Source organism: Cheilinus undulatus, linkage group 20 (assembly GCF_018320785.1).
Source record: "Cheilinus undulatus linkage group 20, ASM1832078v1, whole genome shotgun sequence".
NCBI classification, from domain to species: Eukaryota; Metazoa; Chordata; class Actinopteri; order Labriformes; family Labridae; genus Cheilinus; species Cheilinus undulatus.
Window position 1 is genome coordinate 6,274,535 of NC_054884.1, and position 144,179 is coordinate 6,418,713.

Sequence of the window (144,179 nt, forward strand, 5' to 3'; positions counted from 1 at the left end):
GGGGGCACAGACCGGGGCAAAACAGAAGACGGGGCCGGAGCCAAAGATCTGTCAGATATGAACGAGTGAGAGAGGGAGAGAAGAGGAGGCGGAGGATGGAGAAATATGGAGTATGAGAGGCGAACACCCAAGAGGTGGAGGGATAGTGGAGTGGCAGGGTGAAAAGAGTTAGCGGGAAGAGGCTCAAAGGTGAGGAGCTACAGCCTGGAGTCTGTATGTGTGTGTGTGCGGTTGGCGTGCTGGCTGGCACGGGTGCGGCGTGTGTTGTGAATATTAAGCGGAGCGGCGTGGGGCAGTGGCGTCCAGGCCTGGTGATTAATGTTGACACAGTAAGAAGAGGCCAGCCTGTTGACATCCATTATTGCTCTCTGCTTAACGAGGCCAGGGCCACAGAGACACACACCACGCCAGGCCGTGCCAGGCTGGGCACACACACTTTAAGGTAAACGCTCACACTGCCTCTGTATACATAGGAATTACTTTTATATTGGACAATTGAGCTTCACGGGTTGTATATCAAGTGCCACAGTAGGAGAAAGAGTGTCCTCTGCAGTGAGACAGAGAGTATGGGTGTGAAGGTCAAAGTAGTAAAAAGGTGTCATCCCATGATATTAATGATACTCCAGGATGGGGATGAAGTGACAGAATTACTGTAGATACAGCTACAGGCATGGCTGAAAGTGAGAGGAAGAGCACTGCCGGCTCTGCTGTAGAGGAGCGGGCTCAACAGGAGAGAAACTTCTGAGGTGTAGAGGTGGTTTAGTTATAAAAGGTGAGAATGAGAGTAAATCTCCGGTTAGCTGTGTGGAAAAAAGAGAAGAGAGGAGAGCACAAACCTCCACGGATAATGAGAAAACTGCTAAATCATAGAGGAGAGAATCATGAGGGGCTAAACTGAGAAGTGTACCATCATAGATTGTTTAATCCCTTGAAAAAATATCTGTTTATTTTGATTAAATTGTTAGGAGTGCTTGTATCACTGTTTCAAACACTAGAAATGTGTCAAGAGCTGAGTAATGAGCGACATAGTCCTTTAACTAGCTACTGTTTTCCTTCATTTTTAGTTTAAAAGTGTCTCTGCAAAACAAAGACAAATAAATATTCAAAAACAATCTGTCTCCAAACACAGAGCTTACTTTAACTGAAGCATTCAGAGAGCTAGTTAGGCAAACAATATTCTTACTTTTTACCTGCATTTGTTCTCACAAAAGTAATGGTTCAGTGTTGCTGTGACTACAGTGTAACAGGAGGAAACCTCCAGCAGGGATGCACCATGACTTCTGAAAGCCGGTATCATAAGGCCCGCCCCTCCTCTACTTTTATTGGTCAGTGATATTGATGAGAGTGGTGCAAACATTCCAGTTTTTTCAACCAGTAGATGGTTCAGGAGGCTAAGTGCAAACGTGTTGAACTACACTGGTTTTGTTTTACAAATAGGCACTGCACTCCAAAAGGACCCCGATAGGATTTGTCCCAGTCTTCCAGTAAATCACAGTCCTAGAGTGTGGGAATGCACATTACAAGGGCGACTGAGGCTCAATAGGTGCAGGCGGTCGTCTCATGTACACGGGTTACATGTCGGTGGCATGTAATGGATGTGGAAGCATGTGAATGGGATAAGCTTATACTGATGTTAAATTCTCCATAGCAACCTCTGACATCAGTGAATGGAAGTGTGAGTGAATGGGAGGGTAGGTGCGTAAAAGCGCTATGAGTATTCAAAGTTTAGTCGGATGACCAGAAAAAGTGCTAAACAAGCTCAAGCCCATTTACAATGATCATCTGAGACGCCACACGTCTCAGAACAGAACTGGCAGAACTGGTAAACAGACAGTTTACTTTGCTTTATTAATATTTGGTATTCAGGTTTGGGGGGTTGTTTTTTTATTTTTGTGTTTCTTTTTTTAGACAACTAATTGTTAAAAAAAAACAAACAAAAAAAAAAACACAAGAACAATATCCAGAATAAGAAGACACAATGAACATGCTGGATTTATTTTAAGGTCTATTTTCCTTTCTGACAATATGGCGTCTCAGATGAATGGCCTGTGTCATTTTAAAGTACGTTAGCCTTTTATTATGTTAGTCTCTAGTCAAAGTTGGAGCCATGTCTGAAGTTTGTTGATATCTTAACATGACTGAGGATCAGAAAAGTACAATCCAAACGGATAAATTGTCACGAGGAGGGATGAGGAACATCTAATGCAAACAAATTTTCAAAATAATTTTAAGAACAGTTATGATATCATTAATCACTCATGTTTGCACTCAGTATCGGTGAGAACTCAAATGTAAGTATAGTCGGGGAAAATGTGCATCTATCTGAAGAATCAATTGGTATTTTATTGGAATTGCAATATGTTTTGCATAATGCCTTGCAGGAGGTGCAAAGTCTCTTTAAGGTGAAATGTTAAAGATCTTTCTCATGTCTCATTTTAATGTGCATATGTTGCAGCATAGTTGTTCTGGTACACATTTCATATGAAGATGTAACAAAGCATTTCATTCGTGCAGAAATTTCAAACAATCATACTCCTCGATCATGTGTAAGTTTTTTAATATAATATGATTTTTAATGAAAAAGAAAAATGTAGGGATGCTCTTTAATTCAACAAATCAGACTGGAATTGCAGTAGGAGTCAAAATAATCACTGTTAAATATGTTTGGGTTTTTTTGTTTGTTTGTTTTTATTGTAACATCCAATAGCAGAATCAAATAAATTACACACGGATATAACTAGGGCTGGGCAATTAATCGAAAATTAGATTAAACCACGATGTGGCCTGCTGCAATTTTCAAATCGCAGCAGATGCAATATGTCTTTGACCTGAAATTTGTGTCAAATACCAGTTTAGACATTGTTTTTGCAGCAGTGATGCTGAGCATTATATAGCATGCAATCATTCTTGTGCCATACTTTAAGAATAGTAAACAAAAAATCCTATCTTCTTCATTTTTATATGTTTTTCTTATTACATATGAGAATTATATAAAAATTACCATTCCCTTTAATACAACAGTTTATATGAAATTTGAAAATTGAGTAAAAAAATAATCAAAATTAGATATTTTTAAAACTGTTCTGTCCCCTTTGTCCCCCCTTACCCCTTAAAGCCTGTTGTATCATATTTGATACATGCTTTTATACCTCTGTCTAATTAATATGATCAATAAACTTTGAAAAAAAACCTTCTGAATACAATATGATGAATTATAAAAATGCCCTTAAGTGGACTATCTGTTACCAAAAACACCTAATGTATCAAATGAGATACAAAAAATATGTTTAATTATATGGAAATTTGGATTTTTTTGGATTTTAGTAGAAAGTTAAATAAACATTTCAGTTCCAGAAAATTAGAATTTTCAGGCTATAGTTTGTGTTTTCAGGCTTTGATGGGTTAACCTAATATTGGGTCAGTTATAGTATAAAATGAATTATTTCTTGTTTTTGTTGTGAAATGCATGAGATGGGAAACTTAAGAAATAATTGCATATTAAATCGCAATTGCAATATTGGGTAAAAAAATCGCAATTAGATTATTTCCCCAAATCATTCAGCCCTAGATATAACTTATATTTCCCTCTTCTATGGAGCTGACAGAGCTCTGAGATTTAAAGATATGAGCTGAGTCTTGTCACAAACACACACTGTGCTACAACCACAGACCCACACTGCTGTAATCTTCCTCCATACATTCAGCATGGGGTCCTCCAGGCCTTCAGCTCTAAGTATATCTGTTTCTCCTTCGTCCCCTTTAATGCCACCTCAGACAAAGACCAGAGGTTGAAAATTACCGTCTATAGGAAGCATCGCTGACATCTACAGACTCCCTTAACCTCCTCTCACAATTACACGGCTCCGTGACACTTGGAGCTCATCTTCTTTTCATCCACACTACCCTCTTATTATCAGAAAACCCTATCTGCTCTTTGAAGGAGGCCCGCTGATAAAGGCAGCGGAGGCTTCCGACGCAAATCCCACCTCCACCTCCCACCCTGACTCTGACAGAGGCCGACTCTCAATCAGGCGATGAGAAGACGGCGGCTTTTAAATCCAGACCTGCAGTTACTTCAAAGGGCTCTGGACCCCCCGCCTTTAGAAAGGAGTCTTTAACACTGAAGTAAATGTGACTAGAAGTCAATTAACTGCTGGAGAGTGGTAATGGAGATGATTGTGGAATCGTGTGAGTGGGTTGAGTTCTGTGCAGGGTTATTGGGTTATAAAAGGCGGGTGCTTTGTCCTTGTCTGCTCAGACCTGAGTATGGAGGAGTGTTATAAAGCCTCCGAGTTTATAGAAAATGCTTAAATGAAACCGAGAGCAATCAGCAGCGCTAATGCACTTTTTCCTTCTTCTTTCCAGAGAAAAAGAAAAGCGGGGGTCTTCTGAAGTTGCCTTCAGTCCAGACAGACAAGTGTAAACCTCCAACAACTGAAAGAACCACTAAAAAAAAAAAAAAAAAAAAAAAGTGACAGAGCTTCATTTGCAACACTTTCATTTGTCTTTTAGAGATATTTGCTTTCATTAGAAGCAATAAAACAGCAATTATCACTAATGAGTCCAACAGCCACAGAGTTAACTCAGACTTCATCATCTAAAACAGTTCTATGAAAGCGTGTCCATTTTCACTGATAATCTCAAGCTTACATTACATGCCATTGAATCTGTTAGGATAAGGGGTAGGGGGCAGTTGTGACTCCTTAAGGAGGGAGGGGAGAACGGAAAAGTTACAACAAGCTTCTCTCCTAAATAGCACTGATAGGGCTAGGGGGATTTGAGCTACATGTTTGCCAAGCAGTCCAGAACAGTCTGGTTTGATACAGTACACAGACTCCACAGTCTCAAGTTGGTACAGGTACCAACATTTCTGATCTGTACTGTTTGACTTTTTTGGCACTCTTCTGTTGGAGCACCAAGCGTTCCTATCTGACCACAAAGAGTAGACATAGACTTACAACAGTCAGTTTACTGGTTAAGGATTCACTCTTCCCATGTGACAGCCTTAAAAAGGACAAACCCAGAACAAACCATGGTTTGCACTTAGCCAGAACAGCCCTTCTCCCTTGTTTTGTAATAATACATCTGCTTTAGGTGCAGGTGTGACATCCAGGTACCTGACTGGCACCTGACTGTCAGCACCTGTGAGCATGGGCCCTGCTACAGTGGTCAGCAGGTGTCTGCTCCAAGAATTGGCACGCCAAGTTTGACTGGTCTTGATAGGGCAACTTCAATCTGGTGTTCTGCAAAACCATTATTTGGAGTGAGGCCTAGTAACATCTCCACCTCGTCAGCACTTAGGAACTGTACGTTGTCTTCTACAGATTTGCAGCCAAGGCTTGAAGGACGATATGGCTGACGATCTCTGTCCAGACAATCTAGAACAGACGGCACAGATAATCTCTGGTGTCATAGGGCTGCCATGACTGCCCATCACCATCAGGCCCTTTTGCGCTGGTGTTGGCAACACGTGCACTGGATCCTGAGCATGTGGAGGAACGTTATGTTTAGAGTCCAGATTCTGCCTATGGCAGTTGGATCATAGGGTCAAAGTGTGGAGAAGACAGGGAAAACTTTGTGCTGATTGCTGCACCGATAGAGTAACATCTTTTGGTGGAGGCAGTGCTACGGTGTGGCGCGGCATCGCCCTCACTGGAAAAACGAGGCTCGTCATTGTTGGAGGCGATCTCAATGCAGAGAGATATCGAGATGAGATTCTGCAACCAGTGGCAATCCAATATCTCCACAGTCTGGGACAGAACGGGGACCCCACCAGGGGGGGGCAAGATCTTAAGGGGGGCACGAGGCTTTGTCTGCTCTGAGTCTTGGGTTCACTAGTGCAGGGCTTCTCACCTTTTCAGCCCACGACCCCCAAAATAAAGGTGCCAAGGACCGGGGACCCCCATTGTGCCTGAAGGTGGCTAAACACTGCCTGAACATGTGCAGACAGGGCTGCCCATAAGGAGGGATGAAGGGGAGGGCTTTCTGGTTCCCAACCAAACTGGGGGTCAGCAAAATCATGGTCCATTGTAAAGTTAAGCTGTGGTATCCATATCTTATATTTAACCTGAATAATAACCACTCTTATCAAAGAAAAAAAACATCTTTTTTATTCATTTGTGTGGTAAGTAGTCCTCTTAATAACATAAATCCTTAAAAAAAAAAAAATAAATAAAATGGGTTAATAATGGCAAAAAAAATGGTAGATAAGGTGGTGAAATTGGATTTTAAAAGTAGCAGAAACGGGTTAGAAGTGTGAAAAAATAATCAAAGTGGCAAAAAATCATCAAAAAATGGAAAAAATGGGTATATATAGAGGTAAAAGAGGATTAAAAAGTGGCTGAAATGGTTTAAAGAGGCAAAAAAATATGTGGAAATGTGGTTAAATAGGATGAAAAAATTGCTATAAATGGGCATAAAAGGGTTTACTGAGGCAGAAATTGACTGAAATTTGTTTAACTGGAAAAACGATCATATCAAATAGTGAAACGTAGTTAAAAAGGGCATGAAAAGTGGTAAAGAGGGGTTAACAGTGGCGATAGTGGGTCAACAGAGGCAACATTAAGGTTAAGTGGCAGGAACTGGTTTAGAAGGGGCAAAAACAGGCAGAAAGAAAGTGTTTGAAAGGGTTTGAAATTTGACAAAACTGTGTTTTGAGTCGTAAAGATGTGCCAAAATTGGCAAACTTGGTGGGAAAAAGTGATGAAAACCAGTTAAAATTTGGCAAAATTGGTGTAAAGAGGCAACAGTGTCATTTAAAAAATATTCTTAGTTTCTTTAAGGCATCTGGAGACCCCCTCTCAGTGTCTTGCGACCCCCAATGGGGTCCCAACCACAAGGTTGAGAACCACTGCAGTAGTGGATTAGATTGATTATTTAAATCTGCAGGTCTTTGGGTTGTCACATGGTGTCCAAATGCCCAAAATAGATGGGGATCTGTGTTGAAGCAAGGTTTAATTCGGGTCTCTGGCTCTTTGATTGTTTAATATGAGACACAAAAATCCTGTTGTCCTGTTGTTTGACCTCATGAAACCTTTCCTGACCCTGTTGGTGTCATTTCTCTTTCTACTAAGTCAACAGTGCTTTATGTTAAAAGCATTTCTCCATCTTTCTAACATTGCCACCATAGATTGACACTGCATTTCACTCAAATGCTACAGGCCTCTAAAAGACCTCTGAATTGGCTGAAGCTTATGTGTGATCTAAATACTAAATACTTAATCACTATTCATAGGTAAGAGTAACACAGGGAATCAGAACAGCCTGTTTAAAGTTACACCACAGTCACATAGTTAATATCATCAAGGCCATGTCAAGAACAGAATTGATATTCCTGTCATTAATCAGGGGACCCTTAACGTTAACAGCACAATGTTTAAAAAAGTTTAGGATTATTTGAAGAAAATGAAAGTAATGAGAAGAAGGAGAGACAAAAGCAGCTACCCAGAGGCCGATGTGGACTCTGAAAGATTTCTGATCTCAATACGTCCTCTAAGACATCTGAAAGCACTCTCAAGTTCGCTCTAAAGACAAACGAGGAGGCAAACTTTTTAGGGAGCGCTCATTAAGCTGGTTGGTTAGGAAACATAGATCTGTGTGAGTGAATCAGCGTTTGTGTGCAGGGGTGTGGCCTGTGAGTGAAAGCCTCTCCATACCAGGACAGTCCGCTCAATAGGATGCCTCAGTACGATTGATCTCCTCCGTTTCCTCCAATCCCCCCCCCCCCTCCATGTACACACATACACCTTTCTACCATTTGCCATTGAACACCCAGCCACATCCAGATTGATGGCAAAACAGTGGGACGTGACTGCCTGCTCTTGAATATTTGCCTCTCTCCGTGTCATACTGACCCCCGCCCTACGATCATTTCCTCCTGACCCTGTGGGGTTGACATGAAGGCCGATGAGTCGGACCAAGCTGTCACTGCTTGATGCTGCACACCCACCGGCTCCTCATGGGCCATGTTTACCATGTTTAACATAAGAGGAGGCTGATGTAAAGGCTCTCAGGGGTCCACTCTGCTCCAAGAGTCAAAGGCTTTTTAGGTCTGGGTGAGGTCCCTTTCAGCTGCTTCAGATCTCTGCTCTTAATTTATCCCATATAAGTTTGATCTCACTAAATTTCAAGGGCTTTGATCAAAAAATAATCATGACAGAAGAGCATAGTTTGCATCACTGCCAAATTGTTAGAAAGTTAAATCTAGATCAGGATGGTCCAAATGTGGGAACACATTTATTTTTCCATCCACGCTCAACTAACCGACAGAAGAAGTGTTTTCACCCTGATCCACACAAAAACTTTTCTAAGGCTTATTCAAACTTCTGTTTAAGGTGTGACTGGGACATTTTCCCTTCAATATTAACATCACAGAGGTGTAAATGGGGGACGAAGTGACCCCTCCTCTCTGTAGGGATGGGCCATGCTTTTCAAATACTTGAATTCAGTGTTGGGAGAAACCAGTTAGAGCAGTAGCTCTCAACTGGTTTTGCCTCAGGACCCACCACCAACTCATTATTTTCTAATATATATCTGTTTATTCTATTTAATGAAACATGGGGCTGTTCTTACCTAAGGCAGTACAGTGCATGGTAAGACAAAAAGACAGAAGAAAATACCCCGTTCTCAGGAAAAAAGTAGAATAAAATAATACAGAAAGTTTCTGGAAACACTCCAGATAGATTCCAAAAAATTGCCAGGAAGACTCCCAGAATTCTCCAGTGTTTCAGGTACAAATACCTCAAATATTTCTGGAAACCAACTGGAAAAAGTGCTGAAAGGTCCTGCAAAAAAAAATCCCAATGATTATGGTTGAAAATTCCTAAAAGTTCCTATTAGTGTCGTAATTTCTTTAGATTTACTGGGAAGGTCAAAGAGAATACTGTCCCTCAGTTTAAATACTCAAAGAAAACTCCCCAAAACTGAGGGACTTACTTCAAGTTTGCTGAAGAAGTGCAGGGGAAATTCCTACAAAATTCCAATAAATTCACAGAAAACTGCTGAATAATCAAGCAATACTCTGTCAAGCACTCTTTCAGCTTCCTCTCTGCTGTGAAAACTTAAACTACATTTTTTAAGTGCTTCATAGACTCTTGGACAACTTTCTTTTTCTCCAGGCACACATTCCTGACCCACTGAAGACACCTTGAAACCCACTTTTGGGTCCTGACCCACCCGTTATGAAGTACTGCATTAGGGTGCTTGATCTCAACCTAGAGTCCAGACATCTTTGGAGGAAGCTCTGATGGACATAGCTAGATTACAGACCTAAGTACACAATCACACTGCTTGTTATAAAAAAAAGTTCACATGAAATTGTTTTCATAGTTTATGCCAATCTGGCATGGGCTCAGGAACACTTTCAGAAATCATTGTCTGTCAACACAGTTGGCCATGCCATCCACAAATGCAAGTTAAAGCTCTATCACGCAAAGAACAAGTTACTTTATATGGGAACATGATCCAGAAATCCATCTTCTCTGGACCAAAGCTCATTTAAAGCAGACTGAGGCAAAATGAAAAACTGTTCTGTGGTCAATAAATCAAAATTTGGAATTCTTTTAAGGATCCATGGATGCCGTATCCTGCTCACTAAAGAGGAGAGAGATTATACGGCTCGCTATCAGCACAGATTCTAAAGCCTGCATCTCCGATGGTGTGGGGTTGCATTAGTGCCTACGGCATGGGCAGCTTACCCATCTGGAAAAACACTATCAATGCTGAAAAGTAGATAGAGTGGTGTCTCTCATGCATAGCAAAAGAATGCTAAACCACATACCACATCCATCACAACAACATGGCTTCACCAACCTGTCCACAGTCCAGACCTTTCAAAAAAAGAAAACAGAGCAGTGGTTCTCAACTGGTCAGTTTGGGATCCAAAGGTGGGAGGCAGAGCAGTTTTCAGTGGGTCACGACTAGGTGTCTGAAAAATTAAAAAAAGGGGGCAAATGTCCTTGAGTCCTGGGGTAACGACCCCCCCCCCGGCAAAATTTGGTAAGTTTAAATGCTTGATCAATATTTCAACTAATTTATCTCCCCTTCATGCAATAAATGGCTATGACAATGAAGTAAAATTGACACTTAATGATGGGGAAAGAGGGTATAAAATTTGTCAGTTTTGTCCCTTTTCTTTTTTTATATCAGGTGTTTTGGTCAAATCATGCTCCAAGCTGAAACATATTTGATTAACTAATCATGCACTGTTTAACATTTTTTGGAAAGTTGGGTTTTTCATAAGACAGACCAGTGGGTCCTGAGGCCGGATCAGTTGAGAACCACTGATTTAGAGCATCATAAAAAGAAAAATTCAACAAAGAAGAGCAACTAGAATCCCACCCCAGACAAGAATGGGACAACATTCCTCTACCAGAACTCCAGCAACTGGTCCCTTACTTGCCAGATGTTTACAGACCGTTGTTAAAGGAAGACAGAATGCTGCACAATGGTGAACACGGCCCTGTCCCTACTTTTTTGAGATGTGTTGCTGCAATCAAATTCAACATGAGCTAACATTTTCATGCAGCGGTAAAACGTCTCAGTTTTACCATCTGATAGGTTGTTCATGCTCCATTGTAGATAAATTATGGATTTGTGATCACAAATCATTGCATTTTTTTTTTTATTTACATGTTACAAAGCGCCCTAACTTTTTTGGAATTGCGGTTTCAGTTTCTCGTTTTTCCTCAGCTACTTTCAAAGACCTCCTTTAACGCTTTAGACTCATGCTGCTTTAAGGTTTAACATTTTTTAAATGTACCCCCTCCTACCTTGACTGTATCTAAACTTTCATTTTTGAACTTTGTGAAATGTGACTTCACTCTTGGAGGGAATTTCCCCGTTGATTCATGTCAGCTAAAACTTTGAGTCAGGATTTTTTGAATGGGTTTCATGGGAACTTAATGCATCGAGAAAATGAATATTAAAAGTTTTTCTTTCAAACAGCTAAACTGAGGTAACCCCAGTTCAGTTGTAGGTGTTTGACATGAGAGCAGCAGCGTGTCTCCTCTGGGTGCTGTGTGGGTGTTCCGTAAAGTTAATCAAAGTGAATAATTCCAAATCTCTTCCTCCAAAAGCAGCCCGACTAAAGCAGACATTTTTACTCTGTGACTTTAATATGATTCAGTCCCTAAGCCCCCGCTATCTGTGCTCCTTAGCCGCCGCCTTTCATAAATCCAAAGTCCGGTCTGGGACCCACATCCCTGCCTCCACCTCCTCCACCTTATCTGTAGTCTGATAATATCGATTGGCCATTTGGAGCCAGGGAACTCCAAAGAGACAGGCATAATTACAAGGGGATAAGGCAATCTACTGCAATTAACCACTCCTCCCCTGGCAGCCTGGGCCGCCGACCATCTCTCATCCTACGCAGGAAATAAATTACCTCAACCCGGCCGCCGCCATCACAGCCACTGAAATATAGGAACAATTAAACAGGAATTAATTCTAATTCATGCAGCCCCTATCACTAAAGGGACATATTTTAACCACGGTATTAAAAAACTATTACAAGAAATTAATTGTGAACCACAGTTTCTTTGATCCCAGTAATAAATCACCAGTTCTTTCATAAAGAAGCTCGGAAGAGATAAGTTTAACACCGTTGTCAGACATTTTGTAAGGTTGGAGGGTCGTTCTGAAAGGCTCTTTGTGAGAAGGTTTTTCATTAGGATAAATAAATCTTGTCATGGAGTTTAGTGTGCGGCCGGCGCAGAGAAAGACAGGAATTTTCCTCTAAATGTCATTTGCAGTTTTATGTTGCAGGAACGGTTTTAGCCACCGGAGAGGATTTATCACTTTGAATGAATGCAGAAAAGAGTGAAGGAGTGGAACTTTAAATAGAGCAGATGTTAGACGTCTTCAGTCTGGAGGCCTGAGTGTGCCTGTGTCTAATCTGACTAACTGAGAGCCTATGCTTTTCTTTCCAGCATCAGCTAAACCATCTTTCAGTCATAAATTTAACCATTTAGCTGCAAAATGGATGTACAGTTTTACTTGGTGGAGAAGATGCTCTCTGGGTTCATGGAGCTCATGGTTACAAACCTCCATATGGATAGAAACATTCATGACAATACATACTGAAAACAGTAAACTCAGTTCAAAGCAATTAATCCTTAGTAGCATGAATCTCAATGAGGGTGCAACAAGCTTTTTGCTATAAAAGAGGAGGCTGGGGTGGAGGAGGTTAAGCTTTGCCAGCAGCAGCAGCAGGGTGGTGCATCAGCATTAATGCATGCAGGGATTTGTGAGAATACAGTAATATTTAAATGCACAGCTGTATTGAGAGAAAGAGCTGTGATTGGGTGTGGGAGCTAGGAAGTAATAATTGGGATCAGCTGGCTTTCAGCTAATTGTGGCTGGGTGTCTGACTACCCTGTCCTGTCCCGCTGAGCTTCATTTACTGTTTGTTTTTTTAAGAAATAGAGGAATGGACCAACTCTCTTTGGAAGAAAAAAAACATTCAAACCATTCAGTTCCTCTTTAGTCATCAAATACAGATATTATTAATACTTTAATTATCAACATATGAACTATTTCTGTTTATATTTCACTGTAACTATGCTATGACTATGATTATAAAGACTAAAGTAAAAAAAAAAAATGAAATAAAAATTCTGAGATTTTTATGTCTGAGGAATAGAAAACAATAATGACCAAGACTGCTTTACAAAAACCTGTTCTCCCATCTCTTGGGGACTAAAAAATGAGAAAAAAAAAAAAAAAAAAAAAAAAAAAAAATCATTTTTTAAAAATAGTCTTTAAAATATTCAAATACTTACAAAAAAAGTCCTTACACTTTTTGGCTCTCTTTTAGCCATTTTTCAAATCAGCTCCTGTCTGCAGAGACACAGAGGGCCACATCCCAGACTCTCTGTCTCTCGTTCCGTTATGATCTATTTCTCTCTCATGTTTTGCTCAGTCATAGAAGGCACTTTGGCAAAGCATGATACGATGATGGAACAGCCTGCCATTGGTTGTCACAGCCCGCCACAAAGCATTGCGGTTATCATACAAAGCTAGTGGTAGAATCCCAAAATGGTTCGAAAAATTGATAAAAAAGATGTTCAATATCAGATTTACAGGAGTGGATTTAGGCCCCGTCCACATGGAGTTGAATCCAGGAGTATACGCAAAAGTTTTTTGTCGTATTGGCATTTTATCCACACAGATGCGTTTTGGGTGACTGTAAACGATACTTTCTGAAAACGGGTCCTAGAGTGCACAAATCCGTAAATGGTTTCGTCTCCGTGTGGATGGCCAACCCCATCTCTTTTAAAACGATTACATCACACATAGCGTAGCTGTCTTAAGACGGTCTGGCCAAAACAACAATGGCAGTTACAGGGCCGTGCTGCAGAAGCTACTGAGCTTGTTATGGTTTTTACAACAAAATCTGATGCTCCTTTACCACCACCGTGAAACGCACACACCAGATGTTGTTAAATCCAACGTGGAGAACAACCTCAAGGGCAACTTGAAGAAAGTTTGTGTCAGTTTTCTGTGATCTTCTTCTCTCTTTTGGTGCATTTCTGTGGCAGCAATACAGCGCCAAGTACAGGCTTGGCATATGCACTACAGCTTTTTAGTTGTTTTCAGTGGTTCCACGCTTACGTGGATATTTCCTGAAACAATCCTGTCTTTATGGAAAACTTTTTAAAAATGAAATGGAAATGTATTGTTTTCGTCCCTGAAAAGTCACCAAATGTACAAAGCTGGTTGGAAAAGCTTCTGTAGGGTCGCAGGTGGCCCAGTGGTTTAAAGTGCGCCCCATGAACGTGAACGGCCCGGGTTTGAATCCAGCCTGAGACCCTTTACCACATGTCTCTCCCCCGCTCTTGTCCCTGTTTCCGATTCCATCCACTGTCCTCCTCTATCAAATAAAGGCATAAAAATGCCCAAAATAAATCTTAAAAAAGAAAAAGAAGGTTCTGTAAGGGCTATGAAGGCATGGATAGCGTCATTAGAACGGCACAATGGCTAGCTTCAAGAAGATAAAAAAGATGCTAAGATTTATGGTTCAAAAGTTATTAATACCTCAGTCAAGCACAGGTTTCATGGTGGTCAGATTTAACTTCCAGAATTTTTCCATGGGACAACTAACAATAAAACATAGACTGGATCTGCCCTGTTAGTTAGGACACTTATGCTCGTACATATTTGTGAATCGTCTCATATTGTCAGACAGAGTTGGGTGTTTCCAAGTCAGAAGATTAAGGGGTTGATTTCCAGATCCTGAGGTCACATGCACTGTAAAGCCAGACAAGTTAAATACACTCAAAATATGTGTTGAAACTGATCAAGGTTTTAAGTGTTGGAAATACAACCTTGAGGAGACTCAAGTAGAAATATATAATTTTACTGCAATCCCTGATGAGATAATAAAACTGAAAACATTAGAAGTAACTTATTTCATTAAAAAATGTAGCTAACAGAAAAAAAAAAAACATTTGTTTACTAGTACTGAGCCATTTTAAGTTATATGAACTTAATTTTATTTGTACATTTATGTTGGGTTCATTTAACTGTTTTTTTTTTCAGTGAAACTATTTTGTTAAATGTTTACTGCTCTTAGAAAATCCGTTTAAATTCAACTCAAAACGAAAAGTAGTTTTCATAGAGCTACATGTCCCTCATCCACAGCAACTTTCCTTTTTTCAAATCTCATACTTCAGCCTTGATCATTTGTGTCACTCAGATAGGCTAACATAAGAGACTACAAGTGAGAGTAACTGAAAGATTGAACCAGGAAGTCCTTTTCCATCATGTTCAGTGTACCATCCACAGTATACTGTGGTTGCTCTCCACAGGTGGGACTAACTGAGTCAGCGACTTCACTCATGGTGCAAAAGTATTTAAGGCCGGCCACACACTACAGGATTTTAAGTCCAATTTAGGGCAAGATTTGCCTCCCACGACAATCGTGGGGGGCGTATCCCGAGAGGAGCCTCGTCGCAAACGACTGTTTGCCTGAATAATCCTCATGTGTCGTGTCAACACGATTGTTTTACTGCACCAATACACGCCAGGACGGCCTGTTGTGAAGGAAGACGGTATCGACAGACATCCATGTTTGTTTGTTTTGTTCTGAAGTCACGTGATCGCCGAGGTCGTAGGCAGGTCTGCGGGTGTGTGGTCTCTAGTGATCTGACAATCTGGCTGAGATGTCTAGTGTGTGTACGTTCAGAGGATTAAAGATGAAAAATCTTTGGAAATTGTCCTCATATTTGTGGTCTCACAAGGTTTTAAAATCGTTTCGGATTTAAAAATCGTGTAGTGTGTAGCAGGCCTGATGCCCAAAGACATCCCTTATGCATCAGGAAACTTATTTTTAAACAACCTCTTACTATTCAATCTTACAGTGAAAGACTGAAAGGTGCACTTTAATCCAGGAAGTACTTTTCCATAGAGTTAAGAAACTTTTTCTAGTAATGTTGAGGATGCTCCCCACAGTCACGACTTTTCTAAGTGAGTGGATAACTTCGCTCATGGTGCAAAAGTGTCAAATGCCCAAAGGCATTCTGGGATCTTACAGTGTGGTGATGTATCTTTGGTCAAGAAACACAACCACAAAACCACAATGGCCACTCTACACAGCAGTGTCTGCCATCAGTGTATGAATGTGGAGTGAATGAGCTACAAGTACATGCGCAGTATTGTATGTACTTGTAGCTCTTCTTTGCTGAATCTGTGCACACTTTTGCAAATAGCTTTGCAACAATAATAGCTCCATATCATCTCAGCTCTGACTCTTTGCTTGTTTCTAGGTTGACCAAAGTCACCCTTAGCTAGCATTTTTGGTATGGGGACCGCAAGTATGGGCTTCAGGATTCTGCTCACAAAGCCAAGGAGTGAAGTCACTGAGACTAAATTCATGTTTCACAGCCTGTTGTCACTGGTCCTTTCTCACACCGGAGTAACAAAAAACAAACCACACATTATGTTAGGTTAGACAAGTCTCAGGTCAGATCCCAGGTCGTAACAGACCAAAGAAGACCCACACAGATCTGTGACATTAGGGGTCAGTCTGTAATGAAGTATTGTAATCCAGACACAATCATATCTGTAGCTGCAATCAGGATCATTGTGGATAGTATTTATAGAAACATTCATTTCAAAATCTGGATTCATCTTTAGTCAGACTGGAAGCTTGAAATCACAGCATCAATTCTAGTCTTTTCTAATTTCTAGCTCACAATTTGAGCTAATTTTACACCAGATCACCTCAATGTCAGGCCTCCACTCTGCTCTCTGTGGACACTTTTTATAATTTTCCTGTTTCTCTCTATTTTGATGTTTAAAAAAAAAGAAATCCCAGGCAGTCTGTTTCCCTGCTTTTGAGCTCCCTTGGTTCCTAGCTGCCTTGTAAGCGTTGAAAACAACTTTTTTTAGGGGGGAATTTTAATAAGCATACGGTCACCCTGCAGGTAATTAGCTGGGGGATGAAGAGGAGCTGCCGGCTTGGATTGGGCTCCCATATGAACTGCTGTTGTGCTGTACAGCTTGAGAGGGCTGTGTTGAAAGCGAGAGCCCCTAGCCAGCCTTTGGGTGGAGAAGCCCGGCACATTGAAAGGCTCCATGTTCTCAGTCTCCACAAAAAAAAAGAAAAAAAAACTCCTAGCATCAAATAGCATTTCAAATCCATTTGTTTCATTCCCCCTCTGTGGGGACTGCCCCCCTCTCTCTCTCTCTCTCTCCACACTCTTCCCTCGCTCTGCTTTCTCTCTGCTTCCACACAGAAATCAGGGCTATTCCCAAACTGTCCCGCTCTTTTTTCCACCAGAGCCGGAGCTCGGTACAGTATGTTTGTGAAATTCTGATTGGGAAAAATGCTCCAACAACAACAACAACAACAACAGCATGCATATTCCTCAGAGCTGGCTCTGACATTTCACCAGCAGCACAAATGGATGGATCAGAAAATAGGGTTCTGTTCTCTTTGCTTCTAGAAACAGAGAATCATGTGGACCTTTTCCCAGGAGCCAAATTCTGTCATTAAATAAGAAAATAAATATGCTGAAATAATTTATGAATCGTTATCAAATCAAATCCCAGAGGATGAGGAAGCTCCTGGACACTGATCAGTGATTATCAGCTCTAATGAAAATAGATTATACTCACAAGCCCAATAGCACACTTCCATCCTGTCCCAGCGTCTCCAGTCACTCTATAAACAGCAGATACGGATAACAGAAGCCAAAGGAAAGGATTTTAAGGATCAGCAGGAGCTCTGTCAACACTGGGCAGTTCTGATTTTAAACAGAAGTCCTGCTTGGTCTTTGCTGCCAGCTCACGCATTTAAAGGTGGATAAACTTCTGTGGGCGTCTTTGTAGAGACAAAAAAACAACAGCTCTCATGGCTCAAAGAGCAGGTGTCTGATGAGCACTAACTACAGTATTTTTAAATGCCCACTGCATCCACCCCACCAGTGTTCGTTCTGTGAGAGAGGTCTGGCTGCAGACCGTTCATTTTTGATGGCCGTATTCACAGACCACTCATCTGAGACACCATTTATCTTAGACAGGAAGTGTCGTAATTTGGCGGCACAACATGGCACAACTTATTTCCAGTTTTAGATTTTAAACTGAACTTTATTTATTGAAAAGGTTAATAGGTACATTCATGAAATAACCACATTGCACACACTACAGACAAAGAAACAGAAGAAGAAGAGAAAAAGGTCAGAGGTCTAATCCAGGATTAAACTGTGTATGCACCTTGCTTTAGCTTAGTTAGCTCAAACTAAAGCTAATATATTTATGCTATATGTAGTTAACGTAACTAAAAAAGCCAATGTAGATATGTTAGCTTAAGCTATGTCACCTCAACTGCTACAACTAACAAAATTATGTAGAAAATATTTCTATGTAGTTTAAAAAACTGCTTAGAAAGCTTAAATTGAGCTTCTTACCTCAGTTAGCTTTAGCAACATACATTTTAGCAACACAGCTAAAGCTAACTTAGTTACGTAGATAACATAGATATGAAACCGCTTGTGTGAGCTTAGCTTTAGGTACATGAACAGTGCCTCCCTTTAGCTTTGTTAGCTTTTGCTAAAGCCAACATACCTATGCTAGCTATGTAATTAAATGTTACTAAATAAGCCAGTATGGCTAAGTTAGCTTTAGCAATGTGAGCTTTAAGTTGATAGTTCTGGCACAACCTCACCAACTAACAAGGTGCATGGTGGGTGCAATGTGCAATTGCAAGCAATGCGAGAGTTAAAAAATGTAGTTAAGACTAGCAAAGCTACATAGATAATGTTTATACGTAGCTTACATGGCTGCTTTGAAAGCTTAAATGTAGCTATCTAGCTATGATGGCTATATAGCTTAGTTGTCTATAGCTGGGCTAGCATTAGCAACATGAGTTTTAGTAAATGTGGCTGAAGCTAACTTAGCTACATAGATTATGTATCTATGTAGTTTAAAAAAGCTGCTTAGAAAGCTTAAATTTAGCTATGTAGTTATGCTACACTGTCTATACCTCAGTAAGTTTTAGCAACATAAGTTTTAGCAGCATAGCTAAAGCTAACTTAGTTAAATAGATACCAAAAATGTAGCTGCTTTGTGAGCTTAGCTTTAGGTACATGAGCAGTGGCTCACTTTAGCTTTGTTAGCATTTGCTAAAGCCATCATACCTATGCTAGCTATGTCATGAAATGTTACTAAATAAGCCAGTATGACTAAGTTAGCTTTAGCAATGTGAGCTTTAAGTGGGTAGTTCTGGCACAACTAACTTACGAGGTGCATGGAGGATGCAATGTGTAATTGCAAGCAATGTGAGCTTTCACAAATGTAGCTAAGACTAGACGTAGATAATGTGTATATGTAATGTGTATATGTAGCTTAAATAGCTGCTTTGAAAGATTAAATGTAGCTGTTTAGCTATGATAGCTACATAGCTCAGTTATCTATAGCCGGGCTAGCTTTAGCAACATGTTTTTTGTACATAAATAATGTAGATATGTAGCTGCTTTGTGAGCTTACCTTTAGCTACGTGATCTACATATAGGGTTGCCACCTTTAGTGTGGGCCAGTGGAACGGGGTGACATGTCTACAATTTTTAACCTTTTTTACTATAATTGAGTATTTTACTTGGAGCCAGATGTACAATCTAATTTTTAGAAAAAGGTAAAATTATAATCTTTAACAGAAAAATAAAATCAAACATTACTGGAGCCATTCTGGCTAATAATTCAACACAAGTCCTGCAAACATTGTAAAGTTATACTTGTTTATGCACAGAACAGCATGTCCCTTAACCATGTTTATCACAAAAACAACAGACAGGCAGAGACGCTCCCCTGTCAAACATTCAGGCTCATCAAAAAATGGAAACTGTACGTTCCTTTCAAGTGTTGGGAAAGAACATGTCGTCCTAAAGCATCACTGAATCTTAAACACCAACACAAAATATGACTGCTCTATGTCTTTGAACATAAAAAAGACGATAATAATCTATCAGTCGAATTGCTGATTACCCCATGTTATATTACAGCCCTGTATTAGATAAGTCTTTTAACTCTCACTGAACTCTTCCTTCACTTGAAGCTCTAAGAAGTCAACAGATCCCTCTCTGCCTGTCTTTAGTGGTATCCCACCACGACAGCTCCTCTGGTGTCTGAATCAGATCCCATCCCACTGTGACACCGAGATCATTTACTGCTGACACGGCCAACCTGACACCCAGCGTCTGGCCTGGGGAGCACCTCCGGCGCCGACCACCTTCGATACCTCCCTTTACCTGCCCCTCGGGCCTGGGAGGAGTCTGGGAGGGGCTTTTCAGCCTCTGATTACTGTTGATGTGCGGTGTAATCAATCAGGGGCATCGGTTCACTTTACCACCAGTCCTTTAAATGATCAGTCACCAAATCTCTAAGGAGAAAACCAAGAGGCATCCTCCAGAGCTGAAAAATGAAGCTGGTGCAGTTCCTCAAGTGTCTTCTTCACGTTTCATAATTCATAACTTACCCAATCTCAATGAATGACAGTGCCTACACAGTATTCCCCTTGGATGTTTAACCCTTTTTTAGTGTTTATAAATTAATCACGGTCAATATGATTGGGCTTTTTGACAAAAAAAAACGGCTAAAAAAACCTATTTAATGTCAAAGTAAAAACTGATTTCTACAAGGTAATGCCAATTCAGTAAAAATCTGTAATGTAAAATAAGTGACTGCATAAAAATGTTCCTCCTTTAAAGTGACTGACCTAATTCATCAGAGGTCCAGCCAATTAGCATAGTAGTCTCACAACAAGTGAAATGATGATTACCTGAGAGCAGTGAATGGGTCTCAAGTGATTGTAGTTTAAAGACACCTGTGTCTGAAAGGTCCAGTCATTAGTTTAATCAGTATTCCTTGCTACCATTACACCATGAAGACAAAGGAACACTCCAAGCAACTGAGAGAAAAGGTTTTTGAAAAGTAAAAATCAGGGAATGGAAACTAAAATGTCCAAGGTGCTCAACATCCCCCAGAGTTCAGTCAAATCCATCATCAAGGAATGGAATAAAAAAAGGCACATGTGTAAATCTGCCTTAATCAGGCCACCATCACGAAGTAAGGCCATGCAAGAAGGAGACTAGTGAGAGAGACCACCAAGACACCTATGACTACTCTGAAGGAGTTCCAAGCTTCAGCAGCAAAGATGGGAGAGACTCTGCAATCAGCAACTGTCGCCCAGGTTCTTCACCAGTCAAAGCTTTATGGTAGAGTGGTAAAGAGAAAGCCACTGTTGAAGAACATTCAGGTTAAATCTCGACTAGAGTTCACCAAAAGGCATGTGGGAGACTCCGTGGTCAAGTGGAAAGTTTTTTTGGTGTGATGAGATCAAAACGGTTCTTTGAGGCCCAGGCTATTTAATAGGAGGCCCTGGGGCCAGGTCAGACTCCCAAGGTAATTTTTAGTGGCCCTTTAAGTAGACTACCTTTTTAAAAAGATGATTCACACTATTTTATAATGACATAATGCATGTTTAGAATATTTACATTACCATCTATGATGTTTATTTTCCCATTTGTTTGCCACACCTGTAAGTGTTGCATCTATGCGTGTTTATATCCTCTCATTCTCACCAGATACATGCACTGCTTTCCACATCGATGTCTCAGTGTGCACATGTCAGCACCTGTTATCATGATTTTGTGAGTACAAAAGCCCAATTGGCTCTGATTCTTGGGTGTGCATAGAGCTTTTTTGGGGGGGAGGGGGATGTTGCACAGAACAGGAGAGTGCTAAATCAATTCAGTACTAGTGGCATGGATTTTAGGCAAAAAGAAAAAGCCTTTAACAACTGCAAAGATTGTCAAGAAGTGTATGCTTGCATCTATTTATCTAGAAAATCCAAAATAGTTTGATTAACTGGAGCTTGTATTGTTGCACAAACTGTGTGTCATGAAATATCTCGCAGGCCCTTCATACTGGACCATTTCTCAAGAACTGGTCCCATACCAAACTAATTGAATTGTCCTGTTTTAGGCCATCAGACAAGACACCAAACACTGCACAGCACCACAAACACACCATCCTCACTGTGGAGTACAGGGTTGGCAGCATCATGCTGTGGGGATGCTTCTTGGCATACATGCTGTTTTAACATAGAGTTAACAGCATGTATAGGACACATGGAGCAAGCATCACCTGCAGAAAGCAACTTGCACAATTTTTCATTTTTTGTATGAATTTTAGAAATAAAATTAATGCATTTTCATTCCTGCAGCAATGCAAGACTTTCATGTTTCCCTTCAGCAATATCTGTACATTTAACTTCATTACAGACTTCTAGTCTGTGTGAATGCACGGCACCAAACACTAATGTCAGGGAGTATTTTACCAATTATTAGAGGTCAGCAGGTAATACTAATCTTGTGCAAACAGCACTTTAGCTACACTTTCAAACTGATGTATGTTTCTGCATAAGAAGACCAAGGAGGGGAGCTGGTTTGTCAGCACAGCCTCAATTCTGCCTGCTAATTACTGTCAACACAGATTATTTTAGACACCAAAACCTGCTGATAAATGTTAAATCAAAATTAACCTTCAAAAACTGATGGATTAGCAAGAATTCATGAATGTCATCGGGCAGATTCATCTTGCAAAACTTCAAGCTGTTAGCTTGTTCTTGGTCAGGGAATGATTGGACCAATCAGGCGGTCCCTAGAGGCGTTTACTTGTACAGCTAACCTGTAAACATGGTGATCAGTGGAGATATAACATGGATGCAGCTTTAGCTGCAGTTTTGAGAGAAACAGACATAATTTCTTCGTTTAAACCAAAACAAAGAGGCTCGATGGAAGCTTTTTTGGTGCAATAGATGTCTCCCAAGTAGTTTCTGCACGAGTTAAACTTTCTAACTGTCTCCATTGATAGTGAAGAATTGTGTATGGCTATGCCCCCATGCATGTTTCATATTGGACAACAAATTAATAAAATGGAAACCAGAGCCCTGAACACAACTAAGATTACAACCCCTATGTAAAGATTCTATATCTGTAAGTGTAAATTTAGAGTAATGGTAAGTGAAATGCTCAGAATTCAATATTTTGTGGGTAAATTAAGTATCATATTTGTCTGGCACAGTTTTTCTTCAAAGAAATCTTTGAAAACAGACACGGAAACCCTACCAAACACTCTCCGAGTGCAGCCTTGTTACCACACACTGGGTCTGGTGGAGCTGTAGATGCAGGGGTGAGAGCTGGGGGATGGAGCAGAGGGTAGATGGCAACACAGACAAGAAACGCTCAGGATGAAGAAAAGAGGAGGAGGAGGACGAGTGGGAGCTGTCAGCCGGTTCTGCATGGCTGCGCTTAAGTCGCATCGAGGCACGGCGAGGCTGTGCGGCGCCCCACACACACAGACATACAGGTCCCTGCAAACACATCCACATTCAGCGTGAGTCAGACGTCAGACAGAAATATTTCCAGCCACGGTGGGCATGTCACTTATTAATCTCCAGCGGTGACGGCTGACAGACAGGAGCAGTGGCCGGATGCGGCGTGTGAAAGGACACGCACGCTGACCCCCTGGCCTGCAAACAGCCCCCCTGTCAGGACGCACACTTACACAGAAACACACACCTCTGCCCCACTCTACATGCTCAGCTGAAAGTTGAGTGTTAACTCTGTGTCACTGTGTACAGATCGCTTTCTGGCAGAGTGCCGGCCGGCCGTGCGTGATGGATAACAGTAAAGCAAGCAGAGGCTTAATATAAGCAGAGAGCGCGTGATGAGAGAGAGGAAGAGGAGAAAGTAGCCAGGGATGAGGAGGGATTGGAGAGCTTTAAGAGGAGCACAAAGGGGAGTCCAAGAGTGAGGGTGGAGATAAAACAGGCCCTGCTGGGTGTCATCCCTCCATCTTACTGCTCAGAGTAATAGACGACGAGGAGGAGAGATGGGGAGAGAAATGAAGTTGGAGGAAGGAGAGAGATGGATGACCCTGAGGTCACGGCAGGGCTGGACTCATTTTCCTGACCCAGTGTGAGAGCACACACAGGGGGGGCTGATCAATCCCTGGACCTGCTGAAGACCAGCTGAGGGCTACTGAAACACACAAAAGGAGGGCAAGAAATAGACTTTTGGCTCAACAAGGCCAATGTATTTACAGTATGAACCTAAAAATTCGAACTCGCCGAGACATTTTCAAGGATTGCAGAGAATTAAGCAGCAATCATTTCTTCATCATCATTTAAACCAAAGCTGTCAGCATTGATGCATCAATCAAGATAGGGTCAAGGTCCTAAATATATGGATGCATTCTTATCAAGTTCTTTTTTCAGTGCCAAAGATCCTTATTTTAATGCAAAACAAAGAACTCTTATCTTGATTTTTAACCTTAACTGCATTACTTACCCAGAGGAAGCAACTAAACATTCTCCTAAAATGTGCAAATGCTTTCACACTGACGGGGGGTCATTTGACTTATTTGACTGAGTCATTTTGTACATGCACTCCTGCTTAATTCCTAATGCATACTAGTGTCAAACAGTGTATTTAATGGAGTTATAACTTTAAAGTTGTCTCCTAGCTCTAAGTCATGGTTTCAGATTACACTGGTGTAACAGAGCAGCACTTAATGGTTAATCCAAGATCATTAGAGATGGGAATAACAGCTCTTTTTAGTGGTTGGCTCATTTGGCTTAGCTCTGCAAGAAGAGCAGACTCTTTTGGCTCCTAAACGGCTTTTCATTTTGCACGATCTTAGCTTTATTAAATCAGCATTAACATAGCAATATTCTCACATATGATTGAAATGTATGCATGCATTAATACAAATTTCATTTTTATTTATTTTCCTAAACATCTTGTCAAAAACATCTCAGGCCCAGATGGACTGGTGTAAAACAATCAAAAGTGAAAAGCCCTAAATGCCTGATGTGGAAAAAACATGATCCCTTTATTCAACAACAACAGTGGCTGTAATGAACTACTTTCATACAATCAATGTTTGTGCATGTAGAATAAGATTTAGAAATGTCACGTTAGCCTTGAACAGGGGTCATCAAGTACACAATACCAGTAAGATCTATCCATATGATCTATAATCCTGCAAGCCACAGAGACAGGCTTGTGATTTGGCACCAATATTAGCTCATTTTTTATCATTTTTTAACCCCTTTTCACTATTTCATTTGGCAATTTCTGCAACATTTGTTGCCACTCTCAACCCATTTCTGATCATTTTTTCCACTTTTAAAAACCAATTTTGGCCACTTTGTGTCTGTTTTGCCACTGTTCAACCCCTTTTCACAACTTTGCCAGGTTATTTTTGATATTTTTTGCCTATTTTAACCCAATATTGAAACCTTTGCCTCTAATCAAATTTTAGCCATTCTTTAACCCCTTTTAAATCACCTTTCCTACGTGTTTTATCCCCTTTGTGCCACTCTTTTATCCAATTTTGCCACTTTTCATCTTTTTTTTGCCACTTTCAATCCCTTTTTATTAATTTTTGCACCATTTTTGCCACTTTTGACCCATGTTTTGATAGTTTTGCCTCTTTTTTCCTTTTTTACCAATTTTTTTGCCACATTTTAACCTCTTTTCACCACTTTTACTGGCAATTTTTGTCTCTTTGTGCTACTCAACAAACCATTTTGACACTTATCACCCATTTATGCCATTTCTAACCCTTTTTCACACTTTATCTGACCTTTTTTGTAACATTTCTGCCAGTCTTAGCCAGAGCACTTTAACCAAAACAGATAAGGTGTTAGGCCATTCTAAAACAATTTCAATATTAATCATTTCGGGGTGAATTTAACAGCTGCAGACATTTAAAGCCGAAAGATACTCATAAAACCACAACATCTTCTTTTCCTCCTTTACAGAATTTAATGATTTTGTGGGGGGCCGGACAGGAGGCTTGGGGGGGGCCTGATATGGCCCTCGGGCCGCCAGTTGATGATCAGTGGCCTAGAAACTAGTAGGGGTATAACACCAGCTTCACATGGAAGAGAGACAGCTCTTTTAATCATGAGGAACTCAACAGAAAAGATCATCACATCCTCTCTTTGCTCACAAATCAAGACACTGGTAAAAAATGCTTTGTCAGTGCCGACTTAAAAACTTAAAATGATTGTACTTTTTATGTCAGAATGTGTAATAAATGTGAATAAATGTGAAAATGCAGTGATTAATCCCATGAATTTGACAGCCACAAGTTTAATCCTTCAACAACACAGAGTAAGAACCCATGAATAATAGAGCAGAGGTACAGACAAACGAAAGCAGACAAAACTAGGAGAAATATCTCTAAATGGATGAAAGACTTCAACAGTATCTTATCAAGACTCAGCTCCTTTTTATCCCAGCCAGTTTAACAGATGCAACCACAGATTAAAATCCAGCTAGAGCTGGCGGAACTCCTGCCGACGAAATCTGTCCAAAACCTGGGAGTCAAAACTCTAGACCCGACCGGCTGACTCGTAAGGTTCACGTGGCTTCAGTTGTGAGGAAATATGCCCAAACAACATCAGGAAGATCAGACTTCGCCTGCCTGCGGTGCAACAGAACTCCTGATAACAGCCTCTTGTAAAATCACACACTGATAGCCTCGCCGGTATCTCTCCCTGTATGCACATTCAAAGCTCTGCAGATTATCCAGAACACAGCCGTTCAACTTCTCTGGGCTTTAAACATGAAAAACACGTGTGCCCACTTCCTCATGGAGACAAACCTCTGTGTAACATTTTACACAAGAAGGCACCACTTACTTATGGCAGCGGATTTCCTTCAATATTCTCATTTTGTATACAATATATTCCGACTTTCATTCCATACATTCCAATTTACATTCAATAAAGTCTGACTTGGATTCAATACATTCAAATTTCATTCATTCATTCAGCCAATATATTTGATGTATGTGGCTTTGGGAGGGAATCTCAATAAGAGGGAAAATATAAACAAATGTATGTGCATTTCTCAGAACCACAAAGGGAAGAAGATTAGATGGTGTGGCCTTCATGTCGTTGATAAAACTGCTATTTTGTAGGGGTGGGAGAAAAAATCAACACAGCATAGTATCGCGATATTTTGTCTGGTGATATATCCTATCGTCTCGTCCACCAAGTATCAACTTTTTGTTTTTTTTTTCAAATTAATGGATAATATGAACTGAAGTCTATGATAATGGAAAAATAAAATCAGTTGTTTGGACAAATGTTTGTCCAATGGGGTCGGCAGAGGTGACAGTGACAGAGCACATGGACATGACACATTAGGGTGGGCAAGAAGTGCTACATGAAAATAAAATACTGTAGAAATACGACAAACATGAGGGCAAGACTACTGTCAGATCAGCTAAACAGTTGAAAAAATGGAATAGATTGCAATATATCACAATATATGGTAAAAACATACTTTATTGCAAAATGTTTAAAATCACAAAATATCAAATCGTGACACAAGTATCATGATATTATCGTATCATGGGCCACTAGTGATTCCCTTCCCTACTATTTTGGGACTCCTTTTAAGGCATTATACCTGTTGTTATTCACCTAATCAATCACAATCTATTGGTATAGAAAAAACAGGCTATTTGCCAGGGCTGGAAAATACAGACCAAGAATCCTATCTCACTGTCTCTTAGCTGAATGAATTATAAACTCTGATGTGGTCCCAGTTAATATCTATACTTCAAAATCAAATTAGTACACTTCACTTTAAAAATCATGCAAACCTATTGCCTTTAAAAAACAACATAAAAAACCCTTTGACCTCAGTAATGTAAATTAGATATTGTATATTATGTACTAGTAGGCAATTTGAAGTGAAAGCGGCTACTTTATTTCTATCAAATACTTTATCTTGGATATTTATGCCGCTGACTAAAAATACAACCAACTCAGAACAATAGAGCTGAAAAAGCTAGTTTGGATTTTAAAGGAACATAACTCATTTTTCAAACAACCTTGACCTTCTGGGTCTTATAGTGCAGGACAGTTGTTTGGTTTCTCTAGTATAGTGTTACTCAACCCTGCTCAACCAAATACCTTACAAATACCTTTGTAAGAGCCACAATCTAAGTAGTGAAAAGTGGCAAAAAATGGGTTAAAGAGGTAAAACAAATAAGTTAAAGGTGGCAAAAACGGACAAGATTGGCCAAAATAGGTGAAAATACGGTGGCCCTGAAGGCCAACACAAAATAAATATTTCAAAAGCGCAAAATATATTTCACAAAACACAAAAACATTTCACAAAACACAAAAACATTTCACAATACACAAAAACATTTCACAAAACACAAAAACATTTCACAAAACACAAAAACATTTCACAAAACACAAAAACATTTCACAAAACACAAAAACATTTCACAAAACACAAAAACATTTCACAATGCACAAAAACATTTCACAAAACACAAAAACATTTCACCCATCGCAAAATACATTTCACGAAACCGGAAAGGGTAGGACCATGGTACTTGTTTGTGATTGGCTAAACCCAAGTCTGTCCGGCATCAGTCATTTATCATTTCCTGTTTATACTTCTTACCGCAATAGCCGAGCAAGCACGAAATTTCAAGTGTCTACCGGCATGGAAGAGGAACTTGAGTTGATAGCGGAATACGTCAACAAGGGAAATACATATAGTGTGATTCTTGATATGCTCTCCTCATATCATGACATACACATTTCAATTGGAAGCCTAAAATCGCGCTTAATGTGTCGTGCCAAAAGAAGTACCCCCGGTAGGATTTGTATCCCCCTGCCGCCTTTGCCGAAGGAGCTGACTATTGACTATCAGGCGTAGATTTCGCCTCAGTGAATAAAAATGACAATAAAAGAATGTATAAAGCAGAAGATTAGTTTTGATCATCTGTTTTATTCATCATTATCGTGTTTTTGTCGGTAATATCTTTTAAAATAAGATCTTTTAAGTGAATGTTTTCATACTGCAGCTTGGTGCACACTCATTACGCCGAACTGAGAACGCATCTTTTTCCTCCTGCGTCCTGTCATTGTATTTTGGCGGCCTGTTGGTCATCAAATCTGGGTCCATGCTGCTGTACATGAGTAACAGACATATTTTCTTCATAACTTTTATCATCTTCTATTAGCGCTGTTTAGCGTCAAGCCGCTGACATGCACTCACCACTTCCCACTTCCGCCTCGAGGTATTTCAAAATAAAGGTCCTGCATAGCCATTTCACTGAATATTAACTTGTCTATTGACCAGTCTGAACAAGATTTATGTACAGAGAGATCAATTTCAGACCATTTATTTCAACACATCGTCCACTTCGACTGCATCCCACTCTAAACAAGTGTTTCACAGTGTAAAGAACTGTAAAAAACAAAGGAACATTTAATTGCGATCAAATAAGTCATCTCTTCAGGGTGTATAAATGGTGCAAAGTGTATCCCCCCTCCAGAATGCTCAAATCATGAACTACCATCATAACATTCATTTTGTGTTCATTTCTGATCAAGCCTGATAATACTGGAGAGTTTGAACAGGTTAACTCACTTCTATTTCAAGTTACAGGGGGATACAAATTGTTATGTCATCTCTTCAGGGTGCATACATGGTGTACTACTGCCTTGTCTTTGCTTTAATGCAAATTACAAATGATTTTAGGTCTCATTTTAGCCTTGCAAGGATTTGTACCCCCATCCACAAGGAAGAGGTGGGGCCCCCTGCCTCAATAGACTTTTCTTGGCCAGCTCTCATGACAACTGATGACATTTGTGACATTGGAACCGTTTTGAGCTTTCCTCTTGATGTTAGAGGGGATATAACAAATCAGGCCCCGATTTGGCCCTGAAATAATTTGTGCCCCCCACCCACAAGCCAGGGTTGAGGGCCCCTGCCTCAGTTGTCTTTTGTTGGCCAGCTCTCATCACAACTGATAACATTTGGGACTTTGGAGAAGTTTGAAGCATTACTCTTGAAGTTAGAGGGGGGATAACAAATACATCAGGCCTAGATTTGGCCCTGAAATAATTTGTATCCCCCTGTAACTTGAAATAGAAGTGAGTTAACCTGTTCAAACTCTCCAGTATTATCAGGCTTGATCAGAAATGAACACAAAATGAATGTTATGATGGTAGTTCATGATTTGAGCATTCTGGAGGGGGGATACACTTTGCACCATTTAGACACCCTGAAGAGATGACATATTTGATCGCAATTAAATGTTCCTTTGTTTTTTACAGTTCTTTACACTGTGAAACACTTGTTTAGAGTGGGATGCAGTCGAAGTGGACGATGTGTTGAAATAAATGGTCTGAAATTGATCTCTCTGTACATAAATCTTGTTCAGACTGGTCAATAGACAAGTTAATATTCAGTGAAATGGCTATGCAGGACCTTTATTTTGAAATACCTCGAGGCGGAAGTGGGAAGTGGTGAGTGCATGTCAGCGGCTTGACGCTAAACAGCGCTAATAGAAGATGATAAAAGTTATGAAGAAAATATGTCTGTTACTCATGTACAGCAACATGGACCCAGATTTGATGACCAACAGGCCGCCAAAATACAATGACAGGACGCAGGAGGAAAAAGATGCGCTCTCAGTTCGGCGTAATGAGTGTGCACCAAGCTGCAGTATGAAAACATTCACTTAAAAGATCTTATTTTAAAAGATATTACCGACAAAAACACGATAATGATGAATAAAACAGATGATCAAAACTAATCTTCTGCTTTATACATTCTTTTATTGTCATTTTTATTCACTGAGGCGAAATCTACGCCTGATAGTCGATAGTCAACTCCTTCGGCAAAGGCGGCAGGGGGATACAAATCCTACCGGGGGTACTTCTTTTGGCACGACACATTAAGCGCGATTTTAGGCTTCCAATTGAAATGTGTATGTCATGATACGAGGAGAGCATATCAAGAATCACACTATATGTATTTCCCTTGTTGACGTATTCCGCTATCAACTCAAGTTCCTCTTCCATGCCGGTAGACACTTGAAATTTCGTGCTCGCTCGGCTATTGCGGTAAGAAGTATAAACAGGAAATGATAAATGACTGATGCCGGACAGACTTGGGTTTAGCCAATCACAAACAAGTACCATGGTCCTACCCTTTCCGGTTTCGTGAAATGTATTTTGCGATCGGTGAAATGTTTTTGTGTATTGTGAAATGTTTTTGTGCATTGTGAAATGTTTTTGTGCATTGTGAAATGTTTTTGTGTTTTGTGAAATGTATTTTGCGATTGGTGAAATGTTTTTGTGTATTGTGAAATGTTTTTGTGCATTGTGAAATGTTTTTGTGCATTGTGAAATGTTTTTGTGCATTGTGAAATGTTTTTGTGTTTTGTGAAATGTTTTTGTGTATTGTGAAATGTTTTTGTGTTTTCTGAAATATATTTTGCGCTTTTGAAATATTTATTTTGTGTTGGCCTTCAGGGCCACCGTATGAAAAGGAGCAAAGTAGGCATAAAATGGCAAAAATGGGTGAGAAGTGACAAAAATGGGGAGGGAAAGAGGCAAAAAAGTAAAGAAAGTAGAAAAACTGTTGAGAAATGACATAAAAAATCAGTTACAGGTGGCAAAAATTGTCAAAAAGCAGCAAAAATGAATGAAAAATGACTAAAATGGGGAAAAAGCACCAAAGAGAGGCAAAAATGTGAATATAAGAGTGATATTCAAAGGCAGCTTAAATGGATGAAAGTGGAATAAAAAAAAGCACAAAGAAGGGGGAAAAAATTGCAAATAGCAGGATAAAAGTGGGCTTGTAGCTGTAAAAACTGATTAAAAGGGGCAAAAAATCTAAAGAGGGTCCAAAAAAAATTGCAATTGCAAATTGCAAATTCGTCAGTCAGCACAGTTCACTTTATGCAGCTTTATAAAGCTGTATCATGCAAAGAAGAAGCCATATGTGAACACAATCCAGAAATCTTCTCTGGACCTAAGCTCATTAAAATGGGCTGAGGCAAAATGGAAACTGTTCTGTGGTTGATGAATCAAATTTTGAAATTCTTTAGAAACCCTCTGTTCTGTGGACTTAAAGAGGAGAGGGAACATCCATTTTGTTATCAGCACACAGTTGAAAAGCCTGCACCTCTGATGGTACGGGGTTACGTTAGTGCTTATGGCGTAGGCAGTTTACACTTCTGGAAAGTTAATGCTTACATTTTCAGCAAGACGATGCAAAACCATATGCTGCATCCATCACAACAGCATGGCTTGGTAGGCAAAGAAGATCCAGGACTGTTGAGCAACTAGAATCCTCATACAGTCATGGACAAAAGTATTGGCACCCCTGGATTTTTTCCAGAAAATACATGATTTCTCCCAGAAATTGTTTCAATTACAAATGTTTTTGGTATACACACGTTTATTTCCTTTATGTGCATTGGAGCAACACAAAAAATCAGAAGAAAAAAGATAAAAATGTACACAATTTTACACAAAACTCAAAAAAATGGGCCAGACCAAATCATTGGCACCCTCAACTTAATATTTGGTTGCACACCCTTGAAAAAAAATAAATAAAACCAATCACGTCCTACAACCATCAACAAGCTTCTTACACCTCTCAACTGGAATTCTGGACCACTCTTCTTTTGCAAACTGCTCCAGGTCTCTCAGATTTGAAGGGTGCTTCTTGCAACAGCAGTTTTGAGATCTCTCCATCGGCGTTCAATGGGATTTAGATCCAGACTCATTGCTGGACACTTCAGAACTCTCCAGCTTTGTCTCCAACCATTTCTTGGTGCTTTTTGAGGTATGTTTGAGGTCATTGTCCTGCTGGAACACCCATGACCTCTGACCCAGACCCAGCTTTCTGACACTAGGCCCTACAATGCAGCCCAAAATTTTTTGATAGTCTCAGATTTCATGATTCCTTGCACACAGTCAAGGCACCCAGTGCCAGAGGCAGCAAAACAAGCCCAAAACATCCTTGAGCCTCCACCATGTTTGACTGTAGGTACTGTGTTCTTTTCTTTGTAGGCCTCATTCTGTTTTCTGTAAACAGTAGAATGACATGCTTTTCCAAAAAGCTCTACCTTAGTCTCATCTGTCCACAAAATGTTCTCCCAGAAGGATTGAGGCTTACTCAGGTACATTTCTGCAAACTCCAGTCTGGCTTTTTTTATGTCTCTTTGTCAGCAGTGGGGTTCTCCTCGGTCTCCTGCCATAGCACTTCATCTCATTCAGATGACCACGTATGGTCCCAGCTGACACTTTTGCACCCTGAGTCTGCAGGACAGCCTGAATTTGTGTGGAAGTTGACTGAGGATGTTTATCCACCATTCCAACTATCCTGCATTGCATTCTTTTGTCAATTCTTCTCTTCCATCCACGTCCAGGGAGATTAGCCACAGTGCCATGGGTTATAAACTTCTTGATTATATTATACACAGTTGACAAAGAGATTTAATTTAATCATTTTGTCTGGGCCATTTTTGAGTTTTGTGTAAAATTGTGTACATCTTTATCTTTTTTCTTCTGATTTTTTGTGTTGCTCCAATGCACATAAAGGAAATAAACACATGTATATCAAAAACATTTGTAATTGAAACAATTTCTGGGAGAAATGGTGTATTTTCTGGAAAAATTCGAGGGGTGCCATTACTTTCGTCCATGACTGTACATCAGACAGGAATGGCACAACATTCCTCTCCCAAAACTCTGGCAACTGCTCTCCTCACTTCCTCACTTGTTGTTTAAAGAAGAGGGGATTCTACACAAAGGTAAACACGGCCCTGTGCCAACGTTGAGTGCCCCAACTTTTTTGGGATTGGGGTTGCAGATAGTAACTTTTTGTTTTAGCGGTTATGCTGCATGGTGGATTATTTCTATTGTAACCTAGCTTCATAAAAACAGCATAAATCTCAGCATCCATGGAGAGTTCTGCTCTCTTCTCTTATTTCTTTTTGACAGTTGACAGATTAATGGACGTGTTCCCAGCAATTTTACATCACAATACCTTAAAAACATTATGTCCCAGCCTGAGTAGAGTACTCTCCATACTGCATATGGATGCAGGCGGTGTCTGACCCAGTCTTTGATCAGAACACGGTGACCCATCAACCACGCGGCTCAAAGTGAGCGTTCAAACACGCGGCGTGTTCGAGTCAGCCGGTGACAGCTTCTTCTTCAGCTCCAGTCTCTCTGCAGTCACATTCGCCGCGCTGGCTTTTAATTTGAAGGCCTCCACTTATCTGTCAGCCATCTCCACTCCACTCCTCCACCATCAATATCTCCACCTCACTAATCACCCTCTCCAATCCCACTTCATATCCATTCACAGCATCAACATTATCTCTCAGCACATCGCGTCGAGTCCTCTCTCTGTGAGGAAACTGCTTTATCACACATAAAAACAGCCTATTAAGCTCTCACTCTGCCTTTCCCCCCTCACGCTGGATCTGTTAGTCGGCTAAAAGAAGAAGCCGGGCGGGGAACGTTTACCTGTCAGGGAAAAACGTTTGATCACTAACTCTAATTGGTGGTAAGCCTGAAGTCCTCCCTGAGATGAAAACGTCAACAACAACAACAACAACAACAAAAACTGCCTTCACTGCTGCCTGTAACCATAATACTGATTATACACTCACACATAGTGCACATCAAAGCAGCCCAGAGCTACATCCACACATGTCCACACACACCAGCACACCCTCTGTCACTGTGAGAGCTAAAACAAATGTGGAATACTTCTGGAGATTCAGGGGGAATTATCTAAGATGTATTTAAATTGGCTCTTTAGCAGGCGGTGACACATGGAAACACACATTCACAGACTCTTCCACACAGATAAACCAAATTAACAATGTTTGGGAGAGTTTTGTTTAAATCAAGGCCGTGCAAAATAAAGCTCACTGACCGGATGTGATTTAGCACCAATATTAACTCATATTTGACACTTTTCAACGCCTTTTAATTACTTCATTTGGCCATTGCTGCAACACGTTTTGCCACTCTTAATCCATTTTTGAGCATTTTTGCCACTTTTAAACTATTTTTTTGCCACTTTTCATCAATTTTTCCCCTTTTTTAACCCCTTTCACAACTTTGTCAGGCTAATTTTTGCTATATTTTTTCTACTTTAAACAATTGTTGATGCGTCGTGCCTCTTTAACCTATTTTTTTGTCATTCTTTAACCCCTTTTTAACCACTTCTCTTTGTACCATTTTTTGCCACTTTTAGCCCATTTTTAATACCTTTTGCCAATTTTTTTTATTTCATTTAAACCTCTTTTCACCACTTTTCTCGGCAATTTATGTCCGTGCCATTCCTCAACCTATTTTGACACTTATGACGCATTTTTGAGACCCTCTAGTCTTTTTGTCACTTTATGGGCCCTCCCCAGTTGTTATTCAGCACCAATAGTAGCTCATATTTGACACTTTTTAACCTCTTTTCACCACTACTTCATTTGCATTCTGTTTTATTGCCACTCTTAACACATGGTTTATCATTTTTGCCACTTTCAAACTACTTTTTGACAATTTTCACCTATTATGCCACTCTTTAACCCCTTTTTGCAACTTTCCTGCAAATTAATGCCCCTGTGTGCCACTCTTTAACCCTTTTTCACTACTTTACCCGACTATTTTTGTTATATTTTTTCTAATTTAACCCATTTTTGATACTTCTTCCCCCTTTCTGCCTCTTTAACACAATTTTCCTGCATATCTTATCCCCTTCTAATATCCATTTCTATGACTTTTTATATATTTTTGCCACTTTTTAACCCTTTTCATTCTTTTTTTTTTTTGCACCATTTTCCCCACTGTAGCCCATGTTCAATACCTTTTGCTCATTTTTTTTCTCATTTACCAATTTTTACAACAATTTAACCTCTTTTCACCACTTTATCTGGCCAACTTTTGTCTTTGTGCCACTCCACGACCCATTTTGACTCTTCACCCGTTTTTGAGACTCACTAGTCTAACCCCTTTTCACCACTTTATGGGCCTTCCCCATTGGTGATTTAGCACCAATATAAACTCATGTTTTAACCCCTATTCACTTCTTCATTTGGCCATTTCTGCAACATGTTTTGCCACTTTTAACCCATTTCTGATAGTTTTTGCCACTTTTAAACTAATTTTTGCCACCTTTTGTCTGTTTTGCCACTCTTTAACCCCTTTTTTGCAACTTTCCTGCCAGTTATTGCTCCTGTGTGCCACTCTTTAACCCCTTTTCATTTTGTCAGGCTATAATTGCTATATTTTTCTATTTTTAACTCATTTATAAAACTTTTTGGCCATTTATGCCTCTTTAACCCAATTTTTGCCATTCTTTAACCCCTTTTAAACCAATTTTTCTGCTTGTTTTATCTCCTTTACGCCACTCTTTTATCTATTTTTGCCACTTTTAACCCATTTCCCAGGCTGACCACGCCTGGGAAGAATGGCATATGAGGACATGTCAGAGTGGTCCTGGGACACTTCTGAGGAAGACTGCAGCTGACAGCCAAAAATGTCAAAAAAGAAACAAAAAAACATAACATCTCCTACAACTAGTTGTCTGAAAAAAAGAAACAACATAAGTAACCATGTGTTTGACTTGATGTTTCACCGTCAGCCTCTGTTTGGGTCTATATGATGGAAGACATTTTTTGATCAGATGTGTAGTTTTATATAAAATCCTGTAAATTTACACCTTAAACATCAACTTCTCTTTGTCCATGGTGTCTTACCCTCTGACCCCCTGATGACCTTTGGCTTGTGCCACAGGGTGGGATACATAATTGTGACTCTGTAGCTGTTTCTGAAGCCAAGGAATTCTCAGATGGCCGTTTTTGAAGGATACCATGTCATTGACTGCTGCCAGAGGACTGTTCCAATGTCGAGGATCCTCAGATTTTTTCCAAGGACTGAGTCCTTCAAACAGAGAATTTCAAGGATGAACACATGTATCCTCTGCTAGCAGAATTATCCACAATCCAATGTGCACAATTTTCCTTCTCTTAAAAAAAACATAAATTGCACAATATCAGAGGGAAACTAGGTCACTGAGTGCTCAATACATTTTATTGTATGATTGATATGATTAATATGATAATATAACTATAAATATTATGATTATATGGTGGCTCAATAGAATATTAGACAGTGCTTAGTCAAGTTGTACACGTTGTTGTTAGTGCTGTTATAGTGTTGTTAGGGACCTGACTCCTGAACTTTGAGAAACAGCTCCTGTATTGCGTCACATTCTTAAGTTGACGCTGTGCATTCTTGTTGATCTGCTCTTGGATTGATGCATTATTGCAGTGGCATCCATTGCAAACAGACCCGGCATGTTTCTCTGGTGAAGCAGAGTGGATTTGACTCCGGAGACAGACCAGAGCATGTGCTGTGGAAATGCAACGACTGTCAAGAAAGGGAGCCATTTGCTCCAGAATACACTTGGCATGCAGATCACTGCACAGTCAGAGTATGTGCAGTTTGAGGGTTGTTCAAGCTGCCAAACTGACATCTAGCCACACCAGCAATGAGAGGGAAAGTGGACATTTACTGTAAATTATAGCAAATACAAGCTAACAGTTGCAGTCTGCCATGCTGTTATAATTAATGATTGGCACTATACTTTAACTTTAATAGAAGAATATATGGAAAATATGTTTTATTGAAATGCATAAAATGCAAATATTGTAGGTCTGTTTTGAAAAGTTTTTAATCCTGTTGCAATGAATATCACTGCTTACATGTCTCAGCCATGCCTTCTAAAAGCACTTCATATCAAATATTCATGCATGTGTCACATCCTCATTACATCACTTTCTACAGCTATAAAGATAATAGAAGCTTTAATAAGGGATCATCACCTTTACAAACACTTATAATGAAATCAATAGCACATTTCCTGTAATCTGCAGGGTATTTATGTCTGAAATCATTTTGTGGTTGGATTTTTTTCATGTGGGCTTTGACACATAACCCATTCAGCAGTAAATGTACACGTCAGACACCAAAAAACTTTTTTGCATTTATCTAATAATGGGCTGTTATTTTACTAACATGAAGTTTCTGATATGCTGCCAACAGCTGAGAGATGAGTGACAGACGTGTTGAGATAAATGGACTCAGCATTAGCCTTTTGAGACTAAGGAATAACAAACTAAGTTTTACAGGTTTTCATGAATACATAAATAAAAATGACTTAACTGCACATTTGTAAAGACGTGCAGCCCAAATTCAGCATAAATCTAAAAAACATCGCTCTCAGCTTTTCACAGCCGTATCGGTCAGAGCCTGTCTCGGTCCTGGTCCGGGGTCGTGCACAGGCCTTCGCTGCTGTCAGGCCCCTGGGAGCCTCGAGTCTACTACCGAATCACAGCGACACACACATAAACACACACACATAGCTGCTGAATAGGCAGGGGGTCTGGTGTGATGCAGGTGTGTGTCTGTGAAGGTGATAGAGGAGTGCGAATGAGCCCAGAGGCGGTGCTGAGTCGGCACTGTTGTCATGGAGAGCTGTATTGAACCCCTTCTGAGACCTGGTCCTCGGTGAGTATTTGCATATGGACTGAATGTGTGTGTTTGTGTTTGCTGTCTCCGGTGTGTGTGTGTGTGTTTCTGTGTGTCTGGCAGATATAGGAGCTCTGGCGTTTGCATATGTGAGATCAGTGTGGCTTTAAAGTGTCTCGTATGTGTTTTATCTGTGTATCAGGATCATTTTCAGCCTTGTAGCTGCATGAAGAACATCTCAGACCTACCGCGGTGAACAGACCACACAATCAAACACAAAATATCCCGAATAACTTCTACAAGGTCATAGTCCTGGAAACGTGAATTCAATCTTGAACAAACTGGCAAAAATAAAGCTTTGCAACAACTTTATCCTCTTCCTTCCTCACAAATACAGCGGCTTTAGAAATTTAGACACTTTAAAACCTTTCAGAATCTCTTCAGGGCTTTTTGCAAGCTTCCTTTTATTCCTTCCTGCATGAGTCATGTGTTTCTGTCATGGTTTCCCCCAAACAATGGTCTTCTTACTAAACCTGAACACGGTTTTTGGCATTAAGCATCCTGTTCTGAGGGTTTGGTTTGGGCTCCTTAACTCCAGTGAGGGCCAATCATAATGCTTCAGCATACCAACACATTTTGGCCAATGCTATGCTTCCAACTTTGTGGCAACAGTTTGGGGAAGACCCTTTTCTATTCTGACTGTGCTCCAGTACACAAAGAAGGACTATAAAGACATGGCTTGATGAGTAAGAATGTGACTAGTCCACATAGAGACTGGACCTCACAGGCAGTGCTCTACCCTGCCTGGACCAAGACCAAAGCTGAAGGGGGATACCAGCTGCCCCTCCTTACTTGGATAAATCCTCTTTTTTGTTTAATCTGAGTGGTTCAGGCACTGTATACAAACCAAGAGAAACCACACAGTTGTTTGTAGCCTTTACTTTACACTGAACTCCGTCTTCTGAATGTGACCACCATAAATACACAGCACATGCCCACAACTGGTGCGTGCACCGTGGATTTATCTGCCTTTACACATTTATGACACACCGATAGTGCAGCCTTTTAGTTACAAAGTAAGGTGGCCTACGAAAAAACAATTAAACTTGATATTCTGGTTCATACACAGAGGGTCTAAGGCCTCAGTCAGAACATACTGCATGTTTAAGTCAGTCACAACATTAAATCAGGACAGTCATATGATCAGCACCATGGACAGCACCACAACAGTGACAACAGTGATGGTCTAGAGCAGTGGTTCCCAACCTTTTTCCTTGGGGCCACCCTACACATATCAAAAAGAAGCTAAGCCCCCCCAACCACCTCAGTTTTTACTGACACATTCCCAACATAATAGACCTTTATGCACATGCTCTTGCTGAAAGATCTACGCATAAACTCTAAACACTAAAAGCTTCCTGTAACAGAAAGGGTGTTTCATCCCAGTCCAACTAATTTCCCTCAATTTTTTGCACTTTAAAGCAACTTTTTAACCCACTTTTACCACATTCTTACACATTTCTTCCATTTTTGGTTAATTTTTGGCCACTTTTCTCTATTTTTTACCACTTTTAACCCATTTACAGTGCTTAACAAATGTATTAGACCACCTGTCATATTTGTTTCTGAGACCATCCAGCATCATGAAGTGCTTTAATGCGGACTCTTTCATTTCCAGTGAGCGCTCCACGTTTTACCATTTTGAACAAGAATGAGGAATTTCAAACTGAATTCACCCAAATTTGAGCCGGCTCACTGGGCTTCTCTGAGAAGTCAGAAATGAATCAAGCATGACATTCAACCACTAAAACTCATTGTTCTCTTCAGGAATGCAAGTAAATAACTATAATTTGACATATTGATCAAGAAATATTAATGTGCTTTATCATTTTTCAGTTTTTTGTAAATCAGTAAATTTGAAAATTCATGGATAACAATAATAATTATATTTTAGCATTGAAAATATCATTTGGGTTAAAGAGCTTCTACATATTGGTGTATTAACCATTGCAGAAACATAAAAAAATGATTTTGGTAATACCAATGCTGTTAATTTAGGGCAGCTGTGGCATAAACCTTACTTTGGTCAGGGTTAGAGTGGTCTAATAAATCTGTTAAGCACTGTATGTTCTTTAAAAATCCAATTTCAACACCTTTATCCACCATTTTTTGCAATTATTCACTAATTTAAGCAATTTTTTTTAACCATTTTAAATGTGTTTCTAACAGAAGTTATATCATTTAAGCTTAACTTCCCAATGGACCATGATTTTGCTGATCTCCATGGGCCCAGTTTGGCTGGATCCCAGAAACCTTCCCCTTTATCCCTCTTTATGGGCAGCCTTGTCTCCACATGACTGCTCTTCAATGTGCATGGCTGTGTTCAACCACCTTCAGGTACAGGGGGGTCCCCGGTCTCTGGCACCTGTATTTTGGGGGTCCCAGGCTGAAAAGTTGTGAACCACTGCTCTACAGAATGAATGGGCACAATTAGCAGTTAGCACTCCAAAAATCTTCCAAGAACAGTAGAAGCTGTTAGGGCCAACTCCATATCAAACCACATGTATTTGAATGCAATGTCATTACAGTCCCATGTGGTGTTATGGTAACATGGTGATGGTCAGATGGCTGAAAACTTTTGTCCATAAAGTGTAGCTTAAATAACCCTAAGTCTTTGCTTAGATGTCAGAGAAAGACTGCTAAAATCAGGAAACTGAAGAGTTTTCAAACTGTGTCTCTATCTCGGCACATTAATTACTTCTAGGTACAAAACATTTTGGAATTGCTCCAGTGCAATAAGAGATTTATCCTTCCTTTTTCCAACAGAAACAGCTGTTACATCTCTGTCCCCAAAGCCATCAGACTCACCAACAAAAACAGCAATGCTCCCCTGCAGAAACAGGCTGCTGGTTCACTTCCTCCAATGGTTATCTTATCTGATATTGCAGATATTTCATATTTACAGAGGTTAAAAAAGAGTTTAAGCAAAGTTAGGTGGAAGACTGAAAATCAAACAGGGAGAAAAACAAGGCAGTGTTTGAAATATAGAAGGAAAGGAGTTCTTCACAACCTGAAGAAGCTGTTTGGGAGCGCCACAATTGTTACCTTTGTCTGTTTTAACATGAACTGTCCTTGATTTTAGCGCTTCACCATGAAATAAGCTCTCAGAAGAAAGGCTTCTCTTCCTTTCCAGACGAGCGCCTCGGTTTCTTCCTTTCTGAATGGCGTATTTGTTTTTGCTTTAACTGAGCAGCCCTGCACAAAGAGAGCTGATGTTAGAGCTCGAGGCCTCTGACGGGAGCCGCTGTGTTTGACTAGTTGGGATTGAGAACATGTTGTCCCATCAAAGGAGTGAGAGGAAGGAAAAGGGAGGCGTTTTAAAATGGATGCGAGTCCTTGAAGGCAGGGCTTCAGTCAATACGAGGCTGAGCTGCTGCTCTGCATGAGAGCCTCGGGGGAAGGTCGGCATTCCAACAGGTTTCTTCAGGAACGCCGAAGGACACGCTGTGACTTCCGACACTCGCGCCGCAACCTTCACTCACCCTTCGGGGGGGAGGAAAGGGAGAGTGAGCAAATAGGAGGATGTATGAGAGGAGTGATAAGTTTGTGTGCGTCTTTCCTGCAAACATCGTTACTACACAAGCAAACTTACCGCCTGGTCAGAAATCAAACCAATGATGTAGCAAATGAGAAAAAAGACACAAATATGCGCCCAGATATTTGCATAAGTAGATAGTCAGAAAGTTCAGCGCTTTTATTTTATGTGTGCTTTCTTATCTTTGTCTCATGATAGTTTACAGAGGGGGGCATTTCACAAACTGTTTGCCAAAAGCCTTGTATTGTATAAGACTTAATGTAGTGTGAAATTAAAACTCCCTTAAAAAGCATCCTCGACACCGTTGAAACAGCATGGTAGCCACTTGTGATATTCATGCTTGGCCACCAAAAAAATGAAGCCTATCCATTCTGGAGAGGGGCTGTTGCTGACAGCACTGGCGGGAGGGGTGTGGGCCCATGGGTGGGGGGATAGATTAGCATATTAAAAAGCAGCAGCTCTGCTGCAACTTCTCTCTGTTTTTGTTTGTGGATCATAATTCATTTGGTTACACTCATAAGAGGAATATAGACACTGTTTAATTTATACACTTCCACTTAATTCATTCCTTTAAACCACTGCAGAACTTAGAGAGTACATAAAATTTTCCAACATGTCCTGTTATGAAACCAGAGACTGCAGCATAGGGATGAAACAGTTATCTTATGCTGTGCACAAAAGTCAAAGCACTCAGCAGGTGACAAACAGACCTTTGCTTCTCTTATAAGATATAGATTACCTGTGAGATTTGTAAAGCCGACCTTGTTTATCCTGTTTTATGATACACAAGCATCTGAATAGATGTCTCTCTTTTAAAAATCAGATTGTCTTCATCTTTAAGAGATATTTCCACATTTTTTAAGTTGGGTTTTATAAAGTCCTATAAGGCAATAGTTGTGGCATTAGCCTCTAGGATGTTCCAAAGCTTCTATTTCCCCATTCAGCTAAACCAGTGGTTCCCAACCTTTCTTCTTTTGTGTCCCCCTACTCATAGACAAGCTAAGCCCCCCCAGGATGCACTTGAAAAAAAAGACATCAATTTTTGACAAAAGATCTATGTATAAACTATCTTTTATTATAACGGTGTGTTAGGTCCACTCCAGACAAAAAATAGAGGAACTTAAAGGTGGGTGTTAAACCCGTATTAATACCATCACAGGTATAATTTTTGCCACAGAATAGATTTCTGCAACCCCATCATCACCGGTTTAAATGCCAACGTTGTGCTGTGATGCATGTGCAAGGCATATCCACTCCCACAGCTGGCGGAGCGATTGATCTGTGACGGACAGCTCAGGCTGAGTCCAGTCAGTAGCACCTTTAGCTCTAGCATCACGTATAGCCAGGTAACTAACCGAATGTCACCTGCTCTTGCCATTGAAAATAAGCGCGGTTAGCAGGCAAAAACACGCTGCGGGACTTCATCTTACAACGGCTTAGACAACCGTTTAAAGGTCTATTTTAACTTATGACTTTATTTTCTAAGTCCACAGTGAGTCAAAGATCCAAGCTGTGAAATGAGGTCAGAAAAGCTGCTGTAAACTAGCAGCAAAAACTCTCTGCCGGTGTCGGTACCACATGTGCCTGGCTGGTCAGATCGGCTCGGGGTCCTTCACCTGTCGATGACGTCATGCTATATGATTAGCTGGAAGTTGGCAGGATGACATTGAAGACTGTGGTTGGTCCAGACAAATTACAAAACAGTTTTCGTGGGATTGTAGTTCTTCAGAGAAAACATGGATGAATTTTATGAATTTAATAAAGAAATCTCTCACAACTTGAAGAAAGGGATAAAAGCAAAATATATATTGATAAATGGAGATCCTGAGTACATCTTTTTTTTCTTTTTCATTAGAAAAGTTAACAAATGCAATTAAAGCCATCTCAAAATTACAGTACAGTAAGTCGTAATTCTCTGTACTATATGGAGACAAAGGTTCGAGGTGAATTGAATGAACAAATGGAAATAGAGACAACCGTAAGGGGCTTTAAACCGAGCACATCTGACTGTTATTAAATGGGGCGCAATGTAGTTTGTCCAAGTGGAGTTGCCGTAGTGTGACGTCATCGACAGGCGCAGGACCCCATGTGGTCCTGCACATGTGGTACCTACACCGGTACGGCAGCCAAAGCTAAGCTAACTCAATAAAAGTCTGTGGCTGTTATTTTTTCTGAAATGCTTTTATTGTGAAGTCATTAGCAGCTAAACACACCTTATCAGGATAGAGATAAAATGAAACTTGGAGTGCAGTTAGACAGAAGTAAACCTAGAGAGTATGCCATCAAAGGCTTGTTTTAAGGGTTGAAGGGGGTTAATGACACTTGAATTTGGATTGGAAAGCATTATCTCTTTAGTTCTGTAATACTGTGATATAATACCGTTACCATCAAATGCAAGAGAAATACTGTGGTATAATTTTTAGGCCGTATGGCCGGGGTCTAGGCGAACTGCTGATAGTCAAGAAAAAACTAGAAATTTCTGACTTTAAAAGTCATAAATAAACGTCAACCAAAACTTAGAGTTTTTGTGAATACGAGGTTGAAGAATGAAAATTCCAACCACTGCTTTGGTTTCTTGTCATTATTTTTAACTTTAAACTGCCGTTAATTTACAATTTTAATGAATCTGAATTTTGAATTTTTTAAGTTTCTAATTCCAAAATTCAAGTCTTGGACTGGGAAATTTTAAATTGTTTCCTGTTTTCTAAACTCTGACTTTCTAATCTCTGATTTTCTGAGTTTGTTAACTTTAAAATATATGACTTTATGATTTAAAAAAAAAAAAATTCCCTAAGAATTTTGACATTTTCTCAAAAATTAACAGATTTTCTTATTTTTAAAACATTTCTAGGTTGGCTCTAATATCCTATGATTTTCTAATACATTAAAAATATATGCGCATTGAATTTTGTCAATGTCAGAGCAGACAAAAGACATTAAAACTTAAAGAAATGTCTTAAATAAATCTTAAAAGTGTGCATTTGCATATGATGCTTTGTAGAGATGTTCTGATACCAGTTTTTCTTTCCTAAAAGCGATTCCAATACCAAGGTGGTTGGTATCTGCTGGGGCTTAGCAATTAATTGAAAATTAGATTAAATCGCAAAATGGCCTGCTGCAATTTTCATTTGGTGGAAGCTGCAATTTTTCTTTAACCTGAAATTTGTTTCAAAATACCAGTTTACATCTTTTTTATTGCAGCAGAAATGTTATGCATTACATATCATGCAATCATCCACAGGCAGTTTTTTAGATTAGTCAACAAAAATCCTACTTTTTTGTGTGTTTTTCTTACTTAATAAGAGAATGACATAAAAATTATAACTCCCTTCAAAACATCAATTCCTATCCAATTTGCAATACAAGTCAAAATCATCACAATTAGATATTTTTCAAAACTGTTCAGCTCTAGTTTTATCTAATATTGTGTTGGTTATGATATAGAATGATTTATTGCTTGTGTTTGTTGGTATTTAAGGAACTTAAGAAATTATCGCATTTCAAATCACAATTGCAACACTGGGGAAAGAAATCGCAATTAGATTATTTTCCCAAATCGTTCAGCCCTAGAATCTGCTGATACCGAGTACTGGTCCGATACCAGTGTGAACTTTCTGGACTGACTGTGCAGACTAGTAAATTATTTTAGACCTACATTTGACTCAGAACATGGCTCAACAAATAGAATCACAATGTACAGCATCTCTGTGACCCTGAAGCTGTTTTTCTGCTGATTACGGAGTTTTACTGCTAAATATCAAAATAACAGTAATACATCTATATCTCCACTATGCTCTATCCAGGCAGCATGATGTGATTATAGAACAGCCTGCTACTGGCTGACAGACCCAAACAAAGTGTAAACAATATGATGGTAAGCTATAAGCTAGTGGTAATAAATGGTCCTAATTGGATAGAAATGGGTAAAAAGATGTTCCAACATTAGGTTTACTGGTGTGGATTTAATCATTAAAGCTAGGACGTAATTTGGGGGGTAATTTGGGTCCCCTGCACTTTTTAAAAGGCAGTTTTGTTCCCCTGCAGTTTTTACCATCCAAAAACAATGTTACGTTATATTAAATGGAGACAGGTTGAGCACTAGGACCAAGCGGAAAACGGCTGCTCAAGCTGAAGCCTGTTTCCCTTTAGACCGCCCACAAGCTCATCGATTGGCTCTGCCATTTCTTGCTAACGTGTGATTGGCTGTCCCGCTGTCACTCCATCTGGTTGTAAACAGCTCCTGGACTATAGCACATGAGCACACCGCTGTTTAGCTAGTTGGCCATGAGTCCACGTTCATCTGTCACTGTAAGTTGTTAACATGTTGGGCATTTGTTCTGCCTGGGTCACGCCAGCTAGACGGATTTTAATATCAGAGGTTTTGTTTACATTGACATTGAATGTGTGTCTGTGTTTGGCGTGTGTGCGTGCGTGCGTGTGTATGTGTGTTTGGTAATTAGGCGCAGCCAGGTGGCAAGATGTCGAAAAAAAGAAAACTGGATATAAGAGACTTCTTTAGAGGTCAAAGTGTAAGTTACTCAGAGGAACACATTACACCACAAACTCCTTCCCCTCATCCATCAGAAACTCAGACTCTCTCTCCTCCTATTATTATTATTAGTAGTAGTAGTAGTAGTAATAGTATTACTTGTATTTTTTTTTAATATTCTGTTATTTAACTTTATGATAAACTTATGTATTGCAATTTATATGTTCATATTATGTAATTGTTTTATTCTAGTAAAGTGTCTCAGAGTTTTATTGAAAGAGCTGACAAATAAAATGTTATTATTATTATTATTATTATTATTATTATTACTGTAGAGCCTCAACAACACAGAGATTTTTAAAAAGTGTATATTTAAAGCCAAAGAGAAACACTTTTTGATTTTTTTGTTTTTTTTTTTTTGTTTTCATGTATTATTTGTGTTTTGAAAGGCACTGTTTAAAAACACTAACAATGCAAGTTTGTGGGAAAAACAAAATAAAACTTTGGATTATAAATGTGATTTTATACATCCATATTGTTTGTGAATAAATTAGACATAATAATTGAGAAACTGAGTTTTTTCTTCAGACTATACCATCAAAATCAATGATTGCTGCATCCCAAATTGTCCCACTGTTCATATGTCATCCATCAACATATTTTTGTCAGGTGACAGATAATAGAAATCCAGAAGAAGATACAGGAGGAGGTAGAGCAAGAGAGGCTGGAGGAGATGGAGGAGGAGAGGCTGGAGGCTCACAGGTGAGGTTGAAAGAATAAAGATATGTTAGTCATGAGATTGAGCATTGTGACAAATGTTAGGGTGATGATAATCTTATTTTTATAGCTTATTATAGCTTATTTTTACTCAAAAATTAGGTATAATTTTATGTAAATGAGGTCTATTGACCATACCCCCCATACTCAAACCAGTTGTGCCCCCACCTCTGAAATCAAAATTTCATCCATGCATTAAAGTCACATAAGTTCCAGGCTCGCTGAAAATAGCACCTCGCCATGATTCTCATAGAGTTGGCTTGAAGTCACAGAGAGTATGCTTGGCTTAATGTAAGACCAGGATGAGGTGATGAGGGTTGTGCAATAAATCCTAGTTTCAGTGTCATCATAGTAAGGGCTTTCTTACAGTAGAGGTCGGAATTTATCACAAAAAGTAAGAGAAATTATTTAATAGCAAATTAAGAATGCTTTCTTATTTAGGATGTGCACATTTTACCTGCTCCAAACAAGGAGAAAAGGAGCACACTAAGCAGCAAAAGCTTCTCTGGTCCACAATAAGAGAATTGTGCAGTCAGAAATGTCCGTTTAGGGTCAGTCATACAGAGCGGTGGCAGAAAACAAAAATGTTTCAACACTTGAGCATCATAGACAAAGAGCAGATAAGTCACTCATTTACAGGAAGTACATATTTTTTCAAAATAAAAGTTCTTCAAAAGGGCTTTAATGCCAAAACTGGCCACTCATGAATAGAGCACAGACAAATGTGAGGGTGCAAAAGAGAGAAAAAGGGATGTAGTTTTATTACATTTCTTCAAAAAGGGACAAAGAGGGGCAGCAAAGGCTGAGAAATGAAAGTGTCTGTGTGTGTGTGAAGGTGCAGCATGGTTTGAAGTGTGTGTGAGTGTAAACAGTATAAATGAAAGAGTTTACAGAAGTAACAAGCCATGAAAAGAACCCAGGAGCAATGTCACAGTCACACTCAGCAACAGCATGGCTATCTTCTACACACACATGTTATCACTCGGTCACACACAAACACAAAAACACACACAAACACTGGCAGACACGTAGCTTTAAAGCAGTGTAATTCCCCTCACACATGCATACATTAATCTATGCATGCTCATACATATAGATCCATCCAGGAGAGCTGCTCACACTCATCCACTCTGTATTCAGTCCACACACACTCATGCTCTGATGTTTGCTTCAACGGTACACGATCGACAACCCAGAGAGCAGCTCTCCGCCAGGAAAAAACACAGAAAAGTTGTCCATGACCACAGTTAGAAAGCAATTCTGTCACAAGATTCATCACCAGTTCACCATCTCATATCACAGCCAATAAAAACCGAAGTGCAACTCACGCACACAATTCCAACACTCTGCACCACAGCAGCGACATTTCTGTAAAACTCCAATCCTTTCAGGTGTGAAATAACTACTTCAGCAGGCATCCAGGGGTCTTTTTGTCTAGATAGGCAGAGCAGGTGCACGTGTCTTTCTTCTTCTTTAGAGGATGCTCTCTTTACAATGTCTGAACTTTTACAGTAAAATCACAGATCTAAAAAGGCATCCTAGGTGCTCCTATATGGAAAATAAAAGGAATTAAAATGACACAGTCACAGATTGTCTATTCAAACTGCCAGTTCAAGGTCTGATGTTCATGCCTTTTTGATGTTTCAACATGATGAGGTGATCCCTGACTCTGCGCCAGCTTAGGAGGTAGCAACTTAGAGTGTTCTTAGTTCAGAGCCCAACACTGCTTAGACCCTTTTTTAGTGGCTCTGGTTCCAGAAGTAAAATTTGCCTTGAAAATCCCCATATCAACACTCTTAATTAATGCACAAAGCAAACAATTAAACATTTGATTTGATGCAAAACAGCCTTGATAGCAGAGAAAAGGCCACAGGTGCAAGACAGTGCACACATTTCGTTATGAGAAAGCAGTGGGATAGCTCAGCGGTTTACATGGCTGACTTTGGGACATGAGATCGAGGGTTCAATGTGTATCCAGTGTTAGCCCTTGGGCAAGGCCCTTAAAGCCAGGAACAACAGTCCCAGGTGTAGGATTTTCCTATATTTTACCATTACAAGTCTTCTTGGGCTGACTGCCAAGAAGCATCCCCACAGCATGATGCTGCCACCACCATGCTTTACAATGGGAATGGTGTGTTTGTGGTGATGTGCAGCATTTCGTGTCTTGTCTGATGTCCAAAAGCACCATTTTGGTCTCCTCAGATCAAAGAAGTTTCTTCCACTTGACCATGGAGTCTCCCACATGCCTTTTGGTGACTCTAATCCAGATTTAATCTGAGTTTTCTTCAACAGTGGCTTTCTCTTTGCCACTCTCCCATAAAGCTTTCACTGGTGAAGAACCTGGGCAACAGCTGTTTTATGCAGAGTGTTATGATGTTTGTGATGTCTCGTGTTGGTGTCTTGTAGCCGTAGGTGTGGTTGGTAGGCGGAGATAAGCAGGGTCATGACTGCTGTCACACAGTGGGGGGTGTGGCTCCGACTGATCAGCCTTTACGAGGTACATCGGTGGAGGTGGAGAGAGGACACTGAAGAGTAATGGACGCCAACTCAATACTCCGAAGACAAACAACTGATGAAGAACTTTTGGGTTTTTCCTCCGTTGACATGACACGGATGGTGTGAGCACGTCATAACTGAACGGACAACTACAAGAGCAGCAGGAGACCGCCAATGTTGGCTGACCAAGAGCAAGCTGGTCACGGCATGTGTGGTGTCTCAGGGCGGTAAATCACCCACAAACCCCACAGGGTAAGGGTAAGGCACTAGGTTAGCCCTGGAGTCCGGTGATAATAGTAGCTGGGGTTAGTGTAGCAGCATATCAAGAGTCTCTCCCATCTAGGCGGCTGAAGCTTGTAAGTCCTTCAAAGTAGTCATAGTTGTGTTTGGCCTCTCTCTCTTGTCCATTTCTTACCATTTCTTCATGATGGATTTGATTAATCTCTGTAGGATGGAAATGTTTTTGTAACCATCCCATGACTTATGCTTTTCAATCACCTTTTCTCTGAGTGGTTGGGGATGTTCTTTTGTCCTAATGGTGTAATGGTAGCCAGGGATACTGATTAACCAGTAACTGGAGCTTCCAGACACAGGTGTCTTTCTATTACGATAACTTGAGACACATTAACTGCACTCAGGTGATCCCTATTTCACTAATTGTTAGAATTGTTGTAAGGGTTAAAAGTGGCCAAAAAATAACCAAAAATGGATTAAATTGGCAAGAATGGGTACAAAAAGTGGTAAAAGTGGATTAAAAGTGGCTGAAATGGCCTTATAGTGTAAAAAATTGAGGGAAATTAGTTAGACTGGGATGAAACACCCTTTCTGTTACAGAAAGCCACCAAAAACATGCTCATTAGGTTGATTGATCACTCTAAACTGGCCATAGGTGTGAATGTGAGCGTGCCTGGTTGTCTATATGTCAGCCCTGTGATTGACTGGAGACTAGTCCAGGGTGTACCCCGCTTCTCGCCCAATGACAGCTGGGATAGGCTCCCCGCCCCCGACTCGGAATGGAATTAGAGTTTATAGAGTTTATATGAGTTTATACATAGATCAAGGGGTGTAAAAAGTGGTTAATAGTGGCAATAATGAGGCAACAATAGGCAGAAAGTGTGAGAACTGGTTTAGAAGTGACAAAAACAGGCAGAAAAAAGTGGTGGAAAGGGTATAAAACTAATATAAATGGGTTTTAAGTGGCAAAAATGTGCTAAACTGGCAAATTTGGTGTTAAAGAGTGATGAAAAGGGTTAAAAATCTGGTAAAACTGGTGTAAAGTGGCAACAGTGTAATTTAAAAAATATTTTAATTTTTTTTTAAAGGCATTTAGTGACCCCCTGTCAGTGTCTCATGACACCCAACGGGGTCCTGACCCTAGGGTTGAGAACTACTGCTTTAAAGTGCAAACTTTCTCCCATTCCCATCTTTTCCTAATGGCTGTTCTTCACTTCCTGCCCCCCATTTAGCATTTGCACAACATCAGGATCACATGACTTCAAACTACCACTAACAGTTGAACATTCAGCCCACAAAGCATCAGTCAAGAAAAAGCTGACTTTGAGCAGATTTCCCTGTTACAGCCTGCAACTACAAAAATCTGTATTCCCGTATTTCTAATTAAATCTGGCTCAGTTTGAGGGTTTGTTGCTAATACAGAACAGTAAAGATAGAGATTTCTATGCAAAGCATCATGTTCCTTTCTGGAGAAGTGAAGACTTTGAGGACAGCGACTGTCTGCTGCTGAAAAACCCTTGGAGGGCCTTTTCGCTCTTACAAATCCGGAGCAGCTTTGGAGCGACGGCCCAGTTTAAACCCCCTGTCAAAGCAGAACGTGTCGCCCTTTCTGTGATGATATGCTTGTGAATAATTAAGACAAAACTGCCAGCAAACACAGCAGCGAGCGCAGTTTATGCACACATTGGTTTGTGGCTTTATCAATTATACATCTAGCATGCCACATGAACACAGAGGAAGGAGATGAAGAGCCTCTGCTCCAAATGTCTATCGGGACGGGAGCATCTGCAATGTGAGGCAACAGTGTCATTCATGCAGAATGATAAAACGAGGAGGGTCTTAGCATCACAGTGAGTGTTTTTAGCCTGAGCTAGTCGCACAAAGATTCTTCTGAAACAACAAATCCAATCTGATTACTTCCAGCATCCCTTCAGTCTATCCGTCACAGGCCAAGCCGCTGCATTTATTTTTCAGCTTATTCATCGCAGTCGGAGCGGCAGCCATGTGTTTTTCTGGATCATTAACAAAGTCTTCTGTGGTCCCGGTTGGCGTCTGGGGAGGCTCGTTGCTCGCGGCTACATTTGAGCCCAAAACAAGTTGGTGCTTCCTTTTCATTAGCTGAGCAGAGGAGACGCAGACAAATAGTGCCACTAACAATTAGCCTGACACATCCTGGGCTCATCGAGTCTATCACATCGGCTTTGTGTTAATTCGATTTAATGCTGACTTAATCTGAAGCTTGCCACTTAATGACACTAATTCATGCTTTCAGGGAAACTCTGACCTGACCCGGGAAATACCACCTGAATCCAGAGGCCAAAGGCAGGAGAGGGTAATTCTTCATGATGTGCTGCAACTATCTGAGCACCCAAGTCTCTGTCTCACTGATTTCATTTACACTTTTCTAAATCTGAAACAAAAAGGATTCAATTTGCATTGAATTTTTGATGCCAAATGATTTTCTTTCCAAGTCTGAATACAAAAATTACCTTATTTGGATGGTTTCAACTCTAAACATGATCAAATAAGTGGATGCAACTGGATCACAAAACTCAAGGTACAGTGCCTATAAAATGCTCACCCACTTGGATTATTTAACCTTGTATTTAATTTATAAATCAGAGGAGACTCCATGGTCAAGTGGAAGAAATTTCTTTGGTGCTTTCTGGCCATCAGACAAGACGATAAACACTGAACATCTTTACAAACACCCCATCCCCATTGTGAAGCATGGTGGTGGCAGCATCATGCCGTGGGGATGCTATTATTTGTGGGTGGACGTAGAAAGAGCTGGTCATGCCTGACCCCTGTACAACCTGATAGAGCTTGAGAAGTTTTGCAAAAAATCAGGTAAAACATCCAATGAGGTGAATACTTTTTAGAGGCACTATACCTCCCAGCTTTATTCGGTTGCATCCATGTGCCTCAAACTCAAGCCATGTCCATCCCACCAGAGATTCAAGAAGAGATGCAAGAAAATAACTTGATGGAGAGAGGGAGCAAAACAAAATAAAAATTTTGGTCTGACTAACATATATATAAATATCATTATTGTATTAGAATTTTGTTTTAAAGCGCAGGAACGTTTTAGGCAATACGAGTGAGATCTATCCATATGATCTATGATCCTGCAAGCACAGAGACAGGCTTGTGCTTTAGCACCAATATAAGCTCTTTTTTTTTTACCATTTTTAACCCCTTTTCACTATTTTATTTGGCCATTTCTGTAAAATTTGTTGCCACTCTTGACCCATTTCTGATCATTTTTGCCACCTTTATTTTTGCCTATTTTTGAAACCCTTTGCCTCTAACCAGATTTTTATCATTCTTTAACCCATTTTAAATCACTTTCCTGCATGTTTTATCCCCTTTTATCCTCTTTTACCATTTTTTTTGCCACATTTTAACCTCTCTTCACCACTTTTACTTGCAATTTTGTCGCTTTGTGCCGCTCAATAACCTATTTTGACACTTATCACCCATTTTGTCCATTTCTAACCCCTTTTCACCACTTTATCTGACCATTTTTGCAACATTTCTACCAGTCTTAACCAGACCACTGTAACCAAAACAGTTTAGATGCTGAGTCATTCTAAAACTATTTCAATATTAATTTTTTTTTGGCATAGATTTAACAGCTGCAGACATTTAGAGCCAAAAGATACTCATAAAACAACAACATTTTCTTTTCCTCCTTTACTGAATTTAATGATCAGTGGTGTACAGTATTAAAGAGACATGTTTTACCCTTTTAAGAGAAGCTTAAATTGTTCTCAGAGGTCCCCAAAACATGCCTGTGAAGTTTGTTGCTGAAAAAACACTCCAGAGGATTTTTGTACATTTGAAACTCCCTCTATTTCAGCCCTTCTCAGAACAAGCTGTTTCTGTGTCTGTGGCTTTAAATGGTCATTAGCTGTCTGACTCCGCCCCTGACCACACCCCTTTCAGGAAATTGATGCAGTCCTCCTGGTGCTACAGACACTGTTATCCAAAATTTGGAACTTGACTGGGTTTTGAACCATCAACCTCCCAGACTGTAGTGAGCAGGATAACCCATGGAGCTATCCAGCATCTCAGCTGGTAGTTAAGAGGATCAGCAGAGGAGGGCCGAACTTTCCTCCAAGTGGGGGAGGGCCAACCAAGCCTGGGGGCGGGTGCTTACGCTCCTGGTGAGGTCACCAGGAGCTAAATCTGAGAACGGCTTGTTTCAGCACACATTTTCTGAAAGGTGGAGAAAGAGAGGGGGAGAGGGAATGGATTTTTCTGGTATTTGAGGGGATTGTGGACAGGCCAAGGGCACATAATTGTGTTAGAAAAGCCTGAAAAAGTGATTTTTGCATAATATATCTCCTTTAAGAGATAAGAGGCATCCAAAGGAGGAATTAAAAATGCAAAAGAATGAGACGAATTGTGATTAACTTTTGAAATTCTGAGATTTGTCTGGATTAAAAATGTATATTTTTAGTTTGCAATTGTAAGTGATGGTAAGTGCAGCTCCTTTTAAAGATTTTTAGTTTTTGGTCTCATCTTAGCAATCATAGCCCATCATTGGGCTTCCAAATGGCTCTTCCTTTGGTACCATTTTACTTTTTTCTTTTTTTTTTTTTTTTAGCTCTTTAAAACAACAATAAAAAAAAGGAAACAGCTCTCTAACAGGAGCCATAGCCCAAAAGACTGATTTGATATTTAGTATATTACTGTATCTTTTTAAAGCATGTGTATGAAAAAATAGGGAGAAAAGCTGTTAAAGAGGCCCCATTAGCCTCTTAACATGCAGGGATACCAATCCACGGTAAAGAGCCACGGAAATGCAGCATGAGCTTTATAAGAAGCACTGAGTCAGTTTAAATATCAAGACACATTGCTAAAGCAGATTATGAATGCTAAAGTTCAGTCACTTGGTATCCTAATGCCCCTAAACGCATCACTGATGCAAACCATTAACATGTCAGGCTTTCTCCTCACACCTGTGCCCCGTCTCAGTAGCAGGAATCAGACAACAGATGCCGTCTGAGTGACAATGACCAGGTATAGACACAGACCTGCTCCTGTAGGGGTCTAACGGGACTCCTCCTAATCCTGCTCCTCAGAAAGGATATTTAAACAAGCTCTGATTAACGTCAGGATGACAGAACAGTGTCAGGGCTACTGTGTACACACAAACACAGACTCATACAGCTCCGTTTCTGTCAGAGCGTCTCCACAGACGGGCAAACAACAGACAACCTCCATAATCACCAAACACTCCTCTCTCTCGTTTCTTCCGCATTGCTTTGTGCTTTTTCTTTGTGTATCTGTTTCTCTTTGTCTTTCCCTCAGTCTCTCCCTCCCACTCACGTATTTCATCTCACTTTCACTATCATGGCTGGAAACAAAGCCGCCACACAAAGAAATGGTAATCTTTCCTCCCCCTCCTTTGCCTTTTCTTTATTTCCTGTTGTCCTCTCTGACTCCCCAACAATGAATTAAACATCAGGATGGCGGCCTGTGCTATTGCCACTGCCTCTGACGGGACAGCGGCCCCACTTTGTGTATGTGCACAGGGAATTTCTCTCATGCAAGAAAAGAAGACTTGTTTCGAAAGCGCACGCAGGAGAGATGGGGATGATGGAGGGAGGAGGAGGAGGTGAGGAGGTGAGCGAGGAAATGAAACAGGAAGCAGGAATGAGAGCGTTCGACCGGCGCTCGCTGTCCTCTGGATGCCCCTCTGTGTTTTGTTTTCTCTCCGTCCCCTTGGTCATTTTGTGTTCCTCTCTGATTTGTCCCCTCTGCCAGTCCTCCCGGTTCTCCTTCTTGCTCTGTCAACTTCCTCCCCTCGTCCTCAAACCCCCGCAGATTTCTTTTTCAGGCGCTTCATCGGTCGTCTCATCTTGTTGCAACACCTTTTCTGATGCACGCTTTCTTTTCCCTCCTCTATCTGTTTCTCCATCAGAGTTTCTCTGCTGCACGGCTTTGATGTCTGCACACACTAGTTGCTGTGTCACCGGGAGAAAATAGAAAAACTTTGAGAATCATTTTCTTTTTTAAGAGTCTCCCTGCATTTCAAGTTTCAAACAGATACATTTAGAAATCAAACTCTATCACTTGTCCATTTCATAGAACCAAATGAAATTGAGCTGTTCTTCTGGTCAGCCAGAGCAGTCGCTCCAGTTTATTCTCATTTTCAAGTCATCAAATGCTAATGGAGCATTCACACTGGGCAATCTTTACTATGCTCACACATCTTTGATCCCTAATGACCATTTTGCATGACTCATGCTCTTTACCTACACATCCCTGGACTTGGCATGGCCAGAGAAGGTGGGCTGCTCACGCACAAGCCTGAGAATGTATTGTGGAAGTGATGCATAGTCTATGTCATTTGATGCATAATCAAGAAATGCAGGATTGCTTGAGAGCTCAATCTGACCAAAATGATTCCAAATAAGCCACAAAATCAGTAAAATTGTAGTAATTTTATTTGTGTTGTGTTAATTGCGCTATAAAAACTACAACCTTGCATGGGCCTTGTGTGTGTGTGTGCCCCAAGGCAATGTTATGGTCATAGGGGTCTCACACCTGTGGATGATTTAGTTGGCTTTTCACACTAAGGGCCCTGTCCCGTATCCGAGTGCACTTGACCCTAAAGCCCCGTTCGTCTTGGTCTGTGTGAATGCAACCGACCCGCACCCGATCACTGGGCCAGGGCCCACTTAGGGAGGTGGTCTCAGGTGCAATTCAAGTAGACTCTGGCACTGTTTGATTGAGATGTGTATTCAACCATGCCCAGATATGGGACAGAGAGTCATATCAGCTTTATAACATCATCATAAAAACTAAACTTCTTTCCCTGGTGCAGCAGTTTGTTCACATTTTTCCTCAACAGAGAGTGAAAATCGTCAGAATCAAGTCAACAAATGGTCACAATATGACTCACTTACAGAGAAACACAAGATGGAGTCAGTAAGTAGTCATTAAGTCACCTCAAAAACCGCTGTATCCATGCAGCACGAGACAATTTAATCCTCTGAGCTGCACGTAGATGTATAGATATGAATAGGGACTTTGCTGGCATCTTAAAAAGTGATTTTAAATCATCCATGATGGCAGGATGGACTTTTTTGCCGGGTTAAAACATGATTAATCTTCACTCAGGTCATGACCCGAATGGTTGCCATGGTAGCTGCTTCTTCTTTCTCTTCCTTGGCAGGTTTACAAACCAGCTACATGCATACCGCCACCTTCTATATCACACTGAGTACTGGGGTTAGTGTGAAAGCGCCCTTAGAGCCATCAACTATCCTAGCAAATCTGTCCTGGGACAGTGGGCGTAAGCAAGTTCCCGGACAGAAACTATGCATGAAATGGGGAGGACCATTGCAAACACCACATGAAAAAGGCATCAGGGTTGAACTTTGTAAAACAAATTGTCAAGCTCTGATGAGTGAGAAAAAGAAAAGAAAAACAAACTCATTACTTTTAGAATTTTCCAGTCCCTCGCAGATCCCCCTCCATTCTTGTCCATGTCTATGAAAGTGAAAGTAATGACAATGGGGTGTTACAGAAGTGAAGCTGTTGCAGCGTCACTCACAGGCTCTTAGAATTGGAAACAATGGAATCAAGCTGGTTCTGCTGCTGACGCTTGCATGTGCAGCATGCAATATTTGCACTTCATAAAAAAATCTCTTCTACTGCTTTCCTGCAGCGACTGAAAGGTGTTTAAGGTAAAGACCAGAGGTGTAATGGTGTTTGTATTTGTCTCGAACCTTTGCAGTTTGGGCATCATGGTTCAGCGCTCAAAGTCAAATGACAAATATATCCGAATGGAGAAAAAAGGCAAACTTACATGACCACTTTATGATATCTACACCCCAATCCTGGTGGTGGTAATGCTAATAAATGTTTGCTAACCACTGTTGTTAAAAACACAGGAACAACAAAACACATAAGGAAGAAAAGTTGCATGCAGTAGCATCTAGAAAGAGGATCTACTAGACCTGCTGGCTTCTTATCCCTCCTCAGCTGCCCCACTCTGTTTCTAAAAAGCGTCTTAATGAGAAATCAGAGCGGGTCAGAGGCATTATTGATGCTTTACATTTTAAAAGTTATGTACAAATATACAGTAGAGGAGCCTTGCTTCAATTGGGTTTTAATAGTGCTCATGCCATGTCACAGAGTCCCTTCCTGTGTTTGCATAAACCAGCAAGCACTGATTTAACCCATACTGATAAAGATAGATGGTGCACCCCAATGCTACAGTCAAAAAATATTTATATTTTTTCTCATTAATCTACATTCAGTATCACACCATGACAACGTTGAACCAGATTCAATCAAATCTTTTCTAATTTAGATTGAAAAATGAAAAATCTCACATTTACATGAGGATTCAGATCCTTTGTAACTGAAATGTTTCTACACCATGACTAGAGTCCACATGTGGTAAATGAATCTGGTGGAAACCAGGCGCCACTCATCGCCTGCCTCATCATGCATCCCAAAAGTGAAGCATGGTGATGGAAGCATCATGCCGTGGGGGGTGTTTTGCAGGAGGTACTGGGACACTAGTCAAGGTTGATGAAAAGCTGTTCCACAGGGCTCAAGACCTCAGGCTGGGCCAAAGGTTCACCTTCAAACATGACAATGACCCTAAAACAGCCAACACAGGAGCGGCTCAGGGGCAACTCTGTGAATGTCCTAGAGCGGCCCAGCCACACCCCTGACTTGAACCTGAAAATGGCTGTCCATCCATGGTCCACATCCAACTTGAGAGTTTGAGAGGATTTTGCAAAACCTTTTAAAAATATGATACAATTAATGTCACCTACTCATGTATTGCATTTTTGGATCATTTTTTTAAGCATTTTAACATTTTTTTGTTGTTACAGAATGATTAATACACTACAGACTGAACCAGCATCACTGATAGTTTTAAGTAACCCAAAAATAATACAGAAGAAAACTTCAGAAACATGCATGTGGAGCTTCTTGGTGTTTTTGACCTGTTAAACCAAACTGTGACTTTAAAACCAAGGTACAAACCTAACCATGATATCTGTGAACCATTTCAACTCTATGGCCAAAGTGCTGGACTCTCATCACAAGGCCTAACCATCAGAATTCTACCTTTAGTCATCATGTATGTCCACACCAAAAGTTATAATATTTAAAATACTGTGTTTACTTTGGGCTGGTTTAACCACGTCATCACATAGACTGGAGAGTGACTAGGACAGCAGCTTAAAATCAAGTGTTCATTAAAAAAATAAACAGTAGAAGTATGAATAGGACATTCGTGTAATAAAATTCAAACTGCGTGCATAGCAAAGCAGCCAGACAGTCCATTGGCCTGCTAATAAAACTGGTTATAAAGAAAGTAAATGGCAGCAGCCATTAACCCCGTACCAGCAGGCTCAATCAATGATCTCTCACACTTCCACTATTACATTTACTGCAGTCCTAAATGGCACAATAAGATACTTAAATGTCATGCAAAATGTGGGTAATAAAAAGAAAGGTTTAGCTTTGGGGGAGATTATCTCCAAGTCTTGATTTTGCATCTATAAAATAAACTATGGGCTTTTATTGTGGAAGGACACTGGAGTGCACACAGCCCGACAAATATGAAGTATCCACTGGTGGGTATGTTAAACACAGCTTTATGTGGCCAGCATGTGTGTTGTTTTTATTGTCTGCAATGATGTGTGAGTATCTGTGCATGATTGGGCATTTGATTCTGTGTCCCTGTGAGCAGTGGAGGTCACAAATTGACCGACTTATGTTTGGGTTTTGCTGCTTGTGCGTGTCCCAGGTCTCTATCAAAGGCAGATAACGCTCGCTGCTGTCCTATCAGCTGTGGCCTGCAGCCCAGTGCTGAGATAATTGAAGTTATTAGCCTGCTGCCTGTTAGCCAGCAAAGAGCTGGAGGTGGGCCTCATCCAGCCTTAACCTTACTGCACAGACACATGCACCAACACACAAACAATCCATCTTCAATGAAGTGTGTAGTTCAGTGTAGAGATACATGCTTGTAACAATCCAGACTCTATTCTGGAGTTGTTTGCAGCGGCTGGACAAAGGATCAGGCTGGTGACATTTCTTACTATCAAAGCAGCATTGTAAAGAAGCGTGTGAATAAACAAAGTCTGATTCATCTTATTCCTCTGCGCCAGAGCGCTGCATCACTGCCTGAACACTATTAAAATCACATCACTGAGCCACTCCGTGGAACTGGATAACATTTTCTTCTCTCTGAATGGTTTTGTTGAGTTGTTTTTGATGTTTGTCTTCAGAAGGAACCACTGGACTTCAGGGCTGACTGCCACAGAGAGGGTACGAAAGGAGAAAATCATCTGAGACTGAATTACACAGTTTTCATTGAAGAAGGTTCAGGGGATTTGCATGGACTGTGTTCTGCTGGTGTGTCGAGATTCAATGTAGAAAAAACTATACAAAAAAAGACGTTACAGTAAACAATAGGGATAAAGCCATTAGGATAAACCTTATAATAACTGCATATTATGAAAAATTATCATTGTAAATCTTTAGGTCATCAATTTCAACCCATTATTGTGTAATGCAAAAATATAATCAGACATTTCATTGATGCATTTGTAAAGTGTTAATCACAAAGTCACTCTGATGACCACTCAACAGTCACAGAGTCACTCTGATGACCACTCAACAGTCACAGAGTCACTCTGATGACAACTCAACAGTCACAGAGTCACTCTGATGACCACTCAGCAGTCACAGAGTCACTCTGATGACTACTCAACAGTCACAGAGTCACTCTGATGACCACTCAACAGTCACAGAGTCACTCTGATGACCACTCAACAGTCACAGAGTCACTCTGATGACTACTCAACATTCACAGAGTCACTCTGATGACAACTCAGCAGTCACAGAGTCACTCTGATGACCACTCAACAGTCACAGAGTCACTCTGATGACAACTCAACAGTCACAGAGTCACTCTGATGACAACTCAGCAGTCACAGAGTCATTCTGATGACCACTCAACAGTCACAGAGTCACTCTGATGACAACTCAGCAGTCACAGAGTCACTCTGATGAAAACTCAACTGTCACAGAGTCACTCTGATGACAACTCAACAGTCACAGAGTCACTCTGATGACAACTCAACTGTCACAGAGTCACTCTGATGACCACTCGTAAGTCAGAGTCACTCTGATGAAAACTCAACAGTCACAGAGTCACTCTGATGACCACTCAACAGTCACAGAGTCACTCTGATGACCACTCAACAGTCACAGAGTTACTCTGATGACCACTCAACAGTCACAGAGTCACTCTGATGACCACTCAACAGTCACAGAGTGTCAGAAAAAAGACGTCTTTTCTAACAAGCACCTTTGCCCTGCTTAATGGAAAATATCCTTCATTGTCTCTTCTGCTTTACTGTATCTCAAGTTTTGTTAGAAAGCTCCGTGTTGTAAAAGCCTCATCTCATATGCATATTTGCAGTATTCAATCTTTTTCCTGCACTAATTACTAATCTTATCCAGTTACTTTACTCAAATGCTGTAAGTAATTAATCTTTCCAATATAATTCAAATACTGTAAGAAGGCTCTCTGTGGTAAAATGCCTCTCCTCATGTTTATATTGTTCTCATCAATTATCTTGAATGGTCTTATCTACCTCATGTAAGTCTGACAACAACCTTACATGTTTTATACTCTGATCATTTCTAGTTTTATAGCCTTGCACCTTTTGCACACCTTGCACCATACTATCAATGAACATGGACTTGTGATAAACTTTTAAATACTTTTTCATACTTTTTCAGTTTTATTTATTTTAAATTTAATGTGTAATTACAGAGAAAAAAGCTAACTGGATTTAAATTGTTGCATAAGCATACTTGGCCAATAAAGCTGATTCTGATTCTAGACTTTTCTTCAGGCTTCCATGGACTTTTTGTATAGTTTATGGTTAAGTTTTGATATATATCTATCCTGCTACTCCTCTGTTGCCAGGGCTGACTAGACTTTTTTGGCAGATCTGCCTTAAATAATTGGCCAAACACTACCCAGCAACATCTTCTTAAATGCTAAAACTGTAACACTCCTCCACAATATCCTGACTAAAGCAAAAATATGTAGGAGGTGAATGTTCAAGAGAGGTCAGTGTTCACTATCCCTCCTTATCTAAGAATATATTTTATCATATTCAAGCTAAATATGGAAGCTTTTATGAAGCACTTTACGTGTAAATAAATGTCATCAACCATGTTTTATTGATCCAGCTAATAGGGCTAATATGTTGAGTCACACAGGTGTAGGTTTAGCTTCAGTTCAGTCAGGCAGGATCACTTTATCAAAATTTGTGGTTAAACATGTTTCTCTTCTTTAGCAGTTGCATATTTGTTCTTATTGCTGTTATTTATGTTTGGCGGTGTTGCTCTTCTGGGATCCACCTGCCCTTCCACGAGTGGAAAACATCAAACAGGAACAGCACACATTAGAGAAGCCTGAGGAAGGGAGAGAAGCAGAGACAAACCCAGAGGAGAGCAGGTCTCATTGATAACAGAATGACATAGGAGGAGCTGGGGTGGAGGAGGGTTGCAAAAAGCTGCTTGCAAAAAGCTGCTTGCAAAAAGACCAGCAAAGCATAGCTAGGCTCGAGCAGTTTAAAAAAAAGGCAGCATGAGTGCAATTAGCATACAGCATGCTGGAAGCAAATCAGCCGATTAATGGTTGTATTTTTGCGAAGGAAAAGAAATAAAAGATTGGTCTTATTTCATTAAAACATCAACTTAAATGTCCCCCACCAACATCAATTTTAACACTACTGTCACCATTTACAGTCTGGGCAAAAATGACAGAGAAGTTTTCTACCTTACTTTTAATTAGCCATTTTTTAACACAAGTGGATGAATCAATGATAGTCTGTGTTTTTTCACCTAAAATTCATCCTATGAGCAGATTCCCGCTACATTTTTAGCACAGCTGTAAATATTCTACTCTGTAGTCTGTGTTCACTCTCTTATAAAACTGTTCATATGAGCAGAAAATTGTTTAAATAACTCTCGTTTGGTCATCGGTGACACTTCCAAAACTAATCCTGAAAGTGTGAACACAACCCGTCACTGCTAACACACTGTCATAGGAGATTGCTGAATATTACATAGACAATATTATAAATTCATGTTAATACAAAGAAAATGGGAACACTTCATGTCATGTGATTGTGTTTAAATGATACAAAAGATTTAGTGAAGACAGAGAGGAAGTCCAATATGCTAAACTTTCTGGGAGCCCATGCACATGAAAAAACATTCAACAAATTAAACAAATCATTTAAAATGATCAAAAACTCAGTAGAAGAACCAAGGAAAACCACAAAGCTGCTCCTCTCCTGTCCTTTACGCTGCAGTCTTTCTTTTTTGTGCATTTCCAGTACTTCATATGTGCCCCCATCTGATATGTGCACAGGTTTACCTGTCTTTGCACATGATGAAATAAATACAAGGTACAACTGCGACCTGCAGTTGCAACCTGATAGTGCAGCTTATCAGTTATACTGTAAGGTGACCTATGAAAAAACAGCTAAACTTGATGGCATGGTTCATTCACAAAAGGGTTTGAGGCTTCAGTCAGGACATAGTGCATGGTTGAATCCGTTATGCCAGTGGTTCCCAAAGTGGGGCACAGGGTCATGATGGGGCGACAAGGCCAGGCTAAAGGTTCAGTTAAGCTTTCCGCGCGGACGGCCACACACACAAAAATTTATGTGGAATCATGATGCAGAAACATCTGGTGTATTTATATCTAGCGCCAGCTTCCTCTTCACCGCAAACTGATATTCTCTCCCAAAAGCTAGAGGGCGGTGTCTTCAAGAATTACATCTGTAGTGTGTAATTTCAGGGAGGTGCACGGCCAGACGAAAATTGGCCACACAGTACCCCTACGAAGAGGCGTGTCTTAATATTTGACGTCACATTTGATGCGTGGACACTCGCGACCTTGCGGAGGTCAAGCATAAAACAGTCATAAGGAGCACCAGCTGATGACTTCAGCCCTGTAAAGGGGTTAACTTTTATTGAGGTCTCCTCAGATTCAGTGATATTAGTGCAGCTAAAGCCCGAGACATTGTCAGCATTTTGGACTGGAGTGGAAAAGGAGTGGTGGTATCAAGGCACAAGAGCTTTTGCCACACCTTTTCCTTTGCAATATCCTACCAATGTGAGGGTTTTCCAAAAGGCTGTTGCCTCTATGATACAAAATGAAATCATAGCTGGTCATTAAAAAATGAACTGAGTGTGGCAGGCTCACAGCTGCATCCAAGATCTGCAGCACCAAATAAGCCCACAGTTGTCCCTTAAATTATTATAGGCCTGGGTGTTTAAATCTAGAAGATGTATATTAAGTTTTTATTTTCAGGGAATCGTTCATCTTCAGAGTGTCAGATTTTTAAAACTTAATTTTTTTAGGTTCTGTGCTGTGGTAAATCCTAAAAAAAAAAAAGGAATTTGTTTGCAAAAATTGTGAATAATGGTGTTTTTGTTGTACATTTACCTGCTGCATGATGAGGGGTAGGGGGGGCTGGAAATATTTGCATCTGCAATAAGGGGGACCAATAGAAAAGTTTGGGAACCACTCAATACACCATGAAATCACAGCAATCACATGATCAGCACCATGGACAGCGCTACACATCATCAGCTGTGACAACAGCAGCTCAAAGGGCATTATACTCTCATTGTCAGGATTGTGGTGTCTATATAACCAAACAGTCCTTTATAAATTGAAATGATGATAATCATGCAGTTATAATTTAGCTGTAAAGGCCAGAGTTACTTTCAGTCCTGCTGACGGACAGATTGATGTCAGCTGTGTTGATGATAAGGATGAAAACAGAGCAGAAGTCAGAAGAGGAAAATTGACCTGCACAGGTGCAGTGAGTTAGTCTGGGTAGCAATCCTATTATCCTTAGATTTAGGTCTAAGAACAGGTCCAATATGTATCAACCTTTACGCCATGGAGGTTGTTTTTTCCTGTCTCTAAATATCTGCTTGGATTTTGGTGATGAGATGAGTCCATCAAGTCTGAGTGCCACTCTTTTGAGTATTTAAACCTGATGGCTGGATTAGAAAACTGCAGCAATGACTTAGGTGTGAGTCGGTTCAAAAATTGAGAGTGTGCTTTCTGTGCATATAGCAGATTTCAGTAAATATGATTTTGCACATGCAACGCGTGCAGCTGGGCACCCTGGCATCAGGGCCCCTCTGTCGCCGTCATGGGCTGAAAGTAGGTGACCATAATGTAGCATGTGAAAAGCAACAATACACTTTCAGTCTGCAAGAGCCCCAACAGAAGGTGTTCAGGTTATGCAAAGTGTCGGTCCCAGTATAAAAACACATTTTTAACAGCATTTGCAGAATCAAAACAGTAAAATTGAAGCTAGTTCGGGCGGTTGAATCAAAGTTTGTAAAGAACACCACCAAAGCATGCAAATCAATTGGAGAGATGTAATATGTATCGTTTTAAAGATCCCAGCATGTATAAATTCTAATGTTTTAATTGTTTTTAGCTTTGGGGTTTCTCTAAATTTCCCTCCAGATCTATCCGACATGGAGCTGTTAATTCTTCAGGGGAGCAGAGCTGAAATGCACATATTCCACGTCCACATTAAGAATAGCTCTGCATACACGTTCACTTTCTGATCACAGAACTTCAAAGCAATCCTCAGTGTAAAAATAGGATTTTAATCCCACAGCCTTGCCCATTTGCAACAATAAGCACACAATTAATTAGCAATAACACTCAGTTAGGTGGCACGGAACACTGAGAGACTTCAGATGCATGTTTGTTTTCATGTTTGAATTATTTAGCACTGAATGTGCTGATTAAAAGTCAAAATGGTGGCGGGGCCTCAGTCTCCTGACATTCCATCCCCGGGGCCACGTAGTGAGATTGCTAAACTAGATTAAAATGACACAGCAACCCTCAAGACGGCTACACAATTCTGTTTTATCAATCTGCAATGTTCCCTCCTCTTTCTCACACTTTCAGAGGATAAATGGGGTGTTTGGGGGGGAAGATGGAGCTTCAGCCTTTTAACATGTTCTCAGATGAGGCTTTGAAGTTGCCCTAATTGCCAAAAACAATTAGTCACTGAGTAATGTAATGAAATCCAACCCAGTTTCTCAGCTGTTTGGTAAAAAAAAGTCATGAAAACATGTTGAATCCATAATATAATCCACAGCACAGGGAATTATGGGAGTAATTCTGAGCTACTCCAACCCCTGATGGAAAAGAACTGACAAGTATAAATGTGATGTTGCAGTATGAGTCAGCAAAACTACTTTCATATTATATTGTCTCATGATTTATACTGAGGCCATGAAAATTTACCCTAGGAATTGATTATCTTTGTCAACATGCACACTGATGCCCCCGGTGTGCCAGTTTATCTGGTGTTGGATTACATGGTGATAGTCCTGGGAGATGCTACAGGGGTGTGGCTTTTGACAAGTCATGTTTACTTTCCAAATAACCTGCTTTTCTTGTTCTTGCATCACAAAGAAGATGAGACAGAGTCATGAAGTATGGCTGTATTTTAAACCTCTAATGTAGTTTGCATACTATTAGTCATTAGTATTGCACGTATGACTGTGTGTTGATTATTATTTTTGCAGTATTCTTGGCCTTAGTTTGCTGGTTTCTGGTCTTGGAAAACAAAAGAAAACAATAGCCTAGTTCAGTGGTTCCCAACCTGGGGTCTGAGCACCCCTGGGGGGGCAGCAACAAAAAATCTGATACAAAAAAATAAAGAGTGTCTGGTCATTTTTGAGCAAATAAAAATCAATATTTTTTTCCTTCGGAAAAAAACTGACATAATGAAGTTGTATATTTGCAGTAAGAAAAGAAAACAGAATTTCAAAGTTTGAAAAGTCAGATATTGTGACTTTAGAAACTCAAAAATTGCAAGGATTTGACTACAATTTTTAAAGTAAAAAATGAATTCTTTTACTTGTAAGGTAAGGAGTTTTTAAACCTGAGAATTTAGATTTTTTTCTCAAAAATCAACAGATCTTCTATTTATTTCTAGAGTCGCCCTAACACACCATCGTAATAATGGACAGTTTATACATAGATCTTTTGTCGAGATCAAGTGTATATAGTACAGGTGTTTCAGTTCACAGATATCACGCTGAGTTCCTAACTCGGTTATTGGGTCACGTTTTGTACAGGTTTGGTTTATCAATTTAGAAAAAAGGAATATAAAGTCTCAGATTTTTTTATTTTAGAACTCCACCTCTCTCTTTATTATTTTCAAACTAACATTATTTCAGCTCATACTTTGTTCCATCTAGTGTTATTAGGACCTATTAGTGATAGTTGGTACAGCCTGTGATGGATTAAACATGAGAAAACAAGTCTAAGTTAAAACCTAGTATATGGCTGACCGCACTTATCTGGGATGCTTGCTGAAATACTAGACTGAAGTGTGTGTTCTGGCAGAGTGATTAGTTTTGGGGTGTGTGATTGTGCTGTCCCTAACATCTGTGGGTTGAGAATTGAAGGACCATTAAAGTTTAAAACAAGAAGCCCTGTCAGCAGGAAACAGCTAACCTGACATGCCAGATGGACTGAATGTATTTCACAATCATCTGGGAATGCTCCCATAGGAGCATAAGAGTTTGAGTTTGGGCAGGGCAGGCCTTTTCAGAAAATCTTCAGAAGCTGATTGGAGGAGCGTTCTCCTATCGCAGCAGCAGTCCCTGGGTACACTGGAAAACTGTAAGTGTGATGATCGTGAACCCATGCCCAAACAGAGCGGAAGAAGACATCTTTAGCAAAAACATTTTAACTGTAATGGAAAGCTTTCAGTAATGATCCCTGCCCTTATTTTAATAATGAAATGTTGCCTAGTTCAGACAAAAGTGCAGCTGTGGCTAATTCTGAGCTAATCACTCCTCTAGCAGCCACTGTATCCAAGCATTTACACAACAAGCAACCCTTTCCCCTCACAAACTCATGCCAAAGCAGGTCGGCAGAAAAGTCAAAACATCTTTCCCAACATGAAAAGCTTTAAAGGTTGTTTTTAGTCTTTATTTCATACAGAAAAGTGGTCCAGTTCTAGTTAAACAGTCAAAGTGCTAAAGCTGTATCTGAGGTATTTACCTCAGTGGAGGCAGCCATTAGTGAGGGCTGCAACTTCAACTAAACTCCGCCCATAGAGCAACTCTGTATGCATGGCTCTGTAAGTGTAGTCACTCACTCAGCCAGTCACTCAGACACATACAGACCCATGTGTAGGGCTGACCAAAAAGCTATTCCACCCCTTTTATGTTGGAATATTATGTTGAGATCTTGTTGGTCATTGGTTCTCAACTTTTGGGTTAGGACTCAAAAGTGGATTGCAAACCTCTTTCTATTGGGTCACAAATGCATGTCAGAAAAAAAAAATGGCAAAAAGTCTTTTAACAGAAGCCCTGTGTGGACAGACTTCAGTCTAAGAGAGAAGGATTTTATAGTGAGGAAGAGTGAGCCGCCCCCAAGAGCAAATAATGAATTTCCTGGACACCCCACCACCACCACAAAGAATATGATTTTTGCAGTATATTTCAAATTTTTATGTCTCATCTTCAAGCATATGCATTTTAACATCTTTTTATGTTTTGGTCTGCATCCATCTCTCCCAGGCAATCTGTGTTTTGATTTCAGTGATGAATTTATATCCAGTACTTCCTGATCATTAAACTCTGCCCTCTAATTTAGTGGCATCTATGAGTTTAAGTTTGTGCAGTTGATGCACAGACTCAAACTGCATCACAGCAGATCATCTTCCACCTTCAGCTTTGCCTGGTACTCGCTTCTGATCATTGCCGGTGCCAAAAACCTGCACTGGCACAGGCTGTCTAAATGTTTACAACACTCCATTTACCCCTGGTTTGGTCACCAGACTTGGTGCTTTTGGTTTCCACAGCCATATGCTGCCATTAGCTGTCATTATCTTTGCTAATTAAACACTGTTGCCATTGAGCATCATCAGGACCAATGCAGGAAATTCCTAACTTCACCAGTCGACTCTACATTAACTTCAAATCTGTCCGATTTGCTCCATGCACAACGGAAGTTAGCAAATTAAATCAACTTTTTGTGGTTTATGGTTGGGCCCTTGATCCACTGCAACCTGACAGAGCTTGAGACGTGTTTTTTCTTATTAAAAAAAGCCAAATATACAGTACTGTGCAGAAGTTTTAGGCATGTTTGGGCAGAAATTTGAGGCTGAAGTAAGGCATGTAATGGCGAGTACGCCCACCTAAAGGCCCCATCAGGCAGGAAGGAGGATTGACACAACCTAGGTCATGCTCTGGATGTCTTTGTACATTACCAAGGGCATGGGAAAAAAAAACAGCTTTAGGGCGGAGTTATGGGTAGATGTGGCACTTAAACATAGCCTAGGGTACTGTTAGGGCAGGTAGGAGGGTTGCCACACCCCCCTGGTTGTTGTTTGTATGTTCTAAGCACCTGAAAACTGTTGGTGGTTGCTGGGCGTATTACCAGGGGTGCAAAGGCCCGGACAAAAGACATGCTGTTAAGCTCGTCCTTGGCTGCTGAGCGACACACATACATGTCAAATGTGTCGGCCCTCCCTCCTCGCTTCAGCCCAGGGTTGTGGAACAATAGGACCTGTGGAGAACTGTTAGCACGCTACATGCCATGACTGATTTGTAAAATCAATAAAGGGTTTAACATCCAAGGGCCTGAATCATTCTTATGGGCACTGTATGGATTGAGTCACATTTGGCTTACTTTCAACGTTTCAGTGAAAAAATTACACATATTGCACCTTTAGAATAAATATCAGATAGTCAGGATTTATGGAAGCCAAGTTGTTTTTTCCTCGTTCTTATCTTTTGTACAGATCTCACTACGTAGCCACACCATCTCAATGCAGTTAATCTAGCAAAGCCTGTGTTCGGTGGCCTTCCTTTGCACTCTCACTGGATTTCTGCTTCTTTCTCCTGATGACACCAAAAGGAGGCGAGACTGTGTGGGGAAAACACAGCTTTGGCACTAAGCCGCCTTTATCTGTTTAAAACCACTGAGCTGTTCCTTGTAAAATCTTTACATGCTAAGCCGATAAGTGCAGCAAAACAATAAACAACATCATCTCGCTGTTAGCTGGGGATCCCTCCTTTCATCTGACTGGAGATTAGGTTCATTTGCTCGACTCGCGGCGCCTCAGTTACCGAGATTAAAACCACGCCAAGGCTTTGTCATCCCCCGACGAACGCAACGCCTGGCATTACCTTGGAAAAGATTAAGCTGCGATTAGGCAGATCGGATACAATAACACTGCCGTCATGTCAGCTCAAGACAACCCGCGGGCTGGGATACTAACGGTCGGGTAGACACTGGTTCTAAAATAATAGCAGTAACAATAACCGTGATGTACTGCCAAGGAGATTTTAACCTCCTGGGTATCAGATTTTTTATTTTAAGTCTTTCTGGAAGAGTTCCCACAAGGCACAGTGAAAAGTTCCTAACATTGCAGAGATCTTTGGACCCAAAAGAGGAGTAAGACTGAGGAAAAGGGATAAGGAGAGAGCCTCTAATGTGTTAATGTATCTCTAACAAGGTGTGGAGAGAAACCAGAGGGGCTTCTCTCAGAAACATTCAAATGAGACATCCCTTATTGCTCTACACCCAAACACTATGTTGGAACTTCTGCTCACGCTGTGTTCTTCATTTCATGGTGGAACTAACATGTATCAAAAGCACTTTGTCATGTGGAATACCAAAATGCCAGATCTCCCGTGTGTATGGATTATTAATGCTGTTGTGTGTTCCCTGAAGCTTTAGGCAGAACGCCGGGGACCTGTAGCTCCTCTGTACGCTCTAAATGGATTTCACAGTTCCCCACGGAGATATGAGGGAAGCCTAGGTAGGAGCCATGGGGGGGGGGCACATCCAGAAAATCACAGCTTCGATTGCTGAAAATCCAAATAGCAAACACAGGTACACTCTGAGCGCTGGAGACGAGACCTGAATACAAGTCGGCGGATGTTCAGCCTGTCGACTAGCTCGAAGCGAAAATGTTTTCCAGCATGTAAAGATGAAGAATTTAACGCTCGCAGGCACCAAAGAAAGTGCCTCATGAGCTCCCTGCAAACTTTTCCTCCACTTTCCACTGAAATGAATCTGCACACCTTAAAAAAAACACAGCGTTTATTTGTGATTGTCCCGTGTCACTTCAGAAATGTGCGTGCTGACTAATGAAAGAAAAAGTGCTGCACTGGAGGAAAATCCTAAAATATGGCATGTCAGTGTCAGCTCTTTACTTCAACACTCAAAGTGTTAACGCCTCCAGGAAATTTAGCTTGAATAAGTGAGAATGCAAATGTGATATCACAGTTAAAGTTTAATTAAGCAGCCAAGAAAATTAAAGTGAAAAGGAAAATTAATATTGGAAAGGCTTGATTAAAGAAAGCTTATTTTCCTGTCTAGACTGATCACTCCTTTGAAAGATTATACATTTGGCATTTATGCTTTTTATTTATAGGAAAAAGTCATGAAATGTGGCGCCGTTTGGACAAAGCATCAACACATTTTTAAACCCATCAGAAATGTGAATTTTCCTGAGGTTCTTTTCAACTTTATTACAGTTAAAGATCAGAAAACTGATCAGTGTGCAGCAGGGTTATGGAAACACTGATACAAGGCTAGAGCAGGGGTGTCAAACTCAAGGCCCAGGGGCCAAATCCGGCCCATGGTACAGTTATACCCGGCCCACCAGAACATATCATCTTTTTATCATGACTGGCCCACTGGTTTGAGGTCTGCAGATTTCCTCCAGTTTAAAAATGTAAACTTAGCCTTTATGATTTAAAATATCCTTTTAAAGTCATAAAAATTATAAAAAGAAAAAAGTTAGAACTAGAAAAGCACTCAGAGAGAGCAGACCTCCACCATTAGCCCTATCTCCCAATAGTGAAGAATCCTTTAAAAATAATCCTGGATCCGTCCCCATGTGTCCCCACCACGGCATTCTCCGATTACTCCCTCCCCGGTGGGGTGGAAACACGGTGAGGCAAAGCAAGGCTTCGCTACGGGTGGACTGTCATGGCAGAAGCATTGCCTGCAGGTGCCAACAGATGCACTGACAGTCTCACCCATGGTCTCGCCGGAAGACTGAAAGTCATGGCAGAGGGTGAATATTCCTCTATTCCTCCCAGCATTTTGAGTATTCTCGCTACAGTTCGCTGCCTTTCCCTCTGTTATGCTCTGACTTGTCTCCTCGACCGGGTGTGCGTCTTTCAAACTGTATAAATTCCAAAACTTTGAATAGAAACACACCCAAAAATGCTGATGGGATTGAAGTTACTCATGTCCGCCATCTCCTGGTGTAAAGTGGTAACAGAGCAGACCTCCGCCATTAGCCCTATCTCCCAATAGTACAGAATCCTTTCAAAAAATTCCTGGTTCCAGACGGTGATCCGGATCACTCCCAAAATCTAATCAGTTCTTCCTTTTGCCATTTCTGACATTTGTGGACTTTTTTTGCCTTTAATGACAGTGGAGGACAGCAGATAGAATCAGAAACAGGGATGAGAGAGCTAGGGAGAGACACAGGCTGGATTAGAGCCCTGGCTGATAGCGTATAAGGGGCACACCTTACACCACTAGTCCACCTGCGCCCAGACGAAGCCTAATATTTTTTAACTTAGAAGGCATGGTCTTTCAGTGTGTGCATGCTCTCTCTGTGTATGTGTGGCTGCTCTCCAGGCGTCCTCCTACAGTCCAAAAACATGCTTGTTAGGTTAACTGGTGTCTCTGTACTGCCTGTAGGTGTAAGTGTGAGCGTGCCTGGTAGTTTGTCTCTACATGTCAGCCCTGTGACTGACCAGCAACTGGTCCAGGTAGTACTCTGCCTCTCCCACAGCCACAGCTGCTCCTGCAACCCACATTTGTAAGATGTGTAGCACTCTGTACAGCAGGCTTGTTACATGTAGCACCAATGTTGTTTTTTCCTGTGGTCTTAAATAGACGTTTGACTCTTCTGATGTCTTCAATATGAGACGAGAAAAATCACCTCAACTTGAGAACCTTGATTCTGACTTAATTCAGCTGGACGCTGTCATTGATTGGCTCCTCTCTGCGTCCCCGTCACCCTCTGTGACCCTCGTTCGGCTTTAATTTCATGTCTCGCTCTCTCCTCGGCCAGGAAATTAAAGCCAGCGCTTGTGCTGCGGTCACATGTAATGGAGGACATTAGAACAGCTGCAATTACCATGGACTGTCAATGTATAATAAGAATTGAATTAGATTACTCACTCACTTCACAAGTGCCATCTACAGTGAAGGAGAGAGAGAGAAGGAGAGAGAGATGACCACTTCCCTCTGAGCATGTTTGGCTCCCTGCTTCATTATTGTGAGCCAGCAAACTGGAACAAGGAGAAAATCGAGGCAGTTAAATAGACTCGGTCAAACTACACCAAATCCATTTACTGTCCACAATTTCATTTCTAAAAGTCCAAAAAGGCCATTAAAAATGGAGAAAAAGGATCCCTGCTCCCACCATAGACACAGCTGTGGACATGCATACACACTTAATTAGAGCCATCCTAATTAAAACCAGCCTGTGACTGTGTATGCGCATGAACACTTTGGTAATCTGCTTCTTTCTAGCAACCAATTAAACAGCCGCCGTGTTGCTGCTCCTGTGAGGAATCAGCCGAGTCTGTAGGCCTGCCAGGGAGGGGGTTGAGGAGGGACAGGTCGGGGTCTGTGGGTGAGGGAGGCCCAGTGAAGGGTGTCAGAGGGTGAGGCTGTCAGGAGAGCTGCTGTTGGGGCTGAGGCTGAGGTCAAAGAGGCGTCCAAGGGCAGACTGAGGAGAGCCATGGGAGCGAGGAAAGGTCAAGGGCTCCCACATGAGCACTGCTGCATTATGCATGCTGCTGCATATTTTATGCATATTTGTTGGATTGCTGAATAATGTTTTGATCATATCCCCCAACCTATATCTCATTCATCATGGCTGTTTTCAAGGTTTTTAGGAACGCTGTCATGTAGGTGCATAACAACAGACACACACTCACCATTCAGCATGAGTCACATGGGGTAAGTACTACCAGGGGACCTTTGGTGATCTGTGAATTAACCCCTGACATCAGAGAGTTCATCGTCATGGACTTAAGTATCCTGATAATGACTCACTTTTCATCAAATTTAACATATGCTGTTTGCATGCAGAAAGAGAAGAAGGATATTAACGTCCCTGTAAACATGATGAATACATCTATCCAGGTTTCTGATTACATATTTGTGCAGATGTATGGGATATTCATTTTTTACATCAAGGAAAGAATGAGAAATTAAGACCCCTGTGGCTTTTCTGTTTCCATGCTGGATCTTTCTTTAGTGTTTCCAGTATGATCTGCTTCTCCGTACAAATTGGGGAACCGGCGTCCTGCAGCCTGGTTGCAGCAGACTTCAATTGGTCAGTATTCTTCAGCCCCCCTTTTCCTTCCACTCTTTTGGAAGGCTTTCCACAAACTTCTGGAGTGTTTTTGTGGGAATTTGTGCCCATTCATTATGTAGAGCATTTATGAGGTCAGGCACTGATGCTGAACTAGAAGGCCTGGCTTGCAATCTCTGTGCCAGTTTATCCCAAAGGCGCTGAGGTCAGGGCTTGGTCAAGTTCTTCCACGCCAAACTCATCAAACCATGTCTTTATAGTAGGGGTTGACCTATAAGTGGTCTGGCTGATTATCGGTCAATATTCGGTACTTTGCCGATCATCTGTATCTTTCATCTACCTCTGGCTCAGCTCTCCTTTGCACTGTTTCACCTTTTGTCCCGCCCACAACACTTTCTGATAGGCTAAGACATCGCATGAGTCCCAGCCAGTCAACACAGCACACAGAGTCACCAATGTGTCACTCTCACGAGGAAAAGCAGCAGTTACTTCTGAAATTAAAATGATTACGATCTTCTGCGCTGAAGTTCCAACAACACCACAGTCTTGCGACTAGTTCCTACGATGACAAGTCTGTCGTGTTTTACAGTTAAACCACTGGAAATGTCAGAGCAGTGAACTTTGTTTTGGTGCTACGTTTTCCTCAATGTCTAGAGCTCAAGAGCTTCCTGACTGTAAATGTGTTTGAGTTCGCTTTTTTTCCGTGTTATTTAACGTCACATTAGCCGACAGTAGCGTTACCCATTATGCACATTAGCAGTCGTTACCCCAACTCTGTGATTTCATGTGGTCTTTGCCTTCCTGGAGTTTCTGTTGTTCCTAAACTCTAAAATGTACGTCCTGAATACAGACAGCTCCATCTAGTGGACATAAATATTTCTTTACATACAAGCTACTATTACAGTGGTCATGTGGTCTTTAAACAGTGGTTTTAAAGATTTGATTTTGGGCTTTCCATGCCTTTATTTGACAGAGGAGGACAGTGGATAGATTCCGTAACGGGACGAGAGAGTGGGGAGAGACATGCAGCAAAGGGCCACAGGCGTACGTGGATCACGCCTTAGACCACTAGGACATCTGCAGGCCCCAGACTTCCAGTTTTACACCTGTATACAGACGTCCTTAAATACACCTATATTTAAGGTGTTCTCCTACTCCTTGTTCACAACACTGAAGAAGACTGCGTGTTGATTTGTTGTGGCCACTGCCTTGCTTAGAAATATAACTACTTAGAAGGACTTTTTTCAGTTTTGCAGGTCTGTATCCAAATAGGAAGTCAGTTACCATCAGTTTCAGACAGTAGAAAGATTAAAAATTAAACAAAAATGGTTTAAAGTGTAATGAGAAGGATGCAATTAATCCAGAATGGCTGCAGAATTTCTTAGATTAACCCTGATAAAACAAGTCTAATCTTTGACAACCCTAAATATGAATAAGAAGGAAAAACATGGATATGCAAGTAGAATATATAAATTATATTAAGCTAGCATGGTATTCATTATTAGGAAATATTATTAAACATTAGTAGAGGTATTACTGTAACATTAAAATGACATTCAGAATTATTTGTTTAGCTCATTAAAGTAACTTTTTATATTCACACTTGATTTCAACATTAAATGTTGGTATAATTATTTATCAAGGAGGCTATGCATTCTTTCATTCTTTTAGTTATCAGCAGTCACAGCGATTAAATTTAGAGTGTCTGAAAATTTTGGCTTTGAGACTAAACTTTATGTGGCCCTCCTGGTACACAGCTGTCCATCCCTGATGTTAACAGTGTAAATAAATGACTTTTAAATTACTCAAGCATTCCAGGAAATGCACTAAATCCAGCATCAGACCTAGTTAAAAATGTGACATCTTAAACCTCTTTTCCACCAAGCTAGTTCCAGAATTTGCACCAGTTGCCTTGTTTTCCCAGTCAAAGAGCTGGTCCTGGGTCAGGAAAACCAGTGCAAGCATGGCACCAATGACTTGCTGGTCCCTAGGGAAGAGCTGGTTAACATCTAGGTTCGCCTCCTTTCTCTAAGAGCTACATGTGTAGGACTGTTGCTGGTGAAATGAGGGTGGGGCTCTCTGGCCATTCCAGCCCGTGAAAAAGCACCAGACCTGGAACCGGCAGGGATTCCAAAAACTGCTTTTGAGATTTTCAACTTAGGTTCTCCATTTTACATTTAATGCAATCTGTTCCTTCTGGCCCTGAAATTCCCTGCATCCATTTCTGGAACAAATACCAACTTTGCATGTTTTCAGTTTCAGGTGTATGCCAGTTTTCATGAGGGTTAGTGCATGTGTCTAATGCACCTGTCTAATTACTGCAGGTCTCGCACACCCATTCAGGCCCTAAACATCAGCAAACCAATATGGTCTGTAATTCAACCTGGAATTGTTACTTTATAAATTACAAACATGGTTGATTCTCATGGTAGTAAAGCACAGAACTCCTCTGCAATTTATCAGAGCTCAACAGGTAATACTTATCATTTGTGAATAAAGAAGGCTCACCCTCATTTTCCTGTGTACACTACATCTTTGTGGTGACAGGGTTCTGGCACAATTTTTCAGGAATTATCCAGAGAAACGCGGGTTAAGCAGCAGTACCCAACATGACCTCTTTGGCTAATAAGGATGTCTCATTTTTCCCCCTAAGACAAAACTGAGAGCTTTCAGTTCTATGAATACCAGTCAAAAATTGGATTTTTCTTTCAGCTTTTTAAAACTTAACCCTGACACTTCCAAAAGAAAAGAAAACCTCCCCAAACGATGACAGCATAGCTCACAGGAAGGCTCCAGCTCCTTTTTACAGACTCCATGGTCACTGCCAGTCTGAGACGACAAAGAAACAACAGAAGCAGAGCTCAACTGAACTGGAAAATCCTCTTACTCCCCTTTATTCACCAGTTTGGCAACACTCGCCCTCCTCATGAGACTTGATAGTCCAACTGTAATGGTATAATGATTTTGTTGACATGCATAAAATATTCAAGTTTTGGCCCCTCTTATAAAACAAAACTTCCTCTTTACTTTAGCTAATAGAAACACATTTTCCACATATATATTTCCTTTAAAGTGCAGGCCTGTGATACTGGGATTCACCCTGAGCCTGGTAGACCCTATAACTTCATTTCAGAGCACTTCACACCATCATTAAACTTTGCTAGGTCTTGAAAGTTTACTTCTGCTGTCCTCTGTAGTATCTGTTATATTGTTTTTGAAAAATACTCTTCACTTCCTTTTGTGAAGGGAATATCACCAGTAAGCTTAAGAAATATGCTGTCCTGGCATTTATGGCAGCTGAAGACCTAGACACATTATCCTGGACATGATGAGTTTCATTTGTTTCTCCTCCACCATTTCTCTTGACATACACCAACAGACAAAGAGGTCTAATCCAGGATTAAATTATGTACATATAGACATGTTTAAGAAGTAGTTACATGAATGGTGGCTCGCTTTAGCTTTCATCAGTGTAACCATGCTAGCTACGTAGATAAAATGACTTCATAAGCCACTGTAGCTTTAGAAATGTGAGCTTTTGCACATGTAGCTTATGCTAACATAACTAAGTTAGCAATAGCACAAGTTGCATAAGCTAATATAGCTTTGTAAGCTTTAGCTTTAGCCACATTGGCTACACAGCTATCAAGCTACATATATAGCTTACAAAGCTAAATAGTATCATTTAACATCAATAAAATATGAGTTTATTTGCAAAACTTTAAAAGACATGCAGTCTTGAGCTGTGTTACCTTCATAGCTTACAAAGCTAACATAGCTTCTCCTTCACTATAGCTCACTATTGACATACATGATGAAAAAAAGGTCTAATCCAGGATTTAATTATGTACATATAGACACGTTTTAGAGGTAGTTATGAAAATGATAGATCCCTCTCCCCTCATTAGCCTTAGCTAAAGTTTAAGCAACTAGCTATTTAGACAACAGTACTAAATAAGCCACTGTAGCTTTAGCCAAATGAGCTTTAGCAAATGTAGCTTATGCTAACATAGCTAAATAAGCTATTTAGGTCATGTAGCTATGTTGGCTTTTGCATAAACTAACGTAGCTTTTTAAGATTTAGCTTTAGCCACATTAGCTATGTAGCCATTTAAATTATGGGCTTATGAGAAAAACGGAGTACAGTTTTAAGCTATGTCACCTACATAGCTTAAAAGCAAATGTAGCTTTGTTAGCTTTAGCAGTTATTTTCCTGTTACTATGTTATGCACTTCAGGTTTTTTTTTTTTTTTTTTTTTCCTGGTGGTGTCCTAACCCTAATCTTCTCCCTCGCCATAATGCAAACCTGAAGTCTAATCCAGTTTTCCAGTGACTCGCTGACGTGGTGTGAGAACTGCGGTCTGCATCCTGTCTTGCAGGATCGGGCAGGATCCTGTAGTGTGCTGTTTAAATTGGTTAACATTGTTTTTGTGTGTGGTGACCCATGTTTTCTCTTTAAATCAGTCAAGATTTGAAAAGCAGCTTGTGTGGTGGTTGTCTATGAGGCACCTAGGTCCTCATGTTTTGTAGCTCTGGGCTTCTGACCAACCTGCCGCGAGCTGAAACGCTCTGTTCTGTGAATGGTCAACAATGATAAACTAAATAAATAATTTTCACAGAGCATTTAGGGCTCAATCAGGCCAAACTTACCACAGAGACAGAGGCAGAAGTGACAAAGCATACTTCCCCCTTCATCATGTACCCCTGCTGCTAACTTCTGTGACTACACTTCCCTGAATTTGCCTCCCGCCCCAGCAGCAGCAGCAGATAATGTGCTTTTAAAGTGTGTATAAAGCTGTGCTGTGATGACACCCCTCTCTCCTCTCAAAGCTTACCTCATGACTCATTTGCCCAACATGAACATCTCTCTGGCACATTAGAATAACTGATGCAGCCGGCGAAGTTGTCAACCAATATTAATTGCTTAATTAAAAGGAATGTATTGTCGCTGGGAGTTTACAGGCAGCTCAGTCCCTCCACAGAACATTTAAAATAGATGAGAGATCAAGGTGGGCGGACGTGCATGAGACTGAGGGGAGGGACGAGAGGAAGTGAAACAGATGATAGAAAACCAGAGAGATCTTTCTATTACACTAAAGCAGACTTCTTCATTTGTTAATCCTGCATGTATAGATTTAAGTTGTTTTTGCTAAGGTCAGACAGATGAAGTCTGCTGCTGTTTTTGCTTTTCTTGTCTGCTTCAGTTACCAGTGCAACTGTATCTGGGAGGGAAATTACACTTTTTCACGTTAATTTTTCTGCTAATTTTGAAATATTAGGATGACCGTATCCTTGACATGAGTTTCTCTCCTGCCATTGCTTTTGACATTCACTACGTAGACAAAGAGGTCTAGTCCAGGATTAAATCATGGAAGTATAGACGCATTTAAGACGTAGTTATGTGAATGGTGGCTCACTTTAGCTTCATAAGCTTCAGCTAAAATTAATGTAACTACGCTAGCTACGTAGACAACATTACTACATCAGCCACTGTAGCTTTAGAAATGTGAGCTTTGGCAAATTTAGCTAACATAGTTCAGTTAGCTTTGTTGGTAATGTCACTATTTGGCTAATATCATAGGTTAGCTTTAGCACTTGTAGCATAAGCTAACTTAGCCTGGTAAGCTTTAGCTTTAGCCACATAAGCTACACAGACATTTAACTTGTATAAAAAATGGGTTTATTAGATTTGGAAACCTGTATTAGGTGCACAGTCTTCAGCTATGTTACCTGCATAGCTAACAAAGCTAATATAACTTAGCTTAGCAGTGAGCTAAATGATCTATTTTTAGAGGACTTTTAAGACAATACTAGGGCACATCTTTGGTCTGTATTCAGAGAACTCATTCAAGTACTTCTGCCTAACTGGAGAAGCTCTTTACTTTGATTGGTACCATAAAATGTGCGATCCAGATAATAAGTGGTCCACATTAACATTGTTTTGGGTGCAGCAGCCTTTCACCCATCACATAGACCGTTTAATTTATCCGTGATATGGCATATTTCTCACATCTATGTGGACAGCAGCCCTAGGATGGCTCTGGGAAAGACTTGTGCAACCAAATCAAGGAGGTAAGTCAGGCCGACCAAGGCCAACAAACGCCTGATAATCTGGTGGTTCTTAAGTTTCTGGTTCTTGCCAGTTTTTCCTGTGGTATGAATGATGCTGTTGTCGTCGGCTGCTTGGAGGATGATCGGAGATGCCCTTAGAATTATTTTTGGGCTTTTTGTGTCTTTGTGTACTTGGCACACCAATCTGAATGATACGTCCATTACACAGGATATGTTTGGAGCCGGGGCGGCGCGTCGACATAAACGGGACTTGAATCGACGTCATCTATGACGTAAATACATTGCTTCACGTCCCGTGGGTCAATTTGTTGCGGCGGCTGTCTCCTGTCAGAGTTAGCTCTGCCAAAGACGAGCTTGTTGAGGGGAGAAACCTCGCTAACTCCTGTTGAAAGTTTGGGTATACTTGAAATTGAATCCTGACAACATGGTGCTCTGCAAGCCTTACAGAGCTGAAACATAGTATTACAGTGGCTACATTCAACACCTCAGAAGAACAGACCCAAGAGTGAGTTGACAAGACTGCAGCAGGAGCAAAACTCCCAGTCCTGAGGAGCAAACGGCATAATGCAAACTCTACAAGCAGCTCCTGCTGTTGTTCACAACAAGTGGAGCCAGCTGGAAAATTAAACTCTTGTTAAAGCCAGTCAGGAGTTCAACAAAAACAAATATTCTCTGAGAAAATATTTCAGTGCAGTTGATGGCAGTAAACCAGTATCAACCAGTAAAATTCCTGCCACAGAATGGATTTTTGCAGCACCGTCATCAACAGTTAAAATGCTGCTTTATATTGAAGGGCCCACCTAAGGCTGAACCGATGCCAACATTAGCGTAGCAAAGTGATAAGTGACAGTCAACAGCTCAGTCTGAGTCCAGTCAGCAGAAAGTTTTGTTCTAGCATTACAAACAGCTGAGTGGCTGCCTGAACATCCCTCAACTGTGCTGCTGTACTCAATGTGCAATACAGTAAACAGGCAAAGTCTGTGTTTCCCCTCTCTAGATTGGATGTCTGTAACAACAACAGCATAGCGACTGTGTTTGCTTTGCAGAGCATATCTGTCTCTCTGGGGCGTTTACACTAGAGATGGTCCAATACCATTTTTTCCTTCCCAGATACCAAGGTGTTGGGTATCGGCAATACCGAGTACCAGTCCAGTATCGGTGTGAACTTTCTGGACTGACTGTGCAGACTAGCAAATTATATTAGACCTATATTTGACTCAGAATATGGCTCAACAAATAGAATCATAATCTACAGCATCTCTGTGACCTTAAAGTTGTTTTTCAGTAGATTATTGAGGTTTACTGCTAAACATTAAAATAAGAATAATACAGAGGGCTGCACCAAAGGCTCGCTCTATCTCTCTCCATTATGCTCTATCCAGGCAGCATGACGTAAGTACGGGACAGCCTGCCATTGGTTGTTAGACCCTCACAAAGGGTAAACAATATGATGGTTGTGGTGTGGATTTAATCATTATAGTCCCCAAAAGTCACACGAGTTGCTGAAAATGCTGGTGCAAGGGATTCAAAGGCATCAATAGTGTCAATAGGAAGGCACAACTGCTAGCTTCAAGAGAAAAAACAAGAAAGATGCAACGATTTATGGCTCAAAGAAATATCTAACTTTTGATAAACTGTGTCACTTCTTGTCGTGTACGACAGCACTGTACTGTCACACAGCCACCATTCTTAGCTGCTGCAGTGGGTCCTTTGGTTCCTCTTCGCTGATCTAAAAACAGTAGCTCGTGCATGCAGGGTTTTTTAAGAAGTCAAGAAGGATTGACTTAGTGTTTATAGCGCTAACATTTAGCATGACTAAACAAAGCCAAATGTAAAGCTAAACCAAATGGGATCGGTGTATAAACTTGTGTACGTGCGGATACCAACACCTGCATTTTAAGTAGTATCAGACATATTTCCAATGCTGCTATCAGAAACGCAACAACTCTAGTTAACACACGCTGGGTTGTCTTGGTTAACTTTTATCCCAGCGCTGCAGAGATTTACCTAAAACAACAGTTTAAATGTCTGTTTGATGTTATTACCCTCTTGATGTAAGTCCATGTTGAGTCTAAGAGGCATGCAAGGTCAAAGATGCAGCTGAGAAACACTGCAGCTGTATAAATGTGCCGGTACCACTGTCAGAGCAAAGTTAAAAAACACGCTACTTCTGTCAGTTTTTTCACAATAAATAATAATGTAGTCTTAATTATTTAAGGAGTGCTTTTATTGTGAACGGCCCAACGGGAAATGTGGTATAGATAATGTCAGGTTGACACACCTCAGCACTGCAGAAGCGAAACTTAAAGCAGTTCCAAAGAACTGAACACAGATTTATTCATTTTTCTGTAATCTTAATCTTAGACATGAGTTGAGTAAGGCATCATAGGTTTGTTTTAGGAGGAGGAGGAGAGGTGAATATGCATTTAAATGTGTTATCTATACCGTTACTGTAAATCGGCAAGAAAAATACCGCCCAGGCCTTTTGCAGAAAGGCTGAGGTGATTGAACGAAACTGCACGGTATTTCAGGATTCACAAGGACTGCTTGAAATTGCATTAATCATTGCCGTTTCCTGGAGGGGCTGGTTTGTTAACCATCCTGTTTGTGTTCACTGATGTGATGTGTAAGTAGGTCAGGAAAGTCCGAGTTACCCTTAAATCCACACAAACTCACACACAAAGACTTCCACGCTGTGCACATATATGACGAGAATCTCTGGGTGTAGATTAGAGGATTACCAGCCCATCTTACTGGCACAAGCGTTTGCTTTTGGGCACCTTTCACTTCCTAATCCACCCACCCAATCTAACACGATTGCAAGCATGCACACAGAGAGATGTACTGTATATACACAGTGCTTTTTAGCCCGCTAGGTACACCTCGCTAATTCTGAGCAGTCTAATACAGCAGCTCTGCAATAAATCTGCTTTTATGAAGCCTTGGTACACTTACAGCTGAGACTTCAGTCAGCCAGGGGGAGATTCCACCCGGAGATAGTGCTCAGTAGGTAAATATGAGGGTCAGCTTTCAGTTTAGTGGAGCATATCTCAGTATTTGTACAAAAATGCAGCTTCAGAATGATCAGAGATTACTAAACACTGAACAAAAGCCTGGTAAATGAGTTAAGTCTGCACATCTTGTTCAACAAACACCGATATGGTTAATGATACTTTCTCCAAAAGGTAAAAGAAGGAAATGAGAGTCATTATTAACCCTTCTTTTAATGTTAGTTGAACGGGTGCCCAGATTTCATCTCCACGGTGGGTGATAGATTAGCAGAATTAACAATGCTGCCATGATGGATCTTCTGTGCTTCAGCTGCTGATGGTGCAATAGATACGGCTGTGAATCTAAGATAGCACTACATGGATCACTGTGGAGAGGATAATAATTCAGCAGCTCATCAAAAACGAGAATGATGGTAATTTGTCAGTGAGAAGCTCCCCTTGAATGCAGAGCTGGACCGAGGTAACAGCTGACTGGCAGGGCTGAAGGAGAACCAAATGAAGTAGACTTTACTCAAAGCTGTCAGACTTAATAAGTGACAACACTGCAGGGAAAAGTGACTTTAAGCTGTGCTAAGCAAGGTATTAATGCACACCTGCTCTCATATTTTCACTCATGTTTTATAGTTTAAGCACTCTAAATTGAGCGGCCCATTCTTACTGTAAGAAACGTGACATATTTAGTGTGTTAGACAGGACTGGAGTAAATCTGATAAGACAGGAAGTACAGTGCAATCAGAAAGTATTCAGACCCCCTTCACTTTTTCAGTTTTGCTATGTTGCAGCCTGATGCTACAGTGGATTACATTATTTTTTCTGTCATTTTTCTACACTCTGTACCCCATCATGGTGAAGTAGAAACAGAATTCTAGGATTTTTTTGCACATTTATGAAAAAGAAAAACTGAAATACCGCACTGATGTAAGTATTCAGACCTTTTACTCTGTACTTATATGAAGCACCTTTGGCAGCCATGAGTCTTTTTGACTATAATGCAGCAAACTTTGCACACCTGGATCGGGGAATTTTCTGCCATTCTTCTTTGCAAATCCTCTCAAGCTCAGCCAGGTTTGATGGGGACCACCAGTGGACGGCCATCTTCAGGTCTCTCCAGAGATGTTTATACGGTTCAAGTCAGGGCTCTGGCTGGGCCACTCTGGGACATTCACAGAGTCGTCCCTAAGCCACTCCTGTGTCATGTTGGAAGGTGAACCGTTGGCCCAGTCTGAGGTCCTGGGTGCTGTGGAGCAGGTTTTCATTGAGGATATCTCTTTACTTTTTCCCGTTCAGCTGTCCCTTAACTTTGACCAGCCTCCCAGACCCTGCTGCTGAGAAACACCCCCACAGCATGATGCTGCCACCACCATCTTCACTGTTGGGATGGTAATGAGCAGGTGTTGAGAGGTGCCTTGTTTCCTCAAATATACACCAGTCAAGGAACCTAAAAAAAAATCGCATATCAAACTGCAATCACAATCTTGGGGGAAAACCACAATACGATTATTTTCACCATTAGTTCAGCTTTAAGCAACTCTGCAATAAGATCAGTGGAGGGCTATATGACGGTTGTCAGATTTTTGGTTATCTCTCTTACTAAGATTTCCCAGTTTGGCCAGGCGACCAGCTCGTTGAAACCTTCAGTGCAGCAAAAAAATTTTTTGTAGCCCTCCCCAGACCAACAGTCCTGTCTCTGAGCTCTGCAGGCAGGTCCTTTGACCTCATGGCTTGGTTTGAGCTCTGATATGCATTGTCAGCTTTGTGGCCTTTTTTAGAGAGGTGTGTGCCTTTCCAAATGATATCCAATCAATTTATTTTACTCAGGTGGATTCCAATCAAGGTGTAGAAACATCTAAGAAAGACAGAAATGGGAGGAACATGAGCTAAAGTTCAAGTATTGTTGCAAAGGGTCTGAATATGTATGTCAGTGTGTTATATTTTAGTTTTTTTCTGTTTTTAAATTAAATGATTGTAGCATCAGGCTACAAAAAACATACATAAAACACTGAAAAAGTGGGTGGCCTAAACTCTCTCTGAATGCACTGTAAATCATTGAGAATGTATTCAATCCAAACCTTTGGTTAATAGGTTACAGAGCCTATAAAAGATAGTCACCCCTATGGAAGTTTCACCCTTTTATTGATTTCATAAATGAGTCATGTTTAAAATAATTTGGCTATTTTGATGAAAAAGAAAGTGACAAAAACACCTCTTTAATGTCAAAGTGAAAACTGATTTCTACAAAGTATTGTCAAATGAAAACACGTAATGTAAAATAAGGGATTACATAAATATTCACTTTCTTTAAAGTGACTGACTTAATTAAACATACATTTAGTTTATGAAATGGGAATCACTTGAGTGCAGTGAATGTGTCTGGAGTGATTGTAGTATAAAGACACCTGTGTCTGGAAGGTCCAGTCACTGATTAATCAGTGTTCAAGGCTACCATCACACCAGGAAGACAAAAGAACACACCAAGCAACTCAGAGAAAAGGTTCTTAAAAAGTATAAGTAGGGGATGGATACAAAAACATCTCCAAAGCACCGAACATCCCCCAGAGTTCAGGTTAATCCATCACCAAGAAATGGGAAATCTGCCTAGACCAGATCATGCAAGAAGGAGACTAGTGAGAGAGGCCACCAAGACACCTATGACTACTCTGAAGGAGTAACAAGCTTCAGCAGCTGAGATGAGAGAGACTCTGCAGACAACTGTTGTTCTTCACCAGTCAAAGCTTTATGGGTGAGTCACCAAAAGGCATGTGGGAAACTCCATGGTCAAGTAGGAGAAAGGTCTTTGGTCTGATGAGACCAAAATGGAGCTTTTTGGCCATCAGACAAGACACCAAACACACCATCCCCATTGTGAAGCACGTGGTGGCAGCATCATGCTGTAGGGATGCTTCTCAGCAGCCGGCCCTGGAAGGCTTGTAAAGGTGGAGGGTAGAATGAATGCGGCAAAATATAGGAAAATCCTTTAGGACTATCTTACTCAGTCTGCAAGAGAACTACAGCTTGGGAGAAGATTTTTAATTTTATTTTATTCTATTTTATTTATTTAACCTTTATTTATCCAGGTAAGTCCCACTGAGATCAAAGATCTCTTTTTCAAGGGAGACCTGACCAAGAATGACAGCAATGCATAGTTTCAACAACACATGCACTCAAACTCGAAATGTATTTTCTATACAGCAAAAGCTCCTCAGAAATGGTTTTAAGTCAAGTCGACAGAGCTTGAGCAGTTTTGCAAAGAAGAATGGAGTAAAACTGCAGTATCCAGATGTGCACTGAGACCTATCTTCACTGACTCAGTGCTGTGATTGCAGCCAAGGGTGAATCTACTAAATACTGAATTGAACTTCTGGATGAATGCTGACTAAGGAGAGCCATTACACTAACTCATCGTCTGAGATTAACAGTATATTATGATGTCAGTGTTTGCATGGAGCACATGCATGTCTCATGATAAAGTGTCTCCTCTTATCTGGTGTTTGTGAGTTTTGTTTGTGTATCTCCGACCCTGACGATAAATGAAATAATCAAATGTTTATGGTGCGTAAAATGGCAGTTGGCAGCAGTGGTGACCCTGTGTGAGCGTCAGCGTCGGTGTCGGTGTGCGAGCGTGCTGTGAGTGTGTGCGAGCGTCGGTGTGTATGTGTGCTCTGCTGTCAGAAGCAAGGTTGTTATTAACAACTCTCTACACAGAGAAATGGAGCAGAGGCAATACCGGCTCTGTCAGGCAGCAGAGGAGAGACAAAGCAGTAAAAGTAAGAAATATGCACAGGATTTTTTTTTTTTTTCCCCCCTTCCAGCACATGCAGATGCACACACACAGACACACAAACGCCAAACAACAGTGTGAGATTATTTAAGCAATCTGCAGGTTCAGCTGAAGGTCAGAGGCAGTGCGTGGCAGGTTGCCTAGCTACACCCGAAATTAAAAAGGTTAAAATTAGACAGGGATTTAAAATACTCCCCGACTTCCCCAAGAAACGTCTAATAACTACGGTCTAACCTTTTCCGGAGACTATTACATTTAATCATTTCTCGTTGAATCTGCAGGAGACGGCATGAATGAGTCACAAAACCACATTAGCTCTGACAGGCGTTTGAGTAAACAGAGAGCACACTTAAACAGGACGGCGTTCCACTTCAATCAAATAAGTGACAGCCAAATTACCCACTCTGTGCCGCGACACCCCCACCATGCTTTTTTTTATCAATCAGTGTTTACAGGCAGGTTTAGATAGAAATGTGGAAAAAGGCCTCATGGGAAGGAGCTGCAGCTTTATGGCAGCGACTATGAATGTTAGATGGAGTGGAAATCACACACGTCGGAAGTCAGCAAAAATGGAGGTGACAAATTACACTCAGCCGGGTTTTTGCTGTTCGGAAACTTTTAATGCGCTCTTAAACTATTTCTGAAGTTTGGCCTCATGTGGAGGAATTCACTGGCAAATCTGTTAACACATTTATGCAGATTTTCTACAAACTTACCCATGAACTTCAGGTTTTTCTGATTCCTGACGATGCTGTGGATGTTATCTACATCTATACTGACTAATATGATGATATTCACCATGAGCAGAGTGAGGGAGTGGCTTATGGGGCTTATTCTAATAATAGATATCGTGATAAACAATCATTCCTTGCTGATCACAACATGGAAATTTGATTTTTAAAGCCACACATAATAAAATAAATCTGATCTCTTTTACCATTAACAACTTAGGCACTCACTGCAGTATAAAAAGTACTTTTATTGTTCTAACATACTATCTTTTATAATTTTTGTGAATAAATTAGTCTCTTTAACCCCATATGTTGCTTTTTACATTCTTTGTTTGAAACTACATTACTGCAGTTATGAAATTTTATACTAAAATCCTTGCCCTACCTCTGCAAAGTCACTAAAAAAGAAATATTAGACATTTTTAGGAGGTAGAAGTAAAATTTATTGAACTTAAACACAGTATTTCATTAGTTTAGAATCATTTTTTAGTAATTTGATAAGGAAAAAATGAATGTAAGCACTGAGGATTTTTTCTTAAGGTTGGAATTCATCTTTTTTGCCCAAATGATTTATAGATTTGTCCAAAAAAGGGGGAAAAAACAGGCACTTAAAACACAAAAACAGTGCAAATGAGGAAGGAAATACATGTTTCGACCATGTTTCGTTTAGGTTAGCCCTGACGAAGACTGATTTGGTCGAAAGACGTTGGCTTTTCAATGATTTTGCCATTACAAGAAAGGCTTTTTAGTACTTCCTTCCTCATTTGCACTATTTTTGTGTTTGGAGTGCCTGGTTTTCTCCCTTTTTTGGACAGTTCTTTCCCCGTTTTCTAAAAGTACCCAATTTTGCTTTACTATTGAAGAACCTCAGTCACACTGAGCAGCCAGCCAGCCATTCCTCCTTTGATTTATAGATTTGTTGGCATTTTAATTCTAAATTTGTGTTTCAAATTGCATACAATAATGATTACAACTGCCTGATGAGTAAAACATTTCTGGAAGCACCATCTTTGGTCGAGCTTAGTCCTGGATATTTATCAGGTCCAGCTCTGCCGCTGTAGTTCACCACACCTTAGGAGCTTGGAAAAAGAGGCCTTCTTCAGTTCTTTCTTTTCTAAATACCTGAATACAGCATCTAATCTAGAGTTTCCATTAGCCAGCATGTACCAGTCTTTGGTCAGTTTCACAGAGGGAAGTCCAGCAGATAAAAATATTAACACCCAAAATGTTGAACTGAAAAATATGCCAGTTACCAAATGAGTAAATTATAAATAATTAGATATTATATACAGTGTTACCTAGAAGATATGCTGCCTTTGATATAAACACAAAGTTGTTTCTGTTGTTGTTAACCTCTGATGACTCTGCATGTACATATGAGGACATTACATTTTGGCTTTCTCACATCATAGTAAAAACTTCTGCCATTCATTTTTTAGATCTTTGTCCAGAATGGATGCTTAAAAAGGTCGGACAATATGATGTTTTGATATTATAGGGAATTTGGTTGGAAATAAATTACACTTTGTCCTTACGGGGCACTGAGTGTAGAAAATGAATGTAAACGACTGTAGCATCAGAATCACAAGATAGAAAAAGTGAAGGGGGTCTGAACCCTTTCTGAATGCACCGTGTGTAAACTCCCTTTAAAAGTGAAAACTGGGTCACCAAATTAGTAGTATGTTTATTTCTTCCGCAGGAAAACAAAATGTTTAATATCACATCTCTTGATAATGAAAGGGTTAAACAGACATATCCTTAAAGCTGTGGTCTAAACCAACACTATAATGCTCTCTAAAATAAGAGCAGCCTTCTCACACCATCCAGAACAGGAAGTCTCCCACTGACTGCCGTATGTGGGGTGTGAACTCAAGCACACAAACACAACAGAACCTGGAACACAAAAATACACGCAGCCCTCTTCCTCTGCGTCCTTCACCTCGTCTTTGCCTCTGATCTGCTCAGTCGAGTCTCACACACTCTCTCTTGGATCTGACTTCACACACCGTTCACTTCTTCAAATGAGGAAATCTCAGTGAAGTTAAAATTTTCTTCTGTCTCTCTGATTCACTGACTGTTATTTCTGCCAAACTGCTCCTGTCCTTAATGCAAAGCTCCTTTTATGGGCCAAAATATATGCACAGGTTTTAGACGGTAGAACCACCACTACTAATGGATGTTTAAAAAATCCCCCTCTAGAGAGCACAGTCTATAACAGACCTCCAGGTGAGCTAACAACATACTATATATACAAAGTGCCTCAGGTGTTTCATTCAGACCCATCACCACAGGTGTATAAAATCAGGTATTGTGATCTGCATGCAAGCCTTACATCACAGGTCAAGCCAAGCGTCAGATGGAGTGGTGTAAAGCCAGTCAGATGGGTGGTTCTGGGTTCGGCGGACCCCAGGATATTGTTACCTGCCTGACTGCATGGTGCCAAGTTTGGTGGAGGAGCGATAATGGTGTGGGGCTGTTTTCCAGGGTTTGGTCAAGGCCTCTTATCTCCTGTGAAAGCCAATCTTAATGCTTCAGCAAACAAAGAGATCTTGGCAAATGCTAAGCTTACAACTTTGTGGCAACAGTTTGGGGAAGGCCCTTTTCTATTCCAACATGGCTGTGCCCCAAAACAAGGACTATAAAGACATGGTTGATGAGTTTGGTGTGGAAGAACTTGACTGGCATGCACAGAGCCCTGCTCTCAACCCCAGTAGGCACCCTTGGGATTAACTTTAATGGAGATTGTGAGCCAGACCCTCTCATCCAGCACCAGTGTCTCACCTCCTAAATGCTCTACAGAATGAATGGGTGCACATTCTCACAAAATAAAAAAACAACTGCCATTTTTTAGAGTACTCATGTTTGATGTGTTTTGGTAGTCTGCCTCCACCAGTTCTAGGTGCATTGCAACATTTGACCCATTGTTTGTTTCCAGTCAGAGAATGATCAGCATTTCTTGAGAAGAAAGAGGCGGTAGCTGCTGACAGTGTTTAGTTGTACTGCAAGTCTGTAACAGCGACCTGTGCAGGGATCAGCTGGATGCAGCTTTAGAAGCATGTTTATCAGAACTGGACATAACGTCTTCATGAAAAGGAGAGCAAACAGTCAGTAAACCAGTAGCTGGAGTTTTAGGTAAGGAGTGTTGGACCCAGTCCTGGGTTTTCTTTGCTGTATTTTTCATTTAATGATGCTCCACATGTTTTTATAGGTGAAAGATCTGGACTGCAGGCAGGCCAGTTAGGACCTGGACCTGTGAAGCCATGCTGTTGTGATGGATGCAGTATCTGGTCGGGCTGAACGATTTGCAGAAATAATCTTTCCCCCCCAATATTGTGATTGCAATTTAAAGTGTAATTATTCTTAAGTTAATATTGTGTATTTTTTGACAAATTCAAGCAATAAATAACACCGCTATATCTACCTTTCAGCATTGACCGTGCCTTTCCACAGCTGTCCATGCCATTGGAACTAATGAGTTTGCAAATCACTGTATTCTGTTTTGATCAACATTTTGCAGAGCACCCCATCTTTTTTGAAATTGGGGTTGCAATATCTATTGTCTCATTTCCATGCTTCAGAACTGCTCTCACCATCTCTCACACACATAAACAGGCCAGCAAACACAACTAGCAAACAAGCCAAGCAGCTGGAGGGGCCAAAGTCGTGCAATCCAAAATAAGTGTCTGAATCAGGTCAAAATTGCACGGTGCATGAACTGTGCCAAAGTTTATCTGCAGGAAACAAAAAAAAAATCCTTCCAAAATCAGCCAAGTTATTAATCAGTCAAATTCCTGTTAATTTATATGCTTGTTGCAGTCTCTAATATGAGAACCTGATGCTTTAATTTTCCACTTTCACAAAATAATACTATTTTTTTTTTGTCATTTCAAAAGTTTACCTCAGAATTCAGCAAATTGCCTTTTTAAAATATTTTTTCCAGGCCACAACCTTAATTAATTTGTCACAAAAATATCAAAATTGCAATTACAAAACTAAACTAATCAAAGTTGGAGGCTTTTAGAAGTCTCTTGAACAGAAAAATAGAACACTAGAGCAATAAGAGAAAAACAGAATGTCTTTTCAACATTCAAATGCCCCGTCCTTGTCCTGACACCTTGAAAAAAACCTACAAAGCCAAGGGTTGTGGGTGAGATTTTTCTGGGTTCATTAAAAGCATGATTGCTGATTAGCATTTAGATACAGTATGGGACATTTCCCCCGAGCTCCCTTAGGTGCAGCTCTGGCAGATTGCACGGAAACAAGCTAATGTGTCCTGACTGGACAACGGGAGGCTGCAGCTCCTACACACAACAGCAATTCAGAGGAGTGACACCTCAGACCTGAAGGCAGCAGGAGAGCAAAGTGAACGGTAAAGGAGGTGAGAGAGCAGAGGAGAGACATTCAACAAATAATAACAGAATACTGTATGTGATCGACCTGTGGAGAAGCTTCAGTCCTCCTCTGATTAATATCAAGAAGTCTTTCACACTGATGTAAGATGAGTCTGTGCTGATGCACTCTGATACTCTGGCAAAATGAAGATATTCTGCTAATAATAAAGCTCTACTGTCTGCTACTCCTGTTCACATTTAACCTGCAAAAGACTGAGCCACAACCATCAACAACACACCATAAACATTTCTACCTTTCCTTTTTGTTGTTTTATGGCCCTACTTTTTACAGCGTGAAGTTTGCCGTCTAAAGCATGCCACAGAGTGACACAGAGCAGGTCCGTGTCCATATTGCCATTTTAATTCAGTATTTCTTACACTGTAAGACTGAATAGTGATGGTTGGTGGAGTTTTCCCAGAATGCCTTGGTCCTTAGACACTTTTGCACCATGAGTGAAGTTACTGACTCAGTTAATGACCGATTGAATAAAGGGTAAATAAAATCAGCCCCAAAGATTTTGAGTGGGTCATTGCTGCAGGTATGGAAGTGCAGATCGGCGTTGATGGCACCATCTCACTTCCTTGTAGCTGGGTGTTCATGCTCGGCGCATCCTGGCTAATCAGCAGCAGTATGGGAGGAGCCAAAGATGAGAGGAGGACCGAACCACGGTGGAAGCTTTTGTCCTTCTTCGAGACTACTCCAGATAAACTACGCTGGTTGGATTTTACGGTTTCAGTGGAGGTTACAGTTGAGATCATCAGTTTAGGGGACTAATCACAGACTGTAAAAAGATCTAGACAATGCCTGTGTGATGTCAGCGGTTTGATTACAGCTTTCAAAGCCAATCCGTAGCGGCCTCCATGTTGAAATCGCTCTCACCCAAACTTTGGATCAACCTAACAGCAGACAAAAGCCCGCCCACTGAGCTGGACTTCCTGTCAGCTAAGCCATCACTAAAGCTAGCCTTCTAGTAGTAGTGTCTGCCTATCACACTATCTGTCAATCAAATGAGACGCACCAATCAGTGCGCAGTGAGATTAAAAATAAACAAAATGACTGTGGTACAAAAAAATACATCCTTAGGACCCTAATGAGATTTTTTTTTGAACCAGGCTGTAAACCAGTTTATTTCTAGTGTGAAAAATGGCTTTTTTACATGTGTTGTGTATGTGATTCCCGGCCACCAGTGGACACTCGCCATATTGCATTTTGTTGCACTTCTGTATTGGCTTCATTTTAGAGGACCGGAGGTTGCTGCTTGGGACTGGTATGTTTTTATACGTTTTATTGCTGTTAAATGCAGGATATTGGTCACATATGGCTATCGAAAGCAAATGTCCAGTAGTTGTTTTAAATGGGAAAACTTCTTAATGACTGTCGCTGCTTTTGGCCTGAGCCAAAAAAAGTCTAGAGGACCAGTGTTAATTTTGTCAACTAAATCTATGACTAAAACTTTTCATCGAAAGTTGTATAAGTTGTATCTCTTCTGCTTCTCAGCTGTAGAAAGCAGGGACCCCAGGTTTGGCAGGGTGCATATAACACACTACCATGATTTGGTACCAAATTTAAGCAAGAAAATAAATGCTGGGACTAACAGTAAAGACTAAAATGTGAGGACTTTTTATGGACCAAAACTAGACTAAAATGTTTGGAGTTTTGTTGACTAAAACTAAACCAAAAAGGGTAGAAATGATTAAAATGGGAACAAAACTGAAATGCATTTCTTTTAAAAACTAAAACTAAAATTAAAAATTGCTGCCAATTTTATAGGACACTCTGGGCTGGAGCCCATCCAAGCTGTCACTGGACGAGCGGCAGAGTACGACCTGGACTAATCGGCAGCCAATCACAGTGCTGACATAGAGACACAAGCAACCAGGATGATCACACTCACACCCACCGGCAATTTAGTCACCAATTACGAGCATGTCTTTGGTCTGTGGGGGGAAGTTGGAAGTCAAAACTCAATTTATAGATAAAGATATATCTATATGATAAACTCAAAACTCTTCCTGTACTTGAACTGACTCGTTCTTTGTTTAGTCACAGTGCATCTGTATTGGAAACAACCACAAATCAAACATTTGATTCTACCAAAATCATTCAGAAAACTAAAGAAAATATGTTTTGATTACTGTACATTATATGCAAATGTATCTGAACAGTGAGAGTCAAACTTCATCTGCAATTTCTAGAGCTACCAAAATCACTGTAACAACCTGCAGACAGTAAACAACGTGGAGCACTAAATTATGGGGCTTACACTTTAAAATTGAATTAATTTCCCAACAAAATTACAGGATTAACAGCAGTTCCACTTCTAAATCGTCATCATTCAGTCCTATGCTGCATTATTTTCCTAGGATGGGAAGACATGACCCCCACTTCCAGTCTCTAACTGGGTAGGACTCATCACTTTTAGTGGCTGCTTAGGTGGGACTAAAAGCCAATCAGAGGTAGAGCAGGTCAGGTCATACTTAAAGTTCTATGAGAAAGCAATACTTAAGAACGCGCTTCCTGCCTCATAGTCCCATAATGATCCTAACGACTTTAAGTGAGGCAGTTGAAGAGTCAATGTGCAAACACAAAAGGTCTATTTTTAGGTAACCTAAATCAGTAAGAGTTTATAAAACAGGTCATAAATTCAGAGTATACCCACAGGACCTCTGCAGGCAGCACTATCTACCAATACTGGCATCATGCAGATAATAAGATAAGATGCATCCCTATATTTATGTCACAAACAACTTAATCTGCCAGTAACGTCCATACTTTTCATGATCTTTTCCCTGACAGCACCGTGCTGTAGCTCTGTCACCGTCATGCCTTCAGACATTCGTACTAACACCATGACAGCAACACTTTACATGTCCGTGTCTGTCAGTTCAGTATGTTACAGCATTGTGTGATGGCAGGAGAGCACAGCAGGAGCTCTTCAACAGTCAGACGTGCATACATACAGAAGTGCGGCCCCCTGCTGGCTCTGATTATCTCGTTTTTCGCCCACCACTCCTGAAGCTGGCGCAGTGGGGGAATCACCGCGTCCCCACTTTGCACCTCTGTGCCATTCATAGAGGAGGCGAAATGACGCAGAGGAGTAAATATCATGGCCTCAAAAGGCTCTTTAAATCGGGCCATCCCTCATGTTGCTCTATATGCCAGGATTAAATCAGGTGATGCATGCGTGTGGATGCTTTTATCATGATGCATTTCACAACCTAAACTATGAGTACTGGGCAGCAAGCAGCTGCAGAAGGTAAACCAGGGAAAAGCTTTAGTTTAACTATTCTATATCCAAAATTCTAGTTTAAGGTTGTGGATTAAAGTAGGCCGGTCTGACCCATGAAACTCCAGGGTAGAAAATGAGTCCCACTCTGGTTTTGAAGAGGATGAAATGAAGAAATAGTACAGACAGGAAGAACTCTGGTCCAGCCTGAGAGCCTCACAGGGTCAACATTTAACCAAAAACTATAAACCTCATTTTCACCAGTAATGAATTATGGGGGGGAAAACCTAACAGTGATGATAAAGGATTTTGAGCTTGAGAATAAAAAAGGTAAGTTTAATGGCTCAAATATGAGATAAATGTCAAACTCATCTGTTCAAAAAGTCAAAACACAAAATTAAAAGTAGAAATAATGTTTTTAAAAGGCCAGTATATGTGAAGGAAATTCAAAATATGAGTTAAAAAGATGAGATGACATTTTAATGAGTTTCAAAGGTTGGAAAATGACTTAAAACTTAAAATCGTGAATCTAAAAGGTCAAAATATGAGATAAAAATCAATCCCATGAGTCAAAAGGGCCAAAGCAATTTGTTAAAGTTTTGAATTCTGAGTTTTAAAGGTCAAAATATGACCCTTAACTTAAAGTTATGAATTTAAGAGGTCTGAACAAAAAAGAGGTAAAAATCATAAGCTTAAGTCATAATTGCTAGATTACAATTTCTAAATATGAAATCAAAACACATGATTATTTAATTTCCCACATTCCTCCCGTTATATCAAATTAATTTTACTTTTTCCACTTTTTCTTTTTAATTCAAAAGGAAATTTGATATCATCAAGGTTAAGTTTACATTATTATACTGGAGAGAATATGCAGATCTCATACCAGTGGGCCATTTATAGTAAAAATTAGGGTTGTCCTGATTCCAATACCAGTATCACAGTTATCGGCGAGTACACGAGTTTATGCACCAATCCGATACCGTTTGGCTCCTAATGCCTTGTTTAGCTATACTAAATGTTAGCGCTATAAACTGGAAATCAATTCTTCTTCGCTGCCGCAAAATATGCCATGCACGGCTACCATTTTAAGAGCAGAGAAGAAGAACCACAGGACCTACTGAAACAGCAAAGAATGGAGGCTGCATGACAGTTTTTCTCTGAATGTGATCATAAAATGCCTTCCAGTCTGGCGTTGTCGTACACGACAAGAAGTGGCACCGTTTATTAAAAGTTAAATAACTTTTCAACCATAAATCGTTGCCTCTTACTTGCTTTTCCACTTGAATCTAGCCGTTGTGCCTTCCCATTGATGCTATTGATGACTTTGAATCCCTTGCTGCAGCATTTTTAGCGAGCCTGGAACTCGTGTGACTTTTGGGGACTTTAATGATTAAATTCACACCAGTAAACCAGATATTTAATGTCTTTTTATCCACTTTCATTAAATTACGATCATTTATTCGAATGATCTCGAATGCTAACCGCCACATTGTTAACCTTTTGTGAGGGTGTGTCAGCCAGTTGCAGGCTGTTCCATCATCACATCATGCTGCCTGAAGAGAGGATAAAGGAAAGAGAGAGAGAGAGAGAGAGCCTGTGGTGCAGCCCCCCTTTGTTAATGTTATTTTAATGTTTAGCAGTAAAACACAATAATCAACACAAAAACAACCTTATTGTCACAGAGATGTGGTAAATTATGATTCTATTTGCTGAGTCATGTTCTGAGTCAAATATAGGTCTAAAATAAGTTGCTAGTCTGCACAGTCAGTCCAGAAAGTTCACACTGGTATCGGATCAGTACTCGGTATCAGCCAGCACCTTGGTATCAGAATCATATCGGGAAGGAAAAATGGCATTGGAACATCCCTCATAAAAATATGATATGATCTTGCAGGCTGGCTATAACTGTGCCACGGTGGGTATTGAGTGTTATAGAGCATTTTACCTGCTAAAGAGGAGGCTGGAGGGAGTAACCACCCAAAACAACTGAAAGAGGCTGAGGTAAAGGCCTGGAAAAGCATCATAGAAGAAGAATGCAACAGTTGTGTATCAGAACCAGATGTAAATGCCTGGAAATAAAAGCTTGAACGTTGATCTCTTGTCTTGTATTCATCCTTTGATGTCAAACCAAGGAAGTTGTCTCACTGTTCCAATTATTTTGGAGGGGCGTGTGCAGTCCCCACCATCAGTGTGAATGTGGAGTGTTTGGGTGTGATACCTGCGGTGTAAAAGTAGTTTGAGTTAGAACAGTGGTTTTCAACCTTTTCAGCCCGAGACCCCCAAATAAAGATACCAGAGACCGGAGACCCCCGCTGTACCTGAACGTGGTTTAACACAGCCATGCACAATCAAGAATAGTCATGTGCAGACAAGGCTGCCCATAAAGGAAGATAAATGGGAGAGCTTTCTGGTGCCCAGCCAAACTGGGGGACCATGGAGGTCAGCAAAACCATGGTCCATGGTAAAGTTAAGCTGTGAAATCCATATTAATATTCAACCTGAAAAAATAACCGCTCTAAGAATCAATCTTTTTTAGTCATTCGTGCTGTAAATAGTCTTAAAAATGTAAATCCCCTTTGTTACAAAGAATTAAAACGATTTAAAAATTGCTACAATGGGTTAATAATGGCAAAAATGGTTGAAAAGGTGGTGAAATTGGATTGTAAAAGTAGCAGAAATGGTTTAGAATTGGCATTAACAATAAAAATGGCAACAAAAAGGCAAAAAAAAGGTGAAAGTGGCAAAAATGGGTGTAAATAGTGGTGAAAAGGAGTTCAATTGTGGCTGAAATTGCTTTAAATTGGTAAAAATGGGTTAACTGAGAAAGAAAAAATGGGGCAGATACTGGCAGAAATTGGTCAAACCAAACAAAAATGGGCATATCAAAGGGTGAAATGGGGTTTAAATGGGAAAAATTGGGTGTAAAAAGTGGTGGCAAGAATTGGTTTACAAGTGGCAAAAACAGGCAGAAAGAGTTTAAAACTGACAAAAATAGGTGTTAAATGGTAAATATGTGTTAAAATTGTTGGGAAAAATGATGAAAAGGGGTAAACATTTTTACAGTGTAATTTAAAAAGAAAATATTCTTAGTTTTTTAGGGCAAATGGAGACCCCCTCTCAGTGTCTTGCGACCCCCAAGGGGGTCCAGACCCTGAGGTTGAGAACCACTAAGTTAGATGACCAGTACTGCTAAAGCTGTACAAGCTGAAGTCTATTTACCCAACAGCAGACTCTCTCTCTCTCTTTCTCTCTCTCTCTCTCTCTCTCTCGCTCGCTCACTCACACTTGCAGACATGCTATAATAGTTATATCAGGATAAAACAAGGAGGGTGATTATACTTTGGTGACATGACTACACCTCTGCAGCCCACCTGAGCATCATCGACGTGTGAAAAACACTGTCTGTATAAATAATAAATAAATAAAAATGTATCCGTTGAAGGAAAAACTAGACAATAAAGCAAGGACGTATGATATTACAGTGCTGACACAGAACAAAGCTGACAATAAAATCTCACCTCTAAGCAGCTCTGGTGTCATAACAGACACACAAACAGAGAAGATTGAACTGGAGACCAAGCCTGAAACGGTTAAATTGAATGGACCTTTTATTACACTGATATTACTCCGTTCCATCTCCCTCCATCTCTGCATCCCACCCACCCACTGCACCTTGGCCATCTCTGCTCTCTTTCTTTCTATAAGAGGGGTCAGCTGTCCTTTCCCATAGCTGTCAACTCTCCGGCCCTTTACAGCAATCTGACGACCCCCCGTGCTCCTTCCCCCCCGTCTCTGGCTCTGCTGTCAGATGCACTGGAGGTGACCGGAGGTGAGCGGATGGACAGGCAGAAAAAAGACAAGAGAGGGAGAATGAGGTAAGGAGGAGAGGAAGCAGTGGGTGAGGGGCGATATCAGATCAGAGTTTATGGACAATGACAGGCCGGGGCTAAATAAAAACCTACAATATTAGACGGAGAGGAGAGGGGAGATACAGGAGCCATAGCAGGGACGATAGATAAATGAGGAGGATATGGAGGAAGACAGACGGAGAGAGAAGGAGCAGAAGAAATTATTTTTCCTTTCCTGTCATTTTGTTGCAGTTTTGTCCCATGGTTTGATGACTTTCTCGTTCCCTCAGGATTTAAGGTCAGCGCTGCACGTCAGAAAGGAAATGTCCTTGTCCCCACCTGTCGCTGAAGCACACTATTGACTGGAGCTTGGGGGCCCGATTGGCAGCCACAGAGGGCAATCATTTAGGATTACAAGAGCGCTGAAATATCCATCTGACACAGCCCAGGAGGGCGGAGACAGGCATGGATCAGCAGTGACATACATAAAGCAACTTGTCAGTTCTTCACCTGTCAGGAACTGTCTGATGAAGAGACTCGCATTAGCTCACACAGTTTAAACCGGCTCTTTCAGCAACAAAACAGCAGCTCCTGATCTGTATGGTGAAAGTGTTAACTGGTTTCCATGCAATCAGCTGGGTTTACCATCCAAGAGAGCTGAAATCATTGAGGCACAATGTTATCCTAGTATCTAGCAGTGGTTCCCACTTGCTGGATCTTGACCCAAGAGTGGGTTCCAGAATAAGTTTCAGTGGGTTTTGAATGAGTGCCTGGGGAAAACATGTTCCAAAAAGTCTACAGTGTAAGGCAGGGGTTCTCAAACTTTTCAGCTTGTCACCCTCAAAAATAAAGGGGCTAGAGACCAGGACCCCCACTGTACCTGAGGGTAGTTGAAGCATAGCTGAACACACCCATGCACATTCAAGAAAAGTCAGTCGCAGACTTAGATTTTAAGGATTTTTCAAACACTACTGATTAGATTGTAACTTTTTCATAACTTTATGTACAAATATGTATAAAATTGGGTAAAAATGTACGATTGAAAGATATTTTATAAACTCCTTGTTTTCGGGAAGGTATCTGGGGACCCCTACCAGTGTCCAGCAACTTTAGCCCTGATGATAAAGGATTTTGAGATTGAAAAGCTTAAAATGCTAACTTTAAAGGATCAAAATCTGAGATACAAATTCGAACTTATTAGCTCAAAAGGTTCAAGACATGGCATTTAAAGTCCAAATAATGTTTTTAAAAGGCAAATGCATGAGATAGAAAGTTGAAATCATGATTCTTAACAGTCAAAACATGAGATACATTTAAAATCATTGATTTAAAATGTCAAAGTGTTAGAAAAACATTTAAATTTTGAGTTTCAAAGGCCAAAATATGACTTAAAATTTAAAATTCAGGCTCTCAAAGGTCAAATTATGAGATAAAAGTCAAAGTTAGGCACTATAAAGTTAAAAACGTGAGAACAAATTCATAACCATGAGTGTAAAAGGTCAAAATATTACTTAAAATTTTAAAATTAAGGATCTACAAGGTCAAAAAATAAAATAAAAAGTAAAAATAATGAATTTAAAATGTCAACATATGAAATAAATAGTCAAAACCATAACTTTGCATCATAACTGTGAGATGCAAAATTAAGAATATGAAATGAAATCATAAATATATTTTACCACAGTCCTGACTTTTTATTTAATTATTTTAATTTTTACCTTTTTCTGATTTTATGACCTAACAAGGATATTTTAAATCCTCATGGTTAAGTTTACATTTTTAAACTGGAGGCAATCTGCTGACCTCAAACCAGCAGGCCAGTTACAAAAAAAATATGATAGGATCTGGTGGGCAGTGTGGATTTGGCCCCTGGCCCTTGATTTAGACACTCCTGCTGTGGAGAGTGCGGAAAATATGCAGCAACAAAAGGTTCAAGCATGATAACTCCCTTCCAGCATTTATAACAGTGGCACAAAGTGCAGTACTGAGAGTGTGTAAAACTCCACACTGCAACCCAGAACCTGAAGCCTCTGCAGCCACCTGCACCGAGACAGTCAGCGCTGCATTTAGCAGGGCAGTTACATGACAAACAAGGGAAAAAGTAGGGTGACATTACCAGAGGCGTGGCCTACTTTAAGGCTAAAGAAATGATCGCTGTTACACCTGTGGAGCAGATGTAACAGAGATACCAGTTGCCAAGTCGCTGCAAGAGAATTGCTGCCAGAAATGTACGCTGAAGTCCGCTAGAGCCTTGTAGCACGGATCGTGACTCACTTCACGCCGACCACAATCAAGATATATATCGAATATCGCCATTGAACTGAAATATATTAAGATAAGATTATTGATCCATATCATCCAGCCCTAGCCCCTTAGCTGACATACAACCATATATTTCACTTTAACCCATTTTTCCATGATAACATCAACATTTTGTTTGTTTCATCAAGATCTAAACTTGCTAGAGTTTTTCATGATGCTGTGTAACAAAAATGGAATAAAAAGAGACTTTTTTTAATGATGTGTTGTTTTAACATGCTCTGTCTCTTTGTTCAGTCACGTTTGTGTAATCCATGGTCCAAACTGCAACATTTTTCCGCAGTAAATTATTGCAAATTTGGGTTCTTGTGAGAAATACCGACCCAAATTTGCAACATTTTTCTTGAGTAAATTATTGCAAATTTGGGTCGTTATTTCTCATAAGGAGGTGGGGATCAGACCTGAGGCTATAAAGGACCGGTATAAAGGACAGACTGTCTCTCTCGTGCATTTGGGTGGGTGTGAAGTAACTACCAGTGAATGAACCACTGTGCACAACTAGGGTTCAATCACCATAAAGTCATATCCAGAGTATACTCCAATGTTTGAGCAAAACACTGTGACAGACAAGGTTTGATAAAACTGCTGTGCACAAGAATCTGCAAAACTGCTAAACTAATGTAACATGCATGTGAAGTCAGTAGCTGGTGCCTCTGTCTAATAAAACAACACACACATGCACATATACTCTTCTTTTTACAGAGCAGTGAGGCGTAGCCATGCAAAAATGGCTGATGCATAATTTATACATGCAAAAACGACGTGTGAGGGAGCAGAAGACCTGAGAGAGATTGTTATTGTAGTCCATTTACGAGCTGAGGTTATTGATTTAAACACGGATGTGCAGAAAAATATTACAGCAAGTTTGAACTTTGAAACTTGTTTACAAAAATGTTGCCAAAGGCCCAAAAGGCTATTGTGTATAAAGAAAGAAAGCAAAAGGCAACCAAATAGTACTGCGTTTTGTTAAAACTGATGTGGAAGAAAAGTCTAAAATTGGCTGTGCTTTAAAATACAAAACTATTATCTTTTACTAAATCTAAGTGTTTGGTTTTGGTGTCTTCACATAAGCAAATCAAATTTCTTTGTAATCTTATCTCTGTGTTAAATGACTTATTTCTAAATGAGCTGATTTTAAAGTCTACAGGGACACAGCTAGCATGGTTAACCTAACTAACTTAAAAGAAAAAGTCTTATTTTGAAAGTTCCATCAGTCATTCGTTTCATGTTTTCTAAAGCAGTGACTCTCCAGAGACAGGACTGATGGGAGCGCCACACTGACTCTGTCCATGGTGCTGAAAAGGAAAGTTTGGTATCTTGGTATGCTTAACAAAATGTTTTGTTCTTTTGTTTGTTTGTTGTTTTTTGTTTTATTCAAAATGCAGCTAAAGAGCCAGGTATTGATACATTTTGTCATAAAGTGTACATTCATCTAATTGTTTAAGTCTACAGTCAAATGTATCTCATTTTGTATTAACATACAGTAACAGTGACTGGTGTTTGTCCAGAGAGTGGACTGATAGGAGCTCAGCACCGCCGCTGTCCATGGTGCTGAAAATAAAACTAGACGATCTTAACATGTTTAGCTGTAAGATTGTTTGTTTTTAGTTAAAAATGTAGCTAACAATGATCAATCTGGGTTTTATCTTAAGTTTGCAGTCAAGTGTGCTTCATTTTACATTCACTTATATTTGCATTACATTACATTTTAGGAGTAGTTATGAGGAAAAAAGGAAGAAATCAAAGAAGACAGTGAAGTATAAAAACTCAAAAATAAGTATAAGAAGAGGAAGACAAGAAATTAGAAAAGGAAGAAACACACAAAAAGTACAAAATGAGATGGTTATGATGTGTATCCCAAAAGAAACGTCGCTACCTGGCTACCATTTCACCATGAAGACAAAAGAACACAGCAACTTAGAGGGTGTTGGGGATTTAGACAAATTACCAAGGCACTGAACACCCCCCAGAGTTCAGTGAAATCTATTACCATCTCCTAAATACTGACTTAAAAGGGGTGAATATTTGTGCAATCACTCATTTTACATCTCATATTTTTATTTAACTGATATAACTTTGTAGAAACCTGCTTCCACTTTGACATTATAGAGTTTTTTTTTTTTTTTTTTTTTAGTAATTTTTTTTGTCAAAAAGTCTAAATTATATTGACATGATTAATTTATAAAGTCAGTTTAAGGGTAAAATATCAAAGTATGTAATGCTTTTTAAAGGCACAGTATATAACAGTGCTGTTTGTATATAACATCTGATTCTAATTAAAACTATAACCTATGTCTATTTATAAAAAACAAATACTTTCAAAGGTGCTGGGTGTCATAATAACCAATAGCATTAAGTGAACAAACATGTTAAAAGAGAAATGTAGTATTTATAAGTGGCTCTATCTAAATTGTGTTTAGATAGTAAGTTTTTTCTTTAATTAACTAAATATAAGCCTTTTATTCATTCATAAGGGATTTCCCCTCCATGGATGTGGCCATCTTGGATTTTTGCATTGTGCATGTCTCTTTGGCATCACAGAAGGAATCTAACAACAGATACACTTTTTTTTTTTTTTTTAATTCCACTGGTTGCCACAGTTATCACCAGAGAAATGAGCTTCCTATTCTAGAATTGACTGTTAGATGATATTCCCACTTTTACGTACTAGACCTTTAAAGTTAAGGCAGATTTAAACGATAACAGCATTAAAGAATCTCATGAAATTTAATCAGCCTGTTCTCAGATGATTCCTGGTCAGCTTTGGTCAAACTCAGAGAAAAGTGTGGTTTATTTGCAAAGGCATGACTATCCTGAAAAAGTTTAAAGCTTATACAGTTTCTCTTTCATGTAGTTTTGGTAGCCGTTTCTGAGCTTTACTGTAAAAGTGGTCCTGTAAGTTAATATGACTAAGTCTAGCATTACAGATAAATGTGTATCACAGCTGTAAAGCATCAGAGAATCAAACAGACACTTTCTATGACATGGAAAATTTCTCTAAAAGGCTGTTCATTGTGCACATGTTGTCCTTCCTCTTCCATCCCTGTTTTCTCCTCAGGTGTTCCCAGCATGCCTAGCTTCCACCTGTGCAGTCTTGTCCTGCTGCTGATTGGTTCCCTGAGACTCTGCTGGCCTCTTATCCTTCCTTCAATGAATAAAAAGAAGCACATCTGAAGACTTGGCTGTCTTTTGTGTTCCTCTCAGCCTGTCTGAGCTGTTGTTTTAGTTTTGGAACTACAAGAGTCACTAAATCCCCGAGTTTCAGCTGAGGTGCATCGACCATGGAGTTAAAAAAAATAATAATAATAAATTACAAATACCGTGGAAAGGGACACCTACGTACCTTCCAAGTCAACTATTAATGTTTTTGTAGATGTGATTATTAGATTTGTCATACTTGTTAAACAAGAGATGGTTACTGGTAAATGAACATGAGCTTGTTAAGCACTTTTCTAGAAATCTGACGACTCAGAGCTCTTTACACACCTAACCATTCACTCTACATTCACACAAGAGTCAATGGCAAAGGTTGATATGGATCAGTATTAGCTCATCATACACATTTACACAGCATCAAAGCAGCAGTGGGAGCTAACTGGAGTTCAGTATGTTGCACACAGCGACATGAGACTTCAGGAACTGGGAATCAAACCCGTGACCTTCCAATCACAAGACTCTACGGTACAAAAGTTTCCAGCTTTGAGGGGTTTTTGCTGTAAGATTGAGTTCATGAGGCCAGTCTGGGTAAGCCTAACACGTCTGCACATCTTCAGTTAGCTGTGATGGGAAACACCACGACTCTTATTCTAGTTGCTGACTCTGGATTTGTTTCAGGGAAGCTCTGTTTTAGATCAGAAAGGTCTTTTGTGTTTGTTTTCGTTGTTAGAGGTAGAGATGAGTCAGGACCGGTTTTGTTGAATTGATTTTCCATTTGTTTGGCAGGACCACCTGGTCCTGTCCGCCCCCATGTTTGGAGAACCTCGGTTATGTTAAGAGCAAGAAATAAGTCCATATTCTATTATGTTCATCTCTGCTCTGACTCAGGGAAAATTTAAAAATGCTTTGAGCTCTAGTGTTCATGAAGCCCTGCCAAAACTCAAAATAGTATTGACTGTAATGATAAAGAAATTTTAAAGTTTACAGACTGCTAAAAGCTCTTTACACTAGAAGAGAACATTCACCCTGTCACATAGACTGGCACACCGACGATCATGTGAAGGTCAGGACATCAGGGACAGAGGAGGGATGGCCAAAGAGAAGTTTTGTTTTGGTCCAAAAGACTCAAAATAATCTTCAAAATAAATTTAAGACTATTTGTATATATATGTACTTGGTATCAGGAAGCACTCAAATATACACTATATTGCCAAAAGTATTTGCTCATCTGCCTTGACTCGCATATGAACTGAAGTGACATCCCATTCTTAATCCATAGGGTTTAATATGACCTCAGTCCACCTGTTGCAGCTATAACAGCTTCAACTCCTCTGGGAAGGCTTTCCACAAGGTTTAGGAGTGTGTTTATGGGAATTTTTGACCATTCTTCCAGAAGCACATTTATTGGGTTGAGTTCAGGACTCTGTGCAGGCCAGTCAAGTTCATCCACACCAAACTCTCTCATCCATGTCTTTATGGACCTTGCTTTGTGCACTGGTGCACAGTCATGTTGGAACAGGAAGGGGCCATCCCCAAACTGTTCCCACAAGGTTGGGAGCATGGAATTGTCCAAAATCTCTTGGTATGCTGAAGCATTCAGAATTTCTTTCACTAGAACTGAGGGACCGAGTCCAGCTCCTGAAATACAAGCCCACACCATAATCCCCCCTCCACCAAACTTTACACTTGGCACAATGCAGTCAGACAAGTACCGTTCTCCTGGCAACCGCCAAACCCAGACTGGTCCATCAGATTGCCAGATAGAGAGGTGTGATTCGTCACTTCAGAGAACACGTCTCCACTGCTCTAGAGTCCAGTGGCGGCGTGCATTTAGTGATGTATGGCTTGGATGTCGCTGCTTGGCCATGGAAACCCATTCCATGAAGCTCTCTATGCACTGTTCTTGAGCTAATCTGAAGGCCACATGAAGTTTGGAGGTCTGTAGCGATTGACTCTGCAGAACGTTGGCCACCTCTGCACACTATAGGCCTCAGCATCTGCTGACCCCGCTCCGTCATTTTACGTGGCCTACCACTTTGTGGCTGAGTTGCTGTCATTCCCAGTCGCTTCTACTTTGTTATAATCCCACTGACAGTTGACTGTGGAATATTTCGGAGCGAGGAAACTTCACCACTGGACTTGTTGCACAGGTGGCATCCTATCACAGTACCACGCTGGAATTTACTGAGCTCCTGAGAGTGACCCATTCTTTCACAAATGTTTGTAGAAACAGTCGGCATGCCTAGGTGCTTGATTTTGTACACCTGTGGCCATGGAAGTGATTGGAACACCTGATTTCAATTATTTGGATGGATGAGTGAATACTTTTGGCAATATAGTGTATGTTATCCTTGATAAAGACTTAATTATAACCAAGAATTGCATCTTTTAGGTGCCACTATCTCAGGCTTAATGCAAAGACTTTATATTTTTATTATTGTCATAATAGCCTATATATATATATCATTTTAAGGTAATTTTCTATGAGTAATGTTAAGCGAATATGTTGGGGTGATGGTGTGGGTGGGGGTCTGCTTAGGGCCAGGGGTGGCCCTGAGCTTCACACACCCTGTCTGAAACAGTTGTAGCTCAGTTTGTCATCTTTTGTTAAGCACTCTCTACCATCCACTGTTGGGCCCTTTTGTCATAAAGTCTGGTCTCACTATGCCTGCAGGAGTAACACTGGGTTTATTGGTTCATCCAAGCTTGTCCACAGGTGATAGGGCTGCTGGCTGACTGATTGTGAGACTGATAAAGCAGACCCCCATTAACAAGGAAGCTAAAAACACGACAGCTTGTACTAAAAGTTTCCCTCCAGTTAACATTTTGGATGTAGAATCTTTTTACTCATATGCATCTCTGCTGCAGATCATTCTCCGTCTCTTTCTCTGGGGTTGTTGTATCATTCAGCCTGGCTCACCCTAAGCCCCACGCCTGCCTCTCTCTCTCTCTCTCTCTCTCTCCAACAGCCAGACCCCCCTACCCCCACCCCTGCTCTCCTCCTGTCCTTGTCGCCGCCTGGTGCCAACCCCTTTTCACCAGCTAATACCACTTCACCCTTTTCTACCCTCCTCCTCCTCCCACCCTCGGGACTCGCATTCAATCGCGCTATCTTCCTGCAGCAGGCCTGTCAAATACCCCGCCATCGAGCGAGGCAAATCGGCCTGCGGATGGGAAGGAGAGGGGGGTGTGCTTGAGGGTGACCACGGTGAGAAATAAAAGAGACAGCGATGGATGAAAAAACGAGGGGATGGAGTGAATGTGATGGTAGAGGGGTTAGAGAGCAAAAATAGGAACAGAGGGAGAAGGACAGGGTGGAGAATTCAGGGGATGAAGAGAAGAAGGGATGAGGCTTCAGGAGAGATGGAGAGGTTGGGGGGGAACAAATAGAGGGAGCGCTGAAAGCAAGAAGGGATTCAGAGGAGAGAGGAAGAGGTGTCAAGTGATGAGAATTCATATATCATTCGTCCAAGAAGGATCAGTTCCTCCCTCCCTCCCCCCTGGTTTGTCATCCTGCCCGGTTTGGGTGAACATAAGCTGTCTGTCGAATGTCTGAGTTTCTGTCTGAACCACTGGAGCAGTTTCTCTCTAACCATAGTCTGAAATATGCCAACCGATTTTATGTGAAACAAATCTGTAATTCATCATGTCAGTCCAAAAGTGGATTAGGCTGAGAACAACAACCTCACAGGACGGTGACCTTGGTGTACCACAAACTTGGGTGTAGAAGACACTTCTATCTTTACCTAATGTTAAATTTGGCACTGGCTACACAGGCCAACTTTATGCAAGCCCACAAATGTAATTTTTACACAACAATAATCTAAAAACATGGACTCCATACAGCTGCAGCTTTGTAAAAGAAGCCTGCAATATTAGACTTTCTGACAGAGTTACTCCAGCTCCGGTAAATTTGACAAAAGAGCAAGTTTAAACATAATCCAGAGTGGATTATACTCGAAACAAGAGAGAGATGCTCTCACTCTCTCTGATGGTGAGATGAGGACTAAGCACAGACAGCTGCAACCCAAGAATAGATAAGCTCGCCGTGCGTGGTCAGTGGGTGACCAGTGATCTCCCTCACAGCTGTGTATAGTCCTAGAAATAGAATTCACCCCCCTTGATATTTTACTCTTTTATTGATTCTTATGTGTCAACCATTGTCAATACAATTAGCTGTTTTTTGCAAAACTGTTCAAGCTCTGTCAGGTTGAACAGGGGTCAGGCGTTAACAGCCCTTTTCAAGTCCAGCCACAAATTCTCTATTGTATTGAGGCCTGGGCTTTGACTCGGCCACTCCAGAACATTCACCTTATTGTCTTTAAAACATTTCTGTGTAGCTTTCACCAGGGGCGGACCACAGGGGGGCAAAGGGTACTGACTACCAGGGCCAACAGTAAGAGGGGGCCCTTAAAGGAGCCAGTAATGAAAAGTGTGGGTTTATCTATTTTTTTTTTTTTTCTTAGTATCATTTTTGAATCAAAAGCAACAACAGACTGAAATTTGTATCTAATAGAGTAAAGTAAATGCTGGGGTGCCTCTGCTCCTCCTTTAAAAATGTCCAAATGGTGCAGCACTGCAAAATAATGCAAGTAAATTCAGTTTAACCATAGTAAAAAAATATTGCTCATAAATGGGGAACTTATGCTTCAAAATTACATTGAAATGCATACATGTCTGTAAGAATGATGTAACATTTGTTGCTTGGCTAGCCAGTAAAGGGGTGGTCTGTGTCATATTCAAAATCCCTAGCTACGCCCCTGGCTTTCCCTGTATGCTTCAGCTCATTGTCTTGCTAGACAATAAATCTCCCCCCATGCTGTAGTTCTCTTGCAGTATCCACCCCCTGACTTAAACTTTTCAATAACCTTTTCTCTGAGTTGCCTAGAGTGTTCTTTTGTCTTTATGGTGTAATGGTAGCCAGGAATACTGATTGACCAGTGACTGGTCCTTCCAGACACAGGTGTCTACTAGTCACTTGAGACACATTACTTTGCAGCAATCTGTAATAAAGTTGACATAAAAGAGGTTTTTTGAGGTGAGACATTAAAGGGAACATATTATGCCAAAATCACTTTTTCAGTCTTTTCTAACAAAAAATTGTGCCCCTGGCCTGTCTGCAATCCCCTCAAGTACCAGAAAAATCCATTCACCCCCACCTTTCAGAAAATGTGTGCTCAGGTTTTCCCCTCACGATGTCATGTGGGGAGTTAGCCCCGCTCCCAGGTTCGGTTGGCCCTCCCCACTTTGAAGAAAGTTCCACCCTCCTCTCCTAATCTTACTAACATCCATTTCCTTAGCAGGGTGTGGTCAGGGGCGGAGTCAGACAGCTCAGTAACATTTAAAGTCACAGACACAGAAAGAGCTCGTTTTTAGAAATGCAACAATCCAATACTGGAGTGTTTTTTCAGGAACACACTTCACAGGCATGTTTTGGGAACTGCTGAGACCAATATAAACTTGTCTTAAAAGGGTCAAATATGTCCCCTTTAATGCTATAAATCTTGCATCTGATCCCTACAGTACAAACTTGGGCACCAAATAGCCAGTATTTCAGCTCAGTTTAGAAGGCACAGACACAGGAAGTACTTTTAAACTACAGGGTCTGACCCAGCTGTAGTAATGTTCTGTTTCCATCAACCCTGAATAACCCCTGCTGTCTTCAGTTTCATTCCTTCCTCTTAGTGTTGACAACACATTCAGGTGAATGGCGAACAAGAATGTGTGAAGCATTTTTTGGCACATCGGTGTGATTCTGCCTGCTCCTCATTTTGCAGCACTACAGTAAATGTGAGCTGTGATGGCAGAAAGCAGCCACCAATGACAGTTTTTACCTCTGGCTAGCCTGACTCCCTGACCTCGTGGCTGCTGATAGAGATAGTCGAAATGAAAATGGATGAAGCTGGTGGAGAAGAAGGGAGTCTAATTCAGCACCACAGCTGACACTTGATGGTGATGTCAAAGTAGCTTGAGGCAACATTTTAGTGAAAAATCCATCTGTTATATCAGCCGACATCACAGAGTGGATCTTCTACAGAGACGAGTGTTTCATCTGTCTAATTGAAGCACAGCAGACGGTGAATACATGCCCAAAAAATATCCCCAGAGGGGGATCAAATCTGAAGTTGTGTCCACGCTGAAGTTTCATAACTCTTCCATGGCAATGAGTGATGGCTCTGTGCACAGCAAAGTGGACTGGTTGGAGATGTTTCATCCTTTTTCATTCCTTTGGTCAGAATCAGCACAGCAGCTGGTAGTCATGCTTGAACTGTGTACAAGTCAGGGACATCCTTCAGAGCGTGGACTCAAATTAAAGGGCGCTTTGTACTAAAAATGAGCAAAAGAAGTTCAAAGAAATAACTAGGGGTATTAGAAGGTTTGGCAAAAGATCTGGTGTAGAAAACTTTAAGGGACCGTTTAAAAAAAAAATGCACCTTCCCCCAAAATTATTTAGTTATTTTTTCAGAGACAGATAAACATAGATAATCCTGAATCAGCCATCCCACCATAGCTTTTGTAGTGAATGCTAACATCCATGGAAAGACTTTTATGAGAGTTAAAGTTTAAAACCATAGTTGAAAAGGGAAAAAGGTGATCTGGGTTCAACATGAAACAGCTAAGAAACATTTAGCAGCAACTTATGGCAGCGTTACACCAGAGGACTTCACTAAAACTCTTAAAAGACTCTAAAAAGACTGACATCTGAGACCCTCTCATATATAAAAATTAAAATTTGTCAGCAAGCCATTGAGGTTTTAGTCTCAGACTAAGATTTTAAAAAGACTAGAATATGATTCATTTTCCCATCATGCATCTGAAGGAAATTCACAACAATTTTGAGAGGGGCCCTGCTGCAGTCAAGATGGCCGCCATGGGTGTTGCTATACATCCAATCCATGCTGGAAGTCCCAAGCGGAAGTTTCTTCTTCGTGTTGGACTCAGCTGCCAGTGTTTGTCAGTCTTTTTCCTGCCTAAGCCTAACCCTTGGTGCTGGATCTCAAATATATCACCTTCCCCACTGCCTTACCCTAACCCTAACCACTCGGGTTTTAATGCCTAAGCCTAACCTTAGATGTGTGGACTTCCGGTTGAGACTTCCAGTATGGATTGGATGTATGTCAGCCATCTTGTCTGCATCAAGGTACTCTTGAAAATTTTTGAGCAGAGAACAGGATGTAGAAGGACATGAAGTTTGCATTTGAGTAAATATCTCTTATAATCTAATTTTTTAAAAATCATCTACATCGGGTAGAAACGAAAGGAAAGTTAAACACCGAAGCGTGTTACTGCAACAACCGAAGAACTATCCAGGAAACCCTTAAGAATAAAAGTACCTTATAAAAACAAGAGTCGTCTCACCACGGAAACAAACTGATTGAAACACAATTTGCATATGACCAGACTAAAGACTTACAACATATAAAACAGGTGTGATAGTATCATAACGCCAAGACTGAAGAAAGACCACCTTGAAACGGCGCAAATTAAGTCCTATGACCACCTTACCCCTAATGATGGGAGACAATGGGAGCGAGCTGCGACCTTAGCAAGACTTCCATGATTTTACCCCGACTTTGAAATTTTGTCTGCGACTTTGAAATCGGAGGGAAAGTCATTAGGTGTAAGTTGCAGAAAATCAGACATGAGTGCAGCTTTGTTGCTGAGTAAAACAGGTTTGGTAGCTCCTTTTTAAAATTGTGAAGTTTGTAATAAGTCTCAAGAGTTCAGGTTCCAGGATTTGACTCCTTTACAGAAAAACGACTGATTAAATAATGTTTGGCACCTCTGCTCTTTTAAGACATACCGCCTACAGTTTCTCTTTGCCGTTCATTTCATTTCATTTTAATTCCCCAGGTAATATTTGAGAATATTGGTTGCACTACATGATAGCAGCAATGATCAAAGGAGCTCATTCACCAACATCTTCCTGAGATTTCTCTTCGATTAGTTCTTAAGAGAATTTCTGAGAAACCTATGTGGGATAAATGACATGTTCTTAACTGTTGACTAAACTCTACAGACTGAAGTCTTCTCTCTCTTGCAGAGTTTCGGACTTTGATTTCCAGCCATTGTGGTTCACACTGCAACTGTTTCACCGATTTTTCATTCATCTTTCTTTGTGACTGACTGTGCTGTTGTCTCTATAATAGTCTCAATGTGCTGTTTTATTGTGCTGCTTGTAATCTTGACAGCATTGGAAATGATGGAAACCTCACAAGAATAAATAGAGGTTTGAATGAATGAATGCACTGTTGTGCTCTTAACCTGGATGCATGTGCACATTTCTTCTTATTAAGATTAACAGGTGCCCCTTTTCTGCCTTTACAGTCCCTATAAAAAGTATTCACCCCCTTGGATTGTTTTTATAAACAAATCATGGTCAATATAGTTTGCATTTTTGAGAAAATAAAATAAGCAAAAACCTCTCTAATATCAAAGTAAAAACAGATTCTACAAAGTAATGTCAATCAAATAAAATATGTAATGAAAAATAAGTGACTGCATATATATTTACCCTCTTTAAAGTGACCGACCCAATTCAACAGAGGTCCATCCAACTGGTGCTAGTAGTCTCACCTGGGTGCAGGGAATGTGTCTCAAGTAATTGTGGTATAAAGACATCTGTGTCTGGAAGGTCCAATCAATGGTTAATCAGTATTCCTGGCTACCATTACACCATGAAGACAAAAGAACACTTCAAACAACTCAGAGAAAATGTTATTGAAAGTCTAAGTCAGGGGATGGATACAAAAAAATCCAAGGCACTGAAAATCCCCTGGAGTTTGGTTAAATCCATCATTAATAAATGAAATGTGTAAATCTGCCTAGATCAGACCGTCCTCACAAACTGAGTGAGCATGCAAGAAGTAGACATGTGAGAGAGGCCACACTGCACATCAACATCAACACGCCATCCCCACTGTGAAGCACGATGGCAGCATCATGCTGTAGGGATGCTTCTCAGCAGCCGGCCCTGGAAGGCTTATAAATGTAGAGGGTAAAATGAATGTGACAAAATATAGGAAAATCCTGGAAGTCAATCTTATTCAGTCTTCAAGAGAGATTTATTTTCAAAGGGGAAAATGAGCCGACTGAAAAAGCACACAGAAATGGTTTAAAGACAGCAAGGTGAATGTTCTGGAGTGGCCGAGACTCAGTGCTGTGATTGCAGCCAGAGGTACATCTACTAAATACTGAGCTGAAGAGCGTGAATATGTATGCAGTCCTACTTTAAATCAAACATTTATATCTAATCGGCATGACTTTGGAGAAGTCTGTTTTCACTTGACATAAAAAAATGTATTATTTTGTCAAAAAAATCAAATTATATTGACCATGACTGATATTTAAATTGTGTAGAACAGTTAAACAGCCAAAGAGGATGGATTCTTCTTCATAGGCCTGTATATGGGTAGTATATGCAGTGTAATGGCTGCACATCTTTTTGCTTTCCTCTCATTGCTGAGATCTAGAATTTTCTGTTTCCAGTAACTAAAAAAGATGGCAGTAAATTCAGCTCCAAGCACTGTCAGAACATATTTTATCTGAAGCCCATGCCCTCCACTTAATGTTCAATGCAGGACTTTTATAACCTGCTAAAAGCTGTTAAACAGTGTTAAATGATTAAAGAGAAAGTTCAAGAGCTTTTTAGCATCCACACTCATTTTCAGCTCTTATTTATACACTGTCATTATAATCAAAGGCTTCTTATATACAGTATGATCCTCCGATCAAAGCATTCTGTTTGAAGGTGTGCACCGTCTCTGCCTGCATTATAACACACAGCCTCTCTCTATACAGGCAGCCACCCGTTTCCCCTCAGCTTACTGCACGCTGCTTTCCTTCAAAAATCTCTCTTTCTGCTCGCTCAACTTTTTCTCCTCCGTTCAGCACAAATGATTGATTTTCAATCTCATGGAACACTCCTGCCTCCTCCCCTTCCCTCTCCAAATATTTAGAGGGTACAGTCACCACGCTCTGCAGTGTGTAGGGGAGCATGAGCCTGTGAAGCTGCCGAGGAATATATGGAGGGCCCTGAAACACCCAAGGGTGGAGATAATAATTCAGAAAAGAATTTTTTAAAGACTGTTTCCATGCAATCCTGTTTGGTTCGGGTAAAACAAACATGAGTCTCTGAGTGCAGTTCATTTCTGGAAGCTGTCAAGGAACCATGACGAAGCTCAGACAACCAACTGAGACTGCTTTTAAAGTCTCAGGGGCAGATCCACTAAAGAGTGGTGTGGCTTTTCGTGCATTTTTTAGCTGTGCAAATGGCAAAAAAAAAAGTTGCATCTCATCCACAGAGCATGTGCAAAGGGAAAATTCATGCTAACAGCGCCCTGTTCCTTTGGCATGTAAAGGAGGAATACTCAAAATTTGGTACAAAATTGCTCCACCCAAATGCAAACAAGCTTCTCTACAAATAGCAACTAATCCACAAAGGCCGTCACTTAGTGGCATGGGATGTAAATCTGGGGTAATTTAACACCAAATGAAACCAGGTATTAAATCAGCACTATTTCTCTGTCCCTCTTGTTTTCTCCCATCTCTACTTGGGTCATTTTCTCCTTTGTATCCTAACATTAATGGGCCATTGTACTGGTAACCATGCATAGAGAATGATGGCTAGCAATCACACATTCACAAGTCCAGGCATGTGCAGTCCCTTGGTTTCTATGGGTCATCAGGTGGACACCCCTTTTCACAGATGTTTCTCTAATTTAAGCCCACAACACCTTTGGGGGGCATGATGGCACACCCCAGCTTCCTGAGGTGGCCCCCTCGGCCCCTCAGACTCCACAACCACTTTGACCTATCACATCTCCCCACTGTGCTTAAGCCACAGCCACCTGGATGCTGCCTCCATTTGCCTGGCTGTTAGCCACAATTAGTTGTCCGATGGACCCTCTGATCCCAAGTCTGGGCAGGCCGCTCCACAGTGACAGCCTGGGGAATCCTCAAAAGCCTACACTCTTAAAACTGCTGGGTAAAGAAATAACTCAACTTGGGTTGTTTTGGTAATGCAGCACTGGGTCCAAAAGGGACCAACCTAAAGAGGAGTTGTTTCAGCTCAGCAGGTTGGGTTATCTTTTTGACCCAAAAAATGGGGAAAAATGACCAGCCACCAAAAACTGGGTTTCAAGGTTTCCATATATTTTTGTTTCTCAAACTAAACCATCCATCCACCTTGTTCAGCTTATCCAAGGGAAGGCGGGTCGCAGTGGCAACAGCCTGAGCAAGTCAATAGACATCCCGCCCCTCAGCGACGATTTCTAACTTCTGGGGGATTCCAAGCCATTCCCAGATCAGACATGATATATAATCCCTCCAGTGCATTCTGGGTCTTCTCTGAGGTCTTCTTCCCATCCAGGAGTAAAGCAAGCAGAGCTTGGATGCACCTTGCATTTAAAGTCTTTGCATTTAAAGTTTTTTCTATAATTATATTATTTTTCAGCATCTAAATTGTCAGTATTATCTGCTCTGCAGCTGGATGATTCTTCATCATCTTCATCTTCATTCATTTGTTCATGCTTACACAGACACGTCCATCCTGCTCCTATGAATGTTTTTGTTATTAAACCTTTATTACTTCCACATCTACTGTGAAGCTCAGAGGGTAAAATCAGTCCGTGCTGTGCTGGAACAACAGCTTTTGAAAAGCACTTAAAAATAGTCTTTACAACTCTACTCACTGATGAGGACCCCCGTACTCGAGCACAGTTACATTCACATCCTGCATGCTGTCAGGCCCGCCCACAGCATTTGCCAGGCCCCTGAATACCCAGAGAATGGACCTTCCTCAGTTAGGATTCACTGATGATAACAATGCATTGGTGCTAACCAATTTCTGCCATGTGTTGCAACTTTTTAACTCCTTTTTCCTGCTTTATTTTGCAATTTTTGTAACTTGTTTGCCATTTTTAATACACTGTTGCCTCGGTTTACACATTTTTTACCTATTTTTGCCCATTCATACCTTTTTTAACTGCTTTTCACCATTTTTATCCATTCTTGCCCTTTTTTTGCATTTTTTATAACCCATTTTGCTGATTTAAACCCATTCTTGCCACGTTTAACTGATTTTCACCCTTTCTCACCCATTTTCTATTATTTTCCTATTTCATTCCATTTTTGCCTCATAAACCTTTCACCAGTTTGTTTCACCAATTTTGCCACTTTTAACCATTTCTTGCCACTTTGTAAGTGCTTTAAACCATTTTCACCCATTTTTGCACCTTTTTTGTCTTTTTTTTGTAACCAATTTTTGCCATTTTTATCCATTTTTGCCCCTTTGAAACTCTTTCCCCCTCTTTTTTAGACAACTTCTGACACTTTCAAACCATTTTTGCTACTTTTCATCTATTTTTGCTACTTTTGCAACTATTTAAAATGTTCCTTAAAGTTGTCACGGTTCCTTCTGCTTTATTTTCAGGCTTCCTGATGTTTTGTGCACATCATGCCCTCACTTTGAAGTCTGAAACTACTTTCCAAGTGGTTAAGCTCATCCACTTTGTTAACATTACCAAAGGTAATTCTTTTTTTAATAAAAAGAGCTTTACACATAATTAAATGCAAGAAAAAATAAAATTCATAAGTGGTTATTTTTCAGTCTAGTTATAACACTTATCTGTCACTGACTGAGTTACAATGGATCGTGATTTTACTGTCATCCATTGGCCCCCCTACTTAGCTGGCTCTCCCCTTTATGCCCCCTTATGGGCAGCCTTGCATACTATGCCTGAGACCTCTAATGTAAAAATGACTCTAACTGTCTCTGTGTGAACACAAACAAAGCCTGATGTAATTATGCAGCAATGAGACAAACTGGTGCATGATTCAGACCAGAGCAAACGAGCCGTAGGTGTGAAAATGAGCTAAGTGCTTGATAAAATATCAGCAGTAATTTCTTGAAACAGCCAGTGAGAGAAATGTGAGCAAACGTGGGCGTCAGAGATGGCCGAGACTTGTGTGAAAAAGTGTGTGTGTGGTCTGCCGCAGCAACAGATTTATAGGTGTGTGTCCAGGCTGCGGTGTGAGGCCATAAATAAGGCTGAGCGGAGAAAGCTCTCCATTGAACATAATCAAGTGGATTCCTTAGAGTACAAGTCATCACAAACTAACGCACACATAGACGAGGAGAGGTCAGCACCTCTCATATCAGCCTCTACTGTTTTACTTCTCTGTGGCTGTGAATGTATGCAGCAACCGTATGCACAACCAAACATTTGAATACGGAGCAAAATATGAGGCAGCCTAATGAGGATGTCTGTGGCTACGAGCCAAACATCTCTTACCAGGGCATCACACTCTCTGAAACACACTAGCACACACTGCATGAATGAATTCAATAAATTTTCCTTTCATCTTCACACACATTTAGACTCAGTGCAAACCCACAGGCCTGGGCTGTAAACAGCTAGCGGGAAAGTGGCTGCAGAAACGTCGTGTCCAAACGTCTTCATGCTGAGAGAAGGCTGCATGCTTACTGATCCTGTCTAGAGAGGCTGATTAATGAGCAGGTGTCAGTCAAATATGACGGTTTCCCTTTGCATGAGAGAAAGTGAACATATATTAATGAAAGAGATGTGCAACCCCAATTCCAAAAAAGTTGGGACACCATGTAAAAAATGCAAAAATCTCATAAAGCAAAATTTAATTCCCAATAGAACATAAAGAACATATCAGATGTTGAAACTGAGACATTTTACCATTTCATAAAAATGTTAGCTTATTCTGAATTTGATGGCAGCAACACATCTCAAAAAAGTAGGGACAGGGCTATTTATGTAGCATCCCCTTTTCTTTTAACTACAGTCTCTAAACATCTGGGAAGTAAAGAGACCTGCTGCTAGAGTTTTGGGAGGGAAATTTTGTCCCATTCATGTCTGATCTAGGATTTCGGCTCCTCAACAATCCTGTGTCTTCTTTGCTGGATGTTTTTTGTTTCATGATGGATAGTCCAGGAGCAGAATTGGACTGCAGGCAGGCCAGTTCAGCACCTGAACTCTTCTACTGTGAAGCCATGCTGTTGTGATAGATGTATGTGGTTTAGCACTGTCTTGCTGAAATATGCAAGGCCTTCCCAGAAAGACACTGGATCAGGGCTTATGTTGCTCTAAAACCTCTTTCTACTTTTTTTTTTATTTGTGCAAAAACATTACAAGAAAGTAGTGACAAGAATTAGTGAAAAAGAGACACAAAACATCAAAACAAGACAAAGACATGCTACAGTAGTACATGGGTGAGGTAGAATATAGTGTTCAGAGATGTTTGATCAGGAGTTTTTTGTGTGGGTGTGTGTGTGTGTGAAGGGGGTGTTGAATACAAAAATATATATGTCTAAAAGAAAGTCTGAAACTGTGTTTGTAGGGAGCCAAAAATATATAAGCACAACAACATATAGAAGATGAAAGAGTATCCAGAGAGTATCCTTTAAAAACATTCCTGGATCCAGATGGTGATCCAGATGACTCCCAAAATCTAATTCACCAATTACTGACTCCCCGGTGGGGTGGAGACAAAAGCATTGGCTTCGCTACGTGTGGACTGTCATGGCGGGAGCACCCATGGTCTCACCGGACGACTGAAAGTCATGGCAAATGGTGAATATTCCTCTATTCCTCCCAGCATTGTGAGTATTCTTGCTACAATTCGCTGTCTTTCTTTCTGTTATGCTTCGACTCATCTCCTCAACAGGAGTGTGTCCTACAAAGTCTATAAACTCCAAAATTTAAAAATAAGTTACTCATGTCTGCCATCTCCTGGTGTAAAGTGGTAACAGCGCAGACCTATCTCCCAATAGTACAGAATCCTTGAAAAAAATTCCTGCATCCAGACGGTGATCCAGATCACTCCCAAAATCTAATCAGTTCTTTCTTAGGCCATTTCTGACATTTCCTTAAAATTTCATGAAAATCCGTCCATGACTTTTTAAGTTTTGTAGCTAACAAACTAACAAACAAACTAACAAACGAACAAAGCCACCCGATCACATAACCTCCTTGGTGGAGGTAATAAATACTAAGAAATACAAATAAAAGCATACTAAATAGTGATAATAATAGTAACTTGTTGTGATAACTATTAATAATAAGTGAAAAATAAATGATACAATAAACTATTAATGTAAATGGGATTATGTGGTTATAAAAGCAGATACAGAAAAAACATTTGTTTATGTTTATTATTATAAGTTGAAAACGTGATGTAAATAAACAGGATATTGTCAAATGTGATTAAACACAACAAACAAAACACTTAAACAAAACAAACAAACAAGAAAACAAAAGGAGTTATTGTTTGTGTGTGGGTGTGTTTTGTGTTTGGGGGGGGGGGGCTGTAAGCAGAGAGGACCAAAATATGAATCACTGATGGAGTACTATGATGAGTTTATTGAATTTATGAAGAGTTGCCTTGTTGAATCTTGAGATTTTGAGTTCTGTTTAGTGGAGCTGGAGAGTTTGTCTAGTGAGATTTAGTTGAGCAGACGGTTTTTCCACTGTGTGATAGTTATGGAGTGTTTTGATTTCTTGGCAATAGTCAGCGCCACAAGGAGTGATTTACCTTTTTGTATACTTAGGTTGACTGTTGACAGATCTCCTAGGAGGCACAGACAAACTTCACAAACCTCTATCTACTTTTCAGCATTGATAGTTCCCTTTAACGCTATAGGCAGTAATGCAACCCCAGACCATCAGAGATGCAGGCTTTAGACCTGTGTAATGATAATGAGCTGGATGGTCCCTCTCCTCTTTAGTCCACAGGACACGGCATCCGTGGTAACCAAAAAGAATTTAAAATTTTGATTCATATGACCACAGAACAGTTTACCATTTTGTCTCAATCCATTTTAAATGAACTTTTTTTGCAGGGAAGACAGCTTTCATTTGTGGATGGCATGTGCTGACAGTGATTTCCAGTGCAGAATCAAGCCTGTTTTTGATGCGGTGCTGCCTTGGAGTTCAAAGATCTCAAACATCACAGAGATTTCTCCAGATTCCCTGAATCTCTTGATGATACTATGGACTGTAGATGGCGGGATGTTCAAGGTCGTCACAATGTTATGCCAAGGGACATTTTTTTTCTGAACAGTTTTTTTCTATCAAACACAAATTTCCTTGGTTTTTGTGCTAAATGTATTGATTAATCAATAAGTTTTCTTTTTCTTTTTCTCATTATCACTCTTCTTTTTCTCTTCTATTACATCCATGAAACAGCTGAGATCAGAGACATTTTGATTCAGAGTCAATCCATCTGAGCCATTCTTATAAATGTGGGATCTCAGGAATAATTCTTAGGATTTTCTTCAAATGTAGCACGAATGTCCATGAGAACTGGAGGATGAAATGATTAGAAAGGTCAAGGTCATTGCGCCTTGTTTCTAATGTTTTTATAGGTAACACTGCCATATTGGCGAGGAAAAGAAAGGATGCTGGTGTATTTTAAATAAACAGGATCCTCAATGCACCATGATACGAAAGCTCTTTTAACAGTTTTACACCGATTGCATTATTAACACAACTGGTTGTGAAATTTAGACTAAAACTTGAGTTATTTCCCTTCTAAATGTAAATATTTAACCTTTAAAAACCTCCTTTGTCCATTAACAGAGTGAAGAAGGAAGTTTAACTGCACAATTGTTAAAAAGCAAATTGATTTACTGTGAGGGTTTATAAACCACATCAGTACAAGAAAACTGGATCTCCTCTAAAAAAAAGCAGCACATTTAACAGGAAGGTTCACTGAGTAAAGAAACCTGATTGAAAATAAAAATACATGACGGCCTTCCAAGAGTCTTAACATTCAATAAAATGAAATAAAAGCCGATCTTCAACAGCAGAACATGTCACACATGAATTAAAAGCGAGAGTGTTATTAATGTGAGTATCTGGGCCAAAGGGGATCCAGACAGACTTAATCAAAAGCAGCTCATGATTACACCGCATGGCTTCAGGCGAAGCTGGAATTATTCTCTTAGTATTGTTCTATCAAAGAAGGAACAAATACAAACAGGAGGTATCGACAGTTCACCACAAGTTTAACAAAGTTTGGAGGATTATTTTAGATGTACGTGAACGCTGGGACTTATTAAGGAAAGTTTCAATCACAAAATGACTTCTTTAACCTGATAGAGAGGACGTCCTGGACATAACCTAGACCCTCCTTTGACCTCTAACCATCAGTGAGGACAGATTATGACCAAAGAAAGAGGCTAAAGCTTTAAAATCAAGCCTACAATGAGATCCTCGCTGACCCCGCCGTGTTTCAGAGTGTTCTCCTGCTCCAAAAGTGACTTTCAGTAAATCTCTATCATATACTTGGGGAACATGACTTGATGGGAAAATGAGCTGAACTGGTGGATTCAGCTGACAATTTACAGCCATTTGCCAAGCTCGCTGTCCCGCTGGAACAGCTCATACATCCGGACGCTCACTGTTCAGCACTCGTCGTTTTTCTTTGGCGTTCAGTTTTAACTTCTCGGGTAATGACAAGAGACGATCGACAGAGACAGAGAAGATTCTCAGGAACGCTAGAGAGGCGTGGACCTCTCTGTGATACCCTGATATCCCTTAAAGTAAAAAGGAATCAAATTAATCAACAGCACTCTGATGGATTGTCCCTAAATTTTAAGAGCTTGACCCTATTTTTAAATTTTTGGGGTCTAAGGAAATGTCTCGTGCACATTGCTTCAGCTTTCAGCCACAAAATGGACTGAAATAACGCTATTATTACCCTCCAACTGTTGATGCATCAAATCTAAGTGTCCACTAAAAATGCTTGTTTAACCACTCTAAGGCCTGTTTGATTGTTTTATTATACAGCTGCATTATTAAATGGTCTTCATTGTCCGGCCGGTGTGGAAACCAGCACAGATTCTGGTGCAGAAGTCAACTTAAGACAAGGTCCACACAGCCCTGGACTGGGAAGAAAATTTGGCCCTGTCATTTTTTTGGTCTAACAACATATAGTGACAGAGTTCCTTGATGTATATTTATTTTTCTCTCCTTTTTGGGAGACACTTGCTCAATTTAAAGTACCTTAAATTTTAGAAAAAAAGATAAAATCATGCCAGCCCCAAAGTTCTTTGGCCCACAGGACTTTCAGATCACCAGTCCAGCCCTGTGTCCATATTTGATTTACAGAACTTGAGTATCTGGTCAACCGCAGTATTCACATGAGCGCAGTAATGTACCAGCTGGAAACAATCACCAATTAAACATGACAGTGGAGCTGGCCTCATCCCAAGACTAAGACAACATAGGCACTAATGCAACCCATTACATCAGAGATGCAGGTTTAAGAACTGTGAGCTGATAACAAGCTGGATGGTCCCTCTCCTCTTTTGTCCACAAATTTTGAATAGTCTGACCACAGAACAGTTTTCCATTCCAGTCCACTTATTTTTAGTTTGGCCTAGAGAAGCTGGTAGTGTTTCTGGATTGTGTTCACATGTGGCTTCTTCTTTGCATGATGTGCTTTAACTTGCATTTGTGGATGGCTCAGCCAACTGTGTTGACGGAAAGTGATTTCTGCAAGTGTTCCTGAGCCCATGTGGTGATTTCCAGAACAGAATCATGTCTGTTTTAATTTCAGTGTCACCTGAGGGCCAGAAGATCACAAGCCTCCTATATCGACCTTCGACCTTGTCCCTTGTGAAGAGTCTTCTGGATTCCCAGAATCTTTAATGATATTATTGACTGTAGATGGTGGGGTATTCAGAGTTTGCAATTTTAACTTGAAAAACATTTTTCCGATTCTGTTCCACAGTCTCTCTCAAGCTGTTTTCAGTGAGTCAGGAATGTATGCTGGGGCAAAAATTGTCAAAGAGTCTGTGACTGCTTGTTAAAATGTTATCTTGTATTGCTAAAGTTTTTAAGAACAGAAAAATAAACAAAAAAAGTGCTGTACAGATTTTCCCCCCATATTTATAATGGAATATTCAGGGTAAATTAACCTGAAATCTCAGGGGAATTTTGAAGGAAACTTGCTGAGTTATTTTTGTGGAAGTTCGGGGGAGTTTCCTGTGAGCATTTTACCAGATTTACCTGAAATTTCAAGGGGATTATTTTAACATACTTCTACATACATTCATAAACACAACATGCATCTATGAAAATGTAAGGTAATTTCACTAAAAAAGTTATGGAATTTTCCTGACATTTCTGAGGAGTATCCTGCGGGAAATTTTCCCAAAATTTACCAGAAACTTTATCAGATTCAATCGTAAATTTAAGGGAATTTCCTCAGCAAACTAAAAAGGGAAATGTGAAGTAATTTCCCCTGGAGCATTAAGGAAATTTTCTGCAATTTTTGGGGTCTTTGCTGTTGGCATTTTCACCAGATTTACCTGAAATTGCAAGAGAATTATTCCAACAAACTTTAATGGAAATGGGAGGTAAATTCAAAAAAATACAGTGGAATTTTCCTGCAATTTTGGGGGAGTTATGTGTGGGCATTTTTCCCAGATTTACCGGAAATATGAAGAGAATTTTCCCAGCGAACTTTGATGGAAATGTGAGGTTATTTCTCTAAAAAGAGGTATTTTCCAGATATTTTGGGGAGTTTCCCGTGGGCATTTTCCCAGATTTACCTGAAATTTCAAGGACAATATTCCAACAAACTTTAATGGAAATGTAACTTAATTTCCAAGAAAATATTTGTAGGAGTTTCCCGTGGCGAATTTTCCCCTGGTTTACCTGAAATTCTAAGGGAATAATTCCAGTGAACTCTGATGGAAATGTGAGGTTATTTCCCTAGATTTTTTTTACATTTTCTAGCAATATTTGGGGCGAGTCCTGCGGCATTTTCCCCAAATTTCCCAGTGTTTTGAAAGGAATTTTACCAGTGAGCTTTGTCAGACATTTGGGGTAATTTCCCTCAAAGGTTAATGAATTTTCAAGTAATTTTTGGGGTCTTTCCTGTTGGCACTTTTTCTAGAAACTTTTGGTAAACTTCGCTGGGAATGTTTATGTCAATAAAAAATAATTGTAGCAAATAACTAGGAATTTTAAGGAGATTCAGTAGAACCTTTCTGGACTTTTAACAGAGAATTTTAAAAGATTTATGAATAGTTTTCCCACTAAATTTCAGGATTTTTCACGAGAAAGCTTATGAAACTTTTAGGAACCCTCCTGGAAAGAAACTGTTACTTTCCCCCAAAACTTTGGTGTATTTTATTCAGTATTTTGCTCTTTTTTTTCCTACCACCTTCAGTTGAATAAATCTGATTGACTGAAAAATATCAGACATTTGGCTTTGTCATAATAGAGTCAGCGGTGGGTTATTAGGCATCTTGGCCCTTCAGATGTCATTACAGCTCTTACAGTCTGAAGTGTTGCTGCCGGCTGAAGCAAACTGGCACAACTTCATGACTTTTCTCCTCTGAGACTCTCATTAATGCCCATAAATATGTGAAAGATTGTCAAAGATCAGAATCTCTCCTCCATTTCTGAATAGAGCGATCCTCGTTCTGTGCAGCAGATTCCGTTCTGTCCACACGGCTTTAAAGGAACAAGAAAACAACATGGATGCAACATTTTTCCTGCCATCTCTTAAATCATGTTTTGGATGTTTTCAGAACTAAAGCCCGACTGGTATTGAAGGCGCTGGCAAAGCTCACAGCACCAGAGAATTCAGAGAAGCGAGCAGCGGAGGAAAATATTTTGGAAGCGAGAGTGTTTGCTGTGATTTGCAGAACACCTGTTTCTGAATAACTCCAGCCCGCTCGCTACAAAAACCTCTCTGAATGCGTATTAACGGTTCACGGCTCCGTTAAAGCCCTTGTTCACATGCAAATCCCGCTCTCGCTCCCTTCTGAAAGCCTCCGCCGCTGCGTTGTCTTCTCCAACACACATCCACGTTTTTCTTGGGGACTTGTCACAGCGATGAACGTCGACGTCTCTCTCTCTCTCTCTCTGTCTCTCATCTTTTTCTCCATCCATCTCTCATTCTCGTGTAGAGGAGGATTAGGCCTCGGGAAAAAAGACTTATCTGTGCTGTCAGTACAGCACAGCAGACAATACTAACACACAAACACCGGCACACTGTCGCACAGTCACTTTAGAGCAACAAAGATGCTCACTAAAAACAGCTTGTAGGTGCAACAAGCTATAGTGGTGATACAATTCATCGTGGGCTTGGATAACAACTCTGCTTAAAGAGATTAGGAGGCTGTGAAATACTGGAACAACCACACCAACACCATGCAGCAGATTTTTAAGAAAGCGCTGCATGCTGTGGGTTTGTACTGGAGACGAGGACGAGCTTTTAGAGGGAAACTTTGATGGGACTGTGATAGATGACAAGAGGAGTTGAAGGGTAAAGTGTAACGCTCTCTAATGAAAATGGATGTTTATGAGAAAAGAGAGAGACGTAAATGGAATCTGTCATTCAAAATGAATAGTTGTGGTATAAATTATTGGATGATGATGATGAAACAGTTGGCAATTAGACTGTCAAGGTTCGTTCTCCATTCGTTCTCATTCACAGCGGACAGATGCATTTTTCATTCAACTCTGAACTTTAGTCGCTTTTTCAATCATCTTTTATTTTCATCTTTAACACAACAATTTTTAATAAAGTATGGCTGCAAACCTGTTCACACATCAACACTGAAATGAGGCACTCATAAATGAACAGTCCCAATCTGAGGTTAGATACACACCACACTCAGGAAAAGCCTCATTATCATATGGCTCTAAAGATTTTCTTGTGGATAAACCCAGGAGGCCAGCCAACCAGCTATCTGAATACTCATCACTATATTTCATAAGTAAAGATATGAGATAGAAAGTTAAAATAGTGTTTTCATAAGTAAAGATATGAGATAGAAAGTCAAAATAATGTTTTCATAAGTAAATATATGAGATAGAAAGTTAAAATAATGTTTTCATAAGTAAATATATGAGATAGAAAGTTAAAATAATGTTTTCATAAGTAAATATATGAGATAGAAAGTTAAAATAATGTTTTCATAAGTAAATATATGAGATAGAACGTTAAAATAATGTTTTCATAAGTAAATATATGAGATAGAAAGTTAAAATAATGTTTTCATAAGTAAATATGAGATAGAAAGTCAAAGTAATGAGTTTAAAATGTCAAAATATGAGTTCAAATCATAGATTTTGAGCCCAACAGGTAAAAATATGAGATAAAAAGTCAAAGTTAGGAATTATTAGTTAAAAAGGTCAAAATAGGACTTCAAATTTAAAATTGTGAATACAATAGGTCTAAATGTGTGATAAAAGTTTAAATTATGAACTGAAAAGGTTAAGATATAATGAAAAGTCAAAATCATAGGTTTAAGTCGTAATTCTGAGATGCAACACTGAAATTATGGAATGAAAACACAAATTAACTTCTTCCCCACATTCCTGTCTTTATATCCGATACATTTTTACTCTTTAGTTTTTCTATTTTTTATGACTTAACAAGGGTATTTTAAATCATCAAGGTTGAATTTACATTTTTATAGTGGAGGAAATCTACAGAACCCATACTGGTGGGCCAGTTGTAATAAAAATATATGATCCTGCAGGCTGGGTATAACTGTACCACGGGCCGGATTTGAGTTTGACACCCATGATCTAGGCCATTGGTTGACAACCTGGGGTCCGCAACCAAAACCATGATAAAGCAGTTATTAAGTAGTTTATACAAATGTCTGTTTTCAAGAACTGCATGCATAGGCCTTTTTTATTGTTTAACAGTGAAACAATTAAAATCTATGTTGATTTTTGATGGCAGTGTGTCACTTTTTCTTCTCTCTTGGGTCCTGGAGGGGCTCCGCCTTTCTTAGGTACATGTAGGGGGGGGGCTCCAAAGAAAAATGGATGGAAAACACTGATCTAGACCAGGGGCTCCCAAGCCTTTCGGCCCGCAACCCCAAAAATAAAGGTGTCAGAGCCCGGGGACCCCCACTGTACCTGAAGGTGGTTGAACACAGTCATGAACATTCAAGAATAGTTACGTCACATAAGGTCGTCCATAAGGAGGGATAAAGGGGAGAGCTTTCTGGGGCCTATGGAGTCGGCAAACTCATGGTCCTTTGTAAAGTTAAGCTGTGAGATCCATTTTATTATTTACATGAATAATAAGCACTCTTATAAAAGAATCATTATCATTTCTTATTTAATTGTACCATATTATATAGCCATCTGAAAAAAATGTTAATCTCTTTCCCTAAAGCCAGAATTAAGATGGAATTAAAATGGAAAAATTGGTAGACAGGGTGGAAATAGTGGTAAATTGGGTTAACAGTGGCAGAAATTGGCAGAAAAGTTGTTGAACTGGGAATAAAAAGTGGTAGAAATGAGTCCACAGTGGTAACATTGGTTGAACAAGTGGTGAAACAGGATTTTAAAAGTGGAAAAAACAAAATGTAAGTGGCAAAACATGGCAAAATGTAGCCAAAATGGTTTTGAATGAAAATTTGAACATGACAAGAGTGTATGCCAAAGTTGTTCCAAAACTCCTGATCAAAAAGAAAAATGCACAGAAATTCATGGAGACTTTCTAGAAAACACTAACCTGACACGCCAGATGGATTTATTTCACACACCCATCTGGGAAAGCTTCAATAGGAAACGTTTGAGAAAAAGCCGAGGCTTTGAAAAAAACTCAGACTGTGATTGGGTGAACGTTCTGTCTGTCACATTTCTGCCAATCAGAGCAACAAAACACGTGACGCAGCCGCTATTGAGCTGTGCATGCGCAGAAATAATGCGAACCATGGCGACTATAGACATGTAAGCACTCGACTTTTGTTGTTTTTGAAAAGAAAACAACTCACTGCTGTTCTTTGTTCTTCCTTTAACAAAGAAATGTTGTCAAGTTCTGATAAAACTGGCGCTTTAGCAGCATCCACGCTAATCCCTTCCGCCATAATTGCACCAGCCTCTTGATGCTGCTTGTTTACATCATGACTCTGCTGCACCTGAAAGTCCTGCCCCTCGTCGCTGATTGGTCCTGTCACTTTCTAACCGGGCCCAAAGGGTTCAGATGGGAGCTTAACAAAATGGATTCGCCAGTGAAAAACAAGGAACTGGGCGTATCCATCTGCTTTGCAAGGTTAAGAATACACTGAAGAAAAACCACAATTTTTTTTGAAGGAATGACTACCAGAAACTCCACATGGGTTTTCATGTGGAGTATTTTTTTGCAGAGCCAAAGCATGCTTTCATGTGCTTAGAAAAATTGCTTAAATACTAAATACGGTAGCTAACTTAAGGAGAGAAACTGATGACAAGAAAGGCTCAGATTTGCACAAAGGTTGCATGATTACTTAAAAAAAATTCCTGATTGAAATTCATTCAAAGGGGTCGATTTCAACCGCAGAAGAGCCATTGGCTAAACGTCCATTCACATCAACAGTCGTAATGGTCTGGGCTGGTACGGTGACAGGGCTGCCACGTAGTGTTTGATGGTGTTTTTATGGCCGGTACTTTCAGGTTTCTGCATGATACTTGAATCCTGAAAATTAGCCCTCGTACATAACTGAGAGGCCTCCATCCAGCCGGTTTGCCATAAAACCCACGTTATTGGTTAAAGACGTACTTAGATTTTTCAGGGTTTAATATAAAACTGTGTGGTTTGCATATCAATAGATGTTACAATTTGTACAATAGCAGATGTAATGTTATTCATATATGAATTAAATACAACAGGACCCAGTATTGAACCTTGTGGACCTCCCTTTGACAATGGTGGAAACACATGATGATCGATGTGTGATGTTAGCGGTTGCACCTGCAGTCCTTATGGCATACCTGACAGTATTTTTACATGTGTGTGTGGCAACAAATAATATGCATACACATTTTTTCTTTAATGTAAAATAGCTTTAACAGAACCTCTTACCAAATTTTGGCATGAGAAGGAGCACATTAATACATGCATACACGGGATATAATGTATGCAGTAAGAGGAGTGGTGTATGCATTTAATTAGTCTGCATAATATTATTACACACACGTTTCCTCCTCGTTTTATCTGAGCTAACAGTTATACTTTGACAGTTCAAATAAAAACATGATCACAAAGAATAAAATCCCTATTTTTTATGATACACCCATTAACAATGAAAGAGTTCATGAGGGATCAGTGTGCCAGTGTTTAACCATCACAAAGAACAAACGTGGTTCAACACACTCCAACATGGACCCAGCGGCGCTCTGTCGTGCTCCTCCACTTATCAAACCCAGCCTGGACCTCATCCTCCTTTAAAAAAATGCAATAAAGCAAACCTTGTCCCTGCTCAGCCTCCATACAGCAGCGGTGTGTTCTGATGCGTTGCTGCTTCACGCTGAGAAGCCTCTTTGATGTAGACACACCCAGCCCGAGTGTCACCCACTAAATCCTTATTGTGAGAGTAAATCCCAACAAAAGCCACTGATATCCTACCCCCCCAACGCTTCCCTCCAGAGCCCGGTGGCCCCCAACTAATGTCTTCTGATCCTCCAGGAAAACACCCTCTGTGACACCAACACACAGACAATACACAACAAACATGCCTGTGTGTGTGTGTGGCTGCTGGATTTCTGCAAAAATCACAATGAAAATGACTTTGATGCTGAGATTATGATTATTAAAAACACCACTGACTGATCTGACATCTGCATCACGTACATTCATCCAGCTTTAACACTCTGGAATTGGCATACTTTGGAAACCGGCAAAAAAATAAATAAATAAATGGGTGAAAAACACCTAAATTCATCAAAATAATTATAAATAAAAATAAAAAAATAGATCAAAATGAACTAACTGTTTATGAGGTAGTAATGATGCACTCTTATGACCAAAATATGACAATAACCATTTTTTAACATGAAGAACTGTTTTTTATAACCCTGGAACTGATCAAGATTGTTGTTGAGAACAAATTCTGTCCTTAAAAGAGGGATGGACAAATTATTGGCATGTATTTGGCTTAAAAAGTTAATTATTTGAATTGACAGATGGAAGATTTCTGCAGATATCTGCAGCCACTATGTTGGCAATAAAAATCTACAGAGTGTATGAATATAATTGTGGAGTTTTAAGCAGAACCACCAGGCTTTTTCATTCTTATTCAGTAAACTTTAAAGTGCATTTGAAGGACTGATGTTCCAGTTCTTACCTACAGTTAGTTTTTTTTCCTCTTCTTTTGCATTGCAGAAGAGTTTTTTTGTGTCTTTTGTAAGCATTGTCTCATTGAACCACCCCGCTGTTAAACCTGTTGTTTAAGTAGGAGAGTTAATTTTAATTTTAAAGTATAAGCTCCATGAAAAGGCTCATTTTTTGTATTTTCTTTGTGTTGCTCGTTGTCTGTCAGCAGGTTGTGACAGGGCTGTTTGTAGCTCTCACAAAGGCAGATGTTTCTTGGTTTGGCTGGTTAATATACATTTTACCCTCTAATGAAAATACATTACTGATTTCAAAATTTTAAAGAATAAAGCCATCGTTTACAGCAGTGAATCTGGACTGGTCTGGTGTCAGGACATCACCACCCCAATGACCAATCAGGACCAAAATTTAGTCACCTTTTCAAATGTTACTTAATTCAAAATGGGACAATTTAGACTGTAGATGGGGAAAAAACAGACCAACGAGAGGGATGAAGTCACGTCCTTCAAATAAAAGCAATTAATGAACTTTTTGAATCCGTGCATCATTCGTTCATTTAATATTTGATTGATAATTGAATAACAAATAAATAAAAAATGCCTCATTGCTCACTTTTCTGTTTTAAAAACCAAATCAAATAATGAAAATACTGTTCATTTTCTAGTTTTCATTTCTGAAATGAAATCATATAAACAGGAAATGATGCATCTTTTTTGACTTTTGCTATTTATGCTGGGATGAAGACTGTAATATGAAAAAACAGCTGTAAGCAGTCAATTTGATTACAACATTGATTTGCGTATTTCCTCAGCGATGGGCATGTGATTCTCAGGATGCTTTTCTGAGCACAACACCTGCACCAGGTTATGCAAATTAATACTAAAATCATACTAACCTGTTTAATTTTATATTACATTCTCTGATCCCAACGTTAATAGCAAAAGTCAAAAAGACACATCATTTCTTGTTTACTTGATTTCGTTTTAGGAATAAAAACAAGAAAATGAACCATTTTTTTCATTATTTGTTATTCAGTTATCAATCAAATATTAAATGAATGAATGATACACCAATTTTTTTGCAACATAATTTTCCAGTCACACATTGCAACCCACTTAAAACAGCTCCCTAACTCACGGCTGGGTCCTGACCAACCTGTGAGAATAAAGGATTCATGGTGAAATCAAATGTAGGTTTTTTAAAACAAACGGACCGTCACAATAAGAGCAGCAGATCAGCTCTGAAACAGGACAGACTTTTAGTTCCTAACAATGAAAAACAAGTGTTTATATACAAGTAGTGATATTGGTATTGGCCAGATGATTTATTTAGAATCAGAATCAGGGTTTTAAAGCTCTTTGCACCTGAATTTTCTATGACTAAAAATGTTTTTTATGTTGTCTTGTAGGTAGCTACAACTCTGTACCAGTTCTGCAGGCTGTTTGGCCCCTTCAAACCCATATGAAAAAAGTTCTTTTTGTTTTTTTTTTTTTTTTTTTTAAACCAACAGCAGCCTTTCTCTCACCATCTTTAGCTCGCTTGCTCCTGAAACTAACTGGAGATTGTGTCCATAGCTTTTTTAGTGCTGGACGCGCTAATTTTAAATTCTAAACCAACGTAGCTGAGCGCTCACTGCCCTCAGTGTCAGCTGTGGTTTTTTAAGCACTCTTGGTTTAAAACTGTTCAACTTTTGTAACAGCGCTGCACTCATCAATGTCACTTCTACCTCACCTGCCAATCAAAATAAAGAAGGGGCGGGACTTCTGACAATAGTGGAGGTATAACTGTTTTGACTTTTTTTCAAGGGTAGTTTTCAGGTCAATAGCTGCTGCCTGTGTCCGGACAGGATTCCTTTACTTTGTCTGCATGTCTTCTTTACACGTAACGTATACTTTCAATACGTAAATATGAAGCACATAGAACTTTTTTAAAACGTTGCGTCAGATCCTACCAAGGAAGGCGGGATTTACATTTTTGTGACATAGTAATATCAAGACTAGAAGCGTTCTCCAACTTGCACTGCCGACACAAGAAAAAGCTGTGGACACGCAGTCTATGTGCTAAGCTCCCTCTGTTCCTCACTTAAATAAATGTGAGAGCTGTTTTGGTGGGAGAGGCAGAGCTGCATCTAACATATATGGTTAGACCTTGGGAGAAACTGATCATCACACAGCATGAGCATATCAGTGTCTTTATCTTTTTTTTTTTTTATTTTATCTTTTTTTTTTAACCTTGGCTCCATGATCTCTAAAAAAGAGTCACAACTGAAGCAGAAACTTGATTTATCACCCAGAACTTCTTGTTTCTGCACAGAAATCTATGTAAGTCTTTCTCTCCTTTGTCTGTTCTGATTTAAATTATGATGCTCATGCATCAGTTTAACATCGTTTCTAGCCATTTTCAGCTCAGCTGTCAAACAAAGGGTGTCTGTGCATAATGCATGAACTGATATCAGTAGCCACTGTTGATCGGTTGTTTTTATTTTTATTCATTTAACCTTTTTAACCAGGTTAGTCCCATTGAGATCTTGAGACCTGACGTTTGCAATCATGTAAAGCAGAATGTCCGCTGGGGCTCAGGTAGTGGGGGGCCGCCATAAGGCATGAATAGGAACGAGTAAAGTTTGTACTTAACAGCTCTAAATTGACTTCTACGCTGCAGTTATCAACAGAAAAGTTCTACATACAGTGAGTATGATCCCTACACCTTACAAAAGAGGGATTTTTACCATAATTTAACAGATTTACCTGGCATACAGGTGGTCAATATCACAAATACTCAGTCTGTCAGACCTCCAAGCGTCACCAGATGAAGGACACAAGAGTCTTGAGGAGTCTTTTAAAGGCTAAGAGGCCAGTTGAGCCCCTTTAAAATCCTAATTTTTTAACAAGCATGCTTTTAAAATAAACTGTAATGTTCTATCAACACCACAAACCTTGTGAAGTGAGTGACTGAGTGATGATGTGCCATTCACGAATGTGCATGTGCTATGAAACAGTTTCATAATGTAAACCACAGGAGCTAGCTTTTGTTTGAGTGCCAGTTTCCTTTCCTCCATCCTTCGTCATTGTTTAATCCACATTTAAAAAGCCAAACTGGGACCAAATGAAGAGTGGTTTGGGAGCTGATCGAGCTCTACTGAGCTGAGCCAAATGGTCTCGATCTCTAAGAAGAGATGGATTTCGCGTCACGAGTGAGACTGAACAGAGATCAGCTGAGGAAACAACTAAGTTTAGAGTTTAATGTGCTGAAGTGTGGCAAAACTACCAAACCAATCTGGACCAAACTGACATTAGTGTTAATTTTGGCAGCTATTTTTAATTTTAGCCTTAGTTTTAGTCTTTAAATGAAATTAATTTTAGTTTTAGTCATTTCTATCCTTTTTAGTTTTAGTCTAGTTTTAGTCCATAAAAAGTCCTCACATTTTAGTCTTTACTTTCAGTCCAAGCATTTATTTTCTTGCCTAAATCTGGTACCAAATCATGGTAGTGTGTTCTCTGCACTCTGCTAAACCTGGGGTCCCTGCTTTTTACAGCTGAGAGGCAGAATAGATACAGATGCATTGTTTTTTAACAGATTTACCCACAGTGGAGAAATATCATGGATTTTAAATGTCCGACGAAAACTACATTACATTTTAGTCTAGTTTTAAACATCTTGATGAAAAGTCAACTTAGTTTTTGTCAGTTTTAGTCATCACAGATCTATTTTTGTTCATTTTTGTCATGAGGAATAAAAGGTTGTCGATGAACATTTTTTGTCATAGTTTAAGTCGATGAAATTAACACAGCTGACCATACACCAGCAGCTCGTCCAGGCTTTGTTCTTTATTCCTGCATGCTGCAATTTCTCTGAATATTTCACTACTTTCAGGACACCAAAATAGCTCAAGAAAATTAGAATGTTTTTATTTTCACACTTTGAATGCTTGGCATGGTCCTGAACAGCTCTAAAATTGCCTTTTTGGTCAAGTTTCTCTATGTAGAAATCCTGTCTTATTCTCTATTGCTGCATTACATCATCTGCAAAGAATCTATTAATCATGTCCAATCATTGTAATGCTTGTATGGGCTAAATTTTCATTTTAAACATCAGTATCTACTCTAATTTCACAATCAGAGACTTTATTTTACGCCTTATGCAAACAGAAACTTCTCATTTAAAAATGAGTGAATTATTTTATTTCACAAAGTACGACATGCAGACTTGGCTGCACATTTTTGACCGACTGCACTGAATTCTGTCATTTCTGACAGGTCTAATCCCTGCAAATCTTGTCCACTGTTTCAGTTGTTGCTGCAATGGTGCATGTTTTACTCTCAGTAGGATTTCGGTTGCCTGCTCAGCTCTTACCATGCGTTTGTGCATTTACCCTCATATGCAATATGATCACAGATGTGCATCATTTGATCAGGCCTTCAACAATATTTTGCACATCTTTCTTGTTAGTAGTATTTCATGTTGCCTGGTGAACAAATTTAGTTTTCTGTGTTATGAAAGAAACACAGCTGGATAAGGCACTACTGCCCAAAGCAAATTTACCCAGGGAAACAAAATATATCACATCTCAAGGCTCGAGACTAAGCATTTCCCATCATCCCGCGGATGATGCATAATTTATTTTGGATGAGCAGAAATCCTTCCTTGGATTACACTAGTATGAGAAGTATTTTTTTCTATGCATGTTTAAGCCAAATGTTTAAGTTAATGTAAAAACTACTGCACATGAAATCTGCACACTTTTCAACAGCAGACTTTTTGTGCCTTTACCATAAAAAAATGTAAAGTTTGATGGCTGCTTTGGGTTGTTATAGACATATTGTCACCCGCGTAGAAAAATTGCTTAAACATGAAATATGGTGGCTAACTTAAAGAAAAGAACACATGACAAGAAAGGATGAGATTTGCACAAAGGTTGCACGATTACTTGAAAAAAAATTCCTGATTGAAATTAAGTCAAAGGGGTCGATTTCAACCACAGAAGAGGCATTGATTAAATGTCCATTCCCATTCACATTAACAGTCATAATGGTCATTGGGCTGGTACCGTGACAGGGCTGCCACATAATGTTTGATGGTGTTTTTATGGCTGTCAGTTTAGGTTTTCTTAAGACATTTGATTTCTGAAAATTGGCACTCTTAAGTAAAAAGCAGCCCTTTTTGGAGGGATGATTTTGATTCACTTTAGGGCTGTTGAGACCATTTTCTGGGTGGTTCAGAGGCGGTGAAAAGATTTAAGCATGATATTCTGGATGGATTTGAATCTGTGACTGCCTTAAATGTCTTTTTGCAATCATAAAAGTATCAGAAATAGATTTAGCATGCAAAATGTCATGAAGAAAATGGAATAAGCATGGAGTAAAACAATTCCTACAATCCTGTGGCTGCATTAAGTTGATTCTGACTTCACTGCATCTGAAAACACAGCAGACAAAAGCCACAGAGAAGCCAGAAGAAAGAGAGCGGCTTTCCAGAAATAATTACTGTGAGTGAGGAAAGGGGGAGAAAAAAAGAAATGGCAGCAGTTATCGTAATCCCTCTTTTTAAGAAGTTATCATAATCCCTCTTTTTTAGCTCCCTCCCCGGCCGCCTGCCTCCTAACCTCCTCTCTCTGCTGTCCTCAGCATCAACATTTCGTTTAACAATACGCCTCTGGTCTATTCTCGCTTTTGACACTCTGTGAGAGAAGTGCAAACACTGAAATGAACAAATCTTATCTCGCTGTGGAGAGACTGTTACAGTAAGTGATTCCACTGTGCCTTCTTTCTGCTTTTGGTGGAGTGTAGAGATGTGTTTCTGGACCAGAGCTGGGAAATACCATCGTATATATCACACCTACACGTCCAAAAACACAACAAAAATAACAATGTGTAAAAGGGAAGAGGAAGCTGAGAATCTCCTGAGAGCAAAATGACAAAAAAGTGAAACCACACCACATTGTGAAATCATCCGGTCAGCATAGAAGGCGTGCGTTGATCTGCAGCTCACTCATTGTGAAGGTTTCAGGTGGATGCATGTCAGCAGACCACAAAGTGCCATGATATTCCTACTTAAGTCCACACGCACAGAATCAAGAGAAGCCTGCAAGTGTGCAAAACATGACCAAGAAGCTGAAAAGTTGCAGGAACATAAAACACAAATTTGCATTTTTAACAGAATATTTGACAGGTTTAAGAAAACACAACCCCTTAAAAAGCTTGTGCATTTCAAGCATCGCACACACGCTGCTCCATCGTGCAGCCTCACACTGATGAACACCATGTGATTCCACTTTCAAAGTGCATCTTTGCATGCCTTTCTACTGTACTCCAGCCATCTGCTGCGTGCACTGTCCTCCTATCTACTGTACAACACACAGAGCACTTGAGTGAGTTAGACAGCAGCCCCTTCAGCACAGAGTGAATGGAGAAAAGCATGTATACAGAGTACAGTACTCACGGCGGTGTTGCTTTCTCTCAGTCCGCTCAGTCCTGCTTCTGGATGCCTCTCTATCTCTCTTTCTCACTCTACCTCTTATTCACTATCTCTCTGTTTTCTCTGCGATCGCAGCTCAAGCTCTGGACACACACACCACACACAGCAAACGCACACTCTACTCTGTTGTAGCGCTCTGCCGAACGAACTGCTCTGAGTGAGAGATGAGAGAGAGAGGGAGAGAAAGAGAGATGGAGGAGGGGGCTTTAGAGAGAGGAGAAGGAAAGCCAGTTTTATGTGCATATGTGTGTGTTTGGTGAGTGTGAAGGGAGCCGTGTGGTGTGGGTTGAGCGGGTGAGCTACAGTAGCAAAGCTGGTGCACTGTGCAAACTGACGAGTGGAAAAAACACACGGACTTTACATGCAATATTTCCAGTGCACATTGATGTAAATACAGCTGCAAAGGCAATGCATTTACTACAATCAAGGGGGTGTGGCCTCATGAGAGGCTTGTTGCAACTGATTATTTGTCCAAATAATCCTCAAGTGTGTGCAAAATGAGGGTGAGTTGGAGCCACCCTAATCTTGAATCTAAACTATCAAGCATGTTTGATTTTGGTGAGTCCAAATCAGGCTGCATCAAATATATCCAGTCAGAGCAAGAGGCTTGGAAGTGTCACCAACCACTCGGGCTGTTTAATCTTTTCATTATCCACGATCCGATTCTGATTCAAGGAGTCACAATTCAATTCAGAATCAATTTGCAATTCAAACCGATTCCCATACCACAACACATTCACTATTTGTTACATAAAGGGGCTTGTCTACATCACCAGCAAGATAAAAAATTATGAGATAAGATAAAAACTTTATTAAATATTGATCCCCCACTGGGAGAAATTTGTTTTTTACAGCAGTTCACAGTAAGTAATCAGCAGTGAACAACAACGGGAAAAACTAAATAGTTGAATCAAAAAGACTAAAATCAATAAAGAAAGCAATGGCTAAAAACTTGGGGTGCTTTTTAAAATAGAAATAAAAACAAACTTTACCCATATTTTATTCACAATAGAACATAAACAACATATCAGATGCTGAAATTGAGACATTTTACCATTTCATGAAAAAAATTTGCCTATTTTTAATTTGATGGCAGCAACAGATCTCAAAAAAATAGGGACAGGGCAACAAAATGCTTTTAAAAAGTAAGTGGTAATAATGAAACAGGCATGATGCTGTACCGGGAATCACTGCATGGGCTCAGAAACACTAATAGAAATCATTGTCTGTCCATACAGTTCATTGTGCCATCCACAAATGCAACTTAGAGCTTTATCATGCAATGAAGAAACCCGATCCAAAAGAGCAAATTGGAAAACTGTTCTGTGGTCAGAAAAATCAAAATTTAAATTCTACTTGGAAACCATGGACACGATGTTTTGTGGACTAAAGAGGAGAGAGATCATCAAGCTTGTTATCAGTGCACAGTTCTAAAGTCTGCATCTTTGAAGGTATGGGGTTGCATTAGTGTCTATGGTTTGGGCAGATAACACATCTGCAAAGGCACTATCAATGCTGAAAAGTAGACAGAGCCTTTACAGCAACATATACTCCCATCCAGACAACGCTCTTGAAGGCGAAGCTTTGCATATGTAAGCAAGACAATGCTAAACCACAAACCACATGCATCACAACTGCATGGCTTCACAAGAGAAGAGACCAGGTGCTGAACTGGACTGTTTACAGTCTTGGTCTTTGACCAGGAGAAAACTTTTGCAGCAAAATGAAAGGGAAAAATCCAGCTGAGAAGACCCAGGACTGTTGAGCAGAAAAGAGGGGATACTCCACGAGGGTAAACATGGCCTGTCCCTACTTTTTTAAAATGTGTTGCTGCTATCAAATTCAAAATGAGGTAATATTTGTCATAATATGGTAAAATGTCTCAGTTTTAACACCTGATATGTTGTTTATGTTTTAAGAATGAAATACTGGTTTATGAGATCTGACATTATTGCATTCTGTTTACATTTACATTTTGCACACTGTCCCAACTTTTTTGGTTGAGGCAGGTTGTACATAATTACACATTCAGACTTTCACCTGTGGAAGGTCAGAGACTAAATAATAAGAAAAACACATTAAAAATCATATGAAGTGTTCAAGATCAATCAGATTTTAGCCTGTTGTGTTTTTATCAGCTGATCACAACAGTGTACAGTAAATACACAAAGAAAAACAGCAAAAAAGATGACTGAGAGGTTTGATAAGAACAAAATCAGAGAGCTCAAGCCAGAAAAATATATTTAATCAGAAGTTTGCCAGAAGAAGAAAAAAATGTTAATAATAAATATAAATTCTGCACTGTTAATGACACTGGAGGAATGCAGGCCTTCAAAATAAAACAGATGTTGGATCTTTTTTGTTGTTCATTCAGTTTTGGCTGGTAGTTCTTTACACAGCTGTTCAGATATGCTGAGGTAGAAGAGTATGTAGCCAGTGGGCAAAGCTATTGCCAAGCACAGAGGCCTTCTGGGTGGATAATGAAATGCTTCAAAAGTTCTCAGTATAGTGTACAATTGTGCCAGCATTGTTTTTGGCCAATTTTTACCTTAATACTCATGAAATTACACACAGAAACTGTTCCCATCTGCTATGCCTGGAGGGACAACACTCACTGAAATCTCTGGAAGCTAATGGCACTACTACTGCCAAGTACACAATTACAGAAAATAGTAAAAGTTTCTATGAAAGCTCATGTCTGTGGAACTGCCACTGTGAAATTGTTCCTTATAACAGCAGCTGTCTGGTCTTGCACTAACCTTGCAAAGCAGATGGATACGCCTGTTTCCGTGTTCCTCGCTGGCTAATCATCTTGCAAAGCTCCTGTCTGTACGGAAGCGTAATGCTCACATACAAAAAAATAAAAGTTCTCAGTATCACATAATTGTGTGAAAAGTTTATTGTTATAACAATATCATTTTCATGGTTTAACAATACATTTTTCACGTTATAACGTGAAACTCTCACGTTATTTCAGGATAGATAATTTAACATTTTAATGTGAAAATATTGTAATGGTTAAGGTGTTGATATTCATGTTGTCATGCAAGGGTTTTATTTCATGAGTATGGGAGGGAGAGCAGAGGGGGCGTGTATGAGTGTGTGAGAGGGAAGAGAGGGAGTTTTGAGAGACTGAACGGCTTTGTTTTCTGGACTGTTGCTTGATTTTTCCCTGTGAGTTTAGCATGAGCTGTGGCTGTGACTGCACTCTTTCTTTATTATTGTTGTTAAATAAAACACCTGGAAGTGCATCAGAGTGTCCGGCTGACTCTCCTGCAGTTAGGAGCATTACAATTACTGAGAACTTTTATTTTATTCGGATGTGACAGCACTACGCTTTCGTACGTCTGAACCATCTGGGCCCCGTCAGAAAGTGATAGGACCAATCAGCATCGTGGGGCAGTGCCTTCAGGCGCGGCAGAGTCGTAACATACACAAGCAGCAACAAGAGGCCGGTCTTTACGTAAACAAACAGCAGCAGGAGCTGGTGCAGTTATGGAGGAAGAGATTAGGGTGAATGCTGCTTAAGTGCCAGAACAGCAGTAAGTTGTTTTCTTTTCAAAAACGACAAAAGTCGAATACTTACATGTCTATATTCCTCACTAGCTGCGGACACGGAGCTCGATAGCAGCTATGTCATGCGGTTTGTTGCTCTGATTGGCCCGAAGAGATATGACAGGCAGAACGTTCATCCAATCACCCTCCGAGTTTGTTTTTTCAAAGGCTCTGCCCTTTCCCAAGTGCTGTGTATGCGTGGTTTTCCAGATGGATGTGTGAAGCAAATCCACTGGCATGCCAGGTTAGTGTTGCACATGCTCGCTCAGAGAAATAGCAGCGCCTGGTCTCCCTGTTTTTAAGAATTCGTTAAAGTTTAAAAACCATCTATAGTGCAGCCAGCCTGACTTACCACATCACAAATACACACTGATGTGGATGTGACGGTAAGCAGCAGTGCAAGCACAACGCTGAGTGTGCATGGTTATGTGCAGCACGCCCACACTCGCTCACAAAGAGACGCACACATGTGGCTAAACAGATCACAAAGCCAGCATGGGCTTAAAAAGAGAAAAGGAGGATGAGGACTGAGAGATGAGGCAAAGACCGTCTGTGTGTTACTGAGTCTTAACTCCACACACCATGACAGGTACGCTGCCTCAGAGGGGAAAAGCCTCCCTCTTCTTCATCAACTTATCCATCCTTCATCTCTGACTCTGCTCTTCTTTGCTTTGCAGGTTGCTCTCTTTCTCTGCTTTAAAAATGATGCACCCGTACACAAATTGCATGCATGAATATTTCATAACAGCAAACCATATTTACATGCAACATCAGCTTGGAGCAGTTCATATTAAGGGTGAGCAAACCTTTAAATCTGGCTTGAATCTGGATTCATCGGCTTCATCAGGTGAGTTTTGGACCCAGAAGTGGGTCGCCAAACTGGTTTAAGTGGTGTGGCTGTAAATCTTTAAAATACAATCTACGATATACCGAAGGTCCAAGCAACCAATACGCTTTATTTGACTCTGTTTTTTGATTTAAACAAGTTTATCTGTCATTTTCTCAAGAGTTAACCATATCTAACTCCTCTTCTAGGCAGAATAAAACAGATTCTTTTATTCCAATGTGAAAAAAATTCGCCTCACTATGGCTATCTGCTCCTTTACAACTCTAGCTATTCTTATATACCATTAAAGTTTACAGTAAGATTCTCAGAGCGCTGTGGAGTTTTCTCCTGTGTCTATTCTGTGTCACTACATCAGTGCAACTCTTGTGTCTTTTAGTGAGGCCACACACAGCCTCGACTGCTTCCTGTCACATTTAATTAAAGGTGAAATTAGCTATTAGACTAGCGTTGCACAGCTACACTGGTCCAATAGATGGATGCTTGGCTGCACTGCTCCGTGGGGAGAGGGAGGCAGTGATGAGGTGCCTGTTCCAACAAGAATTGAACTGACGACTGTGTATGTGTGTGGTCAAACGTGACATTTAGACTGTGATGGCACTCAAGTAATCATTGTTTTTCCCAAAATAACAGAATACATTGGACGACTGTCGCTCAGATTTGTTCAGGAATGTCAGTGAAGCAGCAGAGGAGGACCGGTTGGAGGAAGAGCCAAAATTAAACTGCATGCATAGAAAAGGTTAAGCATTGCACGTGTGCTGTCTTTAAATGAAGACTAAAGAATATGGGTTTGTGACTTCTGTTATCTGTATCATTGTACTGTAAAGGGTCGACCTGACTGAGCATGCAACATGCCTCCTTTCTGTTGTATTGACTTATAAAAGTTTGGAGTTCAACAGAAAAGCAATGCTGCATTTTTGTGTCATCTTTATGATTGATTCATTAACCGTTCCTTAATAGCTTTGATTGGAAAAACTGCAGTATTCTGACTTATTTTAGATAAAGAGCATAAAACAAAAACTCAATGGTAATTAACTTCTGTAAATTATTAGCTGGTGTGAACATAACATAATGCTGACCTGCTAAGGAGGGCAAAGATCATAAAGGTCGGGTACAGGAACATCAGCTGCATTTTTGCAGGCACCTTGCATGCTTTACAGGGCCTGATCCAGTTCACCTAATACTGGGTGCCCAGGAACCCGTGCACTGTTTCAGACACTGGGGGTGAACATGTGCATCATGGAGGGTTTAGCTGGGAGGATACCTGATGGGGCATGAGGAGGCCAGAGCAGTACAGGAACGAGGTTGCCATGGCTGTCAGACTTGAAGGAAAACTCAAAAGGGAGGACCCAAAATGCAGATGAAATAAAAGACTGGTTTAATTAACAAACAAAATAACTTACTACAAAATCAAAGTTCATCAACCAAACAAAATCCAAGGAAAGGCACGAGGGAAGCACGAGGAGTACAGGCACGGTGAGGACATCAACAATGAACCGACACAGACACAGGGGGAGACACAGAGCTTAAATGCACAGGGAGTGATTAACAATGGAGGACAGGTGTGGACAATCAGACACAGGTAGAACTGGTGAAGGTAATCACAGTGGAGGGAAACTCAGGCAGGAAGCAAAACTAGAATCACACACAAGGGAAGGCAAACTACAAAGTAAAACAGGAAACATGGAACCTAACACAAGAAGCACACGAGGACTGAATGAAAAAACTAAACACTAGAAGCTGAACACTGAAAACATAGGAGGATACAAAGAGCCAAACACAAGGAGGGAAACTAAAACACAGGGAGGAAAACTGAACATGAAACACGGGGAGTAAATCTAAACATGAGACACAGGAATTAACTAAACATGAAACACAGGGAATGTAAAACTAACATGAAGCAGGGAATTACTAAACATGAAACACGAGGAGTAAAACTAGACACGAAACAAGGAATAAACTAGACATGAAATACAAGGAGTAACTAAACATGAACATGAACTAACATAAGGCACAAAATACACAGAAACACAAGGACTACAAGAAACACCTAAGAACTAAACACCAGAAATATACAAACTAGAGAACCTAAGTACAATGTAAAACTAAAAACATGGAAATCACAGAACAAGGAAAATACGAGGGATCAAAACTAAAGACAGGAAATACACTAGAAAAACTCATAACCTAACAAATCAGAACCTGGATCATGACAATGGCGAAATGCTGAACCGGCATATGCTCTCATCCCTGACCTGACCTTGAGCTTTATCATTAAATACTAACTTTAAACAATAGACAACTATCCTCAACGTTATCCGTGCATCAGCGGATATAAATTTGATTTTCAAATTATGAGGTTTCAGAATACATGCGCATTCTAATGAAATCATACTTAGTTTGAAACAAAAATCCCAATTGAACTATTTCTAACTCATCATGAATCCATACTTTCTCTTAACACAACATGACACAACGCTAGTCTGATTAAAACCTCTGTCTGAAAAAGGGATCTCATTCAATGAATGTGTTTGTAGATATATTTATATCCACTACTGGTGCTCCTATATCCACCTTAGAGAAACCCAAGTATGTCAAATTACTGAGATTTTTTTAACAGTTCATGTAGTTTGGATGTTACTGATATCTTGTTTCTTCTCTCATGCCTGTGTGCCTTCTGTGTTTGCACACTGCCCTGCAGTCTCATGTCCTTATAAGGGCATAAAAGAGGCGTTTCTC